We start from the raw sequence: 142393 nt of genomic DNA, 5'->3' as shown, positions 1-142393 counted from the left end.
TTTTGACCTTGTGCGTTACAGGGTATTATTACTGTTCAGTGTGATAGAACAGATGCCATTTTACTGAAAAAGCAAAACTGCATTAAATTGACAGCACTTTAATTTTTCTCGATAGTAGCAAGAATTCTTTTTTTCCTATTTTATTTGCATTTTTATTACTGGGAAGCATGGTAACTGGGTTACCTGGTGGTTTTATGTCACTGCTGCTCATCTATTCAGACTATGATGGTCCAAACAGCAGCTGGACTATGAATATGTATCGCTTTATTCACATGTCAAACTTCTGGCATAGGATGCTGAATAGACGGAGGCTTCCTGCAGTTAGTGACCTGGATAGTAGCTCATGAAATGAAGTGTCTTGAAGTGGAACACTCCATCAACACATACACATTATCACCTTCAAGTGATTCTTCTATTGTCCAAAGTCTTGCCTAGACTGTAATATTTTCTGATTCAGAGCGTACATATTAGGGTGGCTTAGAGCTACAGACCTGGGCTGATATGGATTATTTAAATCAAAGATGCTGTATCTTTGAAAGCCAGCAAGATATGGCGTTCTTCAGCTAAGTGGTCCTGGTGGACATTTGTGTCCACTTTCATGGACAATTTGTGAATTTGTGGTGTTGGCCTCAACTGCTCTTGGTTTCCATAAAGGGGCAAGTGGGTGAAGTGCAGCAGCCTGCACTGCACGGGAGTTTAGAGTGAATTATTGTACTGTATCCTATGGCCTTAAACTCTGTGAACCTGTGAGTGATTCAGTTTCCTGCTGATGGGAACAAGTGTTGTGAAAATGATGTTCAGCTTGATGCCCGGAGGATGCCCGGGCACTTCCAGCCCTTGGTCTCTTTGCTGCAATTATTTATATTTATTAAAAAAAGTGATGTGCCTGCAGCATTTTGCCTAAAATGGTAATAACCCTCCTCAACAATGCAAAATACTTTCTTTTGATAAGATCATTTTAAAAGGTAACTGCTTATGATAATACAATTTATTCTTTATAGCTTGGGGGCAAGCTAAGATCTAAATGAAGCGTGTCTTCCATTAGAACCCTACAGAAACAAACTAATAGGCTGCAAAGAGAACCATTTGTAATGTTACTATAATTCACATGATTCATTAAACAGAAATGGAAAATGATAGCATTTTCCCCTGGAAAAAAAATCCTTATGGAATTACATGCTGAGATCACTTAGTTGAACTATTTTATTGACTAAGCATCTTGTTGTGCTGATGTGTAGATTATATAGACCTGCAGCCATTTATTTTTTTGTTTTCTAAAATTGGAACTCCTCTTTATTACAGAAATGCTATCATGTAGCTGCCAGCCATGCGGGGGCTCTTCCTGGGGCGCTTTCCAGCAGTGGCATCACTGGAGCCATTGGGAATGTGTTGGTGTTCACTGTCCCAGGTCACCGAGGGGAAACGGTGGAGAAGGGTTGAAGGGGTATAAATCAGTGAAGGGCACACAAGTGATGGTTTTTAGCATATGTGGTGTGTTCTGGTTAAGGAGGGAGGAAAAAGGAAAAACAAACCCATGTATGTTGTCCCTCTAGGGGCCAGAACTAGGAAAAAAAGCTTTATGGGCAGAGACGGTGTGATTGAAACAAGTCAAGGTGCATTTCAGCAACATGAGGGTTAGAGGAGAAAATGCAAGGAAGAACAGGAGCAGGTGCTGCTGTTTGTGTGTTACAAGCTTGTAGGTTCCTGCTTTGTGTTTGGACCTTGCTGTGTGGTTGAGTTTGGGGTTAAATGTGGGGAGGGCTGAGGGGAGTGTGGCCAGCGGAGCTTCACTGATCTTGAACTCAGGAGCTTCATTTTCTGTCCTGCTTCTTGTCACAGTGATTTCTGTCCCCAGGAGCCGGGGAAGGTTCTTCTGACATGCACACTCAGCCCTCAAAGAACATCACCCTTGATTAATGTCAGAAAGCAGAGTGTGCCATTTAAAGCATTTCAGGAAAACGGTGCACGGGGCAGGTTTTATGCTGATTTTTTGACAGCCTTCATGTTTGGCCTTGACATGCTGCAGGGCAGACTCTATATTCCACTGGCTATTTATCAGAGTATCACGGGACAGAAAGACATTAAAAGCTATTTTAAATGAGTCCAGGGTGATCTCAGACTGGATAAATGTATGTGGGAGGACTGACCAATCTGACAATCTCGCATTCATCAGTGTGAAATCAATCTGAAGGGTACAGTGGGTTGCATCTCCTTTAATGTTGATGGAGCATGCCAGTATTGACAAAATAACCTGACACTTGTTCTTTATTGCGTAGGGAGACAGAGTACTTGTTTGTATATGTGAACATCTCTTCCTCTTTTGCAACATGTTGTACGGCAAGAAAAAGTAATGGCATGCTGGTATAACTGGGCATTTTTTGACAGTCTCATACGTCTCTTCAGTCACTGGTAATTCCAATGAAGCGCATATTTCCATACCACGCAGCAGAGGAAAGCTAAAGCTACAGTAAGGGAATGTAACTCTTTTGCCAGTGTCATTTACATTTTGCTTTATTAGTCAAAAGTCAAGTAATTAATCAGTTGATTGCTTAATTCAAAATTCAGTCAGTTGCAATTTAGGCTTCATCACTATGCTTTCCACATGATGAAATCTGTTTGATAAATTTGATTCTGTTTTAGTTGCCTGGCTATGAATAAATAAAGCAAGTTTGGGGTAAAAACGAGCCAGAGGCTTCAGTTTTTTGTGTGTGAGTAGAAATGGAAACGTTGGGTTGTGAGCAAAATTCCACAGGGGGATTTTTAGACAACCCCTCGGATTTCAGCAGGTGCACCCAGCGGTGCCGTTGTCTTTCCCACTGTGGCTGGGTTTGCGCAGATCTCACTTTGGAAGGTCAAATCCTATCGTTCCAGATGGGTAAAGCTCCCCTGGTCTAGGTAACATCCGCTGACTACAACATGGATCAGAACCAACAAAGAATAGCCCAATATATGGCTTTAGAGACGCTTCCCTATGAAGAATATACATTCAGTGGTCGCCTTACCTGCACAATAATAAATCTGTGCTCTGTCCTGGATTTCCCACTGTAAGCTATAAAAGAAGCTGTCATTTCCTATTTTCTAAACAATTTACAGCCACCTTAAAGAGGGTGTCTCTCAGCAATCTTGACATCTCGACTTGATCATCAATTCACAGCTATTGTTGCAGGAAACACTTTTCCTGTCAGATAAGCACAGAAATGAGAAGCTCCCCGGTTAGAGCCCCCGCGAGGTGACTGTCCCTGCAGAGCCAGGCTCGTGGTTGTCGTCACCTCACATTGCTCGCTGCTGGGCTGGGGCGATTTTACCAGCAAGTGTTTTATTATTAGTTTGTATTGCTTTAAGAAACTCTCCGCAGTGGAATTGTAATCTGGTAAACCTGGAGCCCATGAAATGAGATTTTCAGTTCTGTGAGTTAGCAATAGGTATGATACATTAAAGCAGATTTACTCCCCACATGAGGGAGATTTTGATGATAAATCTGATAAATTAACCACAAAGATTTCTGGTACAGAGCACAGCTCACCTGCTGACCCACTATCCTCGTTTCACTTCTTCATCTGCTTGCTGTGTTTGAGTGCTCCACAAATAAAATTATCCAGTGTTACGTGTACCTTTCTTCAGCAGGAAAGCCAGGGAATTTCTTCTTGCAGAAGACATAGGAGGTTGTGAGAAGGTGAAACTGCAAGGATTTGTTCACAGTAGTCGTTCCAGGGACAGAAACTGGGTCTGGAGCATCTCTCTGACACTGGGAGCATCTGCTGGGGCTGGGCTGCTTGGCACAGGGTGTGCAGTTCACTCTGCAGAGCTGCTCCTGCCTTCCCCGCAGCTGCTGAAGGGAAGAAAACAATGTAATGTCAACCACAGTGACAAGTCTCACTGGCGAGAGCTGGCAGATGTGACCACTGAGAAGTTATGGAGGCAGCAGGTCCTGGGGAATCCTTGTGAGCTCTTCTGGGTGAGGGCAGGACCGAACCTGGGGCATTTGAACTGGGTACTGCTGGATGTGCAGTAATTACGTGTAATTATTCCCTGCAGTCAGGTGTGTTTTGCACTGATACTCATAGTTAACTGGTGTCTTTGTATTTATATTTGTTGGATGTAGCTGCCTCCAGCTACACTTATTTGTTCAAAGTTTTTAATGAGATAATATCAGAAAGGACTTATACAAAATCTGCATGTTGACTTGACATTTAAGTATATGATTAAGTAAAAGCTGCTGAGGCCATCGCTTGACTGAATTGGCTTGATGAATGTCGATTCCACTGTACATGTTAGTTTAATTTAGTGAGATCTTTATCTCCTGAATGGGTTATCACCTTCTGTTCAGTTATTGATGAGATGGGAGGATGCCATGCAGGTCCTGCACATTGATCAGTGTGCCCGGGAGCATCCAGCACAGGCCACGGTCCGTCTGTCTGCCTGGACAGAGTCCTTTCCTCTCCACTGATGCCAAAATTCCCTCCAGGACAAGGAGAGCCTAATGCGATGTTCAGATGCCCAGATTCCCATAGGAACTGCCCACATGCCTGTTCTTATGCTGTGGTAAATGTGTGTTGCTGATGTACAATTGTGAGAACAGTATATAAGGAGGTGCCTCTCCATCTTTCACTAAGTTTTCTGGCTTACAGGCTGAAAATCTGCCTGTGGAAGTGAGTGAAGAGAATGAGCTTGCTTCCACTAAAAGGTTGTGGAAACTGAAGTCATCGAGAGAAGAACTGGCCTGAGCTGTCTTCTGCTGGGCTGTGTGTGCTGCTCTGTTAATTGGTTTGGGCTGGTGAGGCGAGAGCTTTGCTGCTGCTCCTGGCTGATGTGTGGCTCTGGTGTTCAGGGTGGGGGTTAGGAGAGCTCTTTATCCCTCCATTCCTGTGCCTTTAGACCCCCTGTCACCCCAAGCCCCCTACTCCCGGGTTGTTGTGCTGCAGAAAAGCTGCTGCCCCCAGCACGGGCTCAGCAGCTGGGGAGCTGTGCTGGCACCCTTGGAGAGAGCCAGCTTCCATATGGAATGTGTTTCAGTGGCATATGCCATTATTCCTGCACACTGAATTATTCAGCAGTTCAGAATAATGAATCACTGAACAAAGCCTGGCATTATGCAGCTCTCTTAGTCCTCGGCTGCCTGGCGCAGCAAACCCAGCCAGCATTCCCTGGGCGGGAGCGCTGCAGCTTTGTGACTCTGCCAGAGCCATGATCCTCAGGAACTGGCTTTGGGGACGTTTCTTGTGGTCGCACGAGCAGCACCTTCCACTTTGCACAGCAAAGTGCACAGCAGCACTGGCTCAATCTGCTCCTCTCCACAAAACACGGAGCTGCAGCATCTCCCAGGGGGGCAGCAAAGGGCTCAGACCCTGGAAAAGCCCTTTCTCTACTGCTGGATTTGTAGCAATGAGAAATACAAGCTGTTTTGTTGACTGGTGTAAATCACTTTTGATAGAGCTGTGCTGATTTCCATCTGTTGTGTACCTGTGGATCTGGCCCTTTATCTCCATTGCTGTTCTGCAAAGTTAAAACAGTTGTGTTCATCTTTGAAAGTCTAAGAGGAAATCTGCAGAAGAAAAGGTGGTTTAAGAATGTATTACGCTAGCAGGGTGGTATATTGATTATTATGATCATTTAAAATTTCTATAGCCGTACTGCTCGTGAACTCAGTTTAGAATTTGTGCCCAAGCCATGGCTGGGCTGGCTCTGTGCAGAACATTACCAGGAATCTTTCCTGGGAGTGTGGAGGTGCTGAGACACAGGGGCCAAGGCAGGGACAACCTGTGCTGTGGGGTCCCCTGTGTTCAAACCACCTCCCCAGGGGCCTTGAAACACAAACACCACCCAGAGTGGGATTTGCCAGTTTAGAACAGACCTGAACCGTGGGCTGGGCGCTGTGTGTCACAGCAATAAACCCCAGCTCCATTAGCATGCAAATGGAGGGTTTCTCTGGCAGCCCGCTGACCAGCCCCGTGCAGCTGGCTGATATTAGCCTGCATGTGTAAAAACTGTAATCTGGGTACCTCGAAGGAAAATTACCATCCATTTGTCCTCAAATCATAGCCTTGGTGGGTCTGCTGACAACTGTACCTCGGTGAAGTTTAACACTGCCTTGCCCCATGTTTGTCTGTATTTTTCCTTTTAATTTCAGTGGCATTTAAAAAAAAGAAATTCTGGTTAATGTCAGTCCAGTTGTTTCCAAATTCTTTAGCTCAACTCTCCAAAATATGCATTGTTTGTTTTGAAATTGTTACCAATTTCTGAACATATCTGGCCAGTGCAGGAAATGTTGCAGCTTTCTGGGTGCTCAAACCAAATCACAAATAGCACTTGAAATGTTTAAAGACCAACCCTCCTGTAGCTGCTTTGGCTGGATGCTTTCACATAATGTTAATGAATAGGTCTCATCAGCCACCAAAATCCTTGACCCTGGAGTCAAGGAGCATGTATGAAATGGGGAGGAAAAACCTGGAGAATGTAGGGCTACTGTTCATAACAACTAACAAAATAAGTTTAAGTCCCAGTGCAACTCATTTAATGAGCAAGTGAACTAAAATACATTGCGGCTGAATTGCTGACTGTGTGTGATGTTGTTCCCACAGAGCTCATTAAACCTTTTTATGTAACGTTGCTGCAGCCACACTCTCTGCAAGCTTTCCCCGTTGTGCATTTCAGTTGATGTTTTCATGTATTTTAATAATTTTTTTGTCCTTTCAATTTAAAAAAGAAAAACCATGGATCAACAACCTAAATAGCTTAATAAAGGGCAAGTGAAGTGTTTCTTTGGCAGACTAGCTCTGGTGTTTCATGTTTTAGCAGTGCAAGTTCATCCTGGTTGTTCCCAGCCTGGAGAACCTCAGCAATAAGCAGCGCTGTCAGAACTAAAACATTCAGCACAAAGCTCCCCAGCAAGTCCACAAGAGCAGCCACAGCCTGTTTGGAAGGGAGTGGGTTTTGCTTTGGACCATTGCAGGGAAAACCTGTGGCTGTAGCTATTTGAGAGGGATTCTGGAAGTACGTGACACCACTGTGGTGCCTCCTGTCCCCAAAGGTGGTGGCTGCTGCGTCTGTGCTGCCCGGGAATATCTGACAGCTCTTCTGTGCTTTGACGGAGCTTGGGACTAGTACACAGTTTCTTAATCACTTTCTGGCAAACACTGTTAAGCCTCATTAATGCAAATTAACAGATGATCTATTTTTTCCAGAGTCTCAATCCCATCACGTGAACTCAGATTATACAGCAGCTTTAGAAAAAATAAAATAAAAAAATAAAAAAAAAAAAATCAATTTTTAGTCCTTACCACAAATTGATTTATGGGGTTTTGTGCTCGGAGCTGCTGGGGTCGCTGAGCCCCGAGCTGCCTGTTCCACCCGCTGCAGAAGGTGAAACTCTGAATTAGCAGCACGTCTCTGGAAAAAAAGGGATTATTGAATATCATGGGGAGACTTTGCTCGCTTTGCCTCCCTTTGGAGGGGCAGCTGCAGAACACGCTGGTGATGGGCGAGCAGAGGGATGGACTCTTGACTTCCCTGGTCGCCAGTGCCTCGTGGTTATCTCGGGGACAGGAACACTGAAGGGGGGCGGAAATCCTAATCACTCTAAAACGGCGGAGTCTGCTGGGCTCTGACCAAGTAATTGTTTCAAACTTGAAATGAAATGTCTTTCTTGAAATGAGAATTTAAATGAATTAGCTGCATCTCTCAGCAGGTGCTGAAAGGGCTATTTAATTTAAAAGCCAGGTATAATCGTGGCTTGGCACATACAGCTTAATTACAGTCAGTGTTAACAATAAACAAGAACACAAGGGCAGGGCAGAGCCTGGCCTAGGCAGCTCTGGGGTTTCACATTTTCTACAAGTATTGAAATTGCTTTCTAATTGATTTACTCTGACCCGATGGTGTGCCTGTTGAAGGCGGGCGCTTGGCTCGGTCCCTTAGCTGGATTCTGTCATGTAACGTGAATTTGAGAGGAGCAGTGGGAGCTTGGGCTGTGCGGGACTGGGACAGTGGGAGTCTGCCCCAAAATAACTGTGGTGGAATGTAAAAACTGCTTTAAAATGTACTGTAGCCCTAAGTGAAAGGGATGAAGATTATACTTCCAGTGGAAAAGTCATCAGAACACAGCTTCATTTTTCTTCAGTGACAATGGAGAAATACAAGAGAAGTTCCTGAAGAGGAAAAGAACTCTAAGCTGCTCATGAAGCTGTATGTTAAGCTTGCTAATTTTGAGTCCTGTATTTATTTAGCAGCCAAAAGTGTTGTTGTTGAATTTTGAAAAGCACACCGTTAGCGCTGATTTGTCCCTCACATAGTTCACCGTGTGCTGCAGTTTGCACACAGCTCAGAGCCTGGACTCATGTGAAGACAGATGTGTAGCGTGGGCCCGATTATAAGCTGTAGCTGGCGAAACAGGGAGTGATTTAATGAAGTTTTGATACAGCTCATCAGATACTGAAATGGGAAGATGCAATATTAATTTAGAAACACATTATCATTTCAATTGTAGTCATTCCGAGGAGTATTAATAACAGGAGAGCTTGTGGCAGTTTGGAAAGATGATGCATTATTCTGAAGGCAAAAATATTCTTCAGAATTATGTTTCATTTGACACCTAAACATCTAGCATATTCCTATTATCACTGTGTAATCAATTTTTTTGCCATGTCTTCCATGCTACAAAACATAATCACTTTAGGCATTTCATGTGCTGTGCTGGAGGCTTCTGAAGTGGGTAGGCAGGACAGGCTTAGAACAGTAGGTTGACAACTTTTATCTTTTAATCCTCAGTTCTTCAATGGATTTAAATGTCTTGAAATTCTGCTTGACAGCAGGCCCTCCTTTTGCTGTCACAAACAAAAGAAAGATGCAAATGTCATCTAGAGCTTGTTCCACCTGTGTCAGGTTGTGACATTTCACACACTGACCGTTACTCTGAAGCTTTAATTCTTCTTACATTAAAGTTAGTGCACTTGGGGAACAGATGCGCTCGGATTCCAGTAGCTGGCAGGAGGGAATGTGCTTTCTCTTAAAGAGTGCTTGGGGATGTCCCTGCTGCTGTGTCTGTGCCTGGAGGGTTTCCCCATTCCCCAGCTTTGAGACCAGAACGAATGTTCTGTAGAACAGGCTCACATGCCCTGACCTGTGCGTTGCATGGTTGGAGCATGGAAACAACTGCTTAAAGGGATCGCTGGTCTGTCATGAGCACAAATCCTGATATCCTACATTTGGATTTTCAAATCCTCCTCTGATGTGGGTGTATGACCAAGTCCATTGGTGTGGTCTGGTTCTTTTCGCTGTCCTGCAGCTCCTGGGCCTGTGGGGGTGCTGGGGGGTCACTGTGTGATCACTGTGTCCTGGGCTGTGCTCGGGCTGGATCTGCATCCAGCTGCTCTTTGCTAAAGCAAGTGAGCTCCCTTGGAAACCACGGCTCCCGAGCTGAGCAAGCTCCAGCCTGAAGAACCACTTAATTAACATAGTCTCCTGGCAATGGTGTGCAAGCAAATTTCCCATCTAAAAGCAGAATGAAGGCAATATTTTGTGTCTATTCTTAGCCACATCCATTTAATCTGTAGATAGTTGAAATCCTCAAGCAGGCTGACTGCGGGGCAGCTCCTTCCTGATGCTTCCTGGTGGATTCCAGCCCATCACCCTCCCGTGCCGTGTCGCCCTCCTGTGCATCCTGGCCCGTTCTGAGCTGAGCTGCTGCGGGGGCTCCCCCGGCAGGACCCCTGTTCCCCGGGCTTCCCAGCGTGATACAGGGCTCTGGGCTTGGCTGCCCAGACTAGAACCGCTGGAGCCTGGCTGGGCTGTAATGGCCAATTAGGCCGAGCTGGGCCCTGGGCGGCACTGTGGGACACGATGGCCTCGGGGACAGGCTGCATCGTAGCTCGTGGCGTGTTCTCATTGAATAAAATCTGTGAAAATAAATCCTTGTTAGGCTGCTGGTTTCACAATAATTCAAGTCAACACAGGCCTTAGCTGCCTCTGCAGTGCTCAGTGCTCTTGCCATGTGATGGGGAAAGATAAATAATGAGGCAATATTTTACACTTCAGGCTCTGCCATTGGCAAATGCTTCTAAATGTGTTCTGTGAATTTATGATGCTGGTGGCAGACTTCCATGGCATCCCCTGTAATTAATCACTGGGTTTAACAATGAGGAACATTTCATTGGTCTGATTAGCGGCAGGTGAAGTGATTAGCACAATTAATCAGGTGCAGGGAAGGACCAGGGTTGGGGTTGGGCAGAAAAAGCTTTTGTTCCTTGTTCCTAGGTGTGCCGTAGAGAAGCCGCTTGGCTGTGCCGGCTGCCGTGGGCGGGTGTCTCAGGACAGGGGACAGTGGCTGAATGAAGCCGATTCATGGAAAAGATCCCATATGTTACAGCAGGTCCATCACCAATGAAATCAGTGGTGGCCAAGTGATTGACGTGAGCTACATGACAATATCTGTGCTTGCACGTACCTGTGGGAGACCCCAGAAGTCCCACGATACTTCCTAGAAATGTATGTCTCTGAAGATGCCTTTCCTGGTTTGCTGTTGATGCTGGTTGTCAGCTGCCTGCTGTTTGACCAGCGGGCTCTGCTGCTGGTACTGAGCGCTGTGTGCGGATCAGGTCCCTGCAGTGCCTCTGATAACCCTGGAGCTGGTTGTACCGTCACTTCAGCGCCAGGTTGGTGTCACAGTCTCTCTCGTTTAGCTCTGCAGTCAGAGTTAGAGCTTTCTGTTCTGTCCTCACCTTCAGAATTCATCCTGTAGCTATGGATTGCATGCATGCTTTTTAAATTACAGCTTAAGGCCCATTTTGGTATCACACATACACTCATGTTTAGGATTTTAGTAGCTCTAGTTCATTGTATTATAATTGGATAGCCTTGGGGAACTCGCTGTCAGAATTGATAGGCTCCTTGCAATTTTTTGTATCTATTGGTGAATTACCGTGTACATTTTTTCAGATGTTCATGTATTTATACATTCCCATGGCGCTGCATTTCCTTTAGAGAAATGTACTGATAAATTAGCATTGCAAGCAATGGAAAGGGATGGATTTCCTTTAAACACGGTGATGTGTGCAGCCTTCAGAATTGCTGAAAAGAACAATAGAACAACTTGAAAACAATGAGAAATACCTTGAACTGTACTTGTTCTCTTAGCCTGTAATGTTATTTTCCATGTTCCCAAATCCAGGTTTGCAGCAGCGGTGTGGGGCAGTGAACACCCCCAAACCACAGGCTCTGTGAAGTGCGTGGGTGTCACCAAATTACAGAGGGGACCTCAGGCACGGATGGGGTGATTCATCCAGGTTAAGGCAGAAAACATGTTTTCCTGGTGCATCAGATCCGTCTTATGAATCCCAAGGCAGCTGGTGTTCTCCAGCAGAGTTCAGTGAATCCTCTGCTTAAATTAAACACTCCAGTGACAGAAGGGATGTAGGAAATAACTCTCGCTCCCTTTGACTGCTCGGGCTCCTTCTTTACTCAGTGCATTTGGTTTTTCCAAGGGTAAAAGCAACCATTAATTTAGTAATTTGTGGGCCCAGCAGCCTCGGAAGCTTTCAAAGGTTATTGCTCACGCAGGCTCCTCTCCCGGTCCTGTGGGACGCGCTGCGTGGAACGGTGGAAGTGGTGCATGATGAGGGAATGAATGACCTTTGGAAAAGGTTAAGGCTGCCGGCTGTCAGGCTGGGCTGGAAGGGTTGGGGGTGTCAGTCTCTTGGCGTGATGATGCAAAAATCCCCCCCTGCAGTGTCATTGTGAGAGAGACTTCTGCAGCTCTGCTAAACCCAAACGGGTTTGTGCTTAATGTAGTTCTGTCCTCTCGGTGAATTACCACCTAACTGCTTTTGAACATTGCCACTGGCAATGCTCGGTTTCATGGGGTTTTTCTGTAATATGCATAATTCTGCATTTGAATTTTATGCTTGGTTTGGATGTTGAAGGGAAAAAGGGGACACACTGTGCTGCTCAGCAAAGTTTCCCCGCGAAGGGCGGGATCTGCTGCTTTATGGGCAGGCAAAGGTTTGCTTTGCAGATTGTATTTATCACATTTGACCTTCTTAATATTTTCATTATTGCCAGCCCCAAGTGCCTCAATTACATCAGAACTGTGAAGCTGTTTTCAGTAAGCACTTCAGGATTACTTCTATTTGTTCTGTTTCTGTGCGGTGAAGTTGCACTCGCTTTTCATTCTACCCAAGAGAACCGAGACTCAGCTCATTCAAGAAGCTGAACAGGAATGCCAAGAATTTGCAGGCTCATGAACAAAGACGAGCTGCGCTCTGCCGGTCCTGTTCCCTGCCCCGGGTTGAGCCGCTTCTGCGTAGGAAGTTCTGCAGGTTCCTTCTCTCCAGCTTGCGTTGGAAGGGAGCATTCATGCAGCTTTTTCAGCTCCATTAAATAGCACAGCTGCCCAAGCAGCTAAATGGATGAGGCTAATGAACATGTGCGCAAGCTTGATGGTTCAGGAGCTAAATTACTTGGGAGCAGGCAAAACAGAATTAGGCAAGTAAAGAACCTGATTGTTTTTCAAGTGATAAAAGATTGGCATGAATTACAGGAGACATTAGAAATTTGGAAGATGTGTAGATTTAAATGGATACATTTGTTTCAATTAAATAAAGAGGAGGGAACAAAATGCCTGTTTAGATGCATCATAGACTGAGGATTCTGTCTTATTTACTCCAATTCCTGGGTTAAAAATTGATGTCTGTGCATTTGGGGATTAAGAATTTTCTGCAGCTTGTTGGGAGCCAGAATAAGAGGCTCGGAGTGATCGGTGTTCAGATGCCGTGGGGTTGTTTTAAGGCGTTTTAATGTAAATCCCACATCAGGGCCTTTTCTGGCTGGTGTCAAGTGCAGCTTTGCCGTGGCCTTTGGCTCGGCTCGGATGCGGTTTGGAGAGGAGACCCGAGTACCCGGCACCCGTGAGGGGGTCCCGGTGTCACAGGGAAGGTCTATGAAGTTTTGTTTGGTTTTTAAACCAAAATTTGAATTGCAAGTTTTGTCAGGTTAGTTTCCGAAGCGGTTTTTCAGTTGTTCTTCCTGCAGCATTTGGAGATTGTGATATTTCGGTGAAGGTTTTGGAAAATATCTCAAAGCAAATTTTGATTAAAGCTCTAAGAACTGAAACAAGTGAAAAGTGTGCTGTTCCAGGCAGTCTCCCCAAAATAACCTGCTTTTATGGAAAACACGACTGTTGGTGTGCACCCACAGCCCCCTGGGGCACAGAGCTCTCTGGGGGGGGAAGGACGTTGCCACTGGTTTTGACAGACGCTAACCCCAAATTTCCCTTCTCTATGACCCACCTCAAGCTCCTGAGGTTCCCGCCAGCCCGTCCCGTGCCGATGGCCTCACCGAACGTCAGCGCGGGGCTTTCACAGCCCGCGAGAAAACTCTACCGTCGGGTTCATACAGCTGCCGCTCGGTAGCTTCCCTGCATTCAGGGCTCGAGATTGCTGTGGCATTGATTGAACGGGAGATTCATGGGGGGAAATTAAGCCTCTAGAAGATACAATAATTTAAATAATTGGCAAATTTTTTTGTCTGTGAGAACATGAGAAATACAGAGTGTTCATTCACCGTAAATTCCTCCAGGACTGCGATACAGAAGCAGATGAATTCTTATGAAACAAAGATTCTATTTTCATGCAAATACCCCTCAGTAATAAAATACCCAGGGAATAAGAATGACAGGAAAATGTATGATGTACAAGCAGAATTGTTTCCAAAGCAGTGTGTTTTCCAGGAAGCCTCAATAGCTCTTTATACCATAGGCCACGTTAGCAGCGGTGCACAGTGCAAGATCAGGCTTGGTGTGAGCAGTGTGGTGGAGAAAAGCGACGGGTGCTGCTGTTCCTGCCGCTTTTGAACTGTAATTTCTGTGCGGAAACTGTCTTCTCCAGTCACGTTGGGAGAAGGAAGAGTCTTCCCCATATGCAAGGTAGGAGAGGATGGCTCTTGGGGAGCACCTGAAGGTGGCCAAAAGCCCTAAGCCTGTTCTAAGTGTTGTTCAAGTCCAAAGTATTTGAGACTCACGGTTGTTTTTTGGTATGGTTATGGGCTCTGCTTTGGATGGCTCTACCCTGTTACTTAGGTCCACCAAGAGGAAAACACATCCTGTACATATTTAGCAGTGACTTGGACTAGCCTTCGTCAGCAGTAATTAGTCAGATGGACTACAGCTGTCACACCATCTCGGCCCAGATATGTGCTAGTGTGGTTCCAAGGCCAGGACATCACCTTCTCCCTTACTTTTTATCCATTTTATACATATTAATGAATACGCATTGCAAACAATGGACATGGGGTGGGTCAGTATGAATCCCAAATTCAAGCCTGGGCTGTCACGGAGCTGTGGGCAGGTACAGGCACAGGTACAGCTGAGCTGTGTGATGAGGTGAATAAAAATGCCATGGAATTACCTCTTTGGAAATCGCCAAGTCATTCTGTTCCACCGATATATTTTTGAATTTGAGTGTTGCATAAAGAGTTAATTACCTCAGAGAAACAACCCATTAATGTATTCTGCCCACAGCGCGGTCTCGTTCACTATGCAAAACGCAGAGTCTTGGAGACGCGCACACACACAAAAATCAGGTATAGGCTTATTTAATACTGGGTTTGCAAAACAGCAAAATGAGATGGATAAACTATCCCCGAGCTTCTAAACTTCCACCTTGCTAATGCTAATTCATTCTTTGATTTTTCAGCTTGTTTTGATCAGACTCTTTACTAAATGGACCCGTATCTCCTTTCAGAGCTGGATGTTAATCAGCCAGGATGCAACATCAGCCTGTTGCAACATTAAGCAGGGTTTTCTGCTGTATCTTGGGCCTTACAAGCATGGTTTTAAACATTAGATAAAGCTAAATTAATCGATGTATAAATTAATTACCAAAAATGACTTAGCCTCAGAGACTGAAGCAGGGATGTGTGAGAAAGAAACCTAAATGCCAAAATTAAAATCTCAATTAAATTTTACAAATAATGGCTAATTACAGGGCTTTTTTTTCTTTTTTTACATACATATTAAATTGTAAAGAATTATTAGATATTTAATTGACATTTATCCAGATAGCCCACAGCAAGTTAGGTAGCAGTTACATGCTATAATAAATGTCAGCATTTAAAAATTAATTGCTGTGCTATCTAACTTGCTGTGGGCTGTCTCGTTAAATATTAATGGGATGTCTAAAAATATGTTATGAGCTGAAAGGATGATTTGGGTCTAGGGTGGCAGAGTTCTGGGGCCCCGAGGCTGCGTTTGGGCACCGGCAGCTCAGGGCTCAGCATTGCGGAGCCCTCGCCGCATCCAGCACCAACGGGTTTGAGCGCGGTCACTGCGGTTCCTTTTTGTGCAGAGATAATATATGGTGGAGAAGGGTAAAGATAAGCTGGGGAGGAGGGAGGTCCTGTTCAACATGAGTACTTGTATTATTTATTTTGAACAAAACGTGTGCTAAGCGCTTTGCAGAGAACACACATCTGAGCACGCTGGGTGTTTAAAAAGCACTGGGAGGGAAAAGTCTTTTGCAGCTCTGCTGCAAACAAAGGGATGTTCTTGTTCTTAACTCGGTGTCCCCCATACATAATGCATGCTGGCCTCCCAGAAGCACGGGCTAATTGGCAATATACGGTGTCCATGGCAAACCCAGCACACGCCGCTGGACCGGAGCTCGCAGACCATTCCCATGGACTCGTGCTGTTGAAAGCTAAGAAACATGCAATGTGTTGTCTCAGTCAGCCACTGCTTTAATGCTTTGCTGTTCCTTGTACGCTAATAAAGTGTCTGGAGTGAGCAAGAGCTTTTGCACACAGAGAGAGGCTGCATGGGCTTGTTGGGGGTTATTCCTGAGGCTGAAACCTCTGCAGCAAGTCTGTGGGGTGTCCCGGCTGAACGCTTGCAGCAGAGCGACTGACATGGCGAATTCGTAGCTAATTAACTCTGCAGCCAAGGCAGTCCCTGTCCCTGGGGTCCCCTGTGCTCAGCCAGGCAGGTAACGTGTGGGTCTGACCCCAGGAGGGGACCCAGGGCTGTCCCAGGTGCTGGTGGCCATGGGGCAGATGCCACGGTTTGCTCATGGTCAGGGTTTGCTCATGGGCTCCATCAGGCCTCTCTGCCTCACTTTGCATCTCTTGTTTTGGCAGCCTCTGAGGCAAATACACTGTGCTGTGGGTTTTCAGCCAGCTGAAGTGTGCAGATATTTGAACTGGAAATGGTGGGATTGCTGCAGAAATACTTGTGTGACCCTCTGCCTTGTGCAGGAGCAGATGGTGCGTGTCCCACCGCACCATGTCTGTCCTTGCAGCCTCTGTTCCACAGACGCTCCGTTATGCCCATATGAAGCAGAATATTGTCTGTAAACACTGAGTCCAGCGGGCTGACTTCTCAATTCAACAGAAAATTACAGAGAACTGAATTGAAGAGGCTTTGGAGGAATTCCCCTTCCTTTCCCCTAAGCAGGCCAAGGAATGCGATTTCATTCATCACGTACTCAGTTCAAAGGCCCATTTACTGCTGAAGGATTGAGCAAATATAATTTAAGGTTCCACTGTGCATGTGACAGATTTAATTAGTGTATGTGGGAGCTCAAAGTTGTTCAGAAAGTATTTGTTTGCATAAAAATAGGCTATGTCTGCAATTTAAACTGGAATAAAGTACTGCAGTTATGAAGAATTTAATGAGTTGTTGCGTAATGTTCTTTATAAACACCATCCTAGATGGGAAATTGTATTAGGAAATAAAAATGCGGTTACTAAATGCAACCAAATCCAGCCTTCCATATCCTTTTGCTTATAGCAGCTGTAATTTGTTGTCAGTGCCGTTCGGAGGACGCGAACGGGAGCTGTGTGCACAGGGGCGCTCAGGAGCGGAGCAAATCCTCCCCGATACCCTGTTCTTCTATGGCATCAAGAGAGTTCATCCTACAACACTGCAACTTTTTGTTTAGAATTGTCAGAAAACTATTGATTTCCAGCACCCAGGAGGCTGATACAAAGGCAGAGGCTTGGTTTTGCTGTTGTCTTGTAGAAGTCTGTTTACCGCACTCAAACACTGTGTGTTAATTGTAAAACCGCTGGCAGCCTGCTTATTACATGACAGGGGAGCTGGGGAGGATTCGGGTTGGAGTGAAACGTGATGACACAGCACGAGTTTATCCAAGGGAAAGAGAAAATGGCTGCGAGGCAGCGATCCAGCTGCTGCCCGCGTGGGGAGACCCGAGGAGTCACAAGCAAATTTCACACTGTTCATAAATGTGTGTATGGCAAGAGTGAGCAACACTCCACGTCCCGAGGACTGTGCCCTGTTCTGTGTGAGGCCTGGACAGGTCACTTTGTGTTCAAAGGGCACCTCAGCCACCCAGCGCTGGATGCTGAGCATCCACACTCCTGGAAAGTCTTTGGTCTGAAGCAGAAGAGCAAATGGAGCGAGAAGGGGCAGGATTCTGGAGGGTTCTTTCCCTCCTGTGCTCATTGCTCCTGGAGCAGCAGCCCGGCTGCCCTGGGCTGGAACACCAGCTTCCCAAAGGAGAATTTGTGCAGTGGCTCTGTCACTTTGCTCCTGGTGCAGCTTAAATAAGAACTGTGTTCCTTATTCTGTTAATTCAGCGATTAGTTATTTTAGCAATTCAGTTATTTATTAAGAGGGAGACTAGAGCATTGTGTATTATTGTGCTTTGTTCATCTGCTGCCTAGCAGTCTGAGATCATTCGGACCCTGTTTCAGAGCCATTGGAGTGAGTGGCAGCTACGGGAAGCACAATTCAACCAAATAACGTATTTAATTAGTTTTCTCTCTTGTAGGCAGGCTGCAAGCATCGGGGTGTGGGGCTTTATTCCCATAACCTGGTTTAAATGGGATTTCCATCTCAGGTTTCTCAGAAAAACCCAGTAACTTGTACATCACTGAGCTGCAGTTACAGCCCAGTTGGAGTGAACTCTGTCATTTCCTACTTGGGAACTTCAGTTGTTGCCTCGTACCTCTGGAGGTCACTATAACAAAGACAAAAATACAGATACTGCAAATTGTTTTAAGGGTTTTATTTGGCTGTTATTTTCCGTTACAGCACGTGCACGTGTGGAATCCGATCAATTAATGCAGATGTTGTAATTGATTTCTGCCTGGAAAGGTTGTGATCTTGAAGGATCTTGATCTCTCGGTCCATCCTTCTCATTAACTGCAGCACAGGTCACCTGCGGTGCTGCCCGGGTGGGAGGTTTTCCTCTGGTCAGAGGTGGGAGCTGTAATCCCCTTTTCATAACGACACAAGGGACGTGACAAGGCCAAGGATGTGACAGAGGTTGTGGAAAAGCCTGGAGTGCTGACTTTGGAAGGAAACCGGCAATATTCCTACAAATAGGATTTCTATTAGTGGTAGTATTCATAAAATCTTTTGTTTAGAAGAAAGATGCTGCTGGAGCCATTTCCACGGGTTCTTAGTCCTTCCCAGCAGAGGTGGGTGCTCGAGGGACCTCATCAGCCATTTCTCACCGTATGTTGGCTTTTTAATCCCCGTTAGACAATTGCAGCATCAGTCAGGAGGTGTTATTCCAGGGCTTTCCACAAGAAAAAGAGTTTTTCATTCTGGCAATATGCAGCATGACCTTCAACTTGTAACACCCTAAACCAAAGTTTGTCTGAACTTTCCGATTGATGTAACCAGACTGCAGTATAAAGCATGAGGGTTTCTTGTGATCTGAAGCTTGTGCTCTCTGGTTGTTTATCACCTGAAAATTACAATGTCTATTCCCTGATATGTCAGGATATAGACACTATTTTTTGTTTGATGGCTCAGCTTGACTTTTCAATGACTAAAATTTACATCATGGGCTTTCAATCATTTAAGTTAGTTCTTAGCGAAACTTCAGATGCCTTTGATCCCTGCCCACGGGTTAACTGCTTTGAGGAGTCTCAAAACTGTTGGTATTGTTAAACAGACAACATATTTTTTCTTTTGATTAGACAGCGAGGCTAGCACAACTGTCTGCTTTTCAGAGTTATCTGAGCAGCTTCTCAAGTGCTGGAAGTTTACCCTTGAATATGACAGGTATAAAACATGTTTTGTGTGTATCTTCCAGTCAAGTGATTGATCTGCTGCATTAGCACAAGCTTCAGCTTTGTCACCCTGGCACTGGCAGGCTGAGCAGAGGCTCTGCAAGGGGAGATGACCAAGGACGCTCCTGGGATGGAGCAATCACCAATAGAAACCTTTGCATCATTTGCGAATATATGGATTTGGTTTGTATGCTAATAAGCACCAAATGCCCATAACAGAAACTGTTCTCAAGGACAACCCCAAAGGAAATAAATACTCCTGCAGCCTCAGTCATGTCACTCAGCATCTGCTCTTCAGAGGTCTGATCAATCCGCTGGTTAAACACCAGATCTGATCAATCAGCTGGTTAAAAACTGATATTATTTCAACACATCTGTAAGGACATACCACAAATACATGAGGAATATGGTATGAGCTGTGTTTTGGAATTTTTCCTTCCATTATTTGTCAAAAATGAATGTAAAAATGAATATACGTTGCTGAAGTAGGACAGAGCATGGCATATTAATTAATTTTATTCAGATTAGTGCTAATTGCTAATGAAAGTAAGCAGGAGAGCAAGGCCCTGTCAGTCCCCCAGATTCACAGAATGATAGGGATTGGAAGGGACCTCAAAAGTGTGGGAAGCTGATCTCCTTTGCTTTGCCTTGGAGTCATTACATGCAAAAAAAAGGGAAAAAACCTCAATAAGAGTTAAACAATAGTCTTAACACCTGCAAAGTTAAGAAATGGTAAATAGCAATTATAACTTGAAAAGGATGCTTTTTACTGTGGCGTTTGAAAATGACTTATTTGGAAACGAGCACTGAAAGAGAAACAAATGGTGCTGTGCGGTATGGGAACAGTGTCACCCGCCAGCGGTGCCGTGTCCCCCTGAATGTGCAGGAGCCGCTGCCACGTGTCCTCCCGCACCAGCACATCAGTGCAGGACCTGGGGCCTCTTCCTGAGGTGGCGCTGACCTCCTGGGAGCTCATCAGAATGCGAATTGCCAGGCAAAGGTGGGAAAAAGGTGTCTGGGAAGTTTGAATGGCAGCTGTCAAATGCGCAACAGAGACCAATCTCTGTTTAATTTGCCTCGAGAGATGAGAAATTCCTTGGTGGCATTTTGTTATGTCTCCAAAGGTGGTAGGGGTTAGGATTTTTGGTGACCACTTCTCTGAAGTGCCACAGAATAAGTATTCAATTCTCTTTCCTCCCAAGAGACTCTGGGCATGTTCTTGAAATACCAAAGAGGAAAGTAGAAAGACATAAAAAGGTCATTAGAAAAACTTAAGAAAGTGGCATTTAGCAGGTGTACCAGACTTGTATGGGCTGAAATGCTAGGCTGTACACTGATTGTTGCAGGTAAAGATCACCAGGGATGTTTTTAAAGGATATCTCAGTGCAATGTTGCAATTCCCGTTTGTCAACAGAATTTCCTAAGGGGCTGTTGATTTAGAAATCCTCCTAATCTTGCCAGACCGCTGGAGCAAATGAGTCCTTGAAATTACAACAGGAATTGCAAACTTAATAGGTGGTATCTCCCAGATTACTTAATTGCCAAGAAACCTCTGGAGAAAGGGTTTTCTGGGTTGGTGGCTGTGTGGGGAGCTGAGGGGTCTCCCTGGCCGGGAATTGCTGCGGATCCGCGTTCCGAGGGATGTACCTTACTGCTCAACTTCGGGCATGGGCGGCTGTTTGGAAAGAAAATTAACAAAGGGGTAGTCATTCTTTTTTTGGTATTTTAGTGTAACCCCCCGTCACCGAGCCAAGGCTCTGTGTCAAGGGAGAAACATTCCCAAATGGGATTATTCCCCGTGCCCGTGTGCTGGGAGGCGGAGAGGAACGCTCACTAAGAGGATTTTCCTCCAGCTCTGCTCGTTATCCATTTGGTGTGGGCAGGTCTGGTGTGAAGAGAAATGCACCTTCAGTGCTTAGGAAGTGCCGGTATCTACAGAAATAATGAATTAAGTTACTGCCATGAAGCTTGTTTCGCCTTGTGTTGTGCGTGTTTAATTATTTGACAGGTTTTGATAGAAAGTAAAGCGTTTAAGTGTCTGTATATTCCTACATCTGGTTCAGCGAGCTGATCTTTATGTATTCATGCCTTGTAAGTGGCTTTGAATGCACATCTAACAAGGGACTGTATTAGGCATAATAGGATAGGTACGGCAAAAAGGAGAATGTTTCAACTGGCGTCTGAAAGGCATCGGTTTCTGTGCAGGATAACAGTGTGAAAGTGCCTCTTAGAATAACCCACGGAAAATGCGAGAGACGAGTTAAACGTGAACCCAGGAGGAAGGTCTTGAAGATTGTGCTCGCAGCAAAAATGTGATCAATGGAGAGCAGAAAGCGAAACAATGGCAAAGCCTCCCAGCTAAGTAGGTCACCCCATAACGAGACAGGGACTCAGGCACGGAGGAGCAAGTTAATTTTTAAACACCAAATTCGGAGTTTGCTCCAAATAAAACATATATATAAATTTAGCAATGGGTCAAATAGAACAAAATAATATAGATATTTTTCTTAATGTTATCAATTTTTATTTTATTTACTTGTATCACACTTTAATAGCTTTTAACATTCTAAGTCTTCATTAAATATGAATTCTTTGTGTTACTGTTTTTCCTCCATCCCCAGCTCAGGGCTCACATGAACCAGTAGCTGCTGCGTTCAATCAAACCCCAGTTAAAATACATCTGTGGTTATGATTAGTATTTTATCTTCTTGATTAACGGAGAAAGATCATTTAGCAATAAACCACTGTGTGATAATAGTGTATTTGTAATATGTTTAGTAATGATACAGGGGACTTGTTCTTCCGTCTCAGATGTCAGCGCTCCAGTCCCAGGGTTGTCCCTGTGTTTGTGTTCCTCTGCGGGTCTTTGCAGCTCTGTGCTGCCGGGCATTGCTCTGAAAGAATGAAATGCACGTGTGTTTTTAGAGATGATCTGAATTTTGGATTAATTAAGAATGTAAGTTCCAGGTTCCTTCTTTAGATGTGAGCTCTTATTAATATTTATAAAAAACTATTACATCTTAATACATTCATAATACGTATGTGGCACTATGAATTTTAATAGGTTTTTATTAGAACATCACTGTAACTGTGGGGATGTTCTCCATCCTTCTTGGAGTTGAAAGAGCCATCACATGGATTTATTCTCCAAATGTTTACAAGAGTTTTTATTTAAAAGCCTCCTTTTTAATTACCACGCCAGGCTATCACTAAGAGGCCGCGGGCAGCGTAGTTTCAGCTGCATCAGAACCGTGGAGGCGCAGAGCGGCTGGAGGTGCAGACGCGACTGAGCCCGCTCCGTGGTCCTGGTGCTGCGCAATGTGAATGAACGCGGTGCGGGGTCTCTGGTGGCAGCACCAAACCCACTCCTCACCGTTTCCTGGGACCGAGACCCTTCTTCAGAGAGGAAAGAGAAGCTTCTAGTGCCTGAGTTCTTCAGAAAGCGTCTGGTTTTGATAAATAAAGCGACAAAGTTCCGGGCATCCTGTATCGCAGTTTCTCTGTACGTTTTTGCCCGTGTTTGGCTAAACTTTGCCAAGCTCCTTCCTCTGCACTAATGAGGATTCCATATTTTTTTTTGAAATCTTTTTAGTATTCCTCATTTCAAAGTTAATTTGCTTTCAGAACAACCCAATTAGAGGTGAATCACTCTATATATGCGCAGTTCTGCATTAATCGCTTTACTTGATCATTTGATATTTATAAGGTGAATGCCTTATTTTCTTCAGAAGGCAGATATCATTGCCTCCTGCCTACTGCATCTCAAGGTCTTTTCCAGTTTGCGGTGGGCTATTAGCAATAAGGAATAATGTTATCACATGGTTGTTCAGAGAATTGTGTAATTTGCAGCAGGTTCGGGGGGTCGGGAGCCGAGCTCGGCCCGTTTGCCACCCCGGGTGGCACCTTCTGCACCAGCACCCTGGGCCAGCAGAGGGGAGAATAGTTGAGGTGTTGGCAATAGGTTGTCTGTGATCCAGCGGAGAGATGGATGGATCTTCCCAGCCCAACCGATTGCAGTGTTTGTGCTGGATTTGAACTGTGCACACCATCCCGCGTCCTGGACTGAATGATTTTTCAGGGTTGAAATATGTATCTCTTATAGATACATAAATAGTTACGGACAAGCCCTTTTTTTCTGTCTTTTTCTATGTGAGTTTAGGATTAATTCTGGATTGGTCCACAGGGGTTTTGAAATGAAAATAGCTTTAAAATATTTTGCTATTAGCATATGTTGGCAGGAATAAGCATGAAAGGCGGGCTGGTTCTCAGTCAGCCTCCCAGTGTGAGCGCTCCGGCTCTAAATGTTCACAGCGTGTTCTTCAGGCTGTGCTAATATACATCAATTCTCCCAGACAAATTAACACTGAACGTTTGCAGTCAGAATGTTTATGAGCTGGGTCAGCTGCAGGAATCTTATTGTGATAGCTCTTGACGTGATTTTACCCAAAGCTTTTCCTTCCCTTCTGGTTCTCCTTGGAGCGGGTTGTTCTGCCGTTGCACCCGTGCCTTCCCTCCGGATCCACCCCAGCAGAAGCAGCAAACTGGCTTTAAGTCCAGAGAAGGAAGAAGTAACATCTAAATCTCAAATTGTGAGCAGAGGGGGTAAAAATGAGACACGGGAGTAGGTGAAACGCCGGCCGGACCAGTGGAAGCAGCTCATGAGCCAGCCCTGGCAACAGTCAGGTGAATATGCTGAGCAACAGTCATGTGGCATTAAAAATACATTTCTTTACAATACAATAAGAAATGATACTGCGTTTTGAAGCCTGCAGCAAATTTTCATGGGAGAAAAAGTTGTATTTTTTTAAAATGAATAAATATTGGATAAGTTTTCTGGTGGTATTTACAACATTGACACTTGAACTTTCGGTTTATTTGTAAATTCATAAATTGCTGTCTTGTACCATTTCAAAGTTGCAGGCGGCACTATCCATCTCCAGCAGAATCCCATTCCGAGCCAGCAGCAGGAAGAGAAATTGGCACAAATTCAATTCATCCAGGCTGGAAACAAGATTGAGACACACCATCACCTTAATTCATTATTATTTTCACGATGCAAATTGTAATCTTGTCATTATCCTTTATGCCATCCTTAAGATAATTCTGTTCTCTGGGGAGTTTCAAATGTTTCTTGCCAGGTAGCGCCGCTAGAAATATATGTTACATATCAGCACAGCGAGCCCTGCACGATAATTACAGGGGACACGCAATCTCATTTAAACCTGAGGACACCTCTATAAGCAGGGAGGGTGCTGTGCTCGTTGTGCCGCGTGGCAACCGCTAATGCTGTTGTTATACAGGTGTGGATTAGATTAAACTGTTTGCTCTTTCCATTATGCATTTCCCTGGTAATCATAACTACAGGCACACAGAGCTCCTGGGATCCGAGCAGCCCATAAGAAAGTATTGAAATGTGCTTCCTTACCACCAGCTGCGTTTGAAATAAGAAGCATTTGTGAGTAATTTCCAAAGCCACTGGACCAAAGAGCTGAATGGTGAGACCCTAGAGCCTGCAGGACAGGGAAGGCTCTAGAAAAACAGTGGAAACTTTTGTTCTTTTGCCTTGATCCAGCCAAGCAGGGAGTGTGTAAGTGTGGGTGGGTAAAGCTGTTTGCTCCGCTGGGTGGAAGCACCTGCCTGGCACTGGAGGTGGGTGTCTGTCTGTCTGTCTGTCCCTGCCTTCATCGCACCTGTCAGCTTTGTCCCAGCTTAGTAATCAGAGGCACTGGGCTGAGGCGAAGCTTGACAGCGTGATGAAGAACACATGCTGATGTGTAAGACAAATTGCTGGAGCAAAGCTGTGGTAATAGCTTGTAATGCAGAGAGAAAATAAAACAAACACCACCTGGAAGTTACCAGCGGGGTGGGTGTCCCTGCAGCCATGGGCTGAGACCCTGTGGGTGCTGAGACCCTGTGGGTGCTGTTCCCATGGCCGTCCTGGGTGCCCCCACCCGCAAGTGGGAAACTCCAGCACCAGAGGGCTGTAAAAATACGTGATGGGGAATATCTGTAAGAACATCAATCTTCATGAGTGAGGAGAGGATGGAGTAGGGGAGTCACAAGTGAGTTATCCTGTCACTCCTGACAAATGAAGATGAATTGTGTGACACCAGCTATTTATTTACACACTTTGCTGGGTATGCATATGGGTATGAGCAGGAGGAACGGTGTTGTGTCACATGTGGAACTGTGTGCTGGAAAGGGCCTTTGCAGGGATGAGTTTGGGGTGGTTATTGCTGCGTGTGGTCAAAACCAGAGGATGGGCCAGTCCCACCCCCCATCTTTGAAAAACAAGTGGTGGGTGGAAAAGGGGCAGCCTATTGTAGAAATAGAAAGCTGTAGCAGATGAGGTGTCGCGTCCTTCGGTTTCCTGGGGAGTGGATCGATCGTGTCCGCTTACGGAGCAGCGGGACGGTGCGATGCTAATGCTGTGTCCTGACTTTTGCCTGCGGTATATAGCATGGATGGGGATCAAACTTGGGGGGATGCTGCGCGCGGCCTGGGCTGTGTCTCACCATACCCATTATCTCCCATCAACATGCTGATAAACTGTTATCACTAAATTATCCTCAAGCTTCACATCAGTCGGGTATGAAATCCATTACTGTCTGTCATACCGCTTGGCTAATGGAGAAAAACCCTGTTTTCTCCATTAGATTTTGGTTGGATCCCTTTATCTGCCCATTACCTCTCCTGTAACTCCTCCTAATGGAATCACACTAATACAAAATGACAAAGAATCAGAAAAGATGACACGGAAATTGGGGGAGCTGTAAAAGCCTGTGTTGCCCCTACTTGGCCTTGTTAAGGAAGGTGAAGTCTGAATTAGTTTTAAGATTTGTTCATTCAGTGACTGATCCCGTGAGCGGGTTTATTTTGCTTAAAAAAAGAAAAGATTCTGTTTTGCAATATATTCAGTAGGCTAATGTCATGGTAGGAAAACATTTACTGTGATCAGTGCAATGGCTTCCCTGACCCCTTTGTCTTTATAAAAAGCACATGGTATGGCTACCTCATGTTTTATTGCTGTTTTATTAATTTAATCTCACCGAGCGAGTATTTTTTTAAACATTTCTGGCTGGGGATTGTAAAGATTTAGCACACTTTTTATTTTTTCTTTTTTTAATATTCCATGGACACCTGAGATGAAACCAGGCTGTATAATTTTCTTCCCACTCCCTGTGTGCAGTCACTGAATTCATCTTAATTTCCTGCACCAGTGCCCTTGGACTGGGGGCCGGTTGCTGCCACCGGTGAAGTCGATGGCACCGTTCACAAGCTCAGGTGGTTAAAACGCTCGGGCTCCAGCTATGCACAGAAAAGCTCGTTTTTCATGGATGCTCTCACAGCGAAAGGATGTGGGACTGTGGGTTGATGCAGGGGGACAAATCCCAGCCAAAACCAGGTGTGGGAAGAGCACGTTGTGTCCAAGCTGTGGTGCTGACCCGGGGAGTCTGTCTGATGCTCTTGCCAATACATGCTTCCGATTTCAGGCTCTGAAGTTTGCATGCTGGTCCTGAACCCAGTGCTTTTTTTCTTGTGAACGTCTAACAAGTTCTTGCATCCTTAACAAGACTGTAATCCTGATCAAAGTTCCCTTCTTTATCCTTGATTAGGGGGGAAAAGATCCCCACTGTAACAGAGCCTCCCTTCCTCCCTTTGTGGGTGCCTGAACTCTTCATTTTACAAGCCCTTTTCCCCTGCTCTACCTCTGTATTTGTGGGATCTCCAGGGCGCTTTGCACGGGCAGTTGGCAGAAGGCTCATGCGGTTTGCACGCTGTTTGAATGGGAGTTTGTGTGGGAGGAAGAACGTTCCCCTGTCCCACTGAAGGTTGAGCTCTGCTTCCCTCCTCATCCTCAGACCCCTGGCTCCTGGGGAGCGTTAGAGTTTAATAGAAATAAGTAAATGACGAGTGTTTCATGGGCTACTGAAAGGTCAGCACAGATCACGCCGTATAATTTGCTGGTTCTTCAAACATCCTTTTCTGGCGTCTTGTTAATCCCCAGACAGACAAGCCACAAGTGCATGAATCCTCTCTTTTCCTGCTCCAGCAGCACCCGCGGGCCCTTGATTGTCACCACTGTAACCAGTTGCACGCTCTCCCCTGCCGCAGATATTAATTTTTTGTTTATAGAAAAATCCATAAGGTTTGAGTTATCAAAAGCTGTGTGCACTAGTGGGAAAGACACAAAATCAATGCTGAAATATTGCCTTATTTAATGGCTGCTGTAAATAGCTCTGTTATGATTGTTTAGTGGAGGTAAATGATGAAGCACGGGAGAGGTGAGCTGTTTGCAGCCCGCAGCCTGGCACCCTCCAGTGCACTGGAGCTGGCACGAGTCTGAGATCGCGCAGTTCATGGCTTTGCCATCTCTCACGCCAGAAAACAAAGGGCTGAGTGGGCCGAATCTGACGGCTCTCGGTGCTTTGCTCCGGTTCCTGGCACATCTGTGCTGCTCGGGGCGCTCAGCCCAGCCCCTCCTGCAGAGCGTTCTAGATGCCTTGCTTGAAAGTCACAAGGAATTAGGAAATCCTGCTTTGCACAGCTCCTTGAAGGTCAGACATGCTCACTCTGAGCAGCATTAGCCAGTCTGATCATGTGCAAACTGGGGTCTGAAGGGCTCATGGAGCCTGACAAGGGATTTCCCTGAAGTGCTGCTGCAGCCAGTCAGGTAGCGCCGGCATCGCCTCCGTCAATATTTAACTCTGGGTCAATACAGCTTGATGTTCGGCTTAACGGAACTTAATATCTGCCTAATGTCAGCAGAGTTCTAGCAACTGCCTGGTTTCTGCGGAGAGGGTTTCTCGGCGGTGGGGCCGAGGTGCTGGGAAGGAGCCGCAGTCTCGTTGCTCGCAGGCGAGGGCTGTGCGAGCGACTCTGGCTCCGGTTTACCCAATGGCTGGGATGCAAACCCAGAGAGCTTTACTGGGGCTGTGCTGGTCAGAGCCAGCTCTGTACTGGGAGATGTGCGGCGATGCACCGGGCGGTGCTGTGCCGTGCGTTAGCAGTGGCCTCTCCAGTCGGGCCCATCTGTCACCTGTTTGTGCAGCTCCAACGGGCCCTACAGAGGGTTCTCTGCTTCCCATCAACGTCTGCAGATGGGTGGTGCTGCTGGTTTTGGTTGTTTTGCTGTGTTCTCATGAGGGTTCCCTGTATCTCCAACCCACAGGGGTGCACTGGGGCTGCTGCAGCGGCTCCGTCCTGCCTCATGCTCCATGGCTTTCCTTCCTCCAGCAGACGTGTGTGTGTCTTTGGGCAGCAGTTATCCAGTTAAATTTTTTTCTTTTTATTATGGTTTTTAATATTCATGACACATGCAAGTTAGGAAAAAAGGTAATTGTCCCAATTAACACTAAATAGGTTTTTCTCACACATCTTGAGTAATTTGATGCTTCTGCTTATCTCATAAAAAGTTTCCTAGTGGAACTGCCTGAGTCTCAGTGTTCATACAAGAGCCTGCTGAGCTTCTGTAATTAAGCTGTGATTAGCCAGCTATAAATACATGGTTTTGAATACAACATTGCACTCTTAGGGCAACTGGAGATAATCCAGTGGTGGGATCAGCGAACACCTCAGGTACGGCAGCGGTTTGTCCTTCCCACCCAGAACAAGAGCACGTCTCCTGGGCCTGAAACCAAGGGCACGAGGTTGTGTTGGTCCAGCCAGAGACATGATGTATCCTGTGGCCTCTGGGCCCAACTGCCGCTGTTTGTAATGTCAGGGAACTGCTTTCAAATGAGTTACAGCTGATATTTCATCACATACATTATTAGGCTAAAGAATAAACTGGAGGAAGCCAGGACAATTCAATGAAGGAAGCAAGCTGACAGTTCTTGGGTAAATGATTCATTATTCACTCAGCTCTGGCTGTTTAGTGCACTTGTCCCGACTCCCGAGCAGGAGTCAGCTCGTTTCAAACCCTGCTGCATTTCCATTTCTCTGCTGTGACCCAGCGTGACAGATGAAATGTTCATGAACACACTTATCTTTCAAATTAGAAGTTCTGTCAAATCTGATTCCATGAACTGCTTGCAGAAAATTCCTATCAGCTGCTAATTTTCATCCCCTCACATCTCAAATACCGTTTGTGAGCTCTCTAACTCAATGTTATTTCAGTTTTAAAAGCACTTCAGGAAAAACAAGGTAGGATTATTTGGCAAAAGAGGCAGTTGTCTAAAGCGCTGTCAGAACAAGCACTTTCTTTTCAGCAGCCTCTCCATACTGGAAAATGTTTGTGTCGTACTGGGAGAAGCGTCTGCCTGCCTTCCTGTGACACACGTGTTCCAAGCCAAGTCCCTGCTGTTGAGCTGAAGACAGTTTTCAAGGGGTGGAGAAGTGTCATGGATTTTGTAGAGTTTGGTGTGCCGTTCTGGAAGTGTTCCCGTGGATGTGGAAGCAAATGGGGAAATGTGAAACTTTGGAAGATTGTGCAAGAGCAAAGAGTTGCATTAGAAAAAGCGCAGGACTGGAGAGCGGCTGGCAGAGCCTGCGCCTGGGCAGCGGAAGAGGAAGCAAAAGAAGAGCCTTGTGCAAGATCAGAACTGAACAAAACACCCAAACAAAGTCAGAGGAAGGAAAAGGAAGATCAACAAAGGAGTTTGCGCTGTGGACTCTGATGTGTAGGCAAATGTGGCATGTTCTGTGCCAGCCCTGAAGATCAGTGCGATACCTGTGACCGGTTGGATCCAAGCTGCCGGGAGGGTTGTGAGAGCATCCCCAGCACGCAGCACTGCTCGCTGGCCCGGCCTCGGGCAGAGTTACAGCAGCCACGGAGCACTGGCGGGTGGTGGCTTCGCTTTGGGTGTTTTGCTGTGTACGTGTTTTTCTTCAGACTGGGAGGAGAGATGCTGTGTAGATGGGCAACTTTCGTTTATTGCTAACTCCTCCATCTGTTTTCCATCTTTGCTTTATTTGCTGGCAGTGCTGCGTGGGTGCTTCTTGGGAGAAGGGCGTTGCAGAGCCGTGGCACAGCTTTCCTTGGTAAACAGGATTTGATAGTCACTTCAAGTGAGGCTTTGCAGTAATTCTCGCGTTTCATTCCTTTATGCTCTGCCAATCCAGCTGAGTCCCGCTGCTCCTCTTTGTCCCTCTGCTATTCCAGTCCAACCCTGCCCCCACATGAATGCACAGAGAAGTATTTTTTCCAATTTAAAGCTGAGCAATTTTATTTGTAGCTGTAAGTGGGTCCATTAGTGCTGGTCAGAGGAAAGCTGAAGAACATTTGGCAGATAATTGGGCCTGGGTCCATCAGAAGGTCTTGATGTGGAGCCTGCTGCAGCATGTGCTGGTGAAACATCTGTGTAAATGGCTCTGCAGCTGAGGTTTCATTAGAACTGCCCATCACGACAGTCCACCGAAAGCTCTAAATACGCCAGGGACTCCTCTGTGTCTGCCCAAAATAGCAAACTCTCCACTTAGCGGCCCTGTACTAAAACGGGGGTCGTCTCATTTAAATGTTCCCGGCTGTAGGCATGACCGGAGACTGTGTTGTAATGTGCTGAGCTATCAAAGCTTCGCTCTTCATAGCATCTCATTAGTTGTGGAAGAGGTGAGGCTGGGGATGGCGTCCAGCTGTGTCCCTGAGCTGAGTATATAATTTTCCAGCCACATCTGGAAAGGGGGAGGTATGTAATTGGATGGAAATGGTCATTTGTCACAGTGAAAAATGCCTTTTCCAGTAGGATTTTCTTTGAAAACAAGAGTCTACCTCTGGCTAAGAGGAGATAATTCTAGTGTTTGTGGAATGGGATGACAGGCATATATCATCTCAGACTCTTTCCCCAAGTGTGCTCTCAATTCACTCACTTTCAGCCTAGGGCACCCATAGGGTTTCTCTAGGCACCTCCCTGCTCGTTCCCCCCGTTTCCCAGCCATGCGGTGCCCGCTCCGCTCCTCGCCCTGCTGCTCCAGCTGCCGCCTCAGGACGCTTCTGCACCTTGATGTTTGTCCATGGCCTGTGTAGTCGCTCCAGAACATTGAACACTGAACGAAGATGGAGAGCAGGATACATCTGGTGCCTCCCTGCATCTCTTGCGTTGCGCAGAGTGAGTTCTTCCTGGGTCTCCATGCCGGTGTTTGCCAGGCTGGGCACACCAGGCTGTCCTGTGACCGTCACCCAGCAGGTGGCTGGTTCTGCTGTTGTGTCCCTGCCCTGCCTGTTCCATCAAGCCAGGCGAGCGGATGGGATCCCCCTTCCTTGTCCATCACCGGTGTGTGGCCGGGCTCTGCAACAGGGCTGTGGGTTCCATCCCCACTGCTGAATCAGCACGGGACACTATTTGAGACCATTGTTGCCCCACTGAGATGGGGTCAGAGGACTGTTTGCCGAGCCGCGGTTGGTGCCGTAGAGCAGCAATAGCAACAAGCAGGGAGTTTTCAGACATGCAGATTTGTTTTGCGGATCATCATCTGTTCCTTCCATGTGCCACTTAAACTGTCTGTTGTTATGCAAATCCCGTAATGTATTTAGGAGTGCTCTCCTGAGATTTCAAATGGCAACTAATCTGGTTAGGAGATCCATTCTGCAAGAGACCTGTGTAATGTATTCAACTGAAGATGAGCTATTGGTATTTTAGGCATTTGACTAGAGACAAAAGCTTTTTTATCCCATTCACCAAGCATTACAGCGCGCTTACAGACCTCAAACCCATGTAACCGCAAGGAGGGAAAATTAACTCAGAAGTCTCTTATTGAAATAAAAAATGTTAATTTGAAGTCTCTATGTTTTGACTCTAAAAATAACTTTTAAAAGCAAATGTCTCCAACAAAAGCAGCACAAGTGTTTGAATAATTTTGATATACATGAAGCACTTTATCAAATTAATCTTTCATTCGAAGACTATAAATATTGTAAAACTCTTCATTTTCAACCCCAGCCATTGTGTTTTTTAGCAGGGCAGAGTCTGGTGCAGTTCTGGTCTCGTGCTGCGGCACAGCGGGGCTGGGAGAAGTGCAGATGGGGCAAAACCACCAGTGTCCCCATGTCCCCATTGCCTCCCCGTCCCCATGTCCCTGGCCTTCCCTTCCCTTCCCCATGGTCTGATCTGGGTCCCTCCAGAACTGGCCACTTAATGTTCCTTGTCAGATGATAGATTTCAGGAGAGCATTAGTAATTAGGAACTCCACTCTCATCAAGGAAAATGATTAGCGAGAATGCATGCAGTTTACAAAAGCGGTTCAATTAAAGAGAATAACAAGCTTTTTACAGCAACAAAGGAAGGACTAAGTAGACCTCAGTGAGTAAATAAAGCTGTAATCAGTGTGATCAATTAAAAATCTCAGGAAGGCATGAATTAGATTGATATTCCAAAAGGCTAACGTGTCTCTTGGGACCACAAAAGAAATTGTTCCACGTTTTAGGGAGAACATGGAGCTTCACTAATTGTAAACAACAAGAAAAAGTTAAACTGAGAAATGTTATTTTGGTATAAATTTATTTGGAAACAGATTTTGAGTGGTGTTTTCTTCGAGAAGCTGATAGAAAATCTACGGCTGGCTACAATGGAATTGAAGAGAGGTTTGGAAATGGATTGGTGGCATTTCAACCCAGATCCTGAGCAGCTCTGGGGGCGGCTGGGAAGCGGCGGTGCCGGAAGGGATTTCTGTGGCAGACTGGGCTGAGCAAACGGAGCTTTATAGCAGAAAGGAGCTGTACAAGGCGGTCAGGGGTTCTATTGCCACGTGTGAGGACAGGCAGAAATTCACGGGCAGAGGGCGGACGGATGCAGAAGTGATGGTACATGACATTCATAGGATTATGAATGATTTCTCACACTTAAGCTTGCTGTTTATGTGAAGCTTGTCTGTGCACTCTATAGCACCTTGTATCATGTGAACAGTAGCATGAAAATAACCTTTCCCCAAATAAATGCTGAATGCCGGGGAGCACCTGCAGCACGAATGACAAATCTGAGGTGATGGGGCTGTTTTAGCAAGTTCAAATTCCAACCAGTCTCTTTGCAGCAGAGGAAAGTGCTGTATCGATACCTCCCCACACTGTTCATTTGCACTGGAGAAGGATCGGTGTTCTCATTAAGTTTTCCAAAGTTTTGATAACCTTATTTCCCCGGAGGGAGTTTTCCGGCAGGGTAATGTATAGCCCGTTGTTGTATGTTCCGAATTCCATTTGCGAGAGATCAGTATTTTATTGCCAGACCAGCATTTAAAAAATTGCTCTTTATTTTCTGAGCTTCGTGGGAATTCACAGCCCCCAGAGTGGAGAGAAAATGATTTTTTGATAAGATTTGGGCTTGATTGTTATTTATGAGTTTGAATGGCAATCTTTCCCCCACGAATTAATGTTGCTGGTTCCAAAAAGCAGTTCCTCTTGGCTGCAGAGGTTGGCAGGGGGTGGACTGGTTCCCCAGGCACAAAGGGCTTTTCTGGAGTTGCAAGCACGTGTTTCCAGTGCCCGGCCACCGGCATCGCGAGGCAGCGCTTCCAGAGACGAGCGCGCAGCTTTTCCTAAAATAGGACCTGTTTGAGGCGTTTCAAGTTTCCTCCTTTATTCCTCTCTCCGTGCCATCCTGCAGCAGTCGCTGGAGCAGCTGTGCGCCGTGCTCTCAAGCCTTTGATCGCCGATGCGGCGCCTTCACATCCCCTGCAGCTTTCTGTTCAGCCGGGTGGTCCCGCAGAGCTGGGTGATGCGCCCCAGAACCTGGGGTTGTTCTCCTTCCTCCTCCTCCCGTCCCTGCCACACCGGCGCAGTCCCTTCTCCTTGCCACGCTGTGCTCGTGGGACTCACCCACAGAATCACAGGATGTCAGGGGTTGGAAAGGACCTGGAAAGCTCATCCAGTGCAATCCCCCCATGGAGCAGGAACACCCAGATGAGGTTACACAGGAAGGTGTCCAGGCGGGTTGGAATGTCTGCAGAGAAGGAGACTCCACAACCCCCCTGGGCAGCCTGGGCCAGGCTCTGCCACCCTCACCAGGAACAAGTTTCTTCTCAAATTTAAGTGGAACCTCTTGTGTTCCAGTTTGAACCCACCACGACCTGCTCTCTGTCACCCGGGCTTTCAAAGGACCTGCAAGTCTCTAGGAATTTGCATCCGTGCCTTGGGGAACCCGAATGCGTGAGAAAACAGTCCCCCCAGGCTCTGCCTTGCAGCTGGAGTGGGTTCATCACCTTGCTGTGTTTTCCACTTGTTCGTGATTTACTGGAGTACGTCTCCTGTTCGCTGGGCTCCTGAAGGATCGAGGCTTTGATGCGGAGCGCTGAAGTTATTCTTGGGCTGGCGGTTTGGGCTGCGTGCCGCTGCGGCACAGCTGCGCTCCCAGATCCTTCCAGTGCATGGGTTCCTTTCCTCAAGCTTTAACAGAGAAACACACTAATTGCTAATTGCTGCTAATTAATCCAGTGTATGGTTTATAAGCAGATGAAGTATAGCTTTCTTCCCCTCCTCAACAACTTGAGAACGTTTAAGCCTTTTGTGTGGCTTGTTATATTATCACAGTTTAGACTCCCCCCAGTTACTGAAATAGGTAGTAATTAGCTTATATCCCTGTGATCCTTGATAAATATGTGGGTTTTTTCCTAGTCCTGTGCTACTCCATGTATCTTCATGTCATATGGCAAATTAATTCCATTTTAATTTGCAGGTTTTTCTCTGAGCGCTTTCTGCCGCGTTGGTTACTGTGAATTGTGCATCTTTGCCTGGAGGTGTCTCTGCTCATCCTTGTAGCTCATTCTGAATCTCTTGTACGCTCTGCAAAGTCCGGATGACACGAAGCTAACCAGAGTTTTGTGCTTGCTCGTGTGCGTTGGTGCTGGGGCTGCTGCAGATCTGAGGAGTAAAAGCCTCTTCTCAGTCTGGATATCAGGGGTACAGTTTGGTTTTGGGAGCTCTTGGAACAAAGCCGAGTTCTGAGGTTTTCTTGTTGCTGGTAAATAGAGGGTATACACATCATTTTAATTAGCATTTTTTGACCTTAACTTGCTGTCTGCAAGGGAAAAAAACCCTTTACCAAAGTGGTTTAGTCCTCTTGATGGCTCTGTGCTTCCAAACCAGCCATGGAACAGCAGCGCTGGCCCTGCGAATGGCATCCTACTTGTTGCTTCTCGATCGCAACACTAGATAAATGAATTTTCTCTTCCCTCCGGGGTAATGACAGTTTAAAAATGCCCTGTCCTGCCTCCGCTTCCTTCATTTGGCAGATTTTGGGTGGTTTATATAATTTGGCAGTGATCCCCTGTCTAAACCATGTCCAACATTTCATGCAATAAACTTAATGGACTTTTCCATCTTTGAACAGCTGAATTCTTTGTGAGCAGCTGCTCTGGGTTATTGATGGCCTCATTAGAGTGCTGCCCTAGGCTGCCACCAACCTGCGACACTTTTTGCCGTATTCCAGCGTAGAACTGGAACAAGGTGTTTCCCAATGACCCCGTAGAACTGCGTGGAGAGGCCGAGTTGTCGCTGTGTGGGTCCCTGCAGCCCTGGCAGGGAAAGTGGCGTTTCTCCCGCCGCTCCATTTGAGAAAGGCTAAACAATTTTTGATTGTTTTTAAGGTTTCATTGGAGGCTTTGTAGTGAAAACGATTCCTTCCCTTGCTGCGAAAAACAATAACGTTGCCCTTTCCACCCAGCTTTGTTGTTTACTTCATCAATCATCTTTGCTTGGGAGCTCGTTTCAAAGCGCTGTGACAGAGCTCTTGGGTAGGAAAACTGGTATTTCAGTTCTTATTCTTGCATGCAGAAATCACCTGGCCTGTGTCTGTCGGTGACTTAGTCCAGACTGTGTCATCAGACCTTGATTCTGAAGGGACTAAAAATTTCAAATTTGCCTTCTGGAACCATTCTGTAACATCCACCTAAATTGCACTGCGCTAGAAAACATTTGGGATTGTGAATTTGCTTACCAGACCTTCCTAGCTCTCAGCATCCTCTGGAAAACAAGCTTGAAGGGAGTAAGACCGAATTCAAAAGGTTTTCAAATCTCACATTTGACAGGTAACCAGTTCTTTAGGTCTGAGCTGGAGTGCTCGGAGCTCCCCGAACAGACCTGCCTTGGCAGCCGAGGCTCCGAGAGATGAGCGGGATCAGTGGGGAAGGGCCAGGTCTTGAGGAGCCGTTGAGCGGGGTCTTTAAGGTAATCACGGACCCGTGTTTGTGGCAGCGGGTGCCACAGGGCTGCACTTTTCAAGCCGCCTTGAAACTGAACACGTGCCCATGGTGCGCACTGTAAATCCCGTTAGAAAGAAATAAATAAACCCACCAGCAAGCGACTCAGCCATCAGAATCTCAGACGCTTTTGTTTGTGTTATTTTCATTTGCCTGGGTAATCGAATTTGTTGGAATTAGGGGTTTGTCTGGATAATAACATTTTCTAACCCTCTGGAACAGAGGAGGGCTGTGGTGAATGCCGATGTGCGGCGCGCTGTATTGATTGCAATAAACTGGCCCTAGATACCATCAATTACCCACTTGTGATGGATGCTCGCTGGCTGCCAGCGCTGGATCGCACAGCGCCGTGTCTGCTGGCTGGAAACGCTCCGGACAGAGCGGAACGTGGAAACACGGACGTTCAGACTCGCGTGTGGATGATCAAGCTGGAGGTGGGTGCAGGGCTTTGGGCTGCGGTTGTGTCGCAGGGCATCAAGAGGAGCAGGAGTCATTCTAAAAGACAAACCGGTCTAATTGCATTACCTATTGTAGCTGTGTGATCGTCTGCAGGGCAGACTGGGATTAGCACTGTTGTAAGAACCTGCTGCTTCGCACCCGGCTCCTCCAGCCTCCGTAATGCTGCTGTGAGCTGGAGGAGTCCTGCTGCACCGCGCTCCGTTCCCGTCGGAGCGCACAGGAGTGGCAAAGCCATTAGCTGGGAGCATGTTCCTTAATGTGGCATAAGCAGCTAAAGAAGATGTATTTATGCTCCTTCATTTGCAATTGATAATCTCAAGAGGGAGAGGCTAGTAATAAATTTTCTCACTGGGGCTCCCATCCCTCTGCAGCCCACGCTGCAGAAGGGAACAGACAGCTCATTTACATAAGATAATGAAACTGCTGCAAAATAGTAATATTGCAAAGCAACTTAGTTTTAATAATGACAGATGCTTCTTAAACACTTTAATTCTGGCTCTCAGAGCAGTTCTAGCTAGGCCACCAAAGGGGAGAGTGATACTGCTGAAATACGTGGAATAAACCCCATTCCCTTCCCGCAACTTGGAATCGTGCAGGGTAAAAAAGCCCTAAAAGGATGGGGTGGTCTGAGCCTGAAACCTTTCTGCAGCACACTTCTGGGGTTTTTTGCAATGATTCATCTAACTCTATACTCTGCCATGTTCCCCTTTCTCCCTGTAATGATCCCGCTTTCCCTTCTGCCAGAGATTGTGTTCTGGTTCCACCTGCTTCCCTTTCATGCCCCCCAAAAAGAGCCTCTCCAAGCACCGTCCTCCTCCCGGCCATTGCGCAGCATCTCTGGGGTCACGGAGCCTTCGCTGCTAATGTACAAAAACCATTTCCAGGCACATTATATCCAGAGCCCATATGTTACTTCAGTGCTGCCAAAAGAGTTCCTGTTTACTCAGCTCATGCTTTCAGTCAGTGTTCGGAGTGCACTAAATAGCACCATTGATACTACTTAAAATAAAAGGTGTCAGCGCCCTGTCTGCCCCAGCAAATTGCTCAGCACCGTCAGCTCCGCGCCGTCCCTGTGCCCAGCGCCTCCGCTGAGCTGCTCCCGAGCAGGCGGGGCCTTGCTGGCTTGGGTTTGGTGTCTTTTGTTACGCTTTCAAAGTCTGGAAATGCAGAGGAAAGACAAAAATCCCATTCCTGAGACGTGTTGTGACCATCTCAGCCCATTCCACCTGCCTCACGGTGCGTTAGAGGAGAAGCTGGATCGCCTGCCTTCATTCTCTCCGCTCCATCCCCAAAGTTGCATTAAGGAAATCAGGTGTATTTTGCCTTTAAAAGCATTTAGGTCCAAATTTGCCTGAGTCCCTCCAGAGTGACAAAGTTTTTGTTTGGTGTCGTTTGAGGAAGGAGTCGGTGTTGGTAGCTGCTGAGCAGGGGTGCAAGGGAGGAGTCGTGGGGGTCCCCGTCGTCCGTCCTTCCCCACGCGCGGGCACAGGGACGTGTCACAGTGCTGGCGGCGGCAGGAAAACACCTGCTCGCAGATGTACAATTACTGCTGTAAAATGGGGCTTTGCTGCAAGAAACACAGGTTAAAAACTGTTCTCTCTGCTGAGCTGAAGATCTACAATGTCTGAAAGTGCCTGGCTGGAACAGGACAGCGTGAGATGGGGCAGAGATGCCTCTCTCAGCGTTTCTTGGTTTCTTCCTCTTTTTGCCCAGAGGGACTAATTGATGCTCAAAGGGAACTGATCTCCTTTTTTATGAGTGAAATCTGTTGTCCAATTAATTATTCATTTGTAGCATGATTGGCAGCTTTCAGGTGGCGGGTTCACAGTTGGCGAAGGTTGATCTGTTGACTGACAAGGTTAATTGCTGCCTGGCGTTATTGGTGATAACGATTAATGTTGACAATTCCTTTGTTTCTAGCGCCGCCGGAGGTTTGCGGCGCAGGGTCAGCCCGCGCTGCCCGTCCTGCCCGTTCCTGTGCCGCATCCGTGGGATTTCGTTCCCAGAAGCGAGTCGCACGTGCTGAGCGATGCACGAGCAGCTTTGCAACGGCCTCAGTCGCTTTTACCTTTTTCCCCCTTCTTCTTTTTGATATATTCTCTGCATATCGATCGGGGTTTAGAATATAAAAGCGAGACTCAGCTCTGCTCTCAAAGTCCTTCCTTGGCGGGAGTGTCAAAGCTGCGATTTTCCAGCGGGGTGGAGTGAGTAGGGATGAGAAAGATCGATGAGGGTGACCCTTAAAAATAAGTTAAATGGGAAAGAATTGTCTTTTAAACCTTGGTGTACAGGAAATGGCAATTTCCAGGGGTTATTTAAGAAATGCACAAGCATAGTGCTGAAAATCACAGAATCACAGAATGGACTGGGTTGGAAAAGCCCTCAGAGATCATCCAGTCCAACCCTTGGTCCAACTCCAGTCCATTGATTAGATCATGGCACTAAGTGCCACGTCCAATCTCAGTTTCAAAACCTCCAGGGCCGGTGAGTCCAGCACCTCCCTGGGCAGCCATTCCAATGCCTGACCACTCTCTCTGCAGAGAATTGCTTTCTAATCTCCAGCCTCAATTTCCCCTGGCAGAGTTGAAGCCCATGGCCCCTTGTCCTATTGCTGACTGCCTGGAGAAGAGCCCAATCCCCACCTGGCTAGAACTGCCCTTCAGGTAGTTCTAGAGAGTGCTGAGCTCAGCTCTAAGCCTCCTCTTCTCCAGACTGAACAAGCCCAGCTCCCTCAGCCTCTCCCCATAGGGCTTGTGTTCCAGTCCCTTCCCCAGTCTTGTTGCTCTTCTCTGGACCCGCTCCAGCACTTCAATCTCTTTCCTGAGCTGAGGGCCCAGAACTGAACACAACACTCCAGGTGTGGCCTCCCCAATGCAGAGCACAGGGGAAGGATCACTGCCCTTGGCCTGCTGACCACGCCAGTTTGGATACAGGATGCCACCCTTTGGCCCCAAGCGCATCTCCGTGCGGGAGCGGAGTCCCCGTCCCGGGCTGTTCTCATCCCTCCCCGCCTGCAAACCGTGGAGCTTTGCTCCCGCCTCAACGCAATAAAGCAGAGTCGTAAACATTTCAGGCTAATAAACATTGGCCCTGAGGGTGTTTTCAGTTTTTATCAGGCTAATAAGATTTCTGGTTGCGTGCGAGGGGCAGCAGGTGAGCGGAGCTGCTCCGAACCCTGCAGCGGTCGGGGGGGCTGGGGGTGGCGTTAAACAGCTCCGCTTTGGGTGTCAACATTCAACAAGGGTTCAGTATAAACAGGCATCAACTTTGTTATTTTCTAGAAATTCTTTTTTATTTAAAATTTAAAACCATATTACTTCATACAGCAAACTGTGCACTTTTGATATATCACAGTGTCTTAAAAAGGAAAATAATCGGAATTTTTTCTTTTTTTTGTTTTCTTTTTTTTTCTGTAAATTTTATTTACATTGGCCTAGAATGATCAGCAAGTAACACAGTTACTATGAAACCAAAATTGTTACAAAATGTTTACAAAAAACTATATTCATAGAAATTCTGCATGTCCACAAAGGAAAAAATCCCCTGAATGTCATGGAGACCATTTTTTTCCTTTTTTTCCACTCTTTTCTGTTTTTTTGTTTTTTTGTTTTTCTTTTTTTTGTGTATGTGTCTTTTTTTGAGAAACGTGTCCCAATAAGGTACAGACGGGGGTTTGTGTTGCCCATGTCCCGCCAGCCCCGGTGCCGTCGCTCCCGCGGTCGCTGGGTGATGGGGTCCCCACGCGTTTGGTGGGTGCCCAGTGACACCCGCCGGGATCTGGGGGGTCCTGTCACCGTGACCGGGACCCCACCACGGGGGAGCAGGGGCTGCCCGGGGCTGGGGCTGCTGGTTCCCCTTCGCCGTGGTCCCCGACTCGTGCCGCTGGTCAACTCCGAGCAGAAAAGCGACGCTGAGCAAAGCTGTTCCCTGTGTCACGGGAGAGCTGGAAGGACAAAGCAAGCGATGGAGGGACAGTGAACTGAGGTGACAACAGTTTAGATACAGTTTAATAGCCCAAACCTGGGTTTTCTTCATTTCCTCCTCACTTTTTCAGTCTTTCCAAGTGAAGGATGGAGCTGATTGAAACGAAGCTGGAAGCCAGATGGTTTCAAAGACGCGAGTTGCCGATAGTCACAGACAGGTCCCAAGTAGCCGGCAGAGGCTTTGTCACCAGCTCTGTCCCAGCGCATTGCTCTGAAGTGTTGGGCGGCTCCTCTGTGTCACCTCAGGGGACACGGGGGACATGAGAGCCAGGTGCTGCCGAGCTGAGCAGCCACCAGCCGGATTACCCCTCCTGCGGTGGAGCTGCGCTGGGTCCCAGCAGCGCGGCCGAGGGCTGGCACCAGTTCACCCAGTTCCCAGTGAGCAGGAGCTGCTGGGAAGGGGAGGCAGCGGTTCCCGGGCGGGGGTCCCAGGGAGCCCCCAGCTCCCACACTGAATGTGTCCAACATCTCAATGCTCAGGATTTAAACATAAAACCCCAGTGTGGCTGCGCAACGTTGGCTGCTGTTTCGTGGCTGAGTAATGGTGGGTGCAGGGAAGGAAAAAGGTTCATCCGCAGGGTTTGGTCCTGCTGGTAGGTAGCACCAGTGATTCCACATTCTCATCCGGCACTCTGGGATGTTTGCGAGCAAAATCAAATCGAACTGGTGCAAAGGATGAATAAATGGTACTAGTAATATTTATTTATTTTTAAAAAATAGGCCAGGAAGCAAAATGAATGCTATTTTCTGTGGTATCTTAATCTCTCTGGATATTTAAAGCCAGTTTCAGGCTTTATTTTCCTCTCTGCCTTAACTGTAAAAATCTCTAAGAGTTTAGAAATCTGTAAAGGAAACATAAAACCTACTACTCTGACAAGCCTAAGGATTGCAAAGAAATACAGAAAGAATGTCTTTGGGAAAGGGACCCACACTTCAATCCATCCTCTGTTGTAGGCGTCTGGTCAGCAAATTACTCAGAATATGGTGCCCGTCGAGTTGGCAGCTTTCACCCCGAATTTTTCATGGTTTCTGTGAAAATGTGAAAATGTAATGTAAATTCTTTGCATATCTTTACTTGAGTTAAAATATGGCAAATTACCTTCTTCTGTTTCGGGTCACTATGTTGCTTTTTTACATCATGGAAAAAACAAAACAAGGACTAATTATGTTCTGCGGTAGCAGGGGAACAGCTATCTCCCCTGCAGCTAATTTATTAATTCTTATCAGCTCCAAAGACAACCTTCCTAACTGAGCCTCAGGAAGAGACAGGTGGGGAAAAACAACCAACCCTGAAATCAGCTACAAACAGGTTTGTTCCTTTGGGCGAGGATCAACTTTCCAGAAGGGCAGAGCAGGTGGGTTCAGGTGCCGGTTGCTGCGGTCGCTGTGCTCACGACACGATGGAGTTTGGGGCTGCGGAGCTTGGGCACCATCCGTCACCGTCAGCCTGACGCGTGCAAGGGCAGGACATTGCTCTTCTCTTCAACACCAGCGTTTAAGTCAGAGCTTTTAAGCACCTTTGCAATACTCGCCATGAGATGCTCTGGGTAAGAACGGGCAGAGCTGTTTCTGTTTGTTTAATTAATCCGCAGAGTGTCCCCCTGGCCACACGTGCCGTTCCCTGTGGAGGGACAGAGCCGAGCGATGTTACTCGGGCGTTACTTTAGGTCAGCAGAGGGGTCTTTGGTAATTCTGACTAAATTCATCTGCAGGACCAGCCTTCTGGGTTAAGCAACCTAAAAAGAACACAGTTCACGGAAGATTCCTTGAAAACGTTTCGGTGTGTGTTTGCTGAGATGGGGTGGAGTTGCAGGCTGCGGTTCCCGGGGTGTCGGGCTGGGCTCGCACCGCGATGCTCGTCCCAGCCCAGCGCTGGCCGTGCGGGCTGAGCCTTGGCCGTTCAGGTCTCTGCTGCCACGGGGGGCGTTTAGTCCTGGTCCAGACAGATGGTCCTATCCTGCTCCAGGTGCACATGCAGCGGTGCTGCCAAATTTCATGGGAATCAGTACCGTTTGCCTCTTGGAAACAGCTCCAGTCCTGCGCTGCGGGAGCCCGTGGGGTCGGCCGCATTCTGCGGTTCTTCGCAGGAGAGACTGAGCTTTGCGGAAAGAGCGAAGGAGCAGAGGACCTGGAGATGTCAGCCTGGGCCTGGGCTGGGGTTTGGCACAGGGTGTGGGTGGTGGCAGCAGCCCCGCGCACACCGCGCTGTCCCAGCCCTGCCCAGGTGCTGGACTCCACTCAGGCTCTCCGGTGAGCTCTGTGGATTGGCCGCGTGCGGTGCCGTGTCCCCTTCACCCGGCACGGCCAGCACGGCCCCGGGCATGGTGTCACCGAGCTGCTCCCACAGCCGGCACGGCTGTGGCCACTGCGGCACTCACGGACCTTTCCCGGACAGCCGAAGCGTGCCGCGTGTGTCCCTGTGGGACAAATGCTCGCACAGACGCCGTGCACGCCACACCTGACCAAGTGTCGCTTTTTATTGCCATGCTAAAGAGGGAGCTCGGGGGCTCCTCCTTACCCACCGAGGGTCAGTTTGGCTCAACTCTGTTTGGCCTCCGTGTGTTTTCAGTATGTAAACATCAGACTCCTGGATGGTAGTGTGTTTGGACTCCATGAGGCCTGTGGGATCTAAGTGTTAAAAAAAAAGCAATGAAAAATAAGAAAAACAAAACAGAAAAGCCCCAAGTCCCACATTACAGTCCGTGCTTTGAAGTTATTTCTCCTCTGCCGGTGATCGATGCAGCTGTGTTGCAAAGGCCTTGTTCTTGAGATGAGCCAAACCAGGCTTTTTTTTTGTATTTTATTCCTCTTGTCTCTTAATCCTTTCTTCCCTAGTTCAGAGTGCATCCAGCCTCATCTGCCGCAGTTCTTCCCTCCCGCCCCCCCGTTCCCATTCCCTAGGGAAACACGGGTGTCAATCCGGTGTTGCAGGTCATGTTGTCCTTCCCGGGCAGCCGTCGGTCGTTGAACGTGTGCATGTTGATCACGGCGTCCGTCTTCACCATCACTGGGGCCTGGGGCTTGTGTTTGACCCGGCGCTGGCAGGTGAGCGACAGCCGGATCTCGTCGGCCATGGCACTGCAGAAGGAGCGCTGGGGACAAAAAGCATCGTTACTCCTGGTAAAATGTTCTGCTGACCTCTCTGCCAGCAGGAGGGCCCTGAAAGCCAGCTCTGCAGAGGGCAAGCGTGAGGTTTAGGCTGCGTTTAAGGCATCAGCTGCGCTTAGTGGGACTTCAGTGATGTATGGGCGGCTGGCTGACCCCTCTCTCCTTTGGTGAGAACTGAACCTTTGAGGAATTAAGCCCCGCGGAAGGCAGAGCTGCAGGCTCTGCTGGCGCACTGGTGCGGTGTGTGATCCCTGCTGGGGCTGCCAGCTCTGTGCGCTGGGGTCAGGGGGCTGGGGAACCGCTGGGATTGCTGGGGGGCACTTTGCCTTCATCTGTCTAGTCCAGCACAGGAGCAGCTTGCTTTGATTTCCAGTCATGTACGCAAATGTGCTTCCCATTTACTATACCACAACATGCAAGGAAGAGGAAAAAGCACAACAGCAATCCTCTGGTTTAATAAGCACTCACGTATGGGATGAGCTGTTTGTGTAAGTGTTGTGAAAAGCTGGTAAGATAGTGTGAGGCTTCCTGGTGGACCCTGACCAGTTCCTTATGGCTCTTTGAACAGGAGTGGGGAGAAGAGATGGAAACTTCATGTGTGTACATGTTACGCCTGGAATATGCAACATGCTTGTGTGTGACAGTGGTGGCTGGATATAACAGTTCAGAAAGGTCCCTCCCAGGGTCCTCTGCCCATATTGTTATGACTTACGTGTCGTCTTGCTCAAAACTGCCCTACTAACGTTTACCAGAGTAGTTACTGCAGCAGCAGATGCCCCTGATCAAGGGGACAGGAGCTGAGGCTCGGGGAGCGGGACAGAGCAGTGAGCCCTGGGATGGCATTTTTTGGGGATGCTGCATTTCAGCCCGCAGGCTGCGGCTGCTTGGGTTTCCAGGCAGCACGGGCAGGGCTGGATCCCTCTGCCCATCTCCCTGCCTGGCTCTGGGGTACAAAACCCTCAATGACTGGGAAAATTGGTACCTGCTCGCGCTCCGCCGTTTTGCGCAGCTTGTAGATGAACTCCACCATGGCCACGAAGACGGACAGCACCAAGCCTGCTGCCAGGACAATGAAAATCCCACCGATGTTTTGGATGCCCAGAGCGCTGGCCTCCTTGTTCTCATCCTCAGGGCAGCCATTCCCCCGCCACCACTTCTCCTTCATGACGTGGAGCTTGTCCTCCTCCTGCAGCTGGAGGATGGCAATGGTGATCTTGTCCCTGTACGGTGACCCTGGGGAGAGGGAACACCGTTATGCATAGGGGGAATGTACTGCGCAAAGTAGGGAATGTCTCTGCATCAAGCAAAGCTTTTCAGACCTCTCTTCAACAGGCAGACAGCGTAAGCTTTGGGATTTGGAAGCTCGCCGCTGGGAGTGGAATACCATATCCCCTGGTTGGATTTGCGGTAACCAGTCCCCTCCTGCCCACAGAAGCCCTGCGGCTGTCGCTTACCCATGGGCGTCCCGATGCCGTAGCCTTTGGAGTCGAGGAGCCCCCCGATCTGCGTGAGGTTGCAGTTGCGCTGGGTGATGTACTCGATGGTGGTTGACTCCATCAGCAGCGCGTAGTCGGCTGTCAGCGTTCGCTGGATTCCCTCCTCGTTGTTCTTAACCAGTGCTGTGGGTTTGCTGCTCATGAAAGCCCACATCTTTTCAAACGTGGATATTTTGGATTTCTGGAAAAACAATACCCCCCACCCCAATAAGAATTAGTCCTCTATTTGCTGAAACAGGGTTCTTTACCGTAAATTATAATACCAGTTTGAGAACAGATCACATAATGGAATCACTACCAGTTTGACCGTGTCTTAAATACCTGCTTCCCTGCCCGGTGTCGTTCGGCATTACACTGGGTCTATTTAAAGGTATTGGTCTCCTAACCAGAATTTGGTTTCTCCTGTAGTGTTTCCGCACAATGAGAAGACAGAGAACATTTCAGAGCATTTGTTTTTCTCTTTTGCACACGCTCTGTTATATTTTTGTCTTTCCTCAAGCATCACAAGGAAACATGTCTCCTCCGAGATGTGTGCAACTGCCAAACAAATTTAACGTAGCCACATAAACAGAGGATAGAAGTATTCAAGATTGTCTTACGGCTAAAAATAAGCATGCCTATTCTTTCACTATCAGCAGGCGTTCTGTTAGAAAAGGAGGAATATGTTTTCTAGCTTGCTATTCATGTGAATGTTTTATTCTTCTAGAAAATGTGTTGGGTGGGAAGATATATGGTTATTTTATGTCTTTCTATGACGTTTGAAATACAGCATTTAGCTATGGCCACCTCTTGGGCTATCTCTCTGTAGGTTGTCAGGAAGATAACTGGCTTCAGTCTGGAAATCCTGCCTAGAAAGGCACTCATGCTTTCTCTGAAGTGCCGCTTGTTGGTCACTGTGTCTGTTCCTCTGTCCGTCCCGGCTGGAAAAGCACTTGGACATTGAGGCTCGTGTTCATGGTGCTGCCTGAGCCTTGATGTGCTGTTCTTTTCTGCCTCATTTCTTGTTTTTCCTGATGTTTTTCCTGCGTCTTTGTGCCTTTTTATTCTGGAAGAGGCAGCTTGGTCAGCCAAAATCTCCCCGTCCCCAGTAGCACCGAGCAGCAGCCGGGTGGTAAACAGGGGGCTCAGTCTTTGCGCTTAGCCTGGAGTCGGGTTATGTGCTCACCTGCACCCTGAGCATAGATTCTTCTGATAAAAACACTAAATAAGGCTGAATTAATGAAGAAAATCAGTCCCTTGCAGTGCTTGCTATTCCAAATGCTTTGCCTGCCCACCCCAGGCGTTTTTCAGCACGTTGAACAGAAGTTAAACGTTGTATGGCAGTCGCCAGGACCAGCCCAGCGCTGGTGGGCGTAGTGCGGTGACAAAGGCTGTTCCTCTGGCCCTGCGGGCTCATTCTCCTGCCTGAAATATCCACAGGCTCATTTCGTCTCAGTTAAAGCTCCTGTTTGTCATAATCCACCCGATGAACGTGCAGCCGTGGATGTGCGGAGCAAATTCCATTCAAGAGGCAGTATAATCTCCCTCACTTGAAAATCTGGTCCAGTGCCTCTAAGGTAGATTTGTGGCATCTATCAAACCTCAAAGAGCGGCAAGAAATGTAGCCTCCAAAAGGATTATTAAATATCTGTGCATTACAATGGGTAATTGAAATGAATAGCATACTCGGCTTGCTGATAACGACTTGTTTAACATTTATACAGTTCACTTCAGAGGCCTCTGGGTTCACTGGCTCTCCCTTTCTCTCTTTCTCTTCCTTCATTTAATGCTCCTTGGGTGTTGACACAGAGCTCTTAAACAACATCAGTGTTCTCCCAGTTTAAAGCATAGAGCAAAATAAACTGGCAAAAAATCAATAGGCTGCATTTAGTGAATCTAATAGGACTTGCATGAGGCATTGTTGCTCTTCGGGCAACTTAAATTACATGAGACAGGGCTCCCTGGAAGAGAAAAAACACTTTTCTCTTCTTAAATCACCGTTTCTGACCGGCTGAAAGGACTTAATTGTGGTTTGAAATGCCAGGAGTCAAGGTTTGGCAGCTGCGCTGTGTCAAGCCTGCTATGGGTGTCCCAGCTGGGGACACTGTGGTGGGGGGGACAGCGGTGACAGGGGGACACCAGTGACATGGGTACACAGGTGGCAGGGGGACACCGGTGACAGGGGGACACCATGGTGGGGTGGGCACCCCCAGAGACGGCCCGTGTCCCCGCAGCAAAGCGCCGCTGGTTGCGATGTCCTCGTGTCCCCGCAGATGAGGCCGTGGTGGCTCCTTCAGGCAAGTCAGGCCCTCGATGCAATCTCAGGGTCTCCCCAAGGTCTAAAACCTGCCATGTCCTCACTGGGAGCTTATTTCCTATTAGTTTAACTTAGCTGGCACGAGACAAGAACATTCCTTTTCCAAGTGAAGATTGACCAGCTGTAGTTCTCGGCACAGCGCTGGCAGTCGGATAGACCTGGCTGGTTGTTACGAGTCCAATTTGGAAGTGATTGTCAGTCATAGTGAGAACAGTCATCAATCAGAAGCCGCAGGGGTGGCCGTGGTGGGGACCACCCGTGCTCCAGCTCACACCTCATTCAACCAACAAGAGTTTATCCTATTGGGGAGAAGTTGTTCATTCCTCTGTTCTCTCGGAACACTTCAGCCCTACTGCAAACGCGGACGCTTATTGATGGGAATTTGGATGGCGTTACCTGAGAACATACCATTCAAATAAGCCAAACCACCATCTTCATCAGGCACAATAATATTAGTTGTCATTTAGTAGTCAGTAAAGAATTCATGTGAGGTTTTATTTTCCTGGGCGTTTTGTGGACATTTTATTTTGCTGGACTTCTGATTTTACAGCTTAAGGTAATTTACCTTCTAGAATCCTTACTGGGGTTAGTTACTGTCTGATATAGGCTGTGGGGAGATGCAGATTTCTTCTCTGTGGAATGAGTATTTACTCTTATGTGTTGCACAGAAGAGATCTGAGATAGTGGCAGGCAGAGACCCTCCTGTGGTCCCCACGCCCCCCTCAATGCCCACTTTGCTGAAAAAGGCAGATGAAGAGGAACTCGGAAGCATTAAGAGAAATGGCCTGACACTGACTTCTTCCTGGCAGAGAAATTCCAGCATCGTAAGCTCCTGATTGTTGGGAGTGATGGAGATTATTGCTGACAGGGACAGGCTGGGGATCATGTCCCTCTCCACCTGCTCCTGTCCCACCGGTTCACGTGAGCGGATAAAACCATCGGGGTCTGCCCTCTGCATCTTAATAAAAGCCCGCATTAGTGCTAAATGAGCTGCCTGTTGAAAAGCTGCGTCCCAGCCCCTCTGAATGCAGCAGTTGCAGCGACGCCGGGAACGCCTCTGAATCCATCCCTTGAGTCACAGCCCAGAATCTGCCTCTAATAACCAACGCGTCAGGACCAGTCACCCAAATAAATTAATGGGATAGTTTAGAGGAGCCACTACGAGGCATCTTGCCAAGACATATATGCCTTTTTATCAGTGAAATTGGCAGGAAAGTAACTTTCAGGCTTAAGGTTTTCAATTCCAGCCTGTATGGAAAAATAAATTGATTTTCACCAGCTGAAGATACTTACTTGTGAGGATTTAATATTTCTGTACAAGTGAGTATATATGTACACACGTACACACACTCACACTCGTGCTCCACATTAAACCTGGCATTTGTTCAGAGGCAGCACGCTTTGCAAGATATGAAGGATTTCTGGCATGATTTATAACGAACCCTAGATGCTGTTCCTAAATTAATTGAGCTGTGTTTATTCCTGTAACTCGATCTGCGTTGCCAGGGAATAAATAGCTTCTCAAAAGTTCTTTTCATGAAACCGAAATGTGCCAGTGGGGTTGGGAAAAGTCTCCGTTTGCTGCAGCTGGTTTGCTCAGGCGCACAGAACAAACCTGGGCTGGAGCAGCCGCTGGGTTTGGGCTCAATTCAACAGGGACCTTCTGCGGGGAAGGTGCTTAGAGAACGTGCGATCCGCCTGTCCTGCTGAGCCTAATGTGCACTTCGTGTTACGGTGTCTGAGCCAATATCAGGTACAGTCTCAGAGGCTATAAAATGAATATATGTTGTAATTGTGACTTCAATTAGCAACGAGGAGAGGAAGGTTTAATCATGATGTGAGTCTAGATGAGCTAAACTGGGTCTCTTTAGCTTGGAGAAGAGGAGACTGAGGTGTGACCTCATTCATGTTTACAGATATAAAAAAGGGTGAGTGTCAGGAGGATGGAGCCAGGCTCTTCTGGTGACAACCAGTGACAGGACAAGGGTCAATGGGTGCAAACTGGAACACAGGAGGTTCCACTTAAATTTGAGAAGAAACTTGTTGGGGGTGAGGGTGGCAGAGCCTGGCCCAGGCTGCCCAGGGGGTTGTGGAGTCTCCTTCTGTGCAGACATTCCAACCCGCCTGGACACCTTCCTGTGTAACCTCATCTGGGTGTTCCTGCTCCATGGGGGGATTGCACTGCATGAGCTTTCCAGGGCCCTTCAACCCCTGACATCCTGGGATTCTGTGAAGTCTTGGCAAGGGACTGGAACAACCTGCTTAGAAGGAGAAGCAGCGGTGGCTGAGGAGCCTTTTTAGCTTTGGTTCTTTGTTCTCAGAAAGTTCCGGCCCTGCCTGTGCCTGGTCTCACCTTGAAGAAGGTCATGGTAGCTCCGTCCTTCACCGCACCGTACTCTATTTTTGTCTGCTTGGCCAAGTCATCTGCCGAGTCGATGGGGGATTCCATCCTCTCCACCGTCAGGAAGGCGGCGAGGTTGGCCGTGTAGGACGAGATGATGATGAGGGTGAAGAACCACCATATGCCGCCGATGATCCGTGTGGACAGGGCTTTGGGCATCAGCTCGGAGCCTGGGGTGGGACAGGAAACAGAGAGAAGAGACCTGTACATTTTATACGCTATACACATCTATATAGAATCACAGAATGTTAGGGATTGGAAGGGACCTCGAGAGATCATCCAGTCCAATAGATACATAAAGGATTAGGTTCCACTGTCAAAACTGTAACAGCGACACAATTAAAACCAGCTGGTTTTGAGGCAAATGATCCATGGGTCTTGCATGCAAGGAAATCAGTGAGGTTTTTGTAACGTTTGCAGAAAACCCCTCTCCCTTCCCTGCTGACCTTGGGTACAGTGCACAACGTACAGGAAACGTTCCAACGGAAGCGATTAGCCAGGCTGCTTTTATCAGATTTAAATAGCAAACCATTGCAGAACTTTTATGAGGGTTTTGTTCTGCTGTTTAAAAAGTGCTTTGCTTTTATATGGATTATTTTTCAAAGGATTCACTCTAGGGAGTGTGTTCAAATACACAAGGTTTTAAAAAAATAATCAAACAGAGAGAGAAAGGAGCTATCAGGGTCCAGTACTTTGAATACTGGTGAGAAGTGGGGAAGCAGGAGATGTTACAGCATAAAAGGGGTAACAGGTCTGGAATGACTCTTATTGAGCAGACATGAAGGACTAAATGGGTTGTGCTATTTTTGTAATTGCCCAAGATACCTTTTAAAGCCAGGAAAGAGCTTTGGGTTTGAAACAACTGTGTTCAGAGGATAAATCCAGCCTGGAATTTGCAACAAAGATTGGGCTTTGCAAAGCAGTTTTCAGCAGCACGGCACCAAAGCACATCTCGGAGTGTGGATTTCTCCTCTGAGCGCAGCAAGGAGACCCCGCAGGGGGCCGAGGAGCTGCTGTGGGTCACCCCAGGTCCTGCTGTGGGTCACCCCAAGTCCTGCTGTGTGTCACCCCAGGTCCTGCTGTGGGTCACCCCAAGTCCTGCTGTGGGTCACCCCAAATCGTGCTGTGGGTCACCCCAAATCCTGCTGCAGGTCTCCCCAAATCCTGCTGCAGGTCTCCTCAAATCCTGCTGTGGGTCACCCCAAATCATGCTGTGGGTCTCCCCACATCCTGCTGTGGGTCACCTCAGGATCCTGCTGCTTCCCTGCTTTCTCCCTTTGATGCATCGGCCGGCGTGACATCAGTCTAGCTTTGAAATACCATTCTCCTTAGATGCAGAACAGAGTTAAAAGGAGTCCAGCTCTTTTCATTTATCAGCACTTGCTCCGAGGATGATTCACCCTGCTCAAACACCTTGCTGGCAACTGTCGTGTCCGGCCGGGCAGCCGGGAAGCGCCCGTCACCGTGGGAGCAGGAGCACAGTGCGTGTTCTGCTGCTCTCTGGGTGGAACTACTGATACACAGTAAATTAAAGCGTGATAAATGCTTGACATTTTCTGCTTATTTTTATTCCTGGATTTTCTGCAATTAGATCACAGCTGAATTTTGTTCCTTTTTCAGAGATGCTCACAAGCTCCCCCTCTGCTATCTTTTTAACAGATTTGCTCTATTCATCTCTCCCTATATATCCCTTTGCTTTATTCCAACCACATATAGGAACATAATCCCATCCATATCCCATTTCTAAGGTCCCTGTGACTGTGGTATCTTCCACCAGGAGCACTGGAAACGTTCAGTCTCGCGGTGGCTGCCGGGCAGAGCTGCCTGCAGATGCTCCTCACCATCCATCCGCTCAGCCCCAGCAGCCTTGGCCGGTGCTAGAGGGAGTTCCAGGCCATTTCACAATGTGCAGAATGACCAGATGAGGATAAAAATGGAGACAGACCAGAGGGGATGATGCTCTGTCTTCTGTGAAAGTTGATTTAAAACAGAGCGAGCCAGGACAGAGATACTGAGATTAACCCGATTGCTTGGGTGAACTGAAGCGGGGATTTGCAGGTCTGTGGGATGCTGTGAGTTTGGGGAGCCCAGGGGGTGCAGGCAGCACCCTATGCTGGGACAGGGGGGTTGTGGGGCTGTACCTTGCTGCATCAGCGCTCCCATCCCGAACCAGAAGCTGTTCAGCAGGGTGAAGTTGTTCTCCACGACGTCTGAGCCCGGGTTGCAGGGGTGAGCGTCGTACCACTCGTACGGGCTGAACCTGCGGGCACGGGGGAGCGAGAGCTCGTTAGTCGGGACGTGGCTGAGAAGAACCCGAAGGAGCAGGAGAACAGGAGCCGGGATCCATCCCGAGCGCAGCGGGCGTGCGGCTTTTAGCCAGGATCCGGGGAGGATTTTCAATGGGAGAAACGCTAATATTTTTAGAGCTGTTCATTTACATTTTCTGAGAGTCCCAAATTTTGCAGAGATTAAATTAAAAACATAATTGGTGTAATTGCTTTTGAACCAGGCATTAATTATCATCTCCGCTGCCTTCTGAAATCCGTGTAGCTTCGCAACAGCCCTTTCCCAAAGCCCGGCCCACAGGCTGCGCTAGGAGACAGTTCTCTCTGTAATTCTCTGCCAGACGCGCTGCCACCCAAGGAGGTGTCTCGGTGCTGAATTTCAGGGGTGCCCCAGCCAGAGGGTGGGTGCATTTGGAGAAAAGGGCCCCCAGCAAACCCTTGGCCAGGTCTCGTGTCCTGCGCACCTCCTCGGCTTTTAAACAAGCAAAAATCAGAAGGGACAACAAAAATGAGGCTGAATTCAGACCTGGCTTTACATGCTGCCTACTCCTTTAAAAACTTTCTGTAAATTTGTGCCAGGGGTGTATAAAGGATGATGCCTAAGCCCTTTCTGTTGAATAAAACCAGCGTTGAGGAATTAATGAAAACCTTCTTGGGCTGCCAATGAGAGAATATGAAACGGAAAGGGAATTGGTAAGATCAAATGAGCCTGACAAGATGACACGCTGAAGAACTTCAAGGTTTCCGAGCGAAAACCTGCTGGTGCTGCTCAAATTACAGAGAGATATTCAGGAAACTGCAGAGCGGCGACGGAGTCTTCGGTGCTTGAAAAGCGAGTGGGACCATTAGCGGCAACAGAGGGTGACGAGGAAAGGAGCGAGCGGGGCTCGGTGACCCCACAACCAACGGGGGCTGCTCGGGGTCCCCGCAGGCTGGTTCCCCCTCCTCAGGTTCAGAACAGGGGCTGAGAAATATTCCATCAAAAACCTGCTTATTTTCTTGTCTCTTCTTGGCCTTTTTTAGCGGGGAAACGGGAGCATTTCAAATAAGGTTTAAAGATCTACCACGAAATACTTTTTGAGTCTAAATTGCATCTCGAGAGGAATTTCTTATGGATGACCCAGTCCTCATCGCAATTAAGATGGATATTAAAGCTGCCACCCCGGTGTGCATCCAAAGGTGATTAGCTGTCGTTTGAAGGGCACGTGGGTCTGGGGACGGGTGACAGTTCAAATCAGCAGCACGGTCCCTGTGGAACCCCATGGAACCCCGTGGAACCCTGTGGAACCCTGTGTTGGGTCCCCGCACAAATTGTCCCCATGAAGCCTTAGAAATTGCTGCTGTTGATGGCTCTGGGGGGGCTGGGGTGGGAGCAGAGGCTCCGTCAATAACTAAAGACCGAATAAAAGGGGAGATGGATCAAATCCATCCTTTCCCTGCCTCTAAATAGTCTCTAAGTTGGTTTTAAGTGGCATTGACCTATGATTATAGCATCAGCAGAGGACTCTGGTGCCTAGTTCAGGAGACTCATGTCTCTGAATTAAGGCTTTGCTATTTCCATTGTGGTTTTCTCTCGAGAATTGAATTTTAGAGGCCTCGCTGGGGTCAAAAGCAGATATTGTTTCCATTACTTCTGAATGCAGTAAATACGTTCCCTATGCAACCTCTCGCTTTCCATCTCTATGTGTTGAAAGATCGTTCCTGCAGAACCTTAATTACGCTGAACACTTGATGTCCTCTGAAAGAATAGGAAGGCAGAAGAAATGTCAGGAACAAACCATGTGAAAAAGAAACAATTGCAGTCTTTCCTAGGTTCAGTTTGAGCCCCAAACCAGCCTGGTAAGGAGGGTCCCCAGGGCGGGGGGTGCCCGGGGGGGTCCCGGGGTGGACAGACCAGCTTGGGTCTCCTTTCACAAATGCGGCTTCTCAGGCGTTTTCACATCAGGGCTCATCCCAGAGCTTCCTTCAGCCTCCCCTCCTGTTTATCGCCAGGAATTTCACATGCAGATACAGTTTTCACATTTAACGCACTTTGAAAGGGGCAGCTGGACAATTTGGGCTGGATTTGGCCATTACGCGAGTTGGGAAAAATAAACTCGTAAACGTAAAATTGTGTTTGAATTGTCATTCCAAGCCGCACAAGCAGCCTGATACTTTATGACATTAAAGTCAAAGGCGTTCCGGCAGCAGAGCCCATCTAGCCGCGTTCTGCATGGCTACCAGACACATAAGTGAAGGAGTTCTATCAGTCATCGCAATATTTTCCCTTTTCATAATTACCTTGGGTTCATTTTCCCAGATGAGTATCTTTTCCCGCTGAGAGCATCTGATTCCATCTCCGACACAAAGCAAAACTGCGGAGGACCTCATCCTGCCCTTCCCCAGGGCCGAGCTGGGGCAGGACAAAGCCAGCAAGCCACGTTTTGCCCAGTTTCCCTGCATTTTGTGTGTCTGCGGCAGGGCAGAGCTGGCGGAGGGTGCAGCCATGTGCTAATGCAAACACAGCTCTCGGCGTCATACAGGATCGCACCAGGTGCCGCCGTTCTGTGTGTTAAGCACCAGCTCCAGAACCCCGGTTCTGGGTGGTTGCTGGTGCTGCTGCTCCCCACGGGCTCCGTGCAAAGCGCCTGCAGAGCCCTGGGCGCGCATGCGGGGCCGGGGAAGGGCCTGGAAAGCCGGTGTGTGTCGCCATTCGCCAGAGATGTGTTGCAAATTCTAGAGAGAACGATTGCAGTTGAAATGGGGAACATGGAGAGCATCCCGTGTCCCCTGGGAGGGACGTGCAGCCTCTCCAGCTCCGCGCCCCAGCAGAGGAGGGTTCAGACGATGCTGCTTCTCCAGCCCAGATGCTCTGCAGCATGAACGCTGCTAAGCCGAGTTTACTTTGACAACTGCTGTTATGTGTAATTAGGATGTTTCACAGTAAACTCAGGAAATCATCTCTAAATGCCTCCGTGGACCTGAGGGATGTTGAAAATTGCAGATTTGTTGTAACATGGGGGTTAATGGATTCTGGTTGCTGCAGTTTTCCTGTTTAAGCCTTGCTTTGAGTATCTGTCTGGTTGATGGCAGTGGATGAGACAGGAGCAGGTCTCTGGGGACGGCACCACAGCCCGTGGGGCTCTGCACAGACCCCGGCCGGGCCGGGGGGGCTGCGCGGAGCCTTCTGAAGGCACCACCAGCACAACTTCCACTGGAAGGAATGAGAACCGAGTCTCTCATGCAGTTTGTGCTCAGGAAACATTCCCAGCATGGTGTTTACGCGCAATATTTAAACCCAGCGAGGGCCGCGTGTGGCCGGGGGGGCGGCTGCGGGCAGGAGGGGGCAAGTGCTTTGATTTGGTTTGAAAAAGTGGAATCACGTATTGAGAGCAGCCCCGGACTGTGCGTCTCATCAAAGACTCTGTGAAATTCATAACACATGCAAATATATGCAAATTCTGCTGCTTTTAAATATAGGGGTTTAAACATGCTAATTAGATGCATATTAATTTTGTAAACAGACGCATTGTCTGACCCGTAGCAATGGGTTCTCCATTCTTCTGATACAGGGAGGGGTTTGTGGGAGCTTTGCTGGTGGAGGGTTCAGAAACAGGAGGTGAAGACAGTGCAGGACACGGGGGCGTCTCCCTGGAGCAGGTAACAGGAGCATGAATGGCGAGGAATGATACAGAGCAAGGAAATCACCCTTCGTGGTACCAGGGAGACACTAATGAAGCGGAAAGGCAACAAAACTTCTAAAATCATAAAAGCAAGTGCATTTTAAAATTCTTTTGTACTGGAAGTCTACTAAATATGTAGAACCCTCTGCCCTGAGAGAGCGAAAGAGGCTTACGGGTTTATGTTAATAAAGCAAACAAACACAAGCGCGTTTAGGATGGTAAAGCAGTACAAAGGATAGAACACAGGCTGGAGCTGGCGAAGAGGGAAACAGATTCCCCAATGGATGGCTTGTCTGTAATTCTCCCCACGGGGGCTCTGTGAGCTCCGCAGCCCCACTGAGGTTCGGGTCCAACACAGACAGGGAGCCTGGCAGGTGTGAGCAGGCCGGGGTGGCCCCCACGTCCCTTACCTGGCAATGACAAACAGCACGCAGCTGACCCCCAGGTAGGCGAGGAGGATGTACATCCAGATGTCGGGAGAGAGCGGGTTGAGGAAGGAGAACACGCTGGGGTTGGTCCCGTTGGGCTTTCGGTACAAGATGCTGACCCCCAGCGTCATGAAGGGCTTGGAGAAGTCTATGGCTTTCTCCCGAACGTGGGTGATGGTGAGAGGAGCGACCGCCAGATCGGCTTTCTGTGTGTGACACAGGGGAGAGAGGAAGAGGCGTTAGAAACCGAGGGGTCGCCATCCCCGGTGAAGCACCCACAGCAGTCAGAAACCCCCAAAGCGCAGCCCTGGGGTTCCCCATTCCCCCGGCACAGGTTGGGCTCCATGTCCCCGGTCCCTCGAGCCGGACCAGCAAACACCGACCTGTCAGAGCTGCACAAACCGTGTTCAGGGGCTTCTGGCACCACTGACTCCAGAGGAAATACGGGCATATAAATCATGTTTCTCGAGACGAGCGGCACCCGCCCCGTGCCAGGTGCTTAACATACTCATGCAAGATTTATTTAACATCTGGTTCTGAAAATTAAAATTCTAAATTAACCACGAGTGATAATGGATATAGTGATTTGTCATTACTTGCAAACTTCAAATCAATATTAGCTGTCTTGCTAGTCCAACAGAGACTATGGGTTCACTGTAGAAATGGGTGAAGAAATGGGTCGGGGTTGCAGAGGAAGGTTGGACTAGTGATCTTGTTAGACATTGCAAACCTGTGATGGAAGTCAGTAGAATATTTTTAAATATATGGGAATCCGGGCCTTTTTCTATAGGAAAAGTTTCTTTTATCCATTACATACATATACATGTGTGTTATGAAGGGTCTCCTCTCCGTAGTGTTTTGTAACGCGGTTCTTTGGCCAAGCCCTGGTTGCTTCCCTTTCCCTGTCACCGGCCAAATGGAAATACGTTTTGAAATCATCGTGGTACAGAAAGTGTCCGTTTCAATCAGCAGCATTTGTCAAACCTCAGAGCAAACGGAAACAACACGTTGGCGGTGATCCCCTCGTGCCGGCGGTGCCGGCGGTGACGCTGATGGGAGTGGAGGGACGGGGGTTTTCATAGGGACGTTCTGCATCCCCGCGCCGGGGGATGCTCAGCAGGAAATGCAGCATTTTAGCTCCTCCATCAGCTCTGTGTGAGTGTCCTGACTCGACAGGGAAAACCAAGGGAGATCTTGAAGAATTGGACTATGGATTTTTCTGGAGAACAGGACAAATGAGCAGTTCTGTGGTCAGCGCTCGCTCACAACCGCCTGCCTGAAAAAGCTTCGGCCAGATTTGCCAAAACGTTACAGCAGGGCAGTTTATGCTCCACCACAGAAAATGGAGAGAGGGAATCTGCATGGATGCCTGAGGATCAAAACGCTTTTAGTGCAGAAATAAAGTTTTACTGTGTCATTTCAGCAGCTCCTGTGATTTGATCACAGCCGCGTGTCCTTGGCAGTAAATGTCACGCAGGAGCGGAACGGAGCGTGGATTAGGGGGCCCGCGCTCCGCCGTGTCCTGAGCCATTAAAGGCAGCACAGGGCTGCACTTCCATATCCTTTTTATCAATGCAGATTTTTCTGAAGGTGGCCTCTAATTAAGGGTTTGCTGACTGAGAGGATCTAAATCAAAACCCACCAAGGGTGACGCTTTCATTTGTCGTGCTCTGACATTACAGGCCGGGAAGTCAATTATCAGGCCCTGGCTGCTTCCTTCCCTCAGCCCCAACTTTCATGCTGTTGCACAGTAAGATGGCTTTTATTAAAAATGAGGAATGATACAAATTCCAGCGGCTTAAAGGCTGTTATCCAGCAAAACCACTTAAGCACACACTTGTTTCCCTAGAGCCTGCAGGCCTTCCAAGCCTCATGTGTGTTCCTGAGTGTTCTGCTGAATTGAGGCCAAAAAGGTGAATTTTGCAGCTACGCACCAAGTGCAGACACTTCTCCAACACACCTTGAAGGGCTTGGATCCCCGTATTCACCCAGTTACAGCATTTTCGCTTGGCTGGAGCTGATGCAGGTTCGGCGGGTGTTCGGGGGGTGGATTGTGTTCTCTGCAGAGACACTTGGCTTTGTCGGCAAGTGCTGAGTGTTATCTCGGCTCTCAGTGATCACAGTGGCCTGGGGTCAGAACAGCTCTGGCACAGCCACTGGAATCCCACAGCCCCGAGCAAAGCGCCGTGTGCCCGGCCGAGCCCAGAGCAGCATAAGCACCAGGTAAACATTTATTCAAGAAAATAAGCTGCCTCAGTGCTTATTTTGCCAATCTGAGTTAGGTATTTACATAAACTAATGATGTATGTGTTGCCTGAGAGGCAGGTAAATAGTGCAGGTTTTACTTATTTAATTGTTATTCGGGTGTGACGTGGAGGACACTTCATACAGCAGAATCGGCTTTTCCCTATTCCTGCCCCTGTGGCTTCCAAACGCATCACTTGGATTAAACATCCACCAGCGCAGCAACGTTAACGGCAATGTGGTTCAGTTTGTATTTCTGCCAGATTTTACTGTCAATAAATGCCCATTTATTGTGAAAGTGTTAAATCAACTGTCATAAATCGTCCCTAAGGATAGAAATTACATCTTTTCTATAGTTACCATTGGCAGGGATTTCCATTAGAAACCCTATTATTTTTCATACCTTTTTTATTCCCACGTGAAGTCTCAGATGGAATGGAAATTTGATATCCACTGTCTCAGCAGAAGACAAGTTTTATTTGTGAACAAGTTTGTGCAAAATGTCCAGAACAACTCATTCTGCCGGTTTTACGTGATCCTGCCCGCAAACAAAGGGAAGATTTGCAGGCGTCATTTTGCCAGGCAACTCGAATTCATAAATCAGAATGGATGGGTTGCAATGCACAGTGTGGTTTTGCTTGTACCAATAATGATTTCTATGAATAAACATCAGTGACAGGTCACTACTGATGAAAGGAGGGTCCCTGTTTATTATGGATGCAGGACACAGGAGCTTCTGTGTCACCCGGGTGCCCCAGGGCTCCCCAGACAGCAGCGCAGGGACCGCGTTCAGCTTTCCCATGGGATGGAGGCTCCTTTGCAGGGGAGGATGAGGATGAAAATCCAGTGGTGAGGAAGGAGTTTGCTTCTCCGGGGAGTGCAGGGAACTCCCTCAGAACGGGGTTTTTGGCGAGGAAGGCTGAGCAGCAGATGAAGGGCAGCAGGGCAGGGCTTTGCGCATGTCACTGCACGGGGCTGTCGTCTCCAGACCTGCTGCTGGGGGCCCGGCAGACAGGGTCATGCTGGGAGCTGCTCCGACTGCTGTTGCTTTTCCTGTTTATGCTTAAGGCCAGACTAGAAACAAAGCAGTTTTACAAAGGATCACAGCCCGAGGCATCGCTGCCCGCGGCCAGGCGTGTCTGCATCAGAGAGGAGGATGCGAGACTCCCAAACAAGCCAGGAGACTGCGTCAACAGCCTGTCCTCCCACCCCAACAATCCCAATTCTTTTATGAGAAGAGATGCTGAATATGAAGGAAAGCCAGCCCAGCTACCAAACTCGCAGTGTGGGCAGCCCTGTTTTCATCGCTACAACTTTGTTTGAATGCTGTCTCCAACGCTTCTCCTACGAGGTGTGAAATAAGGCTGAACTCTCCCGTTGCAAAGCGCCGATCAGTTACTCCTTTCCCCGCACGAGCTGAAGATGCTTTGCTGCTGAGGAAGGGCCCCATCTGGTTGCAGTTTCACTTTTTAATGCTTTACATAAACACTGCTATAAAAAGCAATGACATGCAGATAAAGAAAATAATGGCTTCGTCTGGGGTTTGGGCACTGGGTGTAAATCTCTCCTGGGCACGCACCCACCACACCTGCTAAGAAGAGAGTTCCAGCTTGGTGCTGCAGCAGAGCCTGCAAGAAGAGCAGGTTTGCTCCTTGCCCGTTGCTTGATGTTAATTTGCTTTTCAGTTAGCCAAGAAATACTTTAATGCAGGTTGACCATGAATTTCATGCTCCTTAATGAGGTTGTTCCTCATACCTTCTTCTCGGTCTGTCTCTTTTAGCTGACCACAGCTTTGGGGATGGCTGAAAGCCTCCGGAGAGCCCTCTAATGTCTCACAGGACATTGAAAGTGACACGGTTTGGACTAAATGACAGTCTGGCTTCTATTCCTTCTATCTTATTTCCTGCTTTGGGGCAATTTACTTCTCAGAGCCCTGCACTCCAGACACTCCGTGGTGAGAGCCGCAGCCGCTGTGTGCCCGTGCTCTGCGCCTGCTCCTGTCTGCGTGTCAAAGCACCGGTCCCTTCTGCCGGGACACTGTCACTTGTCTAACCCAGCAAGGCTGTTGTGTAAGAGGCTATGAAATGTGTATTTTGAGCTGTCTGGAGTTTTCTGGAAGCAGACACAGGAAGGCAGGTTTGCGCAGCGTTCCCCTGTGGGACGCAGCGTCCTGCTGCCCCAAGGGCTGTCCTTGCGCGTCCTTGCTGCTTCTCCAGGGCGAGCCGTCGGAGGACGGCAGCGCTCTCCGCTAACTGATTAAGCATCACTTTGTCCCTACAAGGGACATAATCATTATCATCTGCGTTTTACAGATGGAGCAAGTCTTGCACAGAAGCAACTTGTCCAATGTCATTTAGGGCAGCGAGCCAAATCTGGAAACACGACCCAGATCCCTGAGCCCCAGCTCCGCGGCCTCTCGGCCAGACAATGCTCTGTACCTGCCCAGCACAGCTCATTTACTGGAGTGACTCACCCAGCAAACACATTCTTCTCACATGAACCGTGAGCGCATCACAGCTGCTATGTATGGGGGATTATTTTTGTCTCTTTTCTACTTAGGCAATGTTTTCAAAATGTGGCCAGGAACCTGAGAGGTGGCCAGGGGCTGTGCCACTCGAGCAGGACATTGAGGACAGAGCTGGGCTGCAGGGTGGCTCATACTGCTGCGGAGATCAGAGATTAATTTTGTCCTGATCTTTTCTTCTAGAGACCTTTTTCTGGGAGTAAGAGATTCATAAAAGCGCCAGCTTTCCTCGCCTCCCTAACTGGGCCTCTGGGATCACAAGATGTGCTGGAGGCAAAATATCTAATTAGGAACCTGAGCAACCTCTGCCTGCGAGTGAAGGTTTCAGAGTAGGTGACTTCTGGCAGCTGCGGGAGTAAAGCTGCCGCCACAGTTTCGCTGGTGTTTAATGGGCTCTCAGAAGTGGCCACAGCTGCTGTGTTGCAGGGGGAGCTCCACGTCCCAGGAGATGTTAGAAAAGAAGCTCAGTTTATATAAAAAAGAAGTGTATTAAACTGTCCCCTGCACACCTGCTCTTGCAGTCTGGATCCCAGAATCGCAGGATCTGTTATCCGGATTCAACTGGGCTGTGTCTGGGCCACGTCTGGGGTCCCTCAGCCACCCTGCTGTTGTGCCCTGGCCCCTGTTTGTGGGGGCAGAGCAGCCATGTCCCCGGGGGGCACAGCAGCTGGCATGGGCGGCCTGTCCCACGTCCATGTGCAGAACCCCCCAGTGAATATTTAGAAGGGTCAAAGAGCTGCTCTTCCAACAAGTCGTGCAACACTCGTCTGGGCAGGGAGAGGCTGAGTCCCGAGCCAGCGGGCACCCGTCCCCCCCGCAGAAAGCCTTGGGGACACGCAGCGAGGGCTCACTCACGTGGTCGATGAGCTCCTTGATCATGCCGTTCCACTGCCCCTTCTCGTCCTGCGCCCCGTACTTGCCGTCCTCCACCAGCCGGATCTCGTAGCTGAAGCCCAGGATGATGGCCAGCTCCTTCAGCAGGTCAATGCAGTAACCCTCGAAGCGGTCGTTCCCAAACAGGGCCGTGTCAGACTTGCGGAACATGACAAAGGGCTCTTCCTGCACACGGGAAGACAAAAAGTCCCCGTGAAGGGTCGGTGCGGTCGTGGCGTAGAATGGTTTGGGTTGGAAGGGACCTTGGGGACCATCTAGTTCCAAGGACAGGGCCACCCCGCGGGTCAGCCTGAGCCGCCAGGCGCATGGAGCAGGGCTGGCACCGTGACATGTTGGGAATAAATTAACTTTGCACAGCACATCAGCTAATTAGCAACCTTGTTTGCCCCACAAAATTTAATTTTGTCTCTTCTGAGCTGCCAACTGTTTTCCATTTGGTAGGATTTCAGGGAGAAAAATAACCATTTCGTGCTCTGAAAATGAAGAGCGTTGAGAAACAACAAAGGGAGGAGGACAAATTGGAGCCCGAATCCGGCGCAGCAGCGACGCAGCCGCCCCGCAGCGCGGTACCCGCGGGCCGGTGGGTCGAACACGGCGAGGGGTGGGCAGCCCCAAACCTCCGCGGTTTGGTTTTCTTGCCTGTTTTGGCAAAACCGGTAACATCCCGTCGCAGAGCTGAGCTTGGCACGCACAGCTCGGTTCGGTCCTGCCCTCCCTGCGCCTTCCCTGGAATTAGGGCTTTGTTTGTGAATCAGCCGGATCCCTGGATCTCGATATGAATACACGGGCTCCAGAGCAGCCATAAAGCACTATTAATTTGGGGAAGAGCTGTAGGGATTACATACATATTTAACAGCCGAAGCACTGAACATTAGGACGCCACTCGCTTCAGTAATGTATCTCCAGGTCTCAAACATTTCCTAGGGGGTAATTCTGAACTCTGTGAACCACTTATTCACGGACTATTTCACAATTTATTACTGAAAATGGCCAGACATCCAATTCACAAGCTCTCTCGGTTTGCTAATCGATTTCTCAGTGAAGGTGCCCTCAATTTCATAACTTCACAGTTCCCATATTGCTTGGGGAGAGCGGTGCTGGCTGCCGGGGTAATATTTCTCTTCCAACAAGTCATTGCAATATGAGCAAAAGGCGAAAAAATAACCTTTCATGCTTTTCCTTTTAAAGTTCCCTCCTCTGGCTTTTCTACAATCATTTACACCAGTGCAAATGCAAATCAAATTTAAGGGTGTGTTTTATTTTTTAGAATCCAGTATACGGAAATGTAATTATTGCAAAACTGGGGGCTGAGCACATTTCCTCCTCCCGCAGGCGAGGGGATTGCAGGGCCGCCGCGGATTTGAGGTAGATACCCCGTGGCACATGTACATGCCCAAGGAATTGTACAATTAATAGGAACTGATATCACCCGTGTACATTATGTAATTTGTACATGCTCGCGGAGTATGAGATGAAAACGCTGCCTGAGAAAAGCATGTCAAAGGCGGATGGCTGACAGGTCTCCTCCTGGCTCCATCATCTCGCATTATGCCGTGGCCTTTGAGATCTGGTGATTATCGCACCCTAGACCCAGACATTTCCACAGCCCCGGCCACGCGTCTTATCCCTCACAAGATGCATCTTTTCTAGTTTCCCTTGGTCCTCTCCATACACCTTTCACCAACACCCCGGTCCTGAATTACCTTTACCCTCTGTACCTTTGTGCCTCCTGAATATACGGAACACAAAGGGCCCAACGTTTCCATAGGCAAAGCCGCAGTTCAGGCTCAGTCATGGGCAGGCTGTCCAGGGCTGACATGAGCCTGCGCTGTGTAATACAGCCGTCTGGAAACCAATGCCACTAGTCATAATTCATTAGATAGTAAATAAAAATTCATACTGATCTGATGCCTGCCGTCAAATCCAATAGCGAATGTGAGAACAAAACGCGGCGTGACAGTTGGGAGCGGAGGAGACCTGTTAAGCAACCGCGGTTTGCGGGATAACGGCATTACTCTTAGCTAGTTTATCAAATACCGACTTGAGGGGGAAGAAATGTGATTGTCACAGCTAAGCCAGTGTCTCTGGGATTTGGGGGGGGAGGAGAGAGATGAGCTTGCAGTCACCTACCAGGACCGTGGTGACAATCAGAGATCGGTTGCTCAGCGAGTCGGTGACGTTCGGCCCCCGTCCTTTGGCAATTTCTGTGATGTTCAAACCCTCGGAAGGGCTCCACGCTCCAACCTGAAACAAAGCGAGCGAACCCGTGAACACCCAGTGACACCGTCCTGGCCTGGGTAGGGGAGATGGTGCTTTCATCTCCAGTAAGCAGAAGCAAACTGAAACGATCATCTTGTGTCACCTAAATAGGCGATTTGCATTAACCCTCCAGTTGCAGGTGACTCCAGCTGCACGTGTCTCACCAGCAACGCTCGCGCTGCCCTCTGATGCAGCTCTATGGAAGAGGACCACGGTGAGTGGAATTCAGGGGCTGCACGAGCAATTTGCAAAGGTACCGCGTAGAGCGAATCATCAAACCGGGCTGGAGAGTCAGCTCTGGGCACGGGTGAAGCAGAACAAAAGAAAACAAATACAAATATAAGGCCAGTTTCTTTATTTTCCCACCAATTTGCTTTGGTAGGGAAGATTAGACAGGACTTGACCAGCTCTGCACACAGTGGGGACCGTTCCCGACTCCGCGCTGTGGCAAACCAGAGGGACGTTTGGACCGGGTCCCCTTGGCCCAGGTCACCCCTTGGGACGGGCATTGGCCACCACAGTCCCCACCAATGTGAGGTGCTCTGTTCTTCTCGGGCTGTCAATTTTAATAAAAGATGAGGCTTTGAAGGAGGCTATTGACCCAGAAATAGCAAAACGTGTCTCTATTTAAGAGAAGTCATCTAGGCAGCTCTAAGCCTGTTAACCTGATCTCCGTGGCGCCGGGGAGGCTTTAGACCCGACTTTGAAGGCTGAAGTGGCTAAAGGACTGTGACGGGAGATGAAGTGTCAGGGGAGCTGGAGGAACGTGGGGGTGCCGGCAGCAGAAGGAGCGGGGTGGCCGTCTAGCCAGGCTGGCAGTGACAAAAACCAAACCCATGTGGAAATGGGAACAGAACGATCCATCCGTAGGGTCAAACTGTGCGATGGGACTCAGAGGAAGCAAAGGCAGCCGGCTCAGACCCACCGGGAGCCAGGACTTCCTATCTTTTATTTATTGCTACTTTTAAGCTGCTTCAACCTCTTCAGCAGTCCAAGGGAAGAACTTGGTTTTACTGCATTCCCCAAAAAGAGACTTTGTAATGAGCAATGCTGCCTGGCAAAAAAACATCATGAACTCTAGAAGAGTTTCCATGAACTTTGTGAAAGGCTCTAAATATTTCAGGTAAAACCTGAGCAATCCCCCGCATCTCCCTTCGATCACACAACAGCCGCGATGTCAAAAGATGGTGGTTCTGCATGGGAGAAGAGAAGCGAATGCGAGGCCGCGGCCAGCAGCGCTGCAGGCGCGGGTAACTCTGCCCTGCTGGGGTTTCTTTAAGAAATTGAATACATAGTACTTAAGCCTGAATTAATCAGTTTAAAATATTAAGATAAAAGAAAGAAAAAAAGTGCATTAAGAGAACTGTGCAAGTCAGATAGTCAAACCACATGTAATTAGGTATAGTTAATACTCCTGTAATCCCTGGAACATCCAGGAGCCGTGAGGATCAGGAGTTCAATCCTAAAGCTCAACAAACATAAGCTATTATACATAACGCACAATCCGTTCGGGATTTGTTTGTAGTTTGGCGTTTTGTTATTTCAGCTTAACTATTGACACAAACCTCGCTTGGGCAGAGATGTGACATCGATACTTCAAAACCCCTCTAGAGCTGACAAGGAGCTTTCAAAAAATAACAGCGGAGCTGTGAAATCCGCGAGTTGTCGGAGACAAAAGCTGCACGGGGTGTGCGCCAGGGTTTGGCGCTTCCTCTGGGCTTTGTGTGACACACAACAGCAATAAATGCGGCTGGTGCCAGCAATTCCCCGCCACACCTGAGCAACTTGACGTGACAGATATTGCGGTTGCACCTAAACATCATGTGGTACCCAAATCTACGCACATTTCTGTTATTCCACCAGCACAGCTCTCCGGCATGTCGGTGCCGCTGTGCTCCAAAAAGACACGTTGGGTTTTTTTGGTTTAGACTCTATATACAAAATACTTCGTAAAAAACTGAAGTCAAGGTGCAGAGATCATCTCCTGCTCAGGTCTGGCGAGGAGGCGGCTCTTCCCGCATCGGCTGGGCTGGCGGCAGCTCAGCCTCAATGCCATTGGCTTGATTTGAACTGTTTTCTGTATTCGACACCAAAAAACACTCGCTAGGAGAGCGCCGTGGCGACCTTGAGATTTTTTACGTGGAGTGAACAACTGCTGTGGTGAGAAAGCGTGGCAGCGATTTATTCCAAACCAAAGGCAAAACAAACTGTAAAAACAGGGGGATGGGGAGGCCAAGCTGTTTGGTGCCACGGAGCTTCACTGCACCCTGATCACACTGCTGCCTCCAGCCCTGTTTGATTAATTCCCTGTACGGGCATCTGTGCGTGTTGGGCCGCTCGCTGCACGGTTAATTGAAACGTCCCTCTCTGTGCCCCCGGCTGGCGCTTCCCGCAGCCCCGTCACCTGTCCCCGTGCCGGAGGGGACGGGACTCGGTGCACGTCCCCGCTGCCCCTCGGCACCTTGTGCCTGTCGAAAAGCAGACTCTGCTGGGAAGGGGGTTTGCTGCCCGCTGGCCAATCTCTGCCGTCAGTGTGCCAGAGACCTTCAGCAGAACGAGGCTGGGGGGACCCCGGGAGCACATCGGGCTGCTCCTTTGGGCTTAAACCAACTGACCTCACCTCGAAACGTTCCAGTAGCATTAATGCTTTGCATATGGCCCTTTTTATTATTATTATTTAAATAAGTAATTGAAGAAAAGGAAATGAAATCCCCACAAACACCTGGGAATCAGATTTGCACATCAGCATCGTGTTTCTGTGCCCGGAGATTTGCGCTAATGAGGAGGATCTGAGGCTGCAGCCTTTGTGCTGTGTGTCCTCTGGTTCCTGGGCAAACCGAATGAGACCCCTCCAACCAACCAGGCAAAACCACACTTTGCTTTTTGCTTATTGTCACTTGGATAACCCAGCCCAGAAATAAACAAAAATACACACTGCGCCCTCCTCCAAAATCCAGGCAGTAATAAGCTGGTGCCATTTCCAAGCCTTAGGCAATTTTCTTTGTGGGAAATCACACCAAGGTGTTGCTTTCAAGTGCAGTTGCCTCCTCAGAAAAATCAGCATTTTGTAAGCAAGGCCAGCGAGATGGGGGGTGGGACGGGCTTTATTCCTCCCCTCTTGGCCTGGGCTGGGAGCTGTTACCGGCTGCTTGGATCCCACTGCATCCCACACACATCGCTCGGGGCCACCGAGTCCCGGCTGAGGCGTGGAAAAGGATCTGAGGAATCCCACAAAGCAAATACCCTTTTGTGTAAAAACCAGAAAACATGGAAGTGATGCAACCACCAACTGTTTCCTCTGCTGCCTGAGAGTCGGAGATAGACTAAGCCATAGCGGGTAAGACAAACCGCACCTACCTTTTCGAGACCGTCTTCTTTGAGGCTGATGATATCCAAGTCAAAATCTGTCCGTAAACCACTCGTTTTATTAAAGACAATTCGTCCTGTTAATCCTTCCCATTGGGCCTGTGGAAGGGAGAAAAAGTAGCAGGGCTGTTACTAGGCATCATAAATAATCTTTTACCCTACACTGTATGTTCTTTTAATTAGTCCTTGTACTGGTTCTTAGTCCCCAAAGAGCATGATTAATTAACAGCCATCTCTGTCACTGTTCAGAGTGCAGGCAGAGCTGAAGATTTTCTCAACTCTCTTGCAGTCCTCGCTACAATTTTCGTTTGCACCTTTTGTGTCCACCAGCTGTTGCAGGACGTGATGACTCAGTAGAAAAGCGCTTGCATTTATCACGGCATCCTTGTGCGCTGCATTTATCCTTGGAGCACTGATAAATGCGGGGCTGCGGGGAGCCGGGGTTTGGGACAACTCCAGTCCGGCTCATAAATAATCCTTTTTTGCACGAACCTGCTGATGCTTCCAAGGTGTGTGGAGGCTGAGGTGTCCTGAACGCTCTCCTCCCTCCTTCCGGACGGAAGGTGGAGCAGAAGAGGCCAGGAGCTTGTCCGCACTAGCAGGCTCTGTGCTGTGAAGCAGGCATGGGGATCTGGTGGGAGTGCTGTGCCCATAGCGCTGCTCTGCTTTTTGGCAGGATGAGCCCAGGGCTGGTGCCCTTGGGGCTGCGGAAGCCCCGTTCCTGGAGAATTTCAGTTTGAAGGCGCAAGGTCCTGCACAGCCTGGTCTGACCTGGGAGCTGGTCATGGGAGCTTGGCGTCAAGAGCTCCAGATTCATTTCAGCGAAATGCTGCTGGGATGCTGTCTCTTTTCCAGCGTACGCTTTGCAGCACCACCAGAATTGCTCTCTCTGATTTAAGAGGTGATCGAGCCCTACATGTCAGGCAGTGGCTGCGTTGGCGGAGCAGGTGCTGGGGACAGCAGGTGCCGGGGACAGCGCTGGGCTGTGCTGTGAGCGCCCGTCCCAAGGAGGATGCTCCAGGCCGCTGACACCCTTTGCTGCTTTGCAATCGCGTCTCGGGCTCTGTCCCCGAGCTGGAGAGGGGGTGGCTGCGGGGACACGTCCCTCTGTGCACCCCTTGGTCTTTTGGGAGCTGAGAGAGAGCGATTGCTGCGTGTTCTGCTTGCGGTGGGGAGGAAGCTTATCCCTGCAACGCGCTGACACGCTGCCAGGAGGGAAACAACAGGCAGGCACTGGAGTGTGAGGCTCAGGGTAATTTGCAAAAGGAGCCAACCAAACAAATTATTTACACTCTGTTTTGGCAGCCAGCTGGAGCGGCTTTCTGCAGGAGGGAACAAAACACCAAAATGGAGAGAGAGAGAGAGAGGAGAGAATACCGTCTTTAGTGCCTATTAAGAAAAGAGTTCATTCTCTCTCTGCAATGGGAATCATTCTTCTTCTCTCCTCCTGCTACTCCTCTGTTTGAAAACTTTAGGGGTTTTTGTACCCAGCCTTTTAAATGTGACCCACTCGTGCATCCCATCCTGCAGCCACTCTTATAACTTGCCGTGCAAACTGCCCCAGGCAGCGAAGTTTAAAAAGGCCTTGGGGTAAATAAGAGGGTTTTTTATCACAAAGACAGGGTTTGCAGTATCTCCCTGTGGCTCCGCCTTCATTTTTTTCTTCCGTGAGGGCTCCTTTTTGCAGATGGAGCCAACCCGGGGTGTGAGTGCAGGGGTGCGAGCTTCGGCTGGTTTGGGATGGCTGGACACTTCTCACTGCACTCTTGGTGAGCTCCCTGCTCACCAACACCCGTGCTGTGAGGCTGCCTGCGCGCTTCAGCCAGAGGCAAACGAACAGTTGCATGCGCTGAACAGGGAGAAATCATAATGACTGGAAACACAGAGGGAACGAAGCTGCGTCCTCGCTCCCCTGGCTCCTCCGTGCTAAATCCCCCGCTCTGCCCAGGCGGTTGGTCAGTGCACAGGGACCCCGCGCTGCCAGCTCTGCCGCTGGGATTCGGCAGCACCGAACGCCCTTTGTGGGCCCCAAGCAAATGTTCCTGTCCACGGTAAATGGCTGGTGCTCGGCTGAGAAACGGCCTCAGAGAGCGAGCGGTCCAGCTGCTCGTGACGCAGCGCAGATCTCAGTGACAGCATGGGAGAGCTCGGCTCGTTCGGGATGCTTGGCACAGCTGGACAGATGTTATTTTGAAGGCAAAGATGGGATTTTTCCATTCTGGGTGCACTCAGCAGCCCGGCATGTTTCTGTGGTACCTGCCCGGGCAGGGGATGTTTTACAGCCGTGTCCCCGCCAGGTGATGCCCTGCACCCTGTGTGCCGAGCAGCTCGCTGCTCCCGCGGGGGGAGTTTTGTGTTAGCGGGAAGCAGTAATAGTTGCAAATCATGCTTTTACCTCTTTTATAAAGTTCATGAAGCGGCCACCGAACCTCCAGGCTTTGTGGCGGTGGCACTGCAGGGAGTTGACGGTCATCTGAGGGGCGCGCTGGTAGCAGACGGACACCACGTGCACCGCGTCGTACAACAGGGCAGCGTCTGTCTAAAGTCAAGGGGAAGAGCATTTGTGTCGATAGTGGTTCCAGAGCGAGGAAGCAAGGTTTGCTAAATTATGGCATGGAGGGGAAGTGCGAGAGTATGTCCAAGCAGTTTCATGGTGGATTACGTACTGTAGTGCCCAGCTGAGATCAGGACACCAGGCAAACACAAATAACAGGCAGGATCTCCTCTGGGGAAGCACAGAGAGAGGGACTGGGAGAAGATCTGGGGGGGGGAACCCAGCAGCGCTGCAGACAACACGATGCTGCAGTTGTGGGCAACGCCGCAGACAAGTAGGTGAATAAAGGAGAATAGTGGGGCTCTCCTCCGGGGAAAAAAAGAACAGGAGGGATAGAAGGAACCGTTTCAAGGTGAAATTCTGGGAGGCTCTGCCACATGTGGGTGGAGTTCTGGCAGGTCTGAAGGGAGAAGGAAGGAGGGAGCCAGTCGGCAATTCCGGGGGTCGGAGACAGCCCGGCAGGGAAGACAGATGGGCGAGCAGGTGCCGAACCTTCCGAGCAGTAACTCAGCGGAGCGGAGCTGCCATCAGACCCTAAAAGGGAGTCATCAAAGCTGCGGCAAAGCCCATCTCTGGGCAGAGCTTTGGCTCTTTCTCCCTGCACCAATCCCAGCAAACTGCCTGGCGCAGTCCAGCTGTGCCGGGCGTTGGGCTGGGGATCGTCCTGCCCTGAGCTGACACAGGACGTGTGGGGGGAAAGCAAAGAGAGGGGATGATGCCTCTCCTGGGTGCTGCGGGGTTTCGGGCACACACTGTCCAGTTACCGGTACAACAACCAATAACTAACACTTAGTCCCTAACGAACGTTCCTGCCCTCCCTCCCGCTCTGATCTGCTCCCCAGATTTCCCACGTTTAAACTTCTCGTACCATCATGACGCCATCGAGCAGCCCCAGCTCCGCCTTGGGCGCAGACTGCAGCCGCTCCATGGACCACTTCTCGATGATGGACGACACGTGCGGGTTCTCCACGTTGAGGATCCGAAAGCCGGTCAGGTTCACTCCGGAGTAGCGATATGGTTCTAGGTCTAATGCATAAAGATCCTTAAAAGAGAGAAACCAGTTTAAACATTTTGTTTAGCTTTGTTTTGTTGGTGTTTTCTGTCTGTGGCTGAGGTGGGCAGGTGGAGCCCACAGAGGGTGCAGGACGATGCGCTCGTGGGTTTGGTGGCTTGTCCTGCCCGTTGCCATCAGTCAGTGCTTGCAGGACGGGGCTCGGCGGGGTCGGGGGAATTGGGGTGTCAAATGTGCAGATTCACCCACACACGGCAGGGGAAGCATGAAAGAGGCGAGTGAACTGTGGGGAGAAAACCAGAACCGCTGCATGTAACCATGAAAAAGGGGCTTGGGAGCAAGGGGAGGGGGACAACGCAGAGTTCCTGTGTCCGAAGCTCCCAGGGGCCTTTCCGTGGGCGATTCGCTGTGAGCGCTGAACCCACAGGGTGCTGCAGATGACAGAGGAGCTCTGAATGCAGCATGCCAATTTGCAGACGGCTATCAAAGAGGAACTAAGACGTGTTTCTTGACATTACGACCAGCCCACACAGTCTGCAAATGAATGAGAGTGCCCTTTATGCGATCTGCAAAGCCGGGAGGCGGGCAGCCCGCCAGCAGCGCCTGGCAGCAGCGAGACGGGCGAGCGGAGTCTCTGCAGAGGCGCTTCCTAATGCATCTCCTGGCTCTGCCACACGCTGAATATTAACTGCAGTTTGGGATTAACTTCAGTGCTCAGTACCTGGTCTGAGCGGTTTGGGCTCAGACAACACGGCCGGAGCAGAGCACAGCGCGTCTGCTCAGCAAGAACCCCGGGCAGCGACCCGAGGGTGCAGAATGGTGGTCAGGATGCGGCTTCATTAAGGGGGATCATTTGTTGGACAGGACATATTTAATCAGAGCTTATCCTGAGCAGTTTCTGCAAGTGTTCAATGGTAGTAAAAATATAGGGAGGCTGAAAGGCAACACCACTGTCTTCTGTGGTAGAGCGGGGGATGAATATGGGAATGATGTTCGTTGCTCTCATAAGGGACTATCCCAAAGAGTTTAAATCCATCAGGAGGTCTCGTGGCTGTTGCTGTTGTGCATGATGTGGCTCTACAGGACTTGGGGTCTGGCAGCAGCGGGCTGGGAAAGGCCCTAAAACACACTGCCCTGAGCAAAGCGCAACAAAATCAGCACTTGCCAGCAACCGAGACTCAGAGTGGGGAGAGAGGAATTCTTACAGCTGTTTTGCTTTAATAAGCTTTGGGGGGTTGATCTTTTCCTGAAGCCTTTGCAGCCCCAAGGCACGCTCTGATGGATGCCGTGCTTTAATCTGCAGGTGCAGCCAGGGACCGAGTCATTAATCACACCCACAACAGAGTTCAGGGGCTTTGTGTTGTGTGTGTTTGGTTGGTTGTTTTCCCCCTGAAAAATCTCAGGTACAAACCTCCAGGTTTTGTTAAAGGGCATGGTGAAAACCAGCCCAGAATGTTGACTCTAAGTGCCTACAAGCGGAGTGTCAGGACACGGAGAGGTGTGGGGCTCAATTGCCATATCACTTTCTTCTGGATTTTCTGCTCCTGTGCAGCCACAGATTGAAACATCTGGTTCTATTTTCCACCTCATCTACATTCCTTTTCACTCATTATTTTCTGCACTGCAGATTAATTCTCCCCTCCATCCTGCCACCCTGGACTGGTTTGTTTTGGCGCCTAACTGGGTTGGGTCTGTCATTCTTGTTTCCGTCGGCTCACAGGCCGGGAGGAGATGGGGCAGTTTGTACGAGCTGCTGAGGAGCCAGAGGGGCTGGGGCTCAGGGCTGTCGCCACCCAGGGCCTCGCGGGGTCCAGCAGCTGCTTGTGCGTTAGATGAAGGCTCAGAAGGCTCCTCCTCCTCCTCTTCATCCTCCCGCGGTGGCCGAGCCCCGCGAGCCGGCCCCACTGAACCGTGCAGCCTCGCGGAACGTCGAAGCATTTCATGCCAAGTGTTGATGCACTGTGCTCAGTATTGACTGGGGACCTTTTAGAAACATTCAGTATAACATAATAGACTAATTCATTAGCACCCCATGGGTCTAGTACTGGAGGAGCTGAAGCACATGCATTGCAAGCTAGGAAAACATTGCCTTGAGGAATGACAGATTAAAATATCTTTCCCATGATATAACTGTTATTTCAGGAAAGTGGCATTAATTGTGATTGCTTATCTATTAATTTATTATAATTCTTCTTTTCCCACCTCCAGGCTGTACCTACACATGAAATGTACTCTAGGCTCAGCTGGGGCTGATTAATAGGAGGTTATCTGGGAAATGCTCAAAGCTGCCTGGAATAGATAATAGCAGCAGGGGTAATTAAAATGTCTTTTGCATTTGAAAAATAAATTTTGCAGTTTTTAAGGGTTAGTTTAGTCTGTTTCTTTCCTAAAGGCAAAAAGATAAATTGGATTTTCAAAATCACACAAAATTCAACAGTACACTAGACAATAGCCTCCTAAATGGAAACAAAAGTGGCATGCCAAAAATCCCTAACCGAAGTGCCTCTGGAGTCAGAGAGGAACTGGCCCGTGTTTAATGAGTGTGGAGTTAATTTCAAGATGAGTTGTTCTCATGCAAAATGAACCTGCAGGACTGAACTGTTGCCCACAGCGGGGCTGCTGCCGGCTCCTCGGGGAGCCCGAGCTCAGCACACAGACACGGACCCGGTTCCAATGAGAACTGGTCCCACCAAACGCCGTTTGGGGGTCTGCAACCACGCAAATTCACGCTGGTGCTCATCTTCAGTGCGTGGGTGGCTGCACTGAGATCAAACTGGCTGGAAGGGGAGATAAACCAGACCCCGCATCTGTGCCCAGCCGGAGCAGCTCCCAAGGAGCGAGCCGGGCCAGAAGCAGCCTGAGGAGAGGCCGACGTGTCTCGGGATGAGCTGCACTGGGGGATTTACAACCACATCTCTGTGGGCTGTGTCCCACCTGAAGCTCCATCCAGCCCTCCCTGCCCTGGCAGGTACCAGCCCTGGCTCTGCCGTCCCACGGCACTGTGTCCCCGGGACAGGACCGGCAGGACACACAGGACACCCAGCCCGCTCTCCCACCGCGTCGCCACCTCCTCACTTCCCAGTCCCAGCGAGGGTAAAAGGTGTTGGCACAGATCAGATACTTTACCAGCGTGGTGAAGATGAAGTGATAGTATTCCGTCATCATTCCCATCGCCATGGCCTTGGGGAGAGGAGGGACAGGTTAGTAAGAGTGTGCACAAGAATATCACAACAGTCGTGCAACGTCAACACCTGAAGTGCAGCAGAAGACAGACCCATAAACACAGGATCTGGATCCCAGATCAGTCTGTGAAGCAGTTAAGTGTGTGTTTGGCCAGCAAGACGCGTGAGCACCAGCCTGTCCCCTTGTCACCTGCTCACCAGCTTGTCCCTGTGGCCACGAGCCTGTCCCCCTGCCCCCTGGCCACAGAGCTGCCGGGCTGGTCCCTCCTCACCCGCACACCCGGGTGCAAAGAGCTGGAGCAAGGGATGATACCGCAGCGTGTGAAGCATCAGTTAGAGCATGTGAAACCAATCGAGAGTAAATAATGAGATTCCAGTTCAGGTTCTGCAGCTGGATCAGTGGTATGTGGAAAGTTCCGACCTGCTGGAGGAAACAAGCCCCGGCATCCCGGTCCTGGCAGCCTGTGTGCAGGAAACATCTGGGTTTGTGGGGAGATGAATAAATGATAAACCTGGTGGAGAAGCTGCAGGCAGTTCTGGGTGAGAACGGGAGCCCCATGGCAGTGATGACGGGCACAGCTGTGCGCTGCAGCGCCAGCTGCCACGGGCAGAGGAGCTGGGCAGCCCCAAACAGCCATAAAGCACTAACAGTGACCCAAACCGAGCGAGGACAGAGGAGCTGGGTGGGATGGAACAGCCTCACAGGCAGAGCCATCTCTGGGATAGGTTTCTACAACGATATTTTTGTCCAAGAGGATGAAATAATGGCTGGTTTGATGTCTCTGTTGCTCCGAGGAAGCTGACTGGTGTGGTTATCAGAAGTAGATAACAGCAATAATATACAAACATTACTGTTTTGGGGGGCAAACAGAAGGCTGGACTAACCTTCCCTGGCATTTTCTCAGCCCGGTGTGTTTTCTGTGTAGCGTTGCTAAGCTGCAGTTCATGGCTTTGGGTCCTGAGAAGAGCCGGCACGCACACAGCGCCAGGCGGGAGGACGCGGGAAGATTCTGTCTCCCTGGTCCCCCCTCTCCTCCATCTTCCTCACTCTGCGCTCACAGTGATGAGCAGAGCAGATGGCACAATAAACTATAATAAACTGCGTAATAAGTGAACAGCACCAAACACAGCCAGCATGTTAAAATAATAGGCAGGAGACAATGAGTCCCTTATATTGCTTGCTTTAATAATCCCTCCCGGGCTTTCTGCTTTCTCTGAGCTCTTCCCTTCCTTCTGCATCAAGCAGGCTGCAAGAGAAGCCTCTTTCCATGTGCTTGCTCTTTCAGCCCTTCAGGGGGTTTATTTATTCTCTGTGGCTGTGTCTTGCTGGGCTGATATGAGCCACACTTCCACCAACTGGTCTTTAGCTTTCTTTGTGAGATCCTCGTATTGACCCTGAAACCTAAAGGCGCTGGGAGATGAGGAGGAGCTGGGCTGAGCAGCAAACCTGCGAAAAGTGCCACTGGAGGAACTCGGGGAGAAAGGAATGGAAACTCACTGACATCTGCCTTAAAGGCCAAGGATTGCACACGGGGCTGCCGAAGGGCTGGAGAACACCGGCCCAGACGCGGCTGTTTGCAGCGGGACACGCAAAGGACGTGTGTTATAAACACCCTGCGCTTTCAGGGGCTCCTGTGGACCAACTGGCGGCAGACGGCAGCGCGGATGGCAAAGAAGGTATTGAAAATAGCAGGCATGAACCGGTCTCTGTGCCGCCTTCAACACACACTTGGCCACGGCACTTTGTCCTCCCGTAACGTTTGTTTGTTCTTACTGACAGTCACTTGGTGATACTTCACTTTTTTTTGCCATGAAAACTATAGTTCCTATAGAAATCCAATAGTATCCTTGAAAAATGGCCATGTTGCACCTCTTAGTGCAGCTGTGGCTCGTGGCCAGAGGGAGGGAGCAGGTCTGCCCCTGCTGTCCCTGCAGGACGGCTCCCCGGTGTCCCCCCTGCTCACCTGCTTGAGGATCTGAGCGGCCATCAGGTGGCTGCAGTCGAAGATGATGCGGAATTCCCTGCCCCGCTTCATCTCCTTGAGCAGCGGCCGCGCGTCGTCCGTGTCGAGCGGGAGCTGGCGGATCTTGAGGCGGATGTTGTAGCGCGACGGGGCCATGATGAGCTCCTGCAGCCGGATCAGCCCTGCGGGCAGCGCGAGACCCGCCGCGTTACGCACAGCCTGCCCTCGCCCCCTCCTGCCTAGCGCAGCCAGGTGTTTCTTCCCCTGTTCCTTTACAGAACGCAATCAGGACTTTCCTCTCTCCCTCAAATGGCCGTTGCTAAAGGCAAATCAGAGCCAAGGTGCCATGTGTCAATCATTACAAACCCAGCTGTTTCCAGCTGTTCTAAGGCAGAGTGGCTTTTCCCGGGCCTGCCTATGGCTGAGCTGGGGTCCCTGCACTGGTGGGGAAGAGGAGAATAGCAGGTTAGTCCTAACCTTTGACATCTCTGCGGTCACGACGTATTTTCTGAAGCAAATACGCCCTTGAGAAGGGACAGGATGTGCTAATCAGCTATAGAACAAATTAAAATCTGCACTATTTATGATGCACAGCATCAAAATAAAAAAAAATGAGTAGATACTTAAATTTATGAGTAGTATAGTTCATAACAGTCACTTAATCACAACTCGTGACTTTCTTACTACCCTTAGAATGAATTTATTTTTATGCAGATGGTGCCAAGCCACGCTGGATGCAGCAGGAGTTACTGGTATCTCATGTTGCAAGAAGAAATTCAGCAGATGCCTATTGCAAGGAGGAAGGTAGAAGCATGTCCTTCTGCATAGTGGAAGAAATACATTAGAATACGCCATGAAGGGAACATACTGTGACCCACATTTGCAAAACAGAGATGTCAAACTGTGTTCTCATCAGCCCTCCCCTAAAGAAACCATTTGGTTTAGTGGAATTAGGTTGGACAGGCTATCCAATGTGTCTTTTGTTTTGGGGTTTTTTTTATCTATAGTCTTTGCTTTGTTTAATATTCAATGCTTGCTCTATGTGCAAAACTTTGCCAGCTATGTTTTACAGAATTAGCCAGAAAACAAGAAACTTTGCAGAACTGCTGGGAAAGTGCCCCCTTGGTGCCCCACCGACCAAGAGCTTTGCTGTGCAGGTGGCACCGCGGTGCCAAACGCAGCTGAGTTGAGCGTGCTTGGCCCCGCTTTGTCGCTGGGGGGTTCCCCACGTCCTGGCGCTTTGTGAGCAAAACACATGGGAAAGGATCCCGGGGCAGCGCTGGGAAGTGGCACGTCCACTGCAACCAGCTGCTCGGGTGTCATTTTGCTCCTAAAAGCTTCATTAGAAAAATCCCTAAATGGGACCCACAACAAAACGTCTCCTGCGCCTTACCTGTGCTGTCATCGTAAACCACGGTGGCTGACCTCCATTTCAGATACTGCACCAGGTCCAGGATGGCGTGGCTGAGGGAGGCGTAGTCGGGGTACAGGTTGACGTAGAAAGTGTCCTTGTTATCCAGGGGGTGATGCTTCCAGCGGAGCTGGATGTGCGGGACCTCCAGCGCGTTGCAGATGGACTGCACGGCGTTGGTGCAGGAGCCTTGGGAAGGGCCGAATATTGCGACGACCCCCAGCGCCAGCTGGTCACAGGCTGCCAAGGGAATGGGGGCTGTGGGCAGGTGTCCCCCCGGGGCTCCCCCACAACCCAGCCCAGGCAGCGCCGTTCAGTTCTCCCGAAGCAGAAGCGAAACAACTGAGCCCTCAGGTCATCACCCCACAGCCACATTTCTTCCCTCCTCCTCAGCAATTCAAGCAGGCTGCTGATATCAGATCATAAAAACCAACTGGCTTTCAGGAAGAGAAGAGCTTTTCTGTGCTAGGATGTGGAAACTGCCAGGGATACAGTAAACTAAACAAAGGCATGGCCTCCAGACCTGCGCTCAGCATTAGAAGCAAACACTGAAAGGAGTTTTGCGAGGTTTGCGGAGGGAGGAAAGCGTAGTCGTTCCCTGTCTATTAAAATGCCTCTGGAAGGTCAGCTCCGGGAGGACTCTCCTCCACATCACTGACTAGCGAGGACAAAACGAGCGGCTGCGGCTCTCACGCCAAACCCTGCCTTTTAGTGCCGAATAAACGGCCACGAAGCCGCCAGGCAGCGTGCTGTGCTCTTACCTTTCTTAGTCGCTTCAAAGCTGTCGTGGAAGTGTATCCTCTGAATGTCGTACGTTAGCGTTGTGTTAGGCAACAAAGTTCTGTTTCTGTTGATAATATTGGCAGAAAACCTGAAGGCTTGTTCCTCAGCGCTCATCACCTGCGTGTTGGGGCCATCCGCGTACTCAAAGATGCCTCCTGCAACACAAGGCAAAGCCAGCGTTAAGCCACCTAAAGTCTGATTCGGAACCTCCAAGGACGAGAAGACTCTGTGACATTCGCAGGCTGAACAAGGCTGCTCCAGGACATTTCCTGGACTGAAAGAAAGACATTAAACATTTGTGGTTTTGCTACATGGCCCGTGTTCGGAGTGCCAGCTTTGTAAGGCAGATAAGGCTTTATAAGACAGATAAGTGGGTTTCCATAAGACCAAACCTCGGGAGGTGGGTGCGCTGTTGCTCAGCTGCAGGGATGCTCTGGTGTTGTGCTCAGGGGAGTTTCTGACCCTCCCGCCTCGTCCCCCACGTCCTCGTGCAGCTGTTTTTAGTGCTGGTTTCAGTGCCCTTCTCATCTCCTATTGTTCCTCATCTTTAGTTATCCGAGTTCATCATTCAGACCAGTGGAGGCTTCTGAATTTGCCTGCCCTACAGCTTATCTGCTCAATAATGCACATCTCGGATGCGGGCTTTGCCGTGTTCAAAAGTTGTTAATGCCATTACACCTCCCCAAGGGCAGCAAGCTCATGTCGCGGTACCGCTGGGTTTCTTGGCTCTGTATCCAAGGCTTGTCCCCAGTTCCCCGCTGACAGCCGCTCTAATTGAAGTGACTTAGTGCAGGCGTAAATTATGTAATTGCACGTCCTTGCCTCGGAGATGCCGGCACCATCCTCTGCCCCTTGCGGAACCACAGAAAGGCACATGAATCTCACTCTATCTTATTAAAAAGTAAACCTAAATAATTAATGGATGAACAAGATAAGCAAGCGCAATTGGTAACAGATGGTCTCTGGGTTCATTAGCAGAAGGAAAATCTTCCCCTTCAATTTAAGGTAGACCTAAAATGTTTTGTTGTAGACAACAGATGTCTGCTCAGCCCTCCTCATTCTCAAGAAGTGGCACAAACGCTCCTCCAGGAGCCAGAGCACGTTATCTGTGGGTTTTGTGGCCATTTGGTGTAAGCCAGGAGTGCCACTTTGGTGAGAGCCAGGGGGGCGTTGCGGTGACAGCTCCTCAGGACACCCCAAGCACTGCGAACACAGGAGCCGTGCTGAGACCGTCCCTGTCCCTCCCCAGAGCCCGCAGGCTTGTGTGGAGCAGGTCTGGTTGGGACAGAACATAGAGGGGCTGGGTACATGGATTATTGGTGGTTGATCCCAAATAAATTCACGTTCCCAACATCCAACTGGTTGTAAGAGGCTTTTTGACAGAAAAGAATTTCCTGTGCAGCCACCCAGTACCTTGAATTTAGTGGCAGGCGCTGAGGAGCAGCCAGGCAGAAGTGATGGATTTCTGGCTGTGCCGCTGGGGTGATGTGGGACCTGCCGCCGTTGCTCAGGTGTCACAGAGCCGGGGACACCGGCGGCGGATCTGCAGCGGCCACAGTGCTGGGCCGGCCCAGCGGGGGGTCGCGGCCGCTGTCCCTGCGGCTCCTGCGCCGCTCCTCCAGACACCTTCCTTCCCAGCATTATTTAAAGAGCCTAATAACTGGCTTGAGACAGCTGATTAATGCATAATCTTCATCATGATTACATAGCATAACTGGCATTAATTTGAAAAGCCACCTGATTATGAAAATAATTGTTGCGGCTTTTCCATTTGAGCAAAATGGAGAATATCTGCTTATGCTACTGAGAGAATGAGGGATGGGACATGCTGGGGGACCCCATGTGTGCCCACAAACCCCGCCGGGGGGTGAAGCGATGCAGAGCTGGGCAATGTGCTGATCACCGGCAGCCGTGGTCGCCCTCCCTGCGCTCCCCAGGAGCCATCGCGCGCGGGTCTCACACCGGTACCCTCGCCGCGGCTTTGCTCTCGTGTACAGAGTCAATGGGCTATAAAAAGTCAACAACAAAACCGTTCCCACTTTTATATACTATGTATAAACAAGTTTCATCTGAGACACTAAAACTAAGGGCCCTTTAGTGTTACTGCCTGTCTCTAAACCGTTTCTGCCTCTGCCCTATTTTTCGAGTTATTTCAGATGTCTCGGGGACTGCTGGATGCTGCTGCCGCGACCTGGTGCTCAGGTCTCCTTCCCAGCATTGCCTGTGCCAGGTCCCAGCTGCCCTGTCCTCGTCCCTTCCCGTGCCGCAGGTGACAGGTGACCGCGCGGCTCCCTCGAGCAGCCAGTGCAGCCCCGGGCTCCCCACGGGTGTCGTTCAACACGCATTGAGGTTCAACAGTGTCTGTTGTTTGTTTCTTGCTGTGTTTGTGTGGCCTTTAGTGCGCTGGGCTCCAGGTTCCCAAACCAGCCTCGTCTGAGACCCCCTGGCCAAAGCGCCAGCAGCTCCTCGGGCAGGACGGCACCAAACGCCAGCAACCGCTATCACCTGCTTTTACAGATTGTTTTGATGGAGTAATCGATTATTACATGTGACTTCTTGGATTTTAAATATCAGTCACCAGTCAGGGTAAATAATTATTCAGTTGTCTTTTACCTTTAAAGCAGACTAATTGCTCTCCAGGGAATGTCAGTCAGCATTTGGGAAAACACACTCATTAGAATCAGCTTCACGTCTTATTATTTTATGTGGTTTGATTTGATGACCACTGATGTTGCTGCTGGGGGGGGAGGTTTAAAAATTCAGAATGAGAATCCAAAGCAGACCTGCAACTCTCCTTGAGATCTCGAGCAGAAGAGCAGGAAGAAGAGCAGAAGGCCAGGCAGGCTGGTTACTGCACGTGAAGGGAGGTTTGGCCACAATGCACAGGGAATCCCACTCTAACCGAGCAGTGGACAATGAGTCTCTATTCGGAGTAAAATCTGGATCCCAGGAAACACCCCAAATCCCCCAGAGCACGGGACGGCCCGGCAGGAGCAGCGGGGACGGGACGGGAATCCTTTCCCAGCTCATCCTGAGCTGCGGCTGCACGGAGCCCCAATTATTTTTAGCTCTACTGAAAGCTAAGTCAAGAAATTCAAAGTATTTTAGTTTTACACTTCTTGCCCTCTTCCCCTTGTTAACAAAACAAACAGCTTCATTCTCGGCAAGAAAATTCCAACAGCCCTCAGTGTGCGGTGTGATCTCTTATCTCTAACTCCTTATAAAATCACGGAGTTACTTAGCTCTGAAGAACAACTATTTCTGATAACGCTTTTCTCTCCCCCGCTGACAGTGTTTTTAACACATTTAGACAGCTTTCTGACAGTCTCTTTCCATGTGACATCCTGGCAGAAATACACGTTTTGAAATAGCTCTTGCAGAGGATGGAGCCAGCCCGAGCTGCTGCCTGCGGCTCACAGACCTCTCGTGCCCCAGGACCTGTACTTCGTGTGTTTTATCCCTGCAACATCTTGTTGCAGAGCAGGGCTGGGCTCTGTTTCAGGGCGGGATTAGGGACCAGGCTCAGCAGGACCCGTACCCATCGTTTGGTGGCTGTTTCTCCCGGGTGGTCCCCGGGGCAGGACGGCACAGCCTGTCCTCCCCAAATGAGCCTTCCGCGGGATGCCGTGGGAAATGACAGTTCTGACTGTCTGACCAGTCCAGTGGAGAGAATGTCGCTGTCGTGGTCCAGGTCCCTCCAGGGCCAGTGTTTATACCAATAAAGAGAAATGAGAAAACACCAGCGATAAGTAAATAAATCATTCTCGGGAGCGCGAGGTTGCGCTCTGGGGATGGAGCTAAAACTCCCAGAGACTGCCTGGCAGCGTGACTCCTACAGCCACCGATGCAATAATACTGACTGAAGGGAAAGCAGCAAAATCCAGAAGGCAATAAATATAACTCCTTGTTCTTCTTGCCCTTTCCCCCGAGGAGCTGCTGCTATCAAATGCTCCATCATTAAACGCAGCCGGATGAGCTGGTCGCTGTTGGGGCAGGTGTTGAGCGGAGCCCAGGCTCCAGGCAGAGCCGGCAAACACAACTCGCAAACTTAGGAAACAAACCTCCTGGGAAGGAGCCGAAAACTATTTCTTAGCTGGGTTTGTGGTTGGACAGAAGAACTGGCAGGCTCCGAGTTCCGGGCCCCCTCGGTGCGTCAGCCCTGTCGCTTCAGCGCGGCGCTGCCCGATGCGATGCGGCACGGCCGCGGATCCGCCGCAATTTCGGGCTCCACGGCCGCGCATCAGGCGGAGCCGCGGTGCAGCTCTGCTGCCAGCCCTGCCGCGGGGACGGGCACCGCCGGGACCCCGCGGGGGATCTGAGCCCCAGCGCAGGACGAGGGTTAACCCCAGAGCCGCTGTGTCTGGGTCACTCACGCTCACACGCTGCTGGTGTTCATTACGCGTCTCTTTTATCAGAATTAGGAAGGAATTGGGCTTTTCCCTGAGCAAACGTTTCTCTCCCGGCAGTTTCTCCGGCTCTCAGGTCTGGCGTGTTTCCAGCTGTATTTTCCGAGCGCCCCAGGGTTTGCTCTGCCTCCCCACACCGACGAGGTTTCTAACCCAGCGGCAGCAGGGGACGGTCCTGCTCTCGGCTGCTGCGGCGCCCCGGGTGCCGCTGCCTGTCCGGGGGTCCCGCGGACCCCCCGGTGCCTGACGGGAGGAGCTGGTGAACCCAGCGACACTCCCAGCACCTCGGATTCCAGCACATTTTGCAGCAGAATGAAAGGCCAGGTACTTGCTGAGTAATGCCAAGAAAAGGAATTCAAGCAGAAAATCAGATATGCAAAATGTGTGTGTGCCATAAGGAGGGATTCTCCCGCCTGCCGGGCCAGAAAGCCCGTCACAGCAGGCTGAGCCATTCCCAAGAGACGGCATCTCCCTCTTCTCTCATTTTGATATTGAATATGCAAAGTCCTACTTCATTTGCACTGTATTAGGTACTTCATGTCACAGGGGGTGACATTCTTCTCCGTATGAGCCGTTTAACAGATGAGCAGCCAAGTGGCAAAGAAATACATTATTAATGCTTCTGGTTAAATTAACTGATTAAAAACACTGTGGCTAAAGTGTATGTATCAGCACTTTGCTTGCACTCAATGAGAAATTAATTGAAGATGGCGGTTTGTTTTTTAAAGGCCCATGGGGTGGGGGGGTCACACACGTCATGTGTGGGGTCAGTGGGTCACATATGTCACCTGTGGGGTTGGCAGGTCACACACATCACCTGTGGGGCCGGTGGGTCACACATCATGTGTGGGGTCAGTGAGTCACACACAGCACCCGTGGGGTCGGTAGGTCACGCATCACGTATGGGGACAGTGGGTCACACATGTCATCCATGGGGTCGGTGCATCACACATCATGTGTGGGGTCAGTGGGTCACACATGTCACGTATGGGGACAGTGGGTCACACACGTCACCCATGGGGTCAGTGGGTCACACACCACTTATGGGATCAGTGGGTCACACACGTCACCCGTGGGGTTGGCAGGTCACACATGTCATGTGTGGGGTCAGTGGGTCACACACATCACCCTTGGCATGGGTTGGTCACACACGTCACCCGTGGGGTTGGCAGGTCACACATGTCTTGTGTGGGGTCAGTGGGTCACACACATCCCCCGTGGGGTCGGCGGGTCACACATCACTTATGGAGTCAGTGGGTCACACACGTCCCCCGTGGGGTCGGCGGGTCACACGCGTTGGGTGTATTCAGCACCCGTGTCCGTGTCCATCTGGTCCCACAGGACACGGCGCGGTCGGCACAGCCCGTACGGGTCGCAGCTCCTGGAAACAAACTTCTCCTCGTTTGCAGCTCCCACTCGCTCGGCCTGATTGGCGCCGTCTCCTCCGCCGCCGCTTTGAACAAGCTGTTCTGGTGTTGCACGTTTTACATCTGAGAAAGAGCGTTTAGCGCGGCGGCAGCCCGCAACCCCGACCAAGGGAGCGGATCAAAGCGCTAATCTGCGATCAAAGGCCTTCAGCAGCGCTACAGCAGAAATAAATTAAGTTAACAACAGATTTCTTAATGATATTTACATATTTAATTTGCATAATACATGATTAAAATGAAATGGGCATTTTTATTTTTTTAAGCAGGCTCAATTAATTAAAAAAATGAAAAAGGCAGGACCATGATCTCGTAGGAGTAGATTCCCGTCAAGATAAGGGCAACAAGAACCTTTCAATGTACCCGGCGTACGGCTTGCAGCATCGTGCAGATCTCCGCAGGGACCAGGGAGTCCCGGCCCAAGGAGCCCCCGAGGGTGCCCAGTGACACCCAGTCCCACCAGTTTCCCTCGGCAGCCCTGGGACGGGCTCCCTGCTTTTATTTCAGTAGGTTTATTTCTCCAAAAGATGCAGACCTTGCGTGCTTTGGGCTAATCGCATTCAGACTGTTTTTACTCTTCGATACCTCACCAAACACTTGCATTGCCTTTGACTAATTAGCAGTTTGGATTTTTGGTGCCACAAGTGCAGGGTTAAACTGCAATATTTATTTGTGCTGGGTTGGTCTGTGCAGGACGGGGCTGCAAGACGGAGACCCCAGGGCCGTCACCCCCCTTGGCAATGGGCACCCCCTCCCCAAAACCTTCCTGAGACTGGGCACTCAGCAAACGTGTCCTGGAAATCACCAGTGACCGAATAAATCAGGTGTGCTCGGTTGGCATTTTTATGGTTGTGCTTTGGGCTATAAGCACGCTTTAAACTGTAATATACGGTAGAAAAAGAAGTTTGAAAGCTTAACATTATTAAGGATCTATAACACAGGGTTTGGGCAGCACAGCTCTAAGTCTGTTTTCCCATTGTGTTTTATTGGTCTGCGGTGTAATCTGGTGCTGGACGCGATGTCCATCTGGTGCAATGTGAAGCAGAGAAGCGAGGCTGGAGCTGCAATAAATCCAGGCTCACGCCTGCGATTGCCGCGGCTCAGAACCCGCAGGATGGTCCAGATCCGTCTGGTCTCTTTAGCTTGGACAAGAGGAGACTGAGGGGGGACTCATTAATGTTTACAGATACCTAAAGGGGGAGTGTCAGGAGGATGGAGCCAGGTTCTTCTGGTGACAACCAGTGATGGGACAAGGGGCAATGGGTTCAAACTGGAACACAGGAGGTTCCACTTAAATTTGAGAAGAAACTTGTTGGGGTGAGGGTGGCAGAGCCTGGCCCAGGCTGCCCAGGGGGTTGTGGAGTCTCCTTCTGTGCAGACATTCCAACCCGCCTGGACACCTTCCTGTGTAACCTCATCTGGGTGTTCCTGCTCCATGGGGGGATTGCACTGCATGAGCTTTCCAGGGCCCTTCCAACCCCTGACACTCTGGGATTCTGTGTGATTCTGTGATTCTGCGGGCACCAGGTCTCCCTGCGGATGCTCTTGGGTTTGGGCCCCCCAGCACCACCCCTGTTGAACCCAGCGCAGGCAAAGGTTTGCTCACTTGTGCTCCTGCAAACTGAGTCCCACGTGTTAATGTGTGAAAATTGTCCATGGGAATGAACCTGGCAGAGGAGGAGCAGGAACAGGGACCCGCTCAGGTCTGTCACAGCTCTCTGTTTCCTTCCCTACCCGTTATTAGCTCCTCTTTTACCGGGAATTAGAAATATACTTGATATAAGTATAGAATAGGTGCTGTCCTGCAATGCAATGAAGTCCCACATAAGAATTCAACCCAATAAAAATAAAAATTGTTGCATGTTAATTAAATTCTTCTTAAATATTCATTGCGAAGCCCCAGCTAATGAACATTAATACCTGCCTAGCATGTAGCATCTAATATTAGACTTTAAAAAATCTAAATTAAATCTTACACTTCATTTACAATGTAACCAAATAGCGGCAGGCAACTGATTGTTTCTCATTCTTGTGTTGATGCTTCCAAAAATCAGGGCTTTAAATAAGATGATGCATTGAATAGCAAATGCAACTCTGCAAATATTATGACATATTGTTTGCATTCTGCCCTAAATATTTAACAGTTCCATTTTACAAGATTTTTGTGCCACATGCTGAGAATTTGCTGCTGATAGATGCTGAATTTGATTGATGAAATGGGCTCCATTCAGGAGCTGACAACCCCAAACCCTTCACAGGGTCTTTGCTGTTCGCATTTTCTGGGGTTTTTTCTACCTATTTAAAAAAGTAATCAGAGAGAGGGGAAAAAAGGCACCGAGTTCTCTGCAAAAATTGTTTCTGCTTAATCCCATCTGCTCTCCACAGCAAAACCTTTACGTAGGAAAAGATCAAAGGTCTGTAATGGGTTTAGCGGGTTTCCAAGAGGCTGCGGGTGATTGAGCTGCCCTGTGCGGGGGAGCCGCAGATGGCATCGGGACATTCAGGCACCCAACGTGGCCTTCGCTTCTTCCTATTCTAATGTCCTTCAGCAGAGGGAAAATCCACCCTGTGCCGGGATGCGGCGCTGGGCGTGTTGGGACCAGGGTTCGGGGACACCTGGGACACGTGGCCTGACCTGCCCCCTGTGCTGGGATGCAGTGCTGGGTGTGTTGGGACCAGGGTTCGGGGACACCTGGGACACATGGCCTGACCTGCCCCCTGTGCCAGGATGCAGTGCTGGGTGTGTTGGGACCAGGGTTCGGGGACACCTGGGACATGTGGCCTGACCCCGTCTCAGGAGGCATCTGCACCATTCGCTGTTCGTGAGAACAAGAAAGCTCAGGATTTCTTAGATATTCCGTCTCAATCTACCTTGACCAACGTCTTTCCTGGCAAGAAGCATCTGCCCAGGGTAGGCATTTTGTAACCATGCGACGTTCTTATGCATGGTTATTTGTCCTTTTTTTTTAATTTCTTAATTGCCAATTCTGAGCGTCCAGGGTAATTACAGCTGAAAGCTTCACTGACTTAAAAGCAGCACTTTATTCCAGGGAATGAAAGACAAAGAGAGAGTGACAAAAGGGTCCGCTCTGAAAAGTGCTTTCATGGTTTTCCCGTCTGTTCTCTCGGTTTACGAACAGGCGGAGCAGGGGGTGCAGGGGGACGCGGGGAACTGCCCGGCAGCACGACTGCAGAGGAACTCTGAATTCCCGGTAATGATCACAATCAGCTATTAAAACCTCTTCCGTCTCATCAAAGAATACAGCGCACATGAAAGAGCAGCTGGCGTGGAGCCGTGATCGGTGCTTGTGGCTGAACATGGGGCTGGCGCCGGGGTCCCCGTCACCGCGGTGGGGACACGGCCGGGCTGCCCACGGTGTCCTGACAGTGATGTCCCCACTGTCCACAGTGTCCCCACCAGAGCTGGGTGTCCCCACCAGCACAGGATGTCCCCACCAGAGCTGGGTGTCCCCATGTCTCTACCAGCACAGGGTGTCCCCACCAGCACAGGATGTCCCCACAAGCATTGGGTGTCCCCACCAGCACAGGGTGTCCCCACCAGCACTGGGTGTCCCCACCAGCGTTGGGTGTCCCCACCAGCACTGAGTGTCCCCACCAGCATTGGCTGTGCTAATGAAGCTGAACATTCATTATTTCGACTAAACAAAATGAATCACAAATTACGGTGGCCAAATTATCAGTTTGGTAGCTCAGAAATGGCGAAATTTGAAGACCGTTCCAATTATAGAGGAGGTGGAATAGGAAAACTCTATTAATAGGTTCAAATCCAATTAAAAATGTACGTTAGTCATTGTGTAGCTTCACACCTTTGTCACCAGTGACAGCGGATGGAGCCGCACCAGGTGTCTGCTCAGCGGTGACCTGAGCGCTTTGCTGTTCACACCAACCCCAAAGCTTTGATGTTTTGTAGTAATTCCAAGATTTATCATAGTGATCACTGCTTATTTAGTGCTAAGGACACTGTTTCCTCCACTACACCATAATGAATTACCAGGGATCGCGTGTTCAGTGGCTCCTATTGATTCATGCGGAGCTAATTAATAGATACATCACCCAATCATAAACATGAGCAATAACACACGCCTCGTTAGCACAAACGAGCAAACTGCTACAGAGAGGGCGGGGGCAGGTCTCTGGAAGGGTTAATGGGATAATATCTACTGATGGGACTAAAACTTGTGTTGTGAACTTGAGCAGCCCCTGCTGCAGGGTGCCAAAGGAGCTCTGAATGCAGCTGAGCTGAACTGGACTTTAATTAAAAGGCGTATTGAAGGGAAAGATTTCTGTCAGGAAAGCTGAGGAGTGAAGGTTCCCTGTTTCTAGGGCTTGTGTTCCTCCTTGCCTCCTGCAGCAAACATTGGTTGGGGGGAAACCACAGCAATTTGGGGAAAACAGTCCTCCTGCTTCAGCGTGGGCTGAGCAGCCGCCTCGTGGTTGCTGTTGCCACACTGGGGCCAGAGATCCAAATCGGGGACAGTGTCCCCCGCTCATCCTCTAGTTTACAGGTGGCTGGTGCAGAACTCAAGTAATAGCTTCAATCTCAAAGGGCTAAATGAGAAAAAATAAGATTAATAAGTGGAGCAGTCCACCTGAAAGCAAATTGGTAGAGGATGCTGCAGGCGTACACCCTGCTGTAGTGCCGAGCGGCTGGTGTATGCATCGCTTTCTTCTCGATGCGTGTAATATATTTAGAAGGTATTTGCAAAAGATGTTTCTAGCATCTTGTAGCCCAGCGGTAAGTGGGGCTCTGCTGGGTAGCGGCGTGTGAATCTGATGAACCGAAGTGTCGGGTCGCTGCCCCGCGCGCGGCACCAATCCTGCACTACGCTGCTGCAAACGCGTAGGTCCCGGTGATGTCCCGGGGGTGGCTGCGGGGCGCCCAGCCAGCGCTGGAAACTCGGTGCTGCTGCAAGCGCGCCCTCTGCCCGGCGCTGCTCGGCGTGGGGGGAGTGCCACGAGGGGGACAGCAGCGGCACGCAGGAGCTGGGGGGCTGGCGGTGACACTGTGGGGCTGGCGGTGACACCACGGGGCTGGCAGTGACACTACGGGGCTTGTAGTGACACCACAGGGCTGGCAGCGTGGGGATGGCAGTGACACTGCGGGGCTGGCGGTGACACCGTGGGGCTGACGGTGACACTGTGGCGCTTGTAGTGATACTGTCGGGCTGGCGTTGACACCATGGGGCTGGCAGTGACACTGCAGGGCCGTGTGTGCAGTCCATGTGCTTCGCGGGACTCCCTTAATTAAAATCAACTAGTAACATCTTGGGGCTACAATAATGAAAAGATGAGTTAGCGCTGGAAATCAACAGCACTATTTCCGGCCAGGCTGTGGACCTTGCTACTCAAATATAGAAACAATGCAGAAAAGATCCGAAATGAAAGCATGAAGTGAGATCCAAGGCTTCTCCACGCAGGTGTGTGCTCCTCCCGTTCTTCCCCCATTCTGTGCTGTCCCTGTGTCCCCCGGTGCCCCAGCAGAGCCTTGTTTTCGGAGCAGGAGGGGACATTCCCGCCGCCGAGGTGACCGTGCCCGCTCCTGCACAGGGAGCTGTGCGCATCTGTGAGCTTTGCTCAGGGCCCTCTTGGGCATCTACTTCCAAGAAATGCAGCGTGAATTATTTTACTTCTTAAATACTGTTTATGGAAATACTTCAAGGCCTGCCCTCAGTCACATCTCACCAGACGACGAGTTGGAATAACCCTACTGCTTAGTGCTCCACTCGGCTTTGTAGTATAAAGAGAATACTATAGCTTTATAGTGTAAAGAGAAAAACCAGACACCAGCTAGAAGGCAGAGGAGAAAAAGATGTGCTTTCTGAAACTTGCAGATGGTAGGATGAAGGCCTGGAAAGATGATTCTTTGCTCAAGATGAGCAGCGAGTTTGGCACCGAGTCCTGGGTCCCCTGCACTGTCAGTGCTCCCGATGGCCTTGCTGGCAGTTTTGGGGACACGAGCTGGAGCAGGATCCGCCTGTCCCCTCCTGCTTGACAAGAGCTGTGTCGTGACATGCCATGACATGCGCTGATCACAGGGAGCAAACCAGCCACCCTAACAGCACGGGGCAGCTGCCTCGAGCCCCGCAGCCCCCCAGGACAGGACCACGCTCGGGCAGATGAGAGATGTGACAACTGTCTGTAAGTACTGAGAAAGCGTCAGCTCTCATTTGCACAGAGGGTAAGCGGGATAGAGATCTGATGGAAATTTTAGGCTGGACTTCAGCAACAGCTTCCTTATTGTAAAGCCGACAGACTGAAGCGCAGCCTCTCGGGGTGGAAATCCTCCTGATGCCGCAGATGAACTTCCCTTGATGTCCCCACACTTCTGCTTTCTCCTGGCCTGTGTCCTCAGGAATGTCCTGCCAGGGACCTTGCAGGATAAATCAGCTCCTGGGAACCGCTGCAGCCAGAAAAAGCTGTTTCCAGTTGACAGACAAGCCCAGATAGCGGTGGCTGTGCTGCAGTACTTGTGGCAGGGTCAGGAGCGAAGCTTTAATTCAGACACTGGCTCCGGCAGAGCTGCACAGGGAGGAGATGGAACAAGGAACCACTTGGCAGCCGAGTCGTGCTCCGTCCCTGCACACCAGCAGCGTCCTGGGCTTCTGGAGAAGTCAGTTCACATGCACCGGGTGCTTCACAACTGTTCAATGAACCAGCTTGCCCAGTTGCATCTCTTTAAACCAACCATGAGAGAGGACTAACCTGAGAGCCAGGCCGGCCCCACTGACAGCTCCGTCCCGAGGCAGCGGGATGGTTGGGAGCTCTGGGAATTGCCTCCCTGTGCTCCTGCAGAGCTCCAGCTCCCATCTTTCCCCGTCTCCCCTTCAGAGGCTTTAATTGCCATAATCCTTTTCCATGTTGCAGTAACGAAGCACTTGCTTCCCCAATAAGCAGGAGTTAATTTGGGTGCATTCAAGCTCTCTGTTCAGCTTTTTGGATTTGGGAGGCACTTGTGATGCATTCATGTTGAACTAACAAATTTTTATTAATGCTTTCAAATGGAGATGAACATGATGTGTTATCTCAGAGATGTCAGGCTTGATGAAACCAAAGATCCCACTGGTTCAACCTCTGCCCCTTCTGTTTTGTGTAGCTGAGCCTCAACGCAGTACTGAGACTGCAGTACCCTCCGAGATTAATACGGCAGCCCTAATGGGATTAGCGTGATATTGGTGCTGCGGTACTCCCGAGATGAACACAGCAGCCCTAAAACGGGATTAGCATGATACTGGTACTGCGGTACCCCCGAGATGAACACAGCAGCCCTAAAACAGGATTAGCATGATACTGGTACTGCGGTACCCCCGAGATGAACACAGCAGCCCGAATGGGATTAGCGTGACACTGGTACTGCGGTACCCTCAAGATGAACACAGCAGCCCGAATGGGATTAGTGTGACACTGGTACTGTGGTACCCCCGAGATGAACACAGCAGCCCGAATGGGATTAGTGTGCTGAACTGGGTATTGCAGCTGGGCTTGCTTTGCTCATAGCAGCTCTCTGAACTTCATTCATTAATGTGCTGCTAAAACAAGTGAACGGGTTTGAAGCGTAACTTTGGGCTTTCTATCTCCCTCACCTAAGCGAGCGTACAAATATTTACTTCCACCTGCAGAGTAATCCAAACACAAATCCTGGGAGCAGCCAGGGTAAACTCTTGGGCGATTAAAGCTGGTCAATAGAATCCAGCGGATGGGTGGACATATTGGGTTGGGCGGCAGAGATAACCCCGTCTGGTTCTCTTTATCCCATAACAAAGGGATGTTTCACTGGCACCAGTGCTGCGGGAGGCAGCAGCTCCTGTTCCACGTGTCCCCGGCTCTACTGGGACACCCAGGACATGTCCCCAGGCGGGTGGGACAGCCAGGACGTGTCACCTGTGCTGCTGGGACAGCGATGGGCAGTGACGGTGATGGCACGTTTGCCCGATGTGCCGCCACGCGGTGCTTTGTCTTGCCGTTTCCTTCCATGCAGATTTTACTGTTAATAATGCCGGTTTTAGCTTCCCCTTCCCAAACTCATATGAGCAGGTATTTGTGATCTCTTTCAAATGTATCTCGCTGGCAAATCTGAAAGAGGGTATTGCATGAATATAAGAAACTTGTAGAGTCCTTCAAATAATCCTTGGTTGTTAAGTGCTGAAACAAAGATGCATAAAGATCTATTTCTGCAAGCAAAAGGTTACAAGGGAGCAGATGAGGGTGCCTGTGGAGCTAAAGGGATAAACACAAATGCCTTTCTTAATTCTCTCATCCCCTTGACGCTCACCCACCACCAGTGGAAATAATGAAGCTCTTCCTCAGGAGACGAGGGGGGAAAAGGCATCTTAGCTGCAAATTTTCATTTGTTAAAGTAGTATCAGATACTAATAACTAAGCCTTTTCCTGGTTTAATAACAAGGAATCTTCCCAATATCAAAGGCGATATTAGAAGCGATGGGGCCAATTAACTCCCAGAGTTTTCCTGTGACCTTTGAAGTGTGCACTGAGATACTTCGTATAAATAGACTAAAATAATACTGAAGGGTGATGGTTGTTTCTTCAGTTTAGTAGCAAAAAAGGCTTTCCTTAAGCAAATACGGCAAGAAAGGTCAGCAAACAGGGTCCCATGGTTAGTGCAGAGAGGCTGGTATTTAAAACCCAACCTGTTTCAGTGCTGAACACCATCGTGATTTTAGGCATTTTAGGGCAGAGCACTAGAGAGTTGGTTTAATTACCAGGTTACAAGGAATTTGTGCTTAAATTAACTGTGCCTCCACTTTCCTCCCATCACACAGACTTAGTTAAAACACCCCTGAATAGTACAGATTTCTAACAGGTTCTCCAGCGAGTGGCGGTGGCTTTAGCTACCGATTAACAACCAGGAGCTGGACTGAAGGTCACCCTGTTGTGTTCTCCATGGGTGTCTGAAAATAAACACAGAAAATGTCCTTTCTGTATTTCTGTGCAGGGGGCCCAGAGCATAAACACGGCCATAAAATCATCGTAACATCACACAGCTCAATGACAATATAGTGTCAAAGACATCCTCAGGAAGATACAGAGTGGAGATGCGGGTCTGGGGATGGATCCAAAATGAATCCTGAGGAAACTGGGCAAAAGAAACATGCACCAATAAGTAGCACAGAAATAAGGACTCAAGGATACTCAACTATAAAAAGGTGGAAAAAGGGGTTGTCTGTATAACCAGGAAGCAGCTAAAACAAAAGCCCAAAAGGGAAACATAAAGCTGGAAATTGGGTAATAAATCTCTGCCCTCATCAAAGAAGAGACAGTTCTATTGGAAAATAAAACCAACATTCTAGAACACAACAAAGCGGAATTTATAGTCCAATTAAAAATGCACGACAGAAGAAGAAAACCTCAAATACTTTTCTTCGTAGTGTAGGTAGAATACAGTGAGAATGTGCTGTATCAGAGGGGGAAGGCTGTTGGGGACTGGAAGCACGCAATAGGTCCTGTGTGCAATGGATGGGGATTCTCCGTCTTTGGGACGATGTGCAGTGGCTCTTGTGCCCCCAGGAACGCTGTGTCCTGGCATTAATGTGGCTCCAAACCTACTGGAACATCCCCCAGCTCAGCGACAGCAGATTGCCTCGTTATACAGGCCACAAAGACATCTTTAAGTATCATAAACTGCAAGCGCAGAGCGGAGGATGAGTCTCTGACTCCCAAAGAACATGGAAAAGGGGGAGAACACGGACGTGCTGCCCAGGGAGGGCAGTTCCCAGGGGAGAGAGGGGACAGACAACATCTGTGTGTCCAGAGAGGGAGGGAGAGGGAAAAGCAAACGCCATTATTGTCAGAAATGCTCCTGAAAACGCGGGGCAGCTTTTGCATGAGCAACGAGAGCTGCGCTGGCCACACAAACCATCTGGAGCTCCCCGTGGGGATTCAATACACTTCTTCAAATTGCTTTAGACGTTTCCCACTCTCTCTACTCATTTATGTGCAGGGTTCAGCGAGACACTGTTTCCTATTTGAACACCACTTGTCACTTGTATTTGGGTCGTTTTTCTTCTCTCTGCCGATACTTTACTTTGTTCTTCTGGCTCCCGTGTCCTTCCCACAATGGCAGCTCTGGTGCGGGGGACCCATGCACCCTGACACTGGTGACACTGCGGGGAGCCTGTGCACCCTGGCACTGGTGACACCGCCGGGGTCCATGCACCCCAGCACCAGTGACAATGAGGGGGGCCCGTGCACCTTGGCACTGGTGACCCCATGGAGAGCCCATGCACCTTGACACCAGTGAAATCCGGGGGGGGCCCATGCACCCCAGCACTGGTGACACTGCGGGGGGCTCATGCACCTTGGCAGTGATGACACCGCAGGGGACCCGTGCACCCCAGCACTGGTGACATCACAGGGAGCCCATGCACCTTGGCACTGGTGACACCGTGGGGGACCTGTGCACCCTGGCACTGGTGACACTGCAGGGAGCCCATGCACCTTGACACTGTGGTGACACCGCAGGGAGCCCGTGCACCCCAGCACTGGTGGCACCGCGGCGAGCGGGGCACAGCCAGCCCCATGGCACCAGAGGGGATGGCACGTCCCTCGGGTGTCACTGCAGGCGTGACGCTGGTCTCTCTGTGCAGCAGGGCCAGGACTCCGCCTGTCCCCTCCGTGTCCCCGCGGTGCCGGCGCCAGCTGCTCCCCACGGCTCTGCTCCGCGGCTGATCGGGAGTCAAACCACAGACGCTCACACTCCAGCAGTGAATTATGATATAAAAATAAGCATAGTGCTGATGATTGGCTTTGTCTGCTTTTTGCAAACAGATGCTCCATTGTTTATTGAGTCCGTTCTCTGAATCCGCTGGCATGTACATGGGACTTGGTATTTTAGATTTGCAAGCACTCTTGTATCTTAATTTTTAAAGCGCACCCTTTAAAATGCCCGTCAGGTGCATTTTGCATCTTGTCTGTTAGCACGACCTTCTCCCACAGGGCAGGATTTAGCAGAGACTGGAGCCAGAAGAGCCTCATTTCCCAGCGCTGTCAGAACAGCAGATCCCAGCACAACCCGAATCTAAAGTGTATCTATATATCACAGCCTTCCCTCGCTGCTGCTCGGGGCTTCATCTCAAGGAACGAGAAACTTTGTTGTGCTGGAGCTGACCTGTTGCTCAGAATCTGGAAGTTTTCTTCTAGAAAGAGTATGAAATGCACTGCAGCAATGGTCATTAATCACGGATCATCCTGCCTCCCGCCGAACTCTGAGGAAGTTGCCCAGTGCATGTTGGCTGCTCTAGTGGATGCACAGACAGGTGCTTCTGGTGCCTGTATAGCCTTAATTTGCTCAAATATCCCGTCTTCTGCGAACAGACAAGCTCTTACGATGCCAAAATTAGTTTGCATCAAACAGTTCTGTCTGCAAAATGCTGTCTCTTGTCTGTTTGCAGACACGCTGTGTACCTGGCAAGCAGATTCATTTTAAAAATCAATTTTACATAGGGAATATTTGGAAATATTATGCCTGCCATGGTTGTTATGTGCATGTTGGGTAGAAAGGAACCCCTGCCTGTTTGTCCTGCTGCTTGTGACATTTTCAAATCTCAGCCCTGTCCCGTCTACCAATATTGCAAGAGTGTGTCCTGAATAAGGGGATTTGGCGCAGCTCTGCGGCACTCAGCAATTTCAGCTCCCGGGGATACATATGAACAATTTTCCTCATGCTCCTTCTCATTTCGGTTTTCATTTCTGCAGAAACTTAAAGGAAAACTCAGCCCAAATTACTCTGTGTTTGCCTGCCATCAGAGCAAAATTATACGATAGCTTTTACTTGATTTCTGCATGAAACCCCGTGTCTTAGTGAAGTGCTTGTGTGTGTATCCCGCTAAATAAGACGGGGATGCAGGAGGTGGAAGGGTGAAGCCAGCCCTGGATCGGTGGGTCCTGATCCAGCTCTGCGGCCGAGGGGAGGTGGAAAATACCCAGGACCTTTGGGAGCACCAGCATCCCACGGGCTCCAGTGCAAAAGCAGCGATAGTCCATCCAAAGGGAAAAAGGCCCTGCAAGGAACACTGACCTAGGCCATCTCTGCTGATGGTGCCCAATTTAGGCTTGTTCTTCTAAAATAACAACAGAGCGAATTTTCCAAGCATCTTGGTGGCAGACACCTTTTCCCCGAGTTCTTCAAAGGAAAAAGCTCCTTTTTTTAAGACCTCACTGAGGCCCCTTAGGCTACAGCGCAGCAACTCTTGTTGGCTTTCAACAGCATTTTCAATTAACACCAAAATCTAATGAAAGTACATCATCACAGGTATTCGGCTGCCACAGGACTGATAGGAGACGCAGACTTCAAATGCAGTGTCTTCAGAAACCCAGCTAAAAAAAAGCTTTTCATGCGTATTAGTCTGATATGTGCTTTTCCACTTGTGCGTTTCACCAGGGGGATGATACTCGGTTAATTTTGACAGAAGGAGAAACCGCTTTGCCCCGTGAGGACTAAGACTGGTCCCAACAAGCCCAAGTCAGATGGGAAGCGTGGGGAGCAGCTCAGCTCTGCCCGGCGTGAGCGTAACGTGAGGAACTGGCACAGCAGCCGTTCTGCCATCCCCACCGGACCCGCCGGCAGCCAGAGATGAGAATGTCCCCCAGTAGCCGAGACTTTGCTATTACTATTAATTTTTAATGTCTTGCTTTGTTCATGCATCACATACACACAGCCCGAATCCAGCTTTCAATCGATAACCTGCCCGCCTTCCTCCCGTCTCCACCTTCCAGCCCCCGGGCTGTGTGGTGCTGAGCAGGGCCAGGGCCGCTCAGCTCAGTTGTGCATACTTGTGTTTATTTTCTTCTGCATTAGTGCATCCTTACGACTGCATTTCTGTTAGTGGTTTTGAAGTGTGCTTCAGACACTGGGCAGGCACCTCGGTAGACAAGGTCGTGCCCTGAGATGCTCTGAATCCATTTTGCAAGGAGAGGGCAGGGCAGGCGAGGGGGGCTGAACAATGGGTTGTGCAAATACAACCCGGAGGTGTCTCCGTGTGCCCGACACCCCTGACGGCCACGGGCAGCACGAGCACCGACCAAGCTGAGCAGCGCTGGGAGAGCTGATCCCAGCGCAGGAGCCGCAGCGCCCTCGAGAAATGGATTCAGAGCATCTCAGCAAAACGCTTCCCACGGGCTGCGCTGGGATCCTGTTCCCAGCTCCTTTCCATTCCCGAGTTAGCTGGCATGCACCCCTGAGATCCTGCTAAAGCATCTCTCGGGGTCCAGTTTCTCCTCTTTTCAACCTCCCCCAGGATGCCAGCAGCCTTTCCTGCTGTCTGGTGGGAGCTGCAGAAAGCTTCTCAACCCACTGGGATTTAAAACCAGGGGTCACAGGGGTCCTGATGTGTCTGGCTAAGAGAAGGCTCCATTTTCTCTGCTCTCTGCAAGCCAGCTCCAGCAGCGCCGTTCTGAACAACACACCAGTTCCTAGAATCTCAGGCATAGGCTGAGATTGCAGTATTTTTAAGACATAATGAAAAAGGTAATTTTCCCAGCCTCCCTGCAATCTTCATCATTGGGGAGGTATTTTGTGCAATTTGCAGTACTAGCTATAATCATGCTCCCAGAGATGATAGCATGCTGCCGGAGCGCCGGGAGCTCTTTGAACCCTGCGATGCTTTGGGCCCCCGAAGTAAAAGACAAAAACCAAGAGAGTAGAGCCATGTCGGTGCCATCTCTGCTGGAGCCGCGCGGATGAAACCAGCGCTGAGCACAGCGTGTGCTCTGGGCACAGGCTGGTTTAATACCCACATTTGAATCTCTGCTCGCGGGCTGAGAAGCTGAGAAGCCCAGATCAAAGGTGAATGAATCCCTCCAATGTGTTAGCACACAGAACATATGTCCTGCAAAGGGGCACTGCCCTGTCCCTGGTGCCACACTCCGGTCTGTCACTCCTCTGCCATGCTGCTGCTTCAGGGGAGGAACCCACGGCACTGACATTACCACGACTGTCACAGTCATTTTGGCAGGATTAGTTGCTGCTTAGTGAAAGGGGCGCGAGGTTCATCTCATGTCCAGCGCATTAGCCTTTGAAATCCTGATGGGACTTGGAAGAGCTTCTAGATTGCCAGGGACTTTGTAGCCTTCGCTTTGGCTGTGATGGATTTGCTGAAACCATGGATGGGGGGGAGCAGAAGAGGCTTTACAGAGGAGATGTGGAGCCAGAGGTGCAGCTCCCACCCGGCCGCTCTCCCTTACAGATCTATGGGGCATTATGAACAGGGCAATGCTCCCAACATGGCTCCGGTAGCCGAGCTGGTTGGACTGGGCTCCATCTACCGTCACGGCAGCACCGGCACAGCCAAGGGGCTGGGAGGAGGAGGCTGCTCTGCTCTGCTCTGCTCCGCTCCCCAGCTGCTCTGCCAGATGTGTGGGACGCTGTGGGTAACGCTACATAGCGCAGGGTCTGGAACACAGCGGCTGATGGAAGGAAAGTGCAAAGTTGTGTTACGGGCAAAACGGAGCCCGGGAGTCTGGGCAGCAGCCTCCGCGACGCTCATGAAATAAAAACATCCCTCTTGCGCCGCATGCCAGAAGCCATTATCCAAAAAGCAAATCATCTACAGAAAGGACCACGAGGAGAGCGTGGCTCAGAGATGGGGGGCTCTGCAGCCGCTAATCCGCAATCATTCACTTAATCAGAGCGTCCCTGTCACAGCCTCACTGCCTTGTGTTCTTGGTGCTAGGGCTCATGATATATATTCGCAGGCAACAGGACGCAAACAGGCTGTAATGCTCAATCAGATGATGTTAGCGTTTTCGAGAAAACAGAAATGAAAATGTCAAACCTGTTAAGCTCTGGAGTGCTTTCACCAGAACGTGGGCAGGAGGGACTCCAGGAGGTTGTTTAAAAATAGGAGCCAGAGGGAAATTGCTCTCACAGGGGTGACATTCTGGTGCTGATGCCCTGCTGGAGCACTGCTCGCTCGGCTTTTTATAGAGCACAAAGGGAAAAAAAAGAACCATGTGATGCTTAATTTATGAACCCACTCAAAAAGCAGGGGCTCAAAACTCAGCTCAGTCATCTGAAGTTCAGCCTTGAGAGGGTGCGTGTCACAGCTCTGAGTGCCTGAACAAAGCAGCAGGAGAGGGAAGGACAAGCACAGTCAGGTGTCCAAGGCCTGGAGCCCCTTATCGATGGTTTTACCTGTGCAAGGGCAGCACAGGACACTTACCCCTCGGAAAGGTGGTATCTGATAGCTGTTGTACACCTCGTGAGTACAGATGTGTGCCGCTGTGCCAGGGCTGCTCTGCTGGAGCAGCACGAGCTGCAGCACAAAGCTGCCGAAAGCTGAACGGAGAGTCACCAGCACCAGGAGGAGTCTCAGGAACTCTGAGTATTAAGGTGACGCAGTTGTTTCTCCTCTGTGCGGGCACTGTGCACTTAAGAGATTCGGAAGGGTTTACTGATCAGGATTTTAGTCTGTTTGTTGCATTTAAAGACCGTTTCATGCTGTATGTAACTCGGGCTTTTCACTCACTAAAACATGCATATGTGATAGGATGAGTCTCATGTTTATTTACACGTAAGGCTATGGTTTATACTATGCTGAATAGGGGACAGCATTACTAGAAACCTTTTTGTTAGATTGAAACCAGTGCACTGGGAAAGGAAGCGTATAATGCAGAGATTGATTTTTTCCCCCTCCCCCTGTGGTCCCATGGGCAGCTTCACAGCGGGGCAGGGAGCGAAGGGTGGGCCCAGGCAGCTGGTCCTGTCTGTCCGTCCGCCCTCCCCGTCCCCGCTCGGCGATGCCTCCGCTCGTCATGGCAGCGCGAGGAGGAGCTTGGCAGGGCTGCGTCTGGCGGCTCTGCCAAGAGCTGCTTGGCAAACATGCTGTTGATAGACGGGAGAGCAGATCTCAGATCTGCAATATGGCCCGGCTCAGACGGTGAGCAAACAAACCCTGTGCCCGCCCGTTCCTTGCTCAGCTCCTCGGGTGTCCCCTTGGTCTCCCGCAGCAGAGGTGCTGGTGCCCGGCACCTCCGTGGCCTTTCACGTGAGCCCGGAGGACACTTTCTTTTGGCAGCTCTTTAGGGCTCCCGGGATTCCCTAATGGTTACAGCTGCTCTGTTAGCATAAAAGTGATTTGTTCTAAGCCTACAAATATAGAAACATTTTGCCTACCCCATTTTTCTTCTTGTCTGAGAGGAGGCCAGGCTAATACATCACAGAGTCTGCAAAGCAGCGTCACAGCCATCAACCGATGTACAAAACCGCTCTGAATGCTCCTGCTGCAGGGTGGGGACACCTGTTGTCACTGCCCTGTTCTCCGTTACCCACCGCCCAAGGCTCGTGTCGCACAGGACAGAGCAGGGACCCAAAGTGACGCCTTTCAGTCCCTGTGTGTGATTTCAGTCCCCAGGAGTGACATGCGCGGTTCCCTCTGGAACACTGCATGTTGGGAAGGCCGAGAGAAGGGCTGGGTTCCCACACCCGTTCTCCAGCCTAACTTTGTAACGTGCCATATGCTCCCACCACGCTTTCCTCCATCTGCACTGCAAGGCTCCTGTTTCCCTTCCCTTCCCTTCCCTTCCCTTCCCTTCCCTTCCCTTCCCTTCCCTTCCCTTCCCTTCCCTTCCCTTCCCTTCCCTTCCCTTCCCTTCCCTTCCCTTCCCTTCCCTTCCCTTCCCTTCCCTTCCCTTCCCTTCCCTTCCCTTCCCTTCCCTTCCCTTCCCTTCCCTTCCCTTCCCTTCCCTTCCCTTCCCTTCCCTTCCCTTCCCTTCCCTTCCCTTCCCTTCCCCTCTTTCTCAGCTGTTTCCATCAGAAGCTTTTCACAGCCCAGATCTTGGTCTGTTTGTGAACCCTCTTCCCACCAGGCCTGTTTGATGCGGGAGCCCCCTTGCTGTCCCCATCCCCGCATGTCAGAGTGTCCCTATTGTACCCAGAGCTCTGCCCCAGCTGCTCTCTGCTCTTTCATCCCAGCAGCTCTCGGAGCCGCTCTCCCTCTGCTCCGGGCCCCGGCGCGGGCGGCACGAGCTGCACGCACGGTGGCATCAAAGCAGCAAAGAGACACGGAGACTGCAAATACACCGAGCGGTACAAAGGGCAAGGCGAAAATAAAGAGTCTGATCCAGACGTTCAGGTATCAGATGACAGAAACATAAACAGCACGCTACCGCCTGGAAATGAATTGCGATTCAGCAGCCAGGCGAGCGGAGCTGACGGGGAGTGACAGCTCCTCTCATCAGCTTTTCAATTACCTGCTGAACACTGGACCTCACAGGCGGCACAAAAGTCACCGGCCCCTCATAGCAAGCGGCTGAAGGACCAGCAGCCGTCCCTTCCCTCAGAAGACGTGAAGAATAAAGACAAGCTTAGAAGGTTTTTAAACCCTCATTCAACCCCCCCGGCGGTATCGATCGCTCTGTTGCACAAGGGAGGACACGTGTCCCTTGCTGCGCCCGTGGTCCCTGCCCCAGCGGGTGCTCCTGTGGGGCTGTGTGTCCCCAGGCACCTGCAGCCCCCATTTCCCCCTGTCCCAAGGCAGCCGCGGGACGTTGGGTCAGATAAAACCATCCCCGTTACGCAGAGATCCCGGAGCCGCAGAACAGCTCGGACTCCACGTGCTGGAGAAGGCGAAGCAGGGAAACAAAAACTCCGGTCACATAAAAACCCATAGCGTTCACCTTATAAAACACACAAACTCAGTGATTTAAAGGGGGGAAAACTACTATTTGTTTCCAAATTTACAGGCAATAATACTTGATTTAGATCCCTGTCTACCTCCTGTATAGACTGCCATATAATTTAAAGGACAATAAAGTCTGGGACCATAATACCATCACCACAGTAAATCAGGCCAGCTACCACTACTCAGAACAGAAATTATTAATCTGTGTTCCAAATGATATGCCTACATATTGCTTATTTTAGCTGTTTATGCAGCGAGCTGAGATAGCACTTTCCCCTGTTATTATATTTTACTTTTGCAATGAAATACTGTCTCCTTCTACCAAAGGGGCATTTATTACCCAATATATATGAGGGCAGCAAAAAGCATCTAACACCAGGGTACAGCTTTACAAGGTGCCGCCGCGCTGTTGGCTGCTGGGATGTTCTTGATGCCGAGGGCACTTGGGCATCCCCAGATGGCACCGAAATGGGGTTTGTCTGCAGCCGGGAGCCGGTACCACCTTAATCTGAATGCAGAGTCTTACGAGTTTCATGTTTAACATGAGCAGAGTTACCAAGTTCAGTGAAATCGCTGCCAAACCCCCCCGAGCTGTGCCCAGGATCCTGTCCATGTTACCGAGGGGCCGGCACCATCTGCACTTGCAGGAGTTTTCATCTGGAGTAAAACATGAAGATGTTAACATGGTTTTTAACATAGTCCTCAGGACTACTTAAAAACTTGTGTTTTTAGTAAAGTGCGATTTATTTTTTAAACAAATAGCGTGAAGGAAAATATTGCAGCCTCCCACATTGTCTGCACACTGCATTCTGTCTGAAGCAAAGTTACATTTGTACATAATGAAATATTCAGCTCTGAAATTTTCCCCCGGAATGTCCCCATCTGCTGCTAGTTTTCTCTTTCATGCTAATTATTAAATAAATCAGAACAGGAATAAATAATAGATTTCCTTTAAAGAAGCAGAAATAAAATGTAATGAGTGTTTGGTGTCGGGGTGTGTTTTTCCCTTTGAAGTCGCGGTAGCCGTAGTGCATCCCGAGCCATGGACATCATCATCCTCTGCCCGGAGCAGCGCCAGGCGCTCCCCGAGCGGCTCCTCCAGCTCCTCCGCTGTTGTCCCTCATTCCTCGGCTCACAAATCCAGTGTTTTACAGCTGTTCTCAAGCAAATGGCAAGTCCCGGAGCTGCGTTGGGACAGCCCGGCCCGTGAGGACGCCCCGGTCCCCCCGGAGCATCCGCAGACCCAGACGGGAGATGCTCCAGTTCCCTTCATGGTTTCGCTTCCTCGGGAGCTCCTTCTATTCAGGAATAATGGCAGCGGTTAGTCCACAAAACCTCTCCCAATATGACGTGCTTTCTCGGTGAGGACTATGCTCTTGAAATTCCATGTGTAGCATTAAGTATATTTATTTACAGCGCAGCCTTATGCTGCGGAGGGTGCTGAGCAGCCCTGTGGAGGTCCTGGTGTGGTTCCTTGCGCAAGAAAGACCGAGGGACTTGGTGTTTCCCAGCCGGAGGCCGTCACCCCATTGTTATCCCTGCTTTGTTATATTTTCTCTCTCCTTACTGGAAGCAAACGCATCCCTAATAGTGCAAACTGCTGCGGGAGCGTTAATGAAACACATTGCAACCGTAAAATAGGAAGAAACCTGTTACTATAAATCACGCTTGTGTTTCCCCGTTACCAATTAGCCTGAGGGAGTCAAACAGGTCAGGGTTGCGTGCAGCTCATTGGGAATGGGCTTTCACGGTTAAAATAACAGGAGCAGGAGCTGTTGAGCTGTTTGCTGCGCCTCTGGAGGGACGTGGGAAGGGTCCGGGTGGGGACAGCGATGGCCGCAGCGTCTGTCTGTCTGTCTGGGGCCTCCTCATCAGCCCATTGCTTTTGCCACATCCTAAATATCCCTGTTCTGAAGTAGAAAACCTCTTCCACCACTTAAAATATTCTTACCTCTAGGAAGATTTTCTTAATCCATAATTTATACCCCATGTGTTTTGCGTTATAGGGTGGTTTAAAAATCTACAGAAGGGCGTCTTGTTGATGACAAATTTTGAAGTGAAATACAAATCCTGTTTGCATCTACCCTCTTTATGCCATAGGAACTTTCCAAGAAGGAAAAGTGAGAGCCGCAAATGTCAGGAAGATTAAAAGATCTCTGTAAATGAGGTTTGATTCATCTTTCCATCATTCCTGGAAGAAACGCATTGAACCGTACTCCAGAGTTTGCTGCTCATGAGGCTTTCAGATGAGATCTTGAAACACTTAAAATCTGTACGCTTGGTAGAAACTGGAGGTCAAATGGTTGTGCTGAAAGGAAGTATTTTTACTTTGTCACCTGGGATAAAGCTCCTTTGATTTGATTTTTTTTTAAACATATTCCTAATGTGGTGATGAATGGTAACTGTGGTAGAACAATGAATGGTAACTGTGATAGAACAATGAATGATGACAGTGGTAGAACAATGAATGGTAACAGTGGTAGAACAGTGAATGGTAACAGTGGTAGAACAATGAATGGTAACTGTGGTAGAACAGTGAATGGTAACTGTGGTAGAACAATGAACGGTAACTGTGGTAGAACAATGAATGATGACAGTGGTAGAACAATGAATGGTAACAGTGGTAGAACAGTGAATGGTAACAGTGGTAGAACAGTGAACGGTAACAGTGGTAGAACAATGAATGGTAACTGTGGTAGAACAATGAATGATGACAGTGGTAGAACAATGAATGGTAACAGTGGTAGAACAATGAATGATGACAGTGGTAGAACAATGAATGGTAACAGTGGTAGAACAGTGAATGGTAACAGTGGTAGAACAATGAATGGTAATTGTGGTAGAACAATGGACGGTAACTGTGGTAGAACAGTGAACGGTGACAGTGGTAGAACAATGAATGGTAACTGTGGTAGAACAATTAACGGTAACAGTGGTAGAACAATGGACGGTAACTGTGGTAGAACAATGAATGATGACAGTGGTAGAACAATGAATGGTAACTGTGGTAGAACAGTGAATGATAACAGTGGTAGAACAGTCTGGGATCCCCCAGCAGGCCGAGGCCATGTGTGTCTGACCATCCCTGTGGGGACAGTGGAGACCAAAGCTTTGTGTGCTGGAATATTTCATTCCTCCTCACATCTGTTCGCCCCAACTTATTCCAAATGAGAATGGAGTTAATATCTATAACGGCAAGCAAAAATCTGACTTTTCCAAAACTGTCTGTCCAAAAGATTCAGCTCTGTCCCTTCCGATGAGCTTTTTGGTTGTCATCCTGACAGTCTGCTGTAAAACGATGGGAAGACAAGACCGAGGCAGAAACCGCAGGGTGTAAATCATTCAGAGCCAGGTGATGTCTGTTAATGCCAAAGCGCTCAGAGGACCCAGAGAAGAGTGAGAAGTGAATTCAAGCCTTGCCAGGACATCCCGATGGGGGGTGACGGTGTGCCCATCAGTGGGTCCCTGTCCCCAGGAGCTCAGATGTGTCCCCACCAGCAACGTGTCCCCACCAGCAGTGTGTCCCCATCAGCAATGTGTCCCCATCAGCAATGTGTCCCCAGCAGCAACGTGTCCCCAGCAGCAGCAGGTCCGGTGTCTCCAGACCATCTCCTGGGGGTCTCCTGGCGGAGCCCCCGCGGGGCCACGCTCCCCGGTCCGGCACAAACGGGTGCGTTATGGCTTTGTTATGCTAATGTCCCAGCACTGCACAATTTAAATAGCACTTCCAGAAAAATTAAGTATGTTCATTGACACAGTGAAATGTTTTCACCCTCCATGTAACCTTCACAGTTTCTGTACAAAATCTATCAGTCAGTAAACTATTCATCTGCGAATGCTTACCAATTATTATGCTAATGCATTACAATACATTACAGTGAATTCTTTTTAAATGCCAGGAAATGCAGCTGTCTGGCAACCCACCTCGCCTGTATTATGGAGCTATCGATAAACAACATAGCATTTGCAACTGGATTTTGACTGCTTTGTCGGAACTATGCAAAAGAATTCTAATCATTTAATCCTGTGGAGGAATTTGGAAATTGAAGTGGTGTGATGTATTCTCCATGCAGCGGCCTCCAGAGCGGCACATACACACAGAGGGATAGTAACTTAGGCTGGTACCTATAGACTGCAATTGGAGCTATAAGGCTGTACATGAGTACAGCATAGTAATAGTTCACACCGAGATGATCCCTTCCACAGATCACAGGGACCAAAAGGAGCTCATTCTGAATTGCAGAGGAACGATACGATAAAAATCCCAATTTATTATCCAGAATTAATATTTCTTGGTGAAAAGAAGGAGCTGCTTGGTATGTGAAATCTCACTGCGTGTTTAACGCGCTGCGTGTGCGTGCAGAACCGCGGCCGGTGCCGGCGTTCGCTGTCCCGGCAGCGCCCTGTGCGGATCCGCGGCTGCGGGACGCTGCTGCGTGTGCTGACGGAGATGTACGTACTCGGTATTTTTAACCGTTTGCCATTGCATAATGCTTTCCTGAACTCATTTATTCCTCTGGAGAGTATTGGTGAGGGACCGTGTGTAAAACACTTACTGGCCGCGAGGCTGTCCCTTTGCTGGACTGGCCGCTGTGGCTCAGAAGCTGCTTTGCCCCCTTGCTTTAGGGCGAGTTGTCTCGCTGTGGCGGATGTTTGGGCATTTTTAATGGAAAAATGCAAAGAAAAAGCAATGCAGCCAGAGGCACCCGTCAAAACGGCTCTAGTTCCCGTATTTGTCTTTTCTCAGAAGCTAATATCCATGAATTTGGTTATTAGAGTCATAATGTTATAATTATTTCATTTAATACTCTAATTATCCCTTGTGATTAATCCTGGCCATAACAGAAATGTCTGTGGGTCTGGAAGGCATGTTCCAATAGATTTGGCATTAGGAATGTTAATTTGAGTTAACAGCTCTGATAGCTAGAGGAAGAGAAACCAAGAAGCCAAGAGGACCTGCAGCTCTGAGCAAGCGCGGGGTCTTTCCTGCCTGGTTCTGTTTGTAACTGGGCCACTGAGCCCGAGTTTTGCTGGCGTGGGGTCTGGGACCTGGGGTAGCGCTGGGCCGGGGTCCGTTTTAGGTGGATTTAGGTGGATTTAGCGCAAAGCTGGCACTTTGGCCAGGCAGTGTTTCGATGTGTGTTCGAGAGCTGACTTGCTACCCTGTTTCCCCTTATTTTCAGCCGCAAAGTCACATTCAAAGAAGGTATCTTAAATTATTAAGTGTCTTCCGTGCCTGTGCCAGCAGCCCCAGCGTGGCCAAGCTGCGAGCAGGAGAGCAAAAGCTTCTTCTGAGGCTCCATTCTTCAGGTCCAAGGACCTTGGTGAAGGAGCTTTGTAACCGTGAGATACACATTGGCTGCTACATGCGCAAAAATCTATCTATACACCTTCACACTGTGGTTTACTGAGCTGAAAAATTGCTGAAAAATCAGCACTAAAGCCAGCACTAAGTCTGGTTTTGCTACTTCTTGCTTCTTTCCCGGTCAAGTGTGCACTCACATGCACACCCAGACTCACACGTGCCCTCGAAACTTTGCGTGGCTGCCTCCAGGGACCGGCCGTCTGCACCTTTATGTACAGAGAAAGGAAACGTATGGACAAAGGGAGCCTGTGCTCAAAGGGACCTGTGGACCACCTGGCTGTGATCTCTGGAGAAAGGCTTTTCCTATAAGCCCTTTGAGCAGCATCGTGTCACAAAGAGCCGCCGGTATCTTGTGCAAAGCGAGGAGGGGCTGGCCGAGAGCTGCTTTGTTTTGTGATGCAAGTTACCGGTGACAAACAAATTACCCAAATTAACTAAACGGTGTAAACCACCTGCGTACACAAACTCACTTTTCCTTCAAACAAAGGAGCACCTGGCAGTGCCAGCCTTCCAGGGGTTTGCAAACGCTGCTCTGTAAATATTTCTTCAGGTGCTCTCAAACATTTGCAGGTTGGCTTCTGTAAAGCAAGGGGCTCAGGTGCTGCAGGGATGGAGCTGGCTGGCTCATTTTAGGTGCTGCCATGTGAAAGAAGAGCCAAATGTGGCACAGCCCAGCGCGGCAGAACCTCCCGAGGGCTCCTGTGCACCCAAACGGCTGAGGGCAAACGGCATCGCCCCGGGGCTGCCGTGGAGATTAATGTTACCTGGCTTCTCCCCTGCCAGTCCATCACCCACATGTTTGCTCCCAGCTTAGTTCCCCTTGTAGTAAGTCCCCAGAGACTGGGTTTGCCCTGCTGGCTGCACTGGGACTGAGTGCCTGGTGGGGTTGGTGCCATGGCCAGTGCTGCTGACCTTCCCCTGCCCACCGCCTGCAGCATCTCAGCTCTTGGGGGGTTTCCAAGTCCACCCACCTCTCGTAGACAAGTGTTGCTGTGCAGGGAGCACTGTGAGCCCGGCGGCCATGCCCCTGGCTGCGGTGCCGTCTCCTCGTTAGCACAGCCAGAGCCCATTAGCAAGCCAGAAAGAGATCCAGATGTTGAGCAGCTGCGGAGCCGCAGGAGGCAGAGGGCAGGCTGGGTGGGAAGAGGCTCTTCAGTAAGAACAAACGGGCGGATTCTTGTCCCTTCCCATTTGCATTTTGCACGCTCCCAAGGTGGCTGCCAGGGGCTGCAGCGGAGCCGCGGCCTTCAGCTGTCAGAACGATGATCTCGATTCCCCTGAAAAGTTCACGTCCGACGGAATCGTCCCGCCGGGCCGTCTCGGGTGTGCGCGGGCTCGTGGCGACGCCGCGGGAGCAGGGAGGGACGGGGACGCACGTGCTGCGAGACGCTGGTCAGATGGAGCCACGCTCCATGTCCAGGAGGAGCGAACCTCGTCCTCCGTCAGCAGAACCAGCCCCCAGACCGCCTGATAAAAGCTTTTGGGGTTTTATTATGGAAAGGAACATGCTGCAAGGACTTGGCTCTGTACCGGGAAACCCCCGTCCAAACTCAGTGTCCTCCTGGAGACACCTCCTAGGAGAAGGTTGCTCAGCCTGGAGCTGCGGGACGGGCGGCGGGAGCTGGAGGTTCAGGGGCCGGCCCCACGGCCACTCCTGCCCTAATTTGATTAACGAGCACACTCGACTCGGCTCCAGCGCGAGTCCCGTTCACAGAGCAGCGACTGTCAGTGAAGCCAAGTCTCCTCTTCCCCTGGCTCCGGCAGCCGATTACTCATTTCCAGTGCAACAGTCTGTTCTTAATTTGGCGGTTAGGAGGTTGTTGGAGGAAATAATGCAGCAATGTCCTCTTAGTGGGAGTCTCAAAACCAATATTCTAAGAGACGGGAGGAAATTAATGCGAAAATGTGGTGTTTACAGGCCCTGTCACTGCCCATGCTTGAAGGACTGACTGTTAACACCTGGGCGGTAACAAGATCTTTCTCTAAAGGTTTTTTATAAGGCATCAAGGATGATATTGAAGAGCATGGAAATAATCTGATTAATATGATGTCTCCTTGAAACATGTGAGGTGCTGCTTTTACTGCAGTGTACTTGTCGTCACAAAGTGCAGAACAACACAAAACGCAGAGATCCTCACTATATGGAATATCGAGGCCATAAAACCCAACGATAAAGTTAAATAATTTACCATAAATATCTAAAGCTCTCAAATTATTCTCTCCATTAACAGCCTATGTTTAAAATGATCTTTGCATTCACCATGTCACAGATGGCAACATCAGACAAGAGAGTCCTTGACAAAATCTCGCTGTAATTATTCTTTCCACAGCTGCAGTTATTTTAATGCCTTTTCAGTTAAGCTGAAAGAGACGCACACATTTTATAAATAAGGGCTTTTAACCAGTTTGACAATGAAGCATTTGAAACGTACGGTGCGAAAAAAACAACCCAAAAACTTTCACTGCGTCTTGAAACCTGGGGGAGCGACTGCGGGAACCCGGAGCAGGAAGGCGACTCTTCTTTCTACAGCAACGTTTAGCAATTAAAGCTGAAACTACGTTGATTGTGTTGCTGTTCCCACAACTTTCGGAGCCGCTCAGACACCCCCTGATGCTGGTTGTCGTGATTTTCGTCCGCGCGGAGGAGTGGGGGGTTTGGGACAGCTCGGAAACCGTGAGCCAAAGCACCAGGGTTTGGTTCCTACAGGAGTTGGCGGCAGTTTGGCAGAGCTCGCTGTGACCTTCACTCCTGCTTCTCCATCTCTCGAAAGCCCTCGAAACACCTAAATCTATGTTTTAGCAGCCTGAATAAGCTGCCATATTTTTTAAAGCTCCAAACACTCAACGGCTCTTGTGAAAAACAAAAGAAGCTGGATCCTCTTTAAGTGAAGTTCGAGTTGCAGCTGCTTTTCCCTCCCCCGCTTTAAGCTGCCTGTTAGTCTAAGAAAACGCGTGGAGCCCCAACTCAAATGAGGGTGGTTGTACTGGGAGGGTATTTTCCCATTTAAACCAAATAAAGAAAAAGGAAAGACCGGCAGATCGGTGGGAGGTTTTCAAAGTGATGCACAAAGAAGGCGTCGTGGTCCCCGGCGCTCGCAGACTGGGGAAGCCTGATTAATGAAGGTTATTGCCGGGGAGGCCTGGCTTTTATGCTCAACGCTGAAAGGCACCAATCCTCAAAGCATTCAGCATTACACAATAACAGATTGTGTGCAGTTAGCCCTACAAAACAAACGTGCTCTCTTTTATGTAAGATTATAGAGCATCCATCAGTGGCTGGCATGAAATACCACACAGCACCAGTGTATGTAATTAGCAATACGTGAAGTCTAAACATTATTTTAAAGGAGCTGGGACAACAACAACAAAAAGGGAGGGGATGTTCACATCTCCCTCTCCCTCGGAAGCGTCTGTTCTGCCCTGACCCAGGTCCCCGGAGCACAGGCCCCTCCGGGACGGGCACTTCCCCAAATCTTGCTCCCGCATCACCCAGCCCCATTGCTGGGATGCGGCCGCCTTGGTCACCGCACCCGGGACAGGGACCATTCCCTGCCAAAACCTCCGCTGAGCCTCTCAGGAGATCTAGGCTGCAAATGAAATACAACGGTAGAGCCGAAATGGGGAAAATGGGGTTTTTTATGACATGCGGTGTGCACTGTGTTAATGGGCTGCTCATAAACCACGGCTTGCCTGGAAATCCTCTGCAAAACCCAGAGAGCTGCCACATCCCACATCTCTCTGTACTTATTTAATCTGCCTCCAAAAGGAAGTGAGGGCATCAATTCTCGCTTGGAGAAATGACACCGTGGCTGTAAATCCATTTGGTTTGCTCTGCGGTGACACTGTGGGGACCCGGCCGGTGGCCTGGGGAGCAGCGGCGCCGCACTGCCCACGGAGCGGTTGCTCTCATTTGCTCTCATTTGCTCTCATTTGCTGTCATTTGCTGTTTCTTGCATCCCCTCCACCAGATGCAAATGGGAACAGTATTTTCCCCAAGTATTTTGCCTGGGGCTGCCCGGGGTCTCTGTCAGAGCTGTGGCCTGACCTGAGGCTCCTGGATGCCAATCTCTTCTCCTGCCTTTTATTTTTGTGCAATTAAGAGCTATATTTAAGCACCTGAATAAACAAACAAACTTCATCCTTGAAACAGTCGAGCATACCTCGTGGGGTCCCCGTATTCCTCAGTTTTGAATCTCACGTTGATAATTAAAAGCAAAAAAAATCACTTATACAAATTACCATCACATCATGCTGTGGAGCCAGCACAAAGCTGTAGTCACTTCCTATTTCAAACATGCTCGAATTAAAGGGAGCTTGGATTATTATCGTCTTTCAAGAGATGCAGGGAGAAGGTCTCGGCTGGATGGCGAGCAGCTGTCATCAGACGGGTGTCCCGAGGGCTCCCGCAGCCTGGCACGGGCTGGATGATGACACAGCCCTGTCACTGTTTGCCAGTGTCACTGTTTGCCAGTGTCACGGCTCCCGATGGCAGAAGAGACCAGGGCAGAGCCGCTCAGAGCCGCCCGTGTTCCCAAAACCCCACACGGTATCTACAGGAAAGCAAGATGTGCGGTTCCAGCCACCCGGATGATAAAGAAAGGTCAATACTAACATGGCCATCTGGGCGGTCAAAGACATAATGCTAACCTAATTAGATCATAGCAAAATATAAAGGGCCTTGGACAGATTGTGTTGAAGTATGTTTCTCATAATTGTATAGAGTGATAGCCCGGACTCGTGAGAATGGTATCTCGGGCTGAATAACCACCCCCAAGCGCATGGGACGTGTGAATGTCCTTGGGCCTGGGCTGTGAATGAGTGGGAACATAACTGAAACGAACATAACACGAGTGTGGTGTGTTTTTAATAACAGTTATTGGAAAAACATCTTATATAACATCTTAGTCTGGGATTTGCATCTGTAAATCCTATAAATGGTCAATGGAGAATAAAGAACCAGCCCAGCCCAGCTCTCTGCTCTGCCAGGCTCTGCGCTTCTCTCCAGACCAAGATCTCTGTGCGTGCATCATGTCTGCGTCCCGCCGTGTGTCGTTTCCCGTCGCTGCGGGTATCGTGGCCTCGGGGCAGCTTGGGGGCTGCTCCTTCGCACCAGGACTCGTGGCCCAGAGGGGCCGTGGAGCTGGTGGTGTCTCCTGCAGAGGAACGGCCGCGGCGTTCCCGTGGCTGCGATAAAGCCGGAGCTGCTGGAACCCGCTGCTGCTCCTGCCCAGGACCCTTGGCTGGAGCAGCCCTGGGAGCTCCAGCGTCCAGCAGCACAACGTGTCCGTGTCCTTTGTCCTTCCCCGCAGCCCCTGGGCTCCACTGACCCCGGCAGCGAAGTGTCCGGATGGGGAGGGACCTTCCAGCACATTCCAGCACCTTCATCCCTCCTCTGGTCCCTCCTCCTCCTCCCAGCCCCGCCGCACCCTCCGCGACCGGCGGCTGCTCCGCTGCCTTTGGCACCGACTCGCGCAGAATCCTTCATCGTATGGATCTGGCTGGGGAGCCAAATGATCGGGAGCTTATTATAGCCTCCTTTTTAATTAAGTGTCTCAAATAGGGCTTTAATTGGGATGTAATAGCACATGCTATTGTACATTAGTTAAATACCACGGGGTTATTAAGAGTATGTTTTTAAGGCTTTACAGTCCTATATTGAGTAAACAGTTGTTAAATTTCAATAAATAACTTTTAAAATCTACATTAAGTAAGCAGTTAAGCATATTTAGGATACTCGTGTTTTTCAGAATGTCTCCAGTCAGAGAGCCCTGGGTTGTAATCTCACTATTTCACCAGTTAAACGGGTTTGTGGCTGTTCATACCTATTGCTCAGCCTCGGTGCAGCGGTGTGGGCTGTTTCCATCCACACGCCGCAGTCCTGCAGCCCTCAGCATTGCAACGGCCCCGAGGAGCGGGGACAGCGCTCAGCCTCATTTTACAAGCGCAGCATTAAGGCACAGAAGAGCAAAGTCATTTGTTCAAAGCCACGCGGGGAGTCTGTGGCAAAGAAGAACAGGAGCTAACGAAAGATCAAAAAATACTTCTCTAAAAATAAGGCTTTGAAAATCTCTAAAGGAATTGTGGCTCTAACAAATGGCTTTATTACGATCAAAAGTGCAGTTAGTCGTGTGATGCTTTTTTGTCACGGACGTTGGTAATGAACATACAGATGTCCCACAATCTACTGAACGTTTCTGTCCCTTTGCTGCTTGTGCGTAGGGAATCCCAGATGGGGGTGACAGGCTCTGGGAGGGACAATAGGTGGCTTGTCCCCATGCTGTGACCGGGCTTGTGCCAGGAGGGTCTTTCTAAGACGGCACATCAGGAGCGAGGTGTAATCACCCCGGTAACCATGGCAGTGAATAATTTAGGACTCACTTAACCTTCATATTAAGGCTGATCTTGCACTTCCCGCTGCTCTCTGCAGCCGTCGTTCTTACAATGAATTATCAGCGTCTCCGAGGGGTAACCGGGTAAGCGGCTGCTGTTCGGGAACCGGCGCCCGCGGCACCGAGTGACACTCGGAGGAGAGAACGTGGAGAGGAGGCTCCTCGGGAGGGTGCGAGCAGGGACCGGGATGGGGACAGGGACTGGGATGGGGACAGGGGCCGGGATGGGGACAGGGGACAGGGGACAGGGGACAGGGACAGGGATGGAGACAGGGACAGGGACAGGGACAGGGACAGGGACAGGGACAGGGACAGGGACAGGGACAGGAACAGCGACAGGGACAGGGGCAGGGACAGGGACAGGGGCAGGAACCAGACAGGAATGAGGACATGGTTGGGGACAGGGACAAGGACAGGAATGGGGACAGGAGTGGAAACAGGGACAAGGGCAGCGATGGAATCTGAATCCAAACGCTCCTTTCTGGAGTCACTCCCATTACTCCGCACTGCTGAACAGGTGACACTAATGAAGAAGCCAAAAAGTGAGGAATCTTCAAGCAGGTGCACTGTCAAATTAACGAGGAGCTGCTGAGGAACACAAATAATCCGTGCTCCCCATTCGAGCTGGTCAGCGGTGCCGAGGAAAACCTGCCCAGGCTCCACCAGCCACCCTCCCTTTGAAATCCATCACGGGCAGGTAGTTTCTGACAGCTGGAATCCAGGGATGGTTAACCCTCTAACACCCAGGCTATTTAGAAATAATTATTGTTGTTATAAATCAAAAACAATGGCTTAACTGGTCACGAAAATGTATATATAAAAAAAACAAAGTGAAGCGGCGTGGCCACAAAGGAAAAATCATTAGCTCCCTAGTGGGTTTACAAGTAATTTGCTAGCAATAAAAATGCAAAACCACATTTTGGTGTGTGATGATCATATATAATCCTTGGACAAGAATTCTTTCCAGGACTCACAAGTCCACTCCCTTAATGGCAAGTTTTATTACCCTGGTTTCTCTGTGTTTCCTTTCAAAATGCTGCTGTCATAACAATTTACGAATTACAGTCCCGTTGGCATAAACTTTCATAATTCATATGGAAATAGGTTTCCTCACAAACACTCACAAAGCACAAGGAGTCACGTAACCACGAAGAATGACCTTAATAATGCAGTCAAAAAATATAGATCAGACTCCTGGGCCAGGACTAAATATAGACGGTCACCAGGTTGGGGGAGAATCTCCTGGGTGAACTCGTGCGAGCGGGGTCAGGGTGGTTGCTGGGCTGTCAGCCGCTGTCCCCACTGCTGTCACCCGGGCTGGTGGCACCTCGCAGCTTCTTTGGGAAGCCAGGAACACAGCTTGCTCAAGATTTTAACTGTGCTGCTTTATTCCCTGCACTTGTGAGGCCAGCAGGTGAGGAGTGGGGTTCAGCGTCCCCAGGAAGGGGCTGGGATGGGGATGATGGCTTGGGCACAGCCATGGGGCAGGTGGCATCTGCTGGGGTAACCTGACCACGATGGGACCCTGGGGTGGCTTGTGGTCACATATGCCATGTTAACCTGACCGCGATGGGACCCTGGGGTGGCTCGTGGTCACATATGCCATGTTAACCTGACCGCGATGGGACCCTGGGGTGGCTCATGGTGACATATGCCATGTTAACCTGACCACGATGGGACCCTGGGGTGGTTCATGGTGACATATGCCATGTTAACCTGACCACGATGGGACCCTGGGGTGGCTCATGGTGACATATGCCATGTTAACCTGACCACGATGGGACCCTGGGGTGGCTCGTGGTCACATATGCCATGTTAACCTGACCGCGATGGGACCCTGGGGTGGCTCAGGGTGACATATGCCATGTTAACCTGACCACGATGGGACCCTGGGGTGGTTCATGGTGACATATGCCATGTTAACCTGACCGCGATGGGACCCTGGGGTGGCTCAGGGTGACATATGCCATGTTAACCTGACCACGATGGGACCCTGGGGTGGCTCGTGGCTGGTCCGTGTGGTTGTGTTGTTGTGTGGGGGATCCTTGGAGTAAGAGAGAAGGAAAGAGAGTGAAAGTTAAGTCCAAAGTACTAAAACTAAATGCGGATTGATAATGTAAAGATAAGGATACGCAAATGAGGTTTTGTTCGTTAGTGTGCCGTTGCTCTTCCTCTAATTGGAGGAAAGGGATCCAGCGCCTGAAATTGCCACACTTAATGCATAAAGTGACACTGCAGACAAAATATTTCATGTTTTTCCTCAAAAAACCACCACGCATTAATGTGTAAGAACATTAAGTAAATATGGATATAGCTGTCTTTCTGCTGATCAGTGTATAAATAGATGGGCACGTGTACAAAGTCAGTTTTGTCTATTGAAGCCCCGGGACTGGCGGTAGCTGCTGGAAAAGCCCGGGATTGTTGATATTCAACACTTTTATTTATAACTTTAATCTTAAGTGAAGCTGATAATCTGTGCAAAGACAAGTCTATGTTTTAAAAAATGTTCCTGGCTTATCTGAGATCGTGTCCCAGGCTTTCTGGGCAACCCTTTCCCATGATGTACACGAACAGGAAAAGAAGCTAAAGATCCTGTTTCCATTCAAATATTACGAGCTGAGCCTGGATATCACCCTGGAGCGAAACGTCCAAGGACTCATTCTGAATTTCTTCTAAGTAAAGATGACAAAACCCGATCTTGCAGAAATAAAAATCCGTAAGGAGAAAAGTGCATAAAATGAGGAAGAAAATGGTTTTCTTTCCCTATAAAGGAAGAACAGATCTTTAAGATTTTATAGAGCAGAAATTTAAACCAAGAACCTCCTTTTTACAGGTCCCTGTTTCAGCTTCAAATGGTAATAGCATTGCTGCAAAAGAAATTGCCTAGTGATGGCATCCGGAGCTGCGGGAGCTCCGCTGCAGAACTGGGGTGCAGGGGACAGGGATGAGGACTTGGGGGGTTTCCTGTGGCTTCTTCTCTCCCAAAGGGTGGCTTTGGGAGCTCCTTGTGGGGTGGGTGACATCGCCATGAGGGGACACGAGCTGCCGCTGCCCTGGCTCTGCCCCATCTCCAGACTTCCCGTCTCCAGTTAAGTTTTCAGCTCCTGATGAGGCGGTTCAAGTCAGGAGAACCCTGTCTCGGTGCCAGGCACTTAGAACTGAAAGTAATTAAGGGAGAAATCTTTTCCTGCAACAGAAAGTACTGGGCATGTGGAGATAGCATAATAATCAGCGTTTCCGCCGTCCGTAAGCCCGCAAAACAAATTGGATTTTGAATGAAGCACATGGAGCGGTGACCTATGTATAAAACTTATCTTGACCTCAAAAAGTAATGACGTTTTGTCTCCAGTTCTGCTGCTAATTACAGATGCTGAATTCTGAATGTTCACGTTTGAGGGCTCCCTGCTCGGGTGTTCGAGATGTCTGACAGCAGCGTGGTGCGCTGGAGTTCGTGTCTTTGAGGGACAGTCCCTTGCTGCAGGTCCAGCCCTGTTCTCGGGCAGTTTCTGCCCAGCTCAGACTTTGGACTCAGCTCTTCTTCCTCACCTGAACTATCTGTAAGCTCCAGATTTGGTAATTTGGACTCCTGTTAGTTCTTCCCATGGTTAATTCTCTAGATGAGCCCTTGGGGCCCGTGTCCCAAAGGCCATTTAGAAGCATTTAAACAGCCTGTAACACAAAGCAGAGCGAGCGAGCAGGGCAAGAGTGACCTGAAGCGTGATTTGCAGGGAATGTCGACTTCTCTCATAAACAGCAGAGACACGGTGGGATGATTATCCACCCAGATTTATCTCTGCAGCTCCGTGTGGATCCTTCTGCGCTTAAAAATGTCTCACTGCCCTTTGCATTATTGCATTGCCCTTTACATTCATACCGCATAAACCTCTCAAGTACCGTAAAACTTACAAGGTGTAATATAATGTCGTGGTTTTCTTTTATACACCATAAACAAAAGTCACTGAGAAAGCAGCACGGAAAGGGAGACGTTATTTGGCCTGACAATGATACAGGATGAAAATATATATACAAGTACACACACATACACTCTTACACACTTAAAATCCCAAGCTGGATTGATTATCTGACGTTGATGGATCACCTCAATGTATTACATAGATAAGAAAATTGATTATTCAATAAATTGCTGTCTGCACTAAGAATCCAGTGTTAAAGAAGAGGAAATATTATAAATCTGTCTCACATAGGCAAAGAAGCAGCTCCTACTTTTGAGGTTAATGGTGCTGTGAAGGAACAACAGCCCGTGTTCTGTGTGCGGGGGGACTGGGGCCCTGCCCGGAGCTGTGGGGCAGGGACCGTCCTGCACAGCTGCTCCGGGACTGCGGACGAAGGCGACTCCAGCCCGCCCAGGGATGGGAACACGGATGGGGACAGGGACAGGGACAAGGATGGGGACGGGGACAGGGACAGGGACAGGGACGAGGATGGGGACAGGGACAGGGATGGGAACAGGAACAGGGATGGGGACAGGGACAAGGATGGGGACAGGGACAGGGACAGGGACAAGGATGGGGATGGGGACAGGGACAGGGATGGGGACAGGGACAAGGACATGGACAGGGACAAAGATGGGGACAGGGACAAGGACGTGCACAGGGATGAGGACAGGGACAGGGACAAGGATGTGGACAGGGACAGGGACAGGGACAGGGACGGGGACGGGGACGGGGACGGGGACGGGGATGGGGATTGGGATGGGGATGGGGACAGGGAGCACCGGCATCTGGGGCGCACTGAGGGAGGGACCTGCCCGGCACCACCAGGCTCACAGACACCCAAGCGACGGGGTGTGCAGGGGAGTGAGAATGTCACGGGGATCGGAGCAAGAAAGGAGAACAAAGGAAAGTGGAAATGACAAATGGAATATCGAGGACCGCGAGAAACCATCCACCTCCGTGTCCCTCGGCGGGTCGGGCCAGTGGGTTTTCTGGGCCGGGCTTTGTCTCCTGTTTCTTTCTGGGTAGCAACTTCTGCTTCCCAAGGAGAGGAGCAGAACTAGATAAGTCAGAGGCTTTTAAAGAACTTGGGCGAAGCACGTCATTGAAATGCCTTATAGCAGTATTAATAAATAACAGCAAAAACTGAGCTAACAGACATGCTTTAGAATGGAAATATCTAGTGGCTGGATGCTTTCTCTGGGGAAGAGCATTTGAAACGGCCTGCGATAAACTTCTGTAGTAAGAATCCAGAGGAAAGAATACAAACATTCCTGCAAGTTACGACTACGATATTGCTGAGCTGAGTTAGTTCTAAAAGTCTCCAGGTCACATCCTGGTGCCATAATGTTGCTATGACTCTCAACACGGAACACAGCAACTGCCCCAAGTCAGGTGTTGGCAGCGACTGAAGCTGCTGCCAGATGTTATTTACTGCGTGTCCCGCGGGCCTGACGCTGCCCCAGGAGGCTGATACGGGAATGCGCTGGAAACTGCCTTCTTGCTCAAGGAACTGCGCTGTGCAGGAGGCAGAGACGGCGAGGAGAGCGTAACGGGTGCTGAGCTCGTCAGGGATGCTTTGTCTGTCATTGTCCAGCACGGAGCATGCAGACCCTGCTGATGGGGTCTGGATGTGTCTGCTGATGTGCAGCCCTGGCACACTGGCAGAACTTCATGTATAGAATAATGCAAATGGCTATAGAAACCATTAGGGAACGGTCTTGATCTGCTCTGATTTTTACTCAAAAATATCTACCAGCCACCCCTGTGCAGGATATGACAGATTACTAATTCCCCTCCAGCGAGGCATGAATCAGAGCGATTCAGACCGAGCAGCACCTGTTCGCTTGCAGAAAACCTTTTATTTAGCCGGCGGTGCAACACCCATCTTTGTTTCAGGCTCCAGACGCCACGGCGGTTCAGACACACGCCTTGTTCTTCTCTGGCGACTTACAGGCCAGCGCTCCATTCGGCCGCCGCGTGTGCAGCTCCCAGGTTAAACCCCGCTCTGCCCTTCCTGCCAAAATCCGTTCTCAGGTTCTCTATTAACCGTTTGCTGCATTGGTAACAAAATCAGCCCCATTTCTAACACTGAAGTGCTGCAGGAAGGGAACCCCCGGCCGGCGCCTGGGCAGGAATTGAAAATCACTGCTGGGACTTCCTCTGAGCACTTGGAATCACTGCAAAACTAACCAGCGAGTCTAACGCTTCAGTCCCGATAGACAGGCGTAACTCAGCTAAATTTGTGGGTTATACCAGATTTTATTTACTGCTTCATCTTGGGAGATAAGTAGGAGATGACAGCCATCTATTCATTAAAGCGGGGGAAAGCCGCCCACAGCCAGCGCTGGTTCCACCACACTCTTCCACATCTTTAATGGAATTCGGGTTTTCCAGCACCAGCTGTTATTTTAAGAACAGTTTATGTTCCTGTTCACCTGGGCGCTGGTGAGTTCAAAGAGCTGCTCTGGTCACCTCCCAGTCCCCAGGTTGAACAAAGGACGTGCTGCAGCAATCAAATGTCATTATGCGCTAATGAGTATCCAGTGGCCTCTTCCCGGTCCTTATTGGCCACGAGAGCAGCGTCACAACCCGACCTGCTGCAGTGGCACTAGCAAACGCTCCCGAAGTGGAGGCTTGCAGGCGTCAAGGATGGAAGGCTAATTGAAATCAATCTGTCTCAAAAGCCTTTGTAATGCGCTTAGTGCTGTAGTACCTGCGAGTCCGGGTGCCCCTTAGGGGGGATCCCTGGGTGCCCGGTTTCCGGAGGGATGAGCAAAGTGCAAAGCCCAATTGAACAATTTGTCTTTGTTTTGTTCTTTTGATATTAGCCACTTTATTTGCCTGCTTAAAAACTTCCCTGGACAGGGATGTTTCTCTGACTCAGTAACTACACAGACTAAACTCCTAATCCGAGGTGCAAATACTCAGTATTTTGGTGTACTCTTCAGACTTAGTGGGGCTGGAGCAAAAGGGCAGCCTGTACTTAGGGAGACACCACGCAGCCTGCAGGCTTTTTTTCCAGGTGGATGTGTCATTGCTGCATCAGTTTCTGTTGGGGTAAATCCAAAGGGCACAGGCGGGAGGAGCAGATGCCAGCTGCAAACCCCAGCTGCAAACCGCAGCTGCAATCCGCAGCTGCAAACCCCAGCTGCAAACCCCAGCTGCAAATCGCAGCTGCAAAACCACAGCTGCAAACCACAGCTGCAAACCGCAGCCGCAAACCACAGCTGCAAACCACAGCTGCAAAATCACAGCTGCAAACCGCAGCTGCAAACCACAGCTGCAAACCCCAGCTGCAAATCACAGCTGCAAACCGCAGCTGCAAACCACAGCTGCAAACCACAGCCCCGCTCCCCAAGCCACTGCAGACTGGGGGTTGCTGTGTGGCACTGCAGGTTGCCTCTGGCACCCAGGTGCCCCACAGCTCTCGCCAGCGGTGTTTGCAACCCAACCGGCATTTTCCTGATTGTCTTCCCTCCCAGCAATTCCGGAGCAGTCACATCCCTGTTTGTGTGTTCATGCACAAGCTGGAGTCTCTAAGGGGCACCGGAGCCCCCAGAATTCACGGGTGGAGCGTCGGGATCCCCCGTAGTCACTGCAAACATCTGCAGTCCCAGAAGTTCAGGTCTCACAGCTTTAAGACAAGCAGCTCCTCTCACTTCACGCCAGTTCCCTTTGGCAGCGTCACCACAGCACAGGTTTTATCCTCCCGTTCAGCCCTCAGCTCCTCTCCATCATTTCCCTCTCCCCTCACTTGCGTGTTGAGTTGTGGTGCTTTCAACTCGTTATCTGCCTTACCCAGAGACTTCCACCAGCCTGTCTTCTAAGTATGCAAAGAAAAAAGGAGTCTAGACACCGTCACATTAAACCTCCAGCCAAAATGAGGGAATGGAGATTGCACAGAAACGCAATACATTGGATTACAAGGCTTAACGCTTGCTACAAACAGACTGTGCAGTGTTGGGTTTTCTTTGATATTGTGTCGCCATGAGAGACTCCAGCGTCGCGGCTGTTCTGGCAGAGCTGGAGGCTGCGGGAGCGGCGCTGGAGCGGAGCAGTGCCCTCTGCCGAGCTGCTGCTCCGGCCGGCGTCCCACGGCACGCACGGAAACGCTGCGGTTCGCGTGAGATCCCTGATTGACTAACGCTGCCCGTCTGCGCCAGGGCAGCGCTTCATGGACCGGGACAGGAGAGACCCGGCTTTGCTGGAGGCTGAGTTACTTATAGCGCTGCTCTGTGCGTGGCTGCGGTGTGAAGGCTTTATGGAAACCTTTCCATAATATCCACCTCTGTTTAGCTGCTTCGACAAAACCATCCAGAGATGAATGAAGCGGCAGTGGTGGGTTTGCAGTTGCTGGTGGCAAAGCCCGAGGTGGCGGCGCAGCAAGAGCAGGCAGCTCATCACCGTGTCCTAGCGCAGGCAGAGCTGTCTGTCTGTCCCTGCACACAGAGCGGCTTGTCACTGTGTCCCCAGTGCAGACAGAGCTGTCTGTCTGTCCCTGCACACAGAGCGGCTCGTCACCATGTCCTGGCACAGACAGAGCTGTCTGTCTGTCCCTGCACACAGAGCAGCTCGTCACTGTGTCCTGGTGCCGGCAGAGCCGTCTGTCTGTCCCTGCACACACAGTCCACACCAGCTCCTTCCCCACTGGCAGAATGCGCTGCCTTTAACCCCGGGGGTGGGTGTGCTGCTGCCCATCAGGGGACGTCCCCTCGCTGAGGCCACCAGCACCAAGCAGGTCTGTCTATTTTGGCAGCGCTCCTGCCCCCGAGATGAATGAGGGTCTGCTTTTCTTCTGGTCTGTGGTTTGATCTTGATTTCCTGTATGAAGTTCTCAAGAGGATGCCAAGATCAAATAATTAGAGTATTCTGCGATAAAGAGGTAACATTGTTATTCAAATGTATTCAGAATTAATTTACCACCAAACAATTTACACTGCCACCCTTATATCCCGCTGAAATTACTAGAACACATTATCTGACACACAAAGCATCTCGTGACCTGAAATAACTTTATCAGCCGTTAAATGCTTGAGCAACGGGTGCATGCCCACAGAAATACCCACAGAAAGGCAGGAGAAGCCACAAAGGCAACAGAGGGGGTTAGGAACAGGGAAAACACAACAAACCCAAGCATACCGCTGTATTGCACCAGTGGAAATGCAGAGAGGGGGATCCTGCTGGCCCCGGCAGTGCGGGGGATTCTCATCTCGCACCCCCAGATGAGGTGGCATTGGAGCCAATGCAGGTTCACCCGGGTGGCCCAGCTCTGCTGCTGGTACCACACACTGGGGGCGCTGGGGGCACCAGGAGCACCGGGAGCACCAGGAGCACTGGGGGCACCGGGAGCACTGGGGGCACTGGGGGCACTGGAGGCACTGGGAGCACCGGAAGCACTGAGAGCACTGGGGGCACTGGAAGTACTGGGGGCACTGGGAGCACCGGGAGCACTGGGAGCATTGGGGGCACTGGGGCACTGGGGGCACTGGGAGCACTGGGAGCACTGGGAACACTGGGGGCACTGGGGCACTGGGAGCACTGGGAGCACTGGGAGCTGCCGGGGGGTCACTCCCCCAGTGGCCCCTCTCCCCCCACTGCCATCCAGCGCCAAACCCGTCACCAGGCTGGCGGTGCCAGGAACCCCTGGCGCTGCCGTTCTGAGGGTTCGCTCCCCGCATGCAGCCCTGTCCCCCCCAGCCTGCAAAACCTGCTCGTGCCTTTGTTTTTAAAAATAACACTTGCTTTGCAGAGTGTGGGAAGGTGATTTCAAAATAAAATCCCAGACAGGCATAATAAGCCTCAGAAAAGGCAATCACACAGAGGAGGAGAATTACCCACAGAATTTGTTTTCTGCTTATTTATATAAAATAATCAATGATTTTTTTTCCACACAGACTCCAATCCAATTTGATTGTCTTTTCTGTGTTACTTGCAAATCATACGAACGATCGATGCCCTGACCCCTTCTCTAGGCAAACACGGCTTAGAAAGAGACTAGAAGAAATACAATCCCATGGATTCCTCCGTGCAGGGCTATTTGTTTAAAGGCTTAGCTGGGGCCCGATCCTGCTCACAACACCTCAGTGATACAAGACTGTGACTGTCAGACATGCTTGAAGTATAATTATTGCCACAAATATCAGCGGGAATATAACCTTATTAAAAAAAAAAAACAACCAAAACAAAACCAAACCACAAACCAGAATAAAAGCAAGAATGTAGAGGTGAAGGTGATTCCTGTGAAAGGTAGAACATGAGCTGAAGGTCCCCCCGGCACAAGGGAGGGACGAGGTGAGCGTGCAGCCCAGTTTGGGGGGACCTGGGTGTGTGGGGCCCTCCTGTCACCCCCAGCACTGGGGACAGACTCCCCCCCCTGCTCTGCCCCCCAAGCAGCGCTGCCCATGGGGGTGACAGCAGCGGGACCGCGGTTTTGGCGTCATCTCCTCAGCAGCACCGGAATACAAACAAACCCTCTAATGCACAAACGCAAGGGCTGGGATTAGATTGACGGCGCCCGTAGTCTGTTTTTTACAATTCCTTATTAATCTCAAACCGTTGGCATCCATCTGATCGGCACGTAGATCTCGCTAACACGTCATCCATCAAAATAATCACTCCGAGTCGTGTCTGATGGTGCTTCAGCAAAGCGCGGCGATGGAGACCGGTGTGCTGCGGAGCAGCAGGCGCTGGTCCCGGTCAGCCCTGGCTTTGGCAGCGCCGGGGCCACCGGGCTCCACAAAATGGCATCAGGCTCTCGCCTGTTGCTGGAAAAGGTGCTACTACTGCTCGTTAATCTAGGAGAAAGGTTATAGAAATAGGCTGTCAATGGGAGCTTAATCATCTTGCTGCTTTTACTGTGTGAGGGGCATGGGTTTGGGAATACTGAGCTGCTCGGTGCAGCGCTTACTAACAGGTGTAACCTCAGCGATCCCATGGCGGCATCACACAGGGTGTAAACATGGAGTAACTCCATTGCACCGCTACCTTTATCTGTCTTTGTAGCAGCAAAGCTCGCAGCCGAATCGAGCACCTTGAGCCTGCAGCAGATCTTTCTGATAGAGCATTTTCAAATATTTAACAGATTGCATAATAATCCAACAGCTGTTGAAAAAGCTTCAGATGCAAACTCCTACTTAATAAAGAAAAATCCAGCAATAAGGCAGAGATGTTCTTTGTACCTGTATATGTGTGGATTATGTTTAGATGTGTAGATTAAATATTTATATTTTACTCAGGGGAGAAAGAGCGCTTTTGGCTTTTCCTTCCCTTTCTTAGATATCTCCCCCTGTATTTATTTTAGTAGTCAGCTTCATAGGAAAAGAAGAGAGCTTTGAGAAGTTGCCTGTTTTCTCTCTGGCTTGATTTTCATTTCTAAAACAATACTTACTTAAGTGTTCTGCGCTTCCTGGCATAACCTAATAATTAAAAGAATCACTTGAAAGCCAGGGCAGCTTTGCACAAATTAATGCAGGGGGTAAAAGCTGCAATTTTCCAGCGGGCTGAAAAAAGGACAAAATTACGCCAGCTTTAGCAGAGAGCGAAGGGAAACACCCGTCTCCCTGCAGCCCCGTTTGAAGCCTTTTTCTGATCTGGAGGTTTCTTATTTTACTGACAAAGAAAAAGGCTGAACCAGGTGCTGAACGTCGGGGTGTTTCTCAGCAATTAAAGCAAGGCCGTTCTGCGGAAGGCGCAGCAGCGCTCCCACCTTCTGCGTCTAGAAAACCCGGGTGCAGCACCAGGGAGGCGCTGGGCGTGGGGCTGGACATCCACGGACCCGCGGGGATGCTCCTGGCTGGGATGGCGCCCCCGAGCTGGGCTGTGTCTGGGGACCCAGGCACCCCCAGCCCGGACCCCACCAGTGCCCACCACAGCAGCCCACGCAGCATCGGCCCCGCTGCTGCTAAGCCAAAGCAGGTGGAGCTGCCAGGGTAGGTCCCCCCTGGGGACACCCCACCTGCAGCAGGACCCCCCCGGGGACACTCCAACTGCCGCGGGACCCTCCGGCACACCACCAGTGTTCCCAGTGGGGATCTATGCCCTGGAACCCGTTGGGAAGAGAAGCGCTGCCGCGGCGCTGCGGAGCTCTCGCCAGGGACAGGCTGTGACGGATGGGGGGGGACAGCGGGGACACCTCCTCCCTGCTGGCAGCAGCACCCGGAGCTTTCCTGGGAGGGGGTTTCTGTGGCGCAAAACATTTCCAGCTGCTCGGGGCTGTGGCCGAGCATACCAAGCAGCTTGGCTCTAGCAAAAGTTCAGCAGCCGCCAGGGCCCAGGCCCCAGCGGTGGGTCCATTAACCTTTTCCACCAGCATTTCTGGCACTGCAACGGGCACAGAACCACGGCTGCCTGGAGAGCCCGGCCGCAGGAGTCCAGCGGAGAGCAGATGTTCACCCTGCAGGAATCGGCCGTGACACGCTCTGGCCGCACAGTCGCTCAAAACTGTTCTGGAGGTGACGGTGCTTCTCTTCAGAACGCAGCTGCCCCTCCGGAGCAGCGTTTTCCCCATACTGCCTTTCACATTGCTGCTGTGCAATTGCACTGGGATAAATAAAACCCTTTTTTTCCATTTCAAAATATTCACAAATCTATTCTGTTTTCACTACTTTCTCTGGGTTAGAATCCAGTTCTTGAAAACACAAGTAAATCTCTCCTTAGAATATTTACTGGGCAGACAGCAAATCCCTGGGAATGTGTACCGGTGGCAAAGTACATGGGATGTAACAGGAAACCAGCACCATTCTCTCACTGACACGCTTAAAACAAGTATCTTGTTTAATTAGAAAAAGAAGGATTGTAGACTCTTTCCCAAGCTGTTATCTGTGCAATTACTTTATGTAACATTATTAAAAATTAATTTTCCCCACAACCTCCGCAATTTAACGAACACGCCTGGCCCTTAGCAGCGGCTGCAGCATAACCAGCCCGCGGGCATCCTCCGGGCTGCAGGGCTCGGTGCCACTGCCCCCGGCTGCCTCTCCCTGCTGCTGGGCATGGCTGGCCTGGGCTCCGAGCCCCCTGCACAGCACCCTATTGCACCAGACTCAGCACCTCTCCTTGCACCGCTATGCACTGGGCACTGCAGCCCCCCCTCCGGGGGCAGGCCATCCCCTTCTCCAGGGGCAGAGCAGCCCGACTCGCACCGGGCACCACAGTCCTTCCAGCAGCAGGCTTGGCACCCCCCTCTCCAGGGGCACAGCATCCCCTCTCCAGGGGTACAGCATCCCCCTAAACAGGGGTACAGCATCCCCCTAAACAGGGTACAGCATCTCCCCTCTCTGCGGGCACAGCATCTCCCTCTCCAGGGGCAAAGCATCCCCCTGTCCAGGCGTACAGCATCTCGTCTCTCCGGAGGCACAGCATCTCCTGTCTCCCGGGGTACAGCATCCCCCTCTCCAGGGGCAGAGCACCCTCCATCTCCAAGAGCACGGCATCCCCCCTCTCCGGAGGCTCAGCACCCCCTCTCCGCTTTGCACCGTGCCCAGCACCCTCATTGCACCGTGCCCAGGGCGGCTGCTCGCACCGGGCGCGCTACCCCCGTGGCAGCGGCACGGCACCGCTCCGCCCCGGGACACGGCACCGCTCCGTGCCGGGACACAGCTCCTCACCGGGACGCGGCACCGCTCCGCCGCGGGACACAGCTCCGCAGCGCGCCCGGCCCCGCTCCGCGGCCGCGGGCACCGTCCTTCCCGTCCCCGGGCAGCGCATCCCCCGCCCCGGCACCGCGCCCCGACCTTGCCCCGCGGGGCCGGGCGGCCTTACCTATCCGGATGACATGCGGCATCCCGTGCGAGCACTGGCCCCAGAAGCCGCCGACCAGGAGCGCTGCCCAGTATTCCCAGAGCACGCCGCGGAGAGCCGGCCAGAGATGGGGCATCGTTGGGGAGGGCGCGGGCCCTACGGCCCCAGGGGCAGCGGGGCAGCGGGCGGCTGCTGCCCGGGGCTCAGGCGGAGCGGCCGGTCGGCGCCGAGGCCGGACCGCTCATGGCACATCTTAGTGCGGCCGCGCCGGCCCGTCCCGCGTGCCGAGCCGAGCCGATCCGTGCCACGCCGAGCCGAGCCGCGCCGGGCCGTGCGGTGCCGGTGCCGGTCGGGCGGCACCTGCGGAGCGGTGCCGGTGCGCCCGCAGGAGCGGCTCTGTCCCCTCCTACCGCTGATGCGCGCGGCTCGCGCAAAGCCCGGAGTGGAGCCCGCACACCCTCACACACCCTCACACACTGACACACACCGACACACGCTGACACACCGACACACACCCCCGACACACACCGGCACCGACGCGCTGTGCCCGCCCGCTCCCCCGGGGCGCGGGGCAGGAGGCGGCCGGGGAGCGGCGGCGCGGGGGCTCCGGCAGCTCCGGGGGTCCCTCTGCCCCGACGGCCCCCCCCGTCCCGGGGAACCCAGTGTCCTCTATGTCCCCTGTGTTCCCGACAGCCCCTCCATCGGGCTCCGGGTGAGGCGGAGCAGCATCGCTCGGGCCGGGATACCGGGGATGGGGCCGGTACCGGGGGTCGGGGCTGCTGGAGTTGGCGGTACCAAGCGGGCGCCAAGCCCGGGCTGCGCAGCCGGGAGTTTAATGACCGTGGTGACAGAGACAAAGGGCTGCACATGCAGCAGATAAGTAGCTGCTTTGTCAACTTGCTGGGCTAGGCTGGGGTGAATTTATTTTTTCTCATTTAAATAATTTGATCTATTCCATCATTTCCAATCGCTCCCATTTGCCAGCTGTCTGCTAACTACATCGCCTGGAACATCTGAAGAGCAAATCTTTAATTTTCTTACAAACATACTATTACTTCATATCTGTCCATCCTTTTAATTTTCCTTGTCCGCCGCTTTCCCCAGCAGCGAGCTCGGCGTGCTCAGCGCTGGGAGAAAAGCCGATCGCTGTCCTGCGCTCGAGCGACTCGGAGCAGCCTCCGTTCGCCTGACTGTGTGAACTGGCGGGGGGGACATACGCGAATCGTTATCGGTCTAAAACCCGAAGGAAAGTTCCTGGGTGTTGCGTGTGACAGCGGAGAGCGGGCGCAGCGGCTGCCGCAGTGAGGCAGACCTGCGGGGCTGGGGGTTCCCTGCGTGCCCGTGGCAGCGGGGGGATTGGCCAGGGTGTCTGCCAGCTGTCATCATCACGGAATGGTGAGGAGAAGCTGGGAGAGCCTCTGGGGATCTGCACGCCCACGGCAGCACCAACCCCTCCTGCAGATGCTGGTGTAACTCTTGTCGAAGCCCCCCCGGGCGCTCGAGGCCGCGGTTTAGCTTGTGTGGGGTGATGGGAAGGTGCCCCTGAGCACAGCCTGGGCTCTCAGCATCATGCCGTGGTGGAGGAGGCTTCTTCTTCCTCCTTCCTAAGAGTCAGGCCAGGAGGCGCAGGCACGCAGCATCCTCAGAGCGCCGTGCAGAAATGCGCTCTCTGGGGTCTGTTCTGTTCGGTGTGGGCAGACGGCCCCACGTCCAGCGGGAAATCTTACCCGTGTCAAGGACACTTATGGAAAAGGGTCTCTCATGTTAAGGATATTTTTATCCCTCCTGACACCGAAAAGCATGAGATTTAGCAAAAGGGCATGGAAGAATTTTTCTTTACTTATTGCTTAAATGAAGGACAGCTGTTTCTGTGAACTTGTTATAAGATTAAATGTCACAACCTGGTGAGTCTTTGCACCTGGAGATAAAAAAGCCCCACAAACCTATTGGGAGGGAAAGGCTAGAAAGGGCTCTTTCTTCTGTGTCTGTTCTTTACTCTTTGCAGACTCCAGCATGTAGAGAAGTGGGTCTGATTTTCAGTAACTTGGGATAAGAGGCTGAGGTTTTGTGGACTATTTAAATTAAAATGTATCCAGGATGATATATTCTGTTGGTTCATTAGTATCAGGATGTTGCTTCTTGCCTTTTTGCTGGCACCAGGTTTCAGCCTCTGGATCCTACCAGCACAAATAGCTTATTTCTTATTTGGTTGGGATCTGATGGGTTCTTGGAGGTCATGAATAGTGCACAGCGGGTTTGTAGGTCAGAGGAAGAAGCCTGTGCTGCTCAGGAAGGCAGGACGATGGTTTACCTGAAGCTGGATGGCAGAGCAAGCGCGGTGTGCCCGGGCAGGGGTGCGCGCTGTGCCTGGGGGTTGCTCGGGGCTGCCGTGGCCTTTCCTGCCACAGCAATGGAGCCGTGCAGCAAAACCACGGCTCGTGGCTCTGTGTCCCTTCCTGTGCGCGGTCCCCAGCCCAGTCCCTCGGCAGCGCTCCGCTCTCCAAGGGCACCCCAGGCCTGCCCCATGTCCTGATGAAAAAGAGGGATCATTTGGAAGCTGCTCTTAGATGTGGCACCGTGGTTGCCTTAGGTTGTTTTTCCGCCACCGCTGCGGGTGCCCTGCCCAGGCTCCACACCTGTGAGCAATGACCTGCAGGTTGGGCCACAGTGTCCCCAGCTGCGGCCAATTACAGCAAAGACAAAATGGATGGAAGAAAAGAAAATGCATCTGCAGGAGAAAGAGAGCGCTTTGTGGGACCAGAGCTCCAGCTCAGCGCTGCTGCCAGGTAAGTGCTGCCCAGCTCCACGTGCCGTCTGTCTGTCTGTCCGTGCCAGTGTCTGGGCAGGCAGCCTTTCCCTGAGACACGGCTGAGTTTGTATTGGGTGAGATGGGACCGTCTTTGGGCGCCGGTGGCTGTTGCGGTGCTGGAGGACAGGCAGAGGCAGCACGAGGGCTTGGTGTTCTGCGATTTGTCACAGCCACGTTCAAAATGGGAGGTGTTTGCCCAGTTCACAACCGCTGTGGAAATGGCTTTAATGTGGTAATTCATCACTCCATAGCGTATCAATTAGTGCATGTGCTCTGCTGCGTTTGTAACTCAGGAATGTGGCGTGCCCTTTGGAATAAGTCATTTGGCTATTCCTCATTTGTTATGAGGGTGTTTGGATACGTTGGCTTTTCATGCTGCCTTTTTTACAGTGGATATGTGTGGTATTTAGAGTTCATTTATTACCCAGATAAGACCCTGATACTCGAGTACATTTTATGGTTTTTTATATACATAAAAATCTCAGTTTCCTTAGCTACAAATACAGCTGTATATTTATTGATGTTCTAGACTATGAATGTAAGACTTTATTTTTGAGTATGAAAAGGAGCCGCTTGCAAAAGTGGAAATAGTATTTAAAATATTAATATCTAGGGAAAAATGCCAGTTGACAAAGGACCTTTTCAAATAAGATTCATGCTTCAGAGCAGCAGCAGAAGCATGAACCTGCAGAAGGAGATGTAAGCATTTCTATAGCTATGGCGTTTTTCTATGCTAATGAAGAAAAAGAGGCTTCTCTTATTTTTTTAATGGTATCTAAACCAGTTCATTTGAATTAGCTACATCCACATGCGTTTTGTTTAGATTTATATGCATCAGGTGTAATATAACCACAATCAATGTGAGTTATGAGGCCCAGTGCTCACATTACCAAGATTCATGTGCTGAAGTCGTCTCCGAAAATACCAGAGAGTAAATACAGGGGGGCTGGAGAATGCAGATTTCTGGGGCTTGAGTGCCCTCTGCTGAGAGCGTCCCCGCCAGCCCGGAGCTCTGACACCGCCAGCGTGATTGATGGGCCGCTAAATTGAATCTCAGCCGGCTGTTTGCAGGTTCACCATTATGAAGAATATTTCCTTTCGTTCTGGTCGTGTGCTCGTTTCTCCTCCTTCCGCTTCCCTTTAACGCTGTGGGTTTGATTCTGGTTCCCCTGCAGCTTTTCGTGTGCTGCGGTAGGTTTGGTTTTTTACATAGCAAGTTTAGCTACAGTGAGGATTCCTCCTGCAATAATTATCTGGGAGCTCCGTCCAGCGCTTTGCTGTGGAAGGCGTTAAACCCTCGCGAGCAGCCGGGACGAGGTGACGGTGCCGCCTGGAGCTCTTGCCAAAGCCAACAGCGAGAAACCACGTTTGCCCCCACAAACTCACTATGATTTTGTGCTGTGTTTAGCTGGTTGGGAAGAGAAGGATTCCCATCTCCGCTCGGTATTCCGTGTTCCCCGTGGGTTCCTCTGGCCGCGGCGCCGGGGGCACCGGCAGCTCTGCCGTCCCCACCGCGGGGCTGCGGAATGTGCCAGAAACCACCCGCGTGTTGTGCAACGTGTTGCTGGGCGGATGATTGGAATGTCTGGAGACTTCCTGCTGCTTAGGTTTTTGTCCGGTTCGTTCTCCCCCTAATTCCGTGCAAGCTCCCGGGAAGCGCGGTTGGTGGTGGCGTCTGCTCCGCGGGTTCTCGCCCAGCGGGGCCGGGGACAGGCAGGGAAATGCTGCTTTTTTCCTGTAATCTGCGTTAGAGAGTAATAACTCCTAGAAGAATTGTTGCTGCACTACGCTGCATATATTTGTGTTGGAACATACTGTGGTGTAATAGCTGGTTTGAAATGTATCCAGTTCTGCTGAATATATTATCGCGAAAGTCAGGCGAGCGCACTGGGAGAACGCGAGCTCCTGTCAAACCGGAGAGCGGGAGCGCTCTGCGGAAACTGAGAACGAGCAGGGTTGGTACCGACTGCGTTACTGTGCACGGTGGCGCAGGGACCAGTGCTCCGGGGAAAGCTCGCACCATGGCCCCTGTGGTGGAACCGATTCAAAGGCGGCTTCGCGCCCACCTAGGGGACCCTCGGGTGGCGTTGAGAGGCGGTTGAGCCACCACGAGCATCCCTGCCAGCAGGACCCTTGCTGGGCGCCTCCTTTGATCAGCCACGTCTTTTCATCTGATGTTGGACATGAGCTGGTGCTCTGAGAGACCTGGCTGTGCGCGGCGAGCAGGGCTCGAGCATCGTGGCGAGCAGGGCTCGAGCATCGTGGTGCCGGGGCTCGAGCATCCCGCTCATATCGAAGCTCCACGAGCCCCCAGCTGCTCATCAGCCGCACGCAGCAGCGGGCGAGTTTGTACAATTGTAGCGTGTCTTACAGGTTGAAAAGGGCAACAGGGAACAAATGAATAAGAAAGACTGGTTTAAATTATTATCTTTATCGCACCACATGTTCGTCCCCTGACAGGAGAAGCTGTTTGGGCCAGTTGGCTTTGTCAAGTGCTCCCTTTTCTGTGCTGCAATGTAGTCTTTTGAAGTAGGCTGAGTGGAAATACGTATTTGTGTCAGCCAGCCTTTGCATGTATTTTTCATCCTCCTTCTGCAGAGGTAGGAAATACTTTTTTTCATTGGAAGAATAAAAAGCGCTCTGTCTTTAGGATTGGTGGGAGAAGCCATTGAGCCATTTGCAACTGATGGGCGTAAATTATGCCTGCTTAGTCAGACAAGAAAATGAGACACTGCAGAATTAAACTCTGCTTGCAATTATCTTTACATGGAACCAGGTTACAGCAAAACTTGGTGTGCTCTGTGGCTTCCTGATGAATTCGCATGTGATTTTTAACCTGGCAGCCTCAGAGCGTGTGGACAAGCACAAGGTTGGTCACCGGCCAGCCCGCGAGGGCACAGGGCGCTTCACTACCCACGTGTCTAATTACCCGTGCAGAGGTTTGGAATGAGTTGTTAATACCTTTTGGTTTTTCCTCCACGCATGCAAAGGCCAAGAGAAGAGCACGTTGTTTTGAATGCCTGTTAAAATCAGGCTCCAGTGGGATTGCGCTGGGAGTGAATTTGGCCGGCTGCAGCCAGCCTTGTTCCCGCTCCCCTTGCACACCCGGGCCTGCTTCCAATCCGCTGCAAATGTCTCGGTTGTTCCAGCACATTCAGAGAAGGTCTGAATGCTGGTGGGGGAGCTGTGGCTGGGTCTGGCTGTTCCTGTTCAGAGCAAAATAAGGCAGGACTGGGCATTGCATCCTGATGTGTGGGGATGAGGAGGCTCCTGCCTGGGGCGGGATGTCCATAAAGCAGCTTTTCTGTAGCACTGGTTGTGGGCGAGATGCTGCGGACGACCCAGGTGTGTGAAATGCGTGGAAGCAAAAAGCCCATGACCACGGGAATGATGTCCTGGCTCTGGGACAAAGTGCCAGGTCGTGCTTGGAAGAGACTTGGGCTGGGATTAGCGCTTATCCCGCACGCCTGAACTGGAGCGCGGATTTCCAGTGGCCTTGTTTTAAGCTGATGTGAGACGCCGTTTAAAACCGGTGCTAAACCAGAGCATTGTGCGGGTTAAATACTTGTTATTCATGGCTGTGGGTGCTTGGGCAGGAGGTTAATGTTGGTGCTTTTCGGCTTAGCAAGCAATGAAGAGTTTCATGTTTCATCCTGGTGGAAGGGGATTGTGCAGTGCAGTGTTTATGGGTTGGAAGGGGGGGAGTGTGGGAGGCTGCCCATGTACATCACAGTCCTCACAGGAAGAGAGAAACGCTGCTTTTTATTAGCTTTTGAAAATCCGCTGTTTATTTGGTATTTAAAGGTGTTAGGAAAACAGAGAAAATGAATTTTAAAAGATAGAAAACCACTTGCATTTTGAAATGTAACCGGTAAGATGCTCTCTGGTTTCCCTCCTTCTCCCAGCTCTGCGGTGACAATGCCGGTGGCACCGGTGTCCAACCGGTGCTGCTGCCACCGCCTGTGCCGGGCTGTGCGGCTGCCGGTGATGAACAGTCGCACAAAATCGATCAGCACCTGCCTGCGCGTTGTGTCTTTGGGAAGTTGGGCGCCTTTGTGTTTTGGCTGGAAGTGGATCTCTATCCTTCCCAGAAGGCAATCGCAGTGCCCATCTCACACAGCCGCGTGTTTCGGTGAGAGCTCAGCCCTCCCGGCGCTCGCCGTGGGAGGACACAATTACATCTCCTTGTGCTAACAGTGTAAAGATCAAGTAAGGAGTAGTTTGACTAGAGATTAAATATAAAGATACCCATTGATGAATTAGGAAAAACCCCTCCAAGTAGATTAATGTCTTGCAGAACTGCCAAATCAAGGGCTGGAGAAGCGTGGCCGCCTTGTCTGCCACTCTGAAGTGGCTGAGGACAAGTTTAATAATGCTTTACAACTTGGAGGCTAAAGGAAGAGCAAGCAGAGACAGAGCAGCCACAGCAGGAGCAGGTGCCACAGCAGGGCAGCTTGGGGATGCTCCCTGCCACGGGCTGGAGCTTTCCTCTGCTCCTTCCCGGGCAATAAAATATATATATATATGTATCTATCAGGGAGTCCTTGTAAATGCACAGCGCAAGTGGTTCTGTGATTGCTCGAACATCAGATCCTTGGGTTTTTTATTGGTGTGTTGCATCGCTTTGCCTTTCGCTGGTGGGAAAATGGCCCTTAGAGAACCGGGTGCGGTTGGTACTCGCCGAGAGGTGTCATTGCTTTTTTTGGGTGTACAGTTTTAGCAGCCGAGTCCTAGGGGTGGGGAGACAGTGGGATTAATTGCTGGCTCAGGGAGTAAACAGCTCTAGGTGAAGTCAAGGGTGATCAGCCTCAGCTCTGCAGTCATTTCCCGGGAGATGCTGGATGCCAAGGGTGCCTCTTGCTATAAATTGCTTTGGATGTTTGAATATAGACCTCTTATAGACTCCAGTGCTGCACAGGACTCTTCTGTCCTTGTGCTGCTGTTATGCTCTCAATCCCTGGGACTTGTTCAAGGTCGATACGAGGAGCCTGTGCTAATCCAGAATCAAGTTTAGGTTCACCTACTGTAATTTTGTCTTATCTTTGCACCCGGTTTTCCAGATGCGTTTTCTGTTCCGTGGGGCGCTCCCGGGTCTGACACAGCTCTGATGCACCAGAAGCACCTCGAGCGATACACAAGTGGGTTATTTCTGCCCTGTGCTCTCAGAACCTGCTGAAGACGGAGCGCGGCACCGAGAGCCCCCGGCACGCAACGCGCGCAGCCCCCGTTCAGAACAGCAGAACAAGTTTAATCTCCGGGCGGTGGGGAGGTTTGCATTGTCAGCACTGTTTGATCCAAGTTTTACAGGCAAAATTGAAGTCATTCCTCACCAGGCTCAACACATTGATCTCCAGGAAAGAGCGCTTGTAAATAACCTCCTTGAGAACATGTCACCCTCTTCCTCCTCCAAACCGAACTCTGTGAGAAGGGCAAATCCCCAAGGATGCTCCGAAAGCCAGGTGGAGGAGAAGCAGGAATGGCTTCAGGGTATTGCTCTCTCATTCCTCCATCTCCAGCCCGTTGGATGCACATATCACATGCTCCAGATCACAAGCTGTTAATCTGACACTCGTTTCCCCAAAAGCTGACTGGCTCTTTTCCCTGGAGCTCAGGAGGGCTCCGGGCAGGATGGGTTTTGCCGTCCCCCCGGTGCTGAGCCAACGTCAGACACTCCTACACAAGGTCACTTCAGCGCAGCCATCGGGGGAGACAAATGATCCCCCTCTCTCGTGATCAATAGGTCATTTTGGGGAATGCCTTCAATTGAAAGGAGAAGCAGCTCATGTTAGACTTGCTCTAAGCATAACATTTCCCTGGAAGGCTTAGATATATTTAGGCATCAAACTGCCAGAGAATTAGAAAGTGGTTTGTATTTTTTTCCCTTCCTCACCAAATGAGACATAATGATTGCTCTCGGCGCTTGCAAATTGCGCTGAAAGTGGTGAAGTTTGTAATTTGGAGATGGTAAAGCCCGGGGCGGTGGATGTGGGGCGTGCGCCCCATCTGCGCCTCTCGCTGTCACCAACGCCCGTGGGGTCTGACCTTGCAGCACACTCAGCACTTTGGATCGACGGTCAAGTACCTTTTGACTTCACTAAGTTGACTCATTAGCTTCAAGTTCAGAATGTGTTTAAACGATTTGCAGAATTGAGCCCAGCCAGTGTGATTTTTAAATCGGATATAGTTCCGTGGGTTTCTTAGCAGGTTTGGAGGGATCCCGTGGCAGTTTGCAGTGGGTACGGGGTGAGCGAGCAGCGGCTCTGCACTCGCTATTGGTGCCTTTATAAACACGTGTCATTCCCCTTGAAAGTCACTTTTCTGGAAGGAGGAAATGACCTCGGTGCTTGGCCGGTGCTGCTGGACGTTCCCAGCACCAACAGGTTCTTGCTGCTGGGGAAACTCCTGGAGAGCAGCTGAGGAACAGCCCATGTCCCTGTGGCCCTGCGGCACCCGGGGACCGGTGGGGAGCGATGGACCCGGGGGCGCGCGGGCAGGAGGTGGAACAGCGCGTGATTGGGAAAGAAAATGAGCTCATCTTTAATGAAGCGCTTCAGAACCAGCTTTGTCACTTTTACCCACAAAGGAAGTTATTGTGGTGAAATTACATGATCATCTCGTGCTGGTTTTAAAAACCAAGCTGTGCCTCCTGAGGAAAAGCGACTGTACAAACCTTTGGGTTTTTAGCTTGAAAAACAATGCGGTGGGGATGTGTGTTTTCAATCAATGGGGACTCATAACTAATGGATCAGAAAAGTTTAGAAGCCAGCAACAAACTGAAGGCGTTAATAACTCTTGCTTTCAAGTCAATGGAATTGATTAGCAAATTCAGTTTATTTCTGAATGATCATTGTAGAAAAGTGGAAAGCAAACCAATATTTAAAGATGTACCTGCAAGCAATAATACATGATTGCAGGCTTTGGCAAGCTGGGGAGTAGAGAAAGGGCTGAATGACATAACCGATCATTCATAATTGTCATCCAAATTGTGTAGCTGGTATTGAGCTTTAAAAAATGAACCATAAGAAGCATTTCTTATTGATTTTTTGTTTCATTAGAAATAACACGAGGCTACCTTAAAGAAACTGGGAACAGACTGCAATCTCTTCCCTTTTGCACAAATTCTGGTTGAATTTGCAATTTGATTTTAATTTAAGATTTATTAACGCTGTTTCTTTCCCTTGCGCTCCTGTTGCTGCAGGAGAGGTTGGACCCATGGGAGCTGAACTGAAACCTGGGCTGTGTTCTGCGTGTTCCCCTATAGACAGACCATTGAGAAGGAAAGGAAAGGAAAGGGGGATCTCTAGGTTTCCAAGCACATCAGGGATGGTTTTGGCTCTGGGAAGAATAGATGTGAACTTGGGTGGGTTTGGGCTCTGTGCTGCAGGATCCGGTCCCAGCTCCGCTCGCCGGCTTCTGGTAAAGGCACCGGCGTTCCTGTGGTTATCGCGGCATCTAGGCGGATCTGGAGATACGCATGTAGCATCAGCACAGCAATCTATTAGCATAAATTACTGATGAATTCACTGAAAACGCCAAGCCTCAGCTCTCTGGTTAAAAATAGTGACAGAACTTCAAAGGGGCAACGGGCACGATTTATTTTTAAGATAATGTGGATAATTTCAAGTACCAAAGGATCTTGCTTATGCTGCTTTCCTTGGTATTCTGCATAATTTGCTGTGTCCAGCTAAGATTAGATGATAAAAGCAAAAGCGGGATCATTTTTCCTTTTCAGTGTTAACTGTTTTGTGTCTCTGTGCCCAGAGCTCAGGTCTGGAGCTCCATGAGCACAACGTCCCTCCGGTCTCAAGCGCACAAATGGAGCTCCATGAGCACAACGTCCCTCCGGTCTCAAGCGCACAAATGGAGCTCCATGTGCAGAACGTCCCTCCAGCCTCGGGTGCACAAATGCGGCTCCAGGAGCACAAGAGGTGCCCATTAGTTTGGGCTTCCCCTAAAAAGAAGCGTTTGGCCCCTTCAGAGCTCAAACCAACGTCCAGGGATGATGGAGCTTCTCTTGCCCAGCCCCGTTCCTCCTCCCGGCTCGTTTGCTGCGTCGTTAGTGGCCGCGGAGGGACGATCGATGCTCTGGGTGTCACGGCCAGACAATGGCTGCGCGTTATTGCCGTGATATCGACAGCCCGGCTGCTTTTCTCGTTATTGTCTATACTTCATTTGGGAAAAGTACCGTAATTATCCCCTCGCAGTCATTTCAGGGCTGGCGCACAACTTGAAAAGAAATCAAAATGGGGACACCTGATTGCAAAGAAAACGCTTTAAATATTGAACAATTTGTCTGAAAGTCTGGATTTTCTATTCCCCTCAGCACTTAGCGTTTGTGCGGCCATTCCCTAGAGCTCGAACAGTGGATGTTTTACATTGAGGGTATTTACAGTCGTAAAGATGAAGAAGGGTTCATCTCCCATACCCTTTCTTGCTATTTGTACCTCTCCTTCCAGGTACTCCCTGGCAATTAATAAACCTTTAAACCTGCCTTTTCCCCCCCAATCCACGCAGACTTTCCCAACCTCTTTGTCAATCTGTCTTTTCATTAAGCCAACTGCAGACTTTTGATCTGTTTCTCTGGATGAGCTTTTGTGCTCAGCATTCGAACGAGCCAGCGCCCCTGTTTACAAGATTTACATCAAAATAAGGTTTCTGGAAAAGAAAATGCAGCTTAGCAAAATAAAAAATTGTGCAAAGCCCCCAGAGAACTAATTCATATGCATTTCAGCAATAATGATAAAAAATAGCATGAGCAGGCTGGCTGGAAGCGGAGATGCAGCAGGAATTGGTGTTCCCCACATCCTGGTGCTTGTTTGCCAGGCTTGGAACAGCCCCAAATGTGCAGGGTCAGTGTTCTGAGCGTCTTTCTCAACATAACCTGGTATGAAATCTTTTGGAAAATGGGTCAACCTGAAAGCAGCTCCTTCGGTTTGTATTGGAATAACCCATAAGGGTTTATATTGGAATAACCCATAAGGGTTAGTGCTCAATGCCGGGCAGGATGAGCCGTGGCAGGTGGTTCCTGATGCTGGTTTGTGATGGACACAAGACCACGGGGGTGCTTTTGGCAGTGAGGAGTTGCTCCCCAGCTCTTGTTTTACACACACACCCTATTCCTTAGAAAATAAACAGCTCGGGACCTGATAAAAGCTGAAGGAAACTACAGCAGTTAATTAATAGCCCCGTGTCTTGTGCAGTTGGCTCCAACAGCAGACTCGGTGTTGCAGCTAATTGGGAAGCCAGTCCAGATCGCATCCTACACGGCGTGCTCATGTTAATAAGTGATTTCTGCATTCAAGGGGAGTTTTTATTCAATTTCCAGTGTTTTATTTTGACTGGCGAGTCAAATATTCTTGAAGTATCAAAACAATCTTTGTAGCTGTGTAACAGAAGCGTGCGGGTGTCATTAAACATGAGCCCGGCTTGATCTGGATGCTGGCAAAACAACTTCAAAAGTATCCTGGGCCTTGCGGGGGAAAGGAGCCGAGCTCCCTCAGGATGAAAGGGTCTGTTTGAGGATGCTTTAAAGGCAGGGCTGGTCCTGGGCTGCATGGGGATCCTCTTGAGAGGGAGCAGGGGATGTGAATGTGGATTTTGGGGGGGATGCGGAGCAGCATCATCCACCCGATGCTCTGGAGCTGGTTTGACTTGGGGCTCCCCTGCCAAGAGACACCTGCTGACGTTGTTGGGCGACTGGTATAAAACGAGGGGAAACAATCATTTTGGGGGTATGGAAGGTGTCAGTGCTGGATGAGGAAGAGCTGGGGGTACAAAGGGTGGAACAAGCGGGCAGAGCAATGGATGAGCTCTGTTTTTATGTGTTAGGTTGTTGGGAGTTTTCCTCTGCATTCCTTTGATGCTTTGGGGTGTATTTGTTTTTCCTCCCGGAGTGTCTCTTGGATTTAAGCGAGAGCAGGGCTCTTATTTAATGTATTTTCTTGCCCCAGCGGTACCTCAGTAAAAGAGGAGAGGGATGCCGGGCAGGTTAATTTAAGAGTCTTGTGGGATGAGACGCTTTTCACTGGAAAACCGTGCAGAAATTTGGGCTTAAATCTCCTTGTTCTGAAATCCTTGTCTGGCAACATCCTTATAGACCTGAGCAGGTACCTTGGGGACCCCTCTGCCCCACCAACCGCGGACAAATGTCTTTAATTTTAGGGTTAAGGCAGTAGAAGCGGGTCAGGGTGAAGTGCTCTATAGGTTAACGCTGCCTTCGTTTATGGCGCAGTGAAGCAAAACCCCAGAGGTCTGAGAAGTCGACGAAGAATACCCCTTTCCCTCATTGTTTTTCTTGCTGCTGTAAAACCTACTTTGCATCAATCCCACACAGTCGTGCAGTTTTCCCAGAACGTCACCGTGCAGCGAACATGCAACTGCACAAACTATTCCTGCATATTTAAAAAAATAGAAAGAAAATGAGAGATTTTTCTCTTTGCATGCAGTTTTTAAGAAGCGGAGAGCAAAGAGCCATAAAGTTTCCTTTTATAGATGTAGAAGGCAGCAGCAGAGCGTGCTAAAGTGAGCGAGGAAAACCCAAGGTGACATTTAATTTTAGCGATAATAAGCTATGGCAAAACTCCTCTTATTAAAGACCTAAGGCAGATACGTTGGGCTGGTGCGTTCTGGAGCAGAGACACTGCGAGGAGCAAAGGGAGAGGGGTTAAGCACCTTGAGCAAGGTTCAAAGACCCAGGCGATAATTTTAGGGGTGAAGAATTTGAGCACCTCTGCTAAGCAATAGATGAACGACCCCGGTTACAACGGCCGGAGCTCTGGTTCCCCCAAATAAACGCTGTGCTGGGGGTGAGGTTGCCCAGCCCACCCTGGGACTCTGCATTTCAAATATTAAGTTGTTTTATAGCCAGTTTATGAAAATAATGTCTATAGGACCAGCCTTTCCCACCGGTGGGATATAAATAGATGCCCGGCGCCGAGGCGATGAGCGGGTTATACAAGAGCCAAAAATACCTCCAGAAATGACGGGCAGTTGGAATGACATTTGCAGAATGCTGCTAATGGCAAAAAATTGCTGCGGCGTTTGACAAAGTCCCTGTCACGGAGCGGATCGTCCCACCCTGCTGGCACGGGGACGGTCGCCCGGGTTTGGCTAATGGTGGCCCCTCCGTCGTGCGGTGCATTTGCTGCTCTCCGGGGGCTTTTCTGCCCGGGGGGGACGGGGAGCAGCAGACAAAAGGGTTCCAGCATTTCATGGCATCCTCAGCCTCGCAGCTCAGATCTCAGGTCAACGTTATTTTCCTCTTCCATTCTGCAGAATGACAGGAGAACTGATCGCGCTCACCTTAGCGAGGAAGCGAATCCCTCCATTGTTGCGGTATAATAAAGGACAATAATTCTTGGAGAGGGAGCGAGAGATGGAGTTTTTGTGAAATGCTCCCGTTTTGTATATAAACCTATCTCTATTTTTCAATCCTAAATGGCCCTTGTATTCAAAGCCTGGTGTATGAGCCTTCTCCATTCAGCGTGAAGGAATAGAAAACCGTCCAGAATTGCTCAATCTCTGGCAGAGGGGACATTTTTCTCTCTGGATGTTTTTAACTACATCTTGCTGCAAAGCTGTGATGACTTTTATGGTTATGAGATGGGGATTAAGGGCATTGAGCCCCTTGTCTGGCTGGATCGCACACCCTGGGTGGCTTTGGGCAGTTTATCTCGTGGCGAGGGCAGGATCGGAACCTGAGGGGACATCCCCTGCTCCCCCACCATGTCCTGGCCGAACTCCCCGTGCTCCGGGGACACCTCGCTGCATTAAAGGTGCTGCTGGAAACTCATCACCAGGGTTTGAATAACGCATTTCTTTAAAGAAACCAACCCAAACCCTCTCGGCAGCCCCATTGCCAGCCCCGGTGAGCCTGGCGCGCCGGGACGGCCACCGCGGTGTCTCACACAGGGTTTGCCTCCAGCCATTTTTGCTGACAATAAGTGGCAAATGTTTCTGTGTCTCCTGTATCCTGAGGCCCTTAACTGTTACAAATAAACCGCGTTATTAAAATTGTCAGGGCAGAGTGATAAACAAACCCCTGTGGCGTGTTTAGATGCTCTGGTTGTGCTTGCGGTGGCCGGACCTGCCGAGAGCTCGGTGGTGCTGCGCTGTTATTGTTTGGTAACCGGCGGCTCCTGGGGCCAACCGGCCGCTGGGACAGGGTGAGATGTGCTGCGGGTCTGTGTTGA

The 142393-nt window shown here is 50.1% G+C and overlaps 1 protein-coding gene and 2 long non-coding RNA genes across 3 annotated transcripts; 1 reads left to right on the top strand and 2 right to left on the bottom strand.

The window, feature by feature from the left end:
* Positions 1-39875: 39875 nt before the first annotated feature.
* On the bottom strand, positions 39876-128218 carry GRIK3 (glutamate ionotropic receptor kainate type subunit 3). Its single transcript, XM_065041447.1, has 16 exons — positions 127415-128218; positions 78440-78616; positions 77661-77918; positions 76268-76449; positions 74248-74301; positions 70978-71151; positions 69951-70094; positions 67547-67654; positions 64061-64174; positions 61892-62095; positions 56251-56474; positions 52035-52153; positions 49846-50063; positions 45155-45377; positions 44683-44933; positions 39876-43684 (listed from the first exon to the last, which is right to left on the bottom strand). The coding sequence occupies exons 1-16, from the start codon at positions 127527-127529 to the stop codon at positions 43490-43492; spliced, it is 2760 nt and encodes a 919-aa protein (XP_064897519.1). The 5' UTR covers positions 127530-128218; the 3' UTR covers positions 39876-43489.
* LOC110364086 (uncharacterized) lies at positions 49105-50261 on the top strand. The gene is made up of 2 exons (XR_002422585.2): positions 49105-49245; positions 49814-50261. It is a non-coding gene; the product is annotated as an uncharacterized LOC110364086 (long non-coding RNA).
* On the bottom strand, positions 99712-101819 carry LOC102091214 (uncharacterized). The gene is made up of 3 exons (XR_272365.3): positions 101196-101819; positions 100439-100545; positions 99712-100147 (listed from the first exon to the last, which is right to left on the bottom strand). It is a non-coding gene; the product is annotated as an uncharacterized LOC102091214 (long non-coding RNA).
* Positions 128219-142393: the final 14175 nt, after the last annotated feature.

Source organism: Columba livia, chromosome 26 (genome assembly GCF_036013475.1).
Source record: "Columba livia isolate bColLiv1 breed racing homer chromosome 26, bColLiv1.pat.W.v2, whole genome shotgun sequence".
Classification (NCBI taxonomy): Eukaryota; Metazoa; Chordata; class Aves; order Columbiformes; family Columbidae; genus Columba; species Columba livia.
The sequence above is the reverse complement of the archived record's forward strand: the minus strand, read 5'-3'. Positions and strand labels throughout refer to the sequence as shown.

What these genes read in the sequence shown, in the direction of transcription:
- GRIK3 (XM_065041447.1), bottom strand. Translation starts at nt 127,529, where the DNA reads ATGCCCCATCTCTGGCCGGCTCTCCGCGGCGTGCTCTGGGAATACTGG. An exon ending in GGGAGCGCTGATGCAGCAAG is followed by an intron (nt 50,064 to 52,034) that starts GTACAGCCCCAC and finishes GTCCCACCCCAG; the next exon opens with GCTCCGAGCTGATGCCCAAA. An exon ending in AAACGGCGGAGCGCGAGCAG is followed by an intron (nt 43,685 to 44,682) that starts GTACCAATTTTC and finishes TTTTGTCCCCAG; the next exon opens with CGCTCCTTCTGCAGTGCCAT.